The sequence below is a fragment of the Octopus bimaculoides genome, chromosome 3 (genome assembly GCF_046866305.1).
Source record: "Octopus bimaculoides isolate indiv1 chromosome 3, ASM4686630v1, whole genome shotgun sequence".
Taxonomy (NCBI): Eukaryota; Metazoa; Mollusca; class Cephalopoda; order Octopoda; family Octopodidae; genus Octopus; species Octopus bimaculoides.
The window spans coordinates 32,456,747-32,578,511 of NC_142930.1; the positions used below are offsets into that span (position 1 = coordinate 32,456,747).

The following is a 121,765-nucleotide window of genomic DNA, read 5'->3' on the forward strand; positions in this document are numbered from 1 at the left end:
GTGAGAGAACAAATCCTAAAACTTCCAACTCCCTGATGAAGAAAGCATTTTCTTGGTTGAAATATCAAACGGTGTATTTCAGTTACTGAATTTTGTACCATAAACACAAGTAATCCACCAAAGCTTCAACATTATTTTTCTACTTGTTTAATTTTCTCGTTTTGTGTTCTTGCATTTTAAGTGATTGACCACTTCACTTATTCTTCACACTCCATAAGACATGTGTCTAAATCATTATATTTCTCTCCTTCCTCACAGCATAAAACATACTTCACTGTTGTATTACTTCACAATTGTATTACTTCACAATTGTGAAGATTGCCAATTGTGAAGACTGAGGAGGACTGTTAAATACATTATTCAGCCATACCACTTTTTTAAAATGAAAATTTTAACTAGTTGACAACAGTGGCAGGAAACTTTTGTTTAAAGGAGATGTTCATGTTGCTAACAGAAAATGAGAACCCTGTGTTTATTGGAGATGTGAGAATTGTTCACAGTGCTAAGCTTCGATTGCAACTTGTGCTGATGTTATCCAAAATATTCCTTCCTCATAGCCATTGTCATCCTTTCTACTATAGGCACAAGGCCTGAAATTTGTGCGGAGGAGATAAGTTGATTTCATCGACTCCAGTGTTTCACTGGTACTTAATTTATCGACTCTGAAAGGATGACAGGCAGGCTGGTACTTAATTTATCGACTCTGAAAGGATTTCAAGAGCAGGCTGTTCCATTGATTGTATAAAAGGGAAACCTTGTCATCATAACCAACAGAGTGCCAGTTATTTCATCAACCTCAGAATAATAAAATGTAAATTATTCATTTGGACACCAACAAAAAATTACACAATGAATATTGTTTACTCTGAAGTGCTTCAAGATTGACAGATTTTCAGTTCTAAATTCTATTATCATTACAATTTGGATATTTTTTAATAAAACATAAATATTTTGAAATGATTATGAGAAAAAAAATATATCTTTATATTTATCGTTTACTAATCTGAAGAAAAACAGCAGCAACCTAGGCAACACTGGGTCATTCAGCTTGTCTTCCATAAAATTACTCACATTAGTGGAGCTACATTGCCATCCATACTGAAAGCACCATCTGTAACAATGAGGCGTTGTCGAGCACCAGATGTTTCTTGAAGCTTTTTCTCCAAATCTAACAAAGAGAAGGATTCCATAAGCTGCTCTTCTAGTTTATTTCAATTATGTGAATAATTTAACAATAGCAATAACAGCTAAAGCAACAATAAGCTTGAGTTTTAGTCACTTTAAATGGAAAAGGAATAAATCTTCATGACATTAAAATGTTAATGCTCAGGGTACACACACACACACACACACACACACACACACACACACGAAGGGGTACTCAAAAGTAACCAGAAATGTTCTCTGAAAGACAAGCCCGTTGTTGTTCAGGTTTCCACCACTAGAAGCCAATTCATGTGACCCTCAGGCATCAGTCTGCCAACCAGTGGCATCAAGTGAAGTTATACTGCCATGTGTATTTTGCAGTACTTCTCCTCTGTTGATTTTTGCGATGGCTGAAATGAAGGAACAACGTGCTTCCATGAAATTCTGTTTTCTGCTGGGGAAAACAGCAGCCGAAACAGTTGTCATGCTTCAAACAGCTTACAAGGACACTGTCATGAGCCAAACACAAGTTTATGAGTGGTTTTCACAATTCAGGATTGGCCACTTGTTGCTTGAAACCGAACTCGTTCAGGGTGATCATCAACCTACCAAACAAAGGAAAACATCATGAAAAATTCATGAGCTGATCTTGGAGGACCATTGCTGAACAATTGACAAACTTGTTGATATGACCGGTGTGTCCTGGAGCACCGGCCAGTGAATTTTAAGTAAGGAATTGAGAATGAAAATAGTTGCAGCAAAACTTGTGCCTCTCTTGCTCACAGAAGATCAAAAGCAGTCGTGGCTGAATGCATGTCATGAATTGAAAGAACAGTTGGAAGTTGATCCAAACCTTTTCCAAGTTTAGGCCTATCAGTAAGTAAATTGCCTAAATTTTAAATGCTGCTGTGTATGTATTGATTTCTCTCTCCTCCCGTCACTGGTGACAAAAACTGGTGCTATGGCTATGACCTGGAAACAAAGGAGCAATCAAGACAATGGAAGCATCCAATGTCACCACACCCCAAAAAAGCATGTCGAGTGAAGTCCAATGTCAAGACAATGCTGATTCGTTCCATCTAAGTGAAAGGTATTGTCCACACAGAATTTGTTCCCCCTGGTCAAACTGTTAACCATACATTTTATTTGGCAGTGTTTGCGAGACGCAGTGAGATGAAAACGCCCTGACCTGTAGCAAAGTGGAGAGTGGTGGTTTCAAGCGCCTGCAAATACTGCCTTGAGAGTGATTCAGTTTTTGCCAAAAATGGCATAACCTTGCTTACCCTCCCTATTTGCCCAATCTTGCTCCCTGTGACTTTTTTCTGTTTCCCCAAATGTAAAAGTCCTTAAAGGAAAACGTTTTGCATAAGTAGAAGAGGTAAAGAAAAAAACAATGGAGGTATTAAAAGGCATCACTTCGTAAGAGCTCCAGGATTGCTTCAAATAGTGGAAAATGTGTCTGGACTGATGGAGAATACTTTGAAGGCATTAAAAGTGTAAACATGTAAAACTAAGTGAATAAAATAATATTGCAAAATTCTGGTTTCTTTTGGGTACCCCCTCATATATATAATACATCAAAGAAACAACTAACATCTGGAGAAAAGCTTCTCTTATCAAAACTCTATGACAACCACTGCTTTACAACTATCTCTGCTACTATTCTTCCTACCAAAACCTACTTTTTACTTAAGCTTCTTTTGTCAAGTGACTGAATCTATTAAATTACAAATATTGCACTCAGTTAAGTGTGGGGCCAAGAAGAGCCTTTAATTTTGCCAAAGATACGATAATTTCTCTAGTACTGGCACCATGAAAAAATCGTAGCTATTCTGCAAAGTGGTTTGTGTTAGGAAGGGCATCCAGCTGCAGAAACCAAGCCAGAAATGAAACTTTCAAGTAAGATGTTGGCCTCCAACCCATGTAGGAGAGCAGCAATGACCCATCCAATCCAAGCTGGTATGGAAAAGATATAAAATGGTAATGACGTAATAGTTATGTGTAGTAACCATTTACTATAGTCATATCATTTTAAATTAGTTATTTGTAGCTGTAGTCCTTACACAGTACTAATTGTAGGGGAAGAATTTAAATAATTAGTTCATTAAAGAGATTTATAATTGAATACGGTATAAAGTGGTAAAGTCACAGAAACAGTAAAATGATGGACTAAATGCCTTGCAGGAGAGTTGAAATATCTCCAAATGGGTTTTGCTTTTTTCTCTCTCCAGTGTTAATAAAATGCACGCCAGTCACATATTAGGATCAATTCAATTAACTATACCTACCCACTACAAATTAATGGTCTTGTGATGATGTAAGAAATCAATATAAGATTGCTACATGTAATGTAAGGCATAATGGCATCACTGATACAGCTGTGATAATGGTGGTGGTGGTGGTGGTGGTGGTGATTGTGGCAATACTGTTACCTCTATTTATGGGAGTAGTAGTGCCAGGAATATTGCGTCTAATGATACTGGTAGTGGTAGCAGCATCATGTTTAATTGCAGTAATAATGCTAGTGACAGCTGTGTCATCATCATCATCATCATCATACATTTGTTTTCCATGCTGGTATAGGTTGGACAGTTTGACAAGAGCCAGCAAGCCAGAGGACTATGTCAAGCTCTAGTTTACTTTGGCATGGTTTCTATGGCTGGATGCCCTTCCTAATGCCAACCACTTTACAAAGTATGCTGGGTGCTTTTTCTTTTCATAGGACCAGCATATAGCAGGGTCACCAAGTAACTTACACGACAAAGTTCCCTCCACCTCGACTGGGAGGTGAGTTTAGTATTAAATGAGGTAACTTTGTACCACTTGATTTAGGTTAGAAAGAATAACAGAGGATAGAGATGTCTTACTGTAGAAGAGATACAAGGATGCCCTGCGTCATGTGATGATGGTGATGGATGTGGTGGTGATAGTGGTGGCAGCAGTGTCCTACCTAATGAAAGTGATAGCAGTGTCACAATTTCATCTATCTGCTAGGGTTAACAGAATGTTAGTAATTTCAAATACCCAACTCAAAAATGAACCTGTATGAAGATACATTTCAATAAAAATACATACCTTAGGGGTTTTTAAAACAAGGTTTTATTCATTTATATATATATAAGAAATAGATGTTTTTTTCACCTTCCATATTCTTGTGAAGATAACGGTGGCGCTGAGCTTTACACAGTCGAATTCCATCAATAATGGATGCATGGTTGAGTTCATCAGAAATAACAGCATCTTCAGGACTAAGCAGAACTTCAAAAATACCAGCATTTGCATCAAAACAGCTAGCATAGAGAATAGCATCCTCTCTTCCATGAAATGAAGCCAATTTCTCTTCAAGTTCTCGATGAATATTCTGCATAAACAGAAATTTACTAATATTATTGTTATTAAGGCAATGAGCTGACAGAATTGTTTGCATGCTGGACAAAATGCTTAGCGGTAATTCATCCATCCTTATGTTCTGAGTTCAAACTCCACTGAGGTCAACTGTGCCTTTGGTCCTTTTGGAGGTCAATGAAATAAGTACCAGTCAAATACAGGGGTTGATGTAACCAACTAGCTCCTTCCCCAAAATTTCAGGCCTTATGCCTATAGTAGTAAGGATTATTATTATAGGTGACAAGCTGGTAGAATTGTTAGAGCATCAGAAAAAATACCTTGTGCTATTCTCCCAGCTGTTTACATTCTAAATTATAATTTTATCAAGATCAGCTTTGCCTGTTATCCTCACAGGGTTGGTAAAAGGAAGTACCAGTCAAGTATTAAACCCACCACCACCACCTACCCACATCTCCACAAAACTTCCGGTCTTGTATCTAAATTAGAAACCATTACTGTTGTTGTTATCACTATTATTTCTATTATTATTTTAAAACTGCTACAACAACATCAGTAACATGAACAGAAACAACAACAAAACACAGACAAAATCCCCAAATACAGATCTTTGAAAGGGAACAAGGAGTTAAGACTTGCACAAACAAAGAATAAAATATATGCAACATGTAAGAGCTTTGATGTATTCAATCTTAAATACACCAAAAGAGTGTATTTAGGTGAGAACCACATCAGAAGTCTAGTGCATTTTGATAGACTGCTTCTTACATGACATAGAAGATTTTTTTTAAAAATCCTAACATGGTTTTATAGGGGTCATTCAATGATCCCCCAAAAGATTAACTCAAAAGTAAGTGATCCTGCCCCCAACATCTTAAATGCTAAGAATAGCTGAACATACCTGTGTTCCACATATGAAGCGTACTGAGCTTAGCCCAGCACCATGAGTGTCTAAAGCTTTTTTGCTAGCTTCTATGACCTCTGGATGTGCCTAGAAGAGAAAACAAATTAACAAAATTACAGATATAAAAATCAATATAAGCATAAAGAAGCTTAAATAGCATGAGTATTGTTTTACACAACCAAGTAAAAAGATTCAGGGGTTTTTCAGAAGTTAACACACAATACAAAGGTAGGTGATAGTGACCAGTGGTGGTGGTGGTGGTGGTGCAACAACTGTACAACAAGAGCAAATGTGATTGTAAGTGTCACTGGCATCTTTGACATTACAAACTTTGTCAATTTCTTTCTTGAGAAGCACACTAGTCATAATCATCATTAAATTTGTTTTACTATGCCAGCATGGGTTGGATAGATTTGAAACAGCAAGTTAAGTCTTAGCACTACTAATATATTTTTACTTTATTGTCCTCTATTTCACATTTTCTGCAACAGAGAGTATACAACAAACATAGCCATAAAACTTTTTTCTTCATATTTGGATTGTTCTAATAGTGGATGTGTATATGTGAGTGCACATATCACCTCAACGAGATTTTCTTAAATGTTCCTTTTCTCATAAATAAAATCTAATTGAAGAAAAAAGGGGGGAGGAGAGAGAAATCAATACATACACAGCAGTTTTTAAAATTTAGGGAATTTACTTACTGATAGGCCTAAATAGTTGTTGGCACAAAAGTTGAGGATTGAGTTAGTTTGACCTTTCACACCGATTTTAGCACCTTGCTTGGAGACAATAATTCTTTCAGCTTTCCAAGTTCCAGCATTTTTTATTTCTGAAAGAGATTCTTCTAAAATTTTCTTGGTAGAAGCTAAACTGACTGAATTAGCTCGAGGTTGCAGCTGGTATAATGATGGTGCTGGAAAGACAGAAATTATGTATAAAAAAATATCACTACCAAACATTTTAACTTCCTTTTCTCTTGACTAACACCATTTAGCTTGATCAGATTTTTGCTGCTTATATAAAAACAGTTAATAAAAAGCCAGTGTGGGTTTATAGTAAAGTATAGTTTTTTTTATTTTATAAAATAATATCCATATATTTAAATGACAGTATATGTGTTCTTTTAATAGATTCAGTTACTGAGCTGCAAATGTGTTGAAGTACCACCTTCACGGATTTTAACCAGTCATATCAAACCCAGTATTTATTTCAGTTTGGCCCTTATTTTATGAATATCTATTTGCCAAACCACTGAGTTATGAGATATAAAAGACCACAACATAAATACAACACTGGTGTCAACATAAACACAAACATGCATGACAGGCTTCAAGACAGTTTCCAATGGTCAAATTCCATTCACAAGGCAGTGGTCAACCCAAGACAACAGTAGAAGACACTTGTCCAATGTACCATACAATGAGATTAAACCCAGAACTACTTGGTTGAGAAGGAAATATTTTAACTACATAGTTAAATAACTGTACATAAAATGTGTAAAATATGAACTTTATATACCAAGAAATGCGTTTTCACTGTAAAAAGAATTCAGAACAATTTCAAGCAACACCATCTAGATAAGAGCTACATGCCATTGTTAGTGTTCCCCAATCTTTTATGCTCAACACCCAACTAAAAACATTTGGATACTTATTATGTCCCACACCACACTATTACTGACTTTTATACCCTTATGTAATACAAGTAGTGGCTATAATTAAATTTTAAATTAATCAATTGCACATTTCCCCACTTCATGGATCTTAACATCCCTTAGGGATGCAAGGAGAATTTAGGTTTATTTTCATTATTTTCAATAGAGCAGAGTTCATCTTTTCTCAAATAACTAACTCACTGGTAGTGAGTCTTGATGCCTACTATTGAGATACATGAGCTGTCAGGACTATTGTACAGAGTGAGGCAAAAGTCATGCACCATAGGAGTAAATTAATTAATATTTTAGATGTCTAATTTGTTCTAATACTTTCTTATTTGCAGAAATAATTTTGAAATAAGATAGGTGAAAAACTAATGAAGGATGAACAAGTCACCTTAGTGTTCATGTATGGAAAAGCAAGTGCTACTCACAGATCTGTTGCAGAGGAATTCAACAGGCAGAATCTACACTGTCTCCAATTGATAAGTCAATTGTTGGACATCAAATTAATCGTTTTAAAGAAACTGGTAGTGCCACTGACTGCCCTCAAAATGACAGACCGAAAAGTGCAACTGATCCAACATCAATGGTGGTTGTTTTAGAAACAGCCAAAAAAAGAATCAACAACGAAGTTAAGTCAAGAGACAGGCATTAGCCAAAGGTCAGTTTTATGTATTCTCCACAGACATTACTTCCATCCTCACAAAGCTCATCTGGTGCAGGAATTGCATGGGGGACGACCTTGAATGCTGAAAAGAGTTTTGCAAGTGATATTTGCAAAACAGCGATCATTCTTATGCTTCAATGATGAGGCCATGTTTTATCTAAGTGGACATGTCAAGAGACACAGCTGTCGCTATTGGTCTGATAATAACCCTAGATGGATGCAAGACGATCCTGGTATGGTATGGAATATGGGAAGGTCAGTTAATTGGTCCTTACTTCTTTGAATATCATGGCTGAAACATACCTTCACATGCTATTGACATTTTTACTGGATTACATGCATAATGTTCCATTAGAAGAAAGACTGAACAGGTTCTTTCAACAAGATGGAGCACCACCACATTTTGCTTTGATTGTGTATGACTTTCTAAATGAACAGTTCCCTAACAAATGGATAGGTTGAAGAGGTCCTGTTGAGTGGCCCCTGAGGTCACCAGACTTCACACCCCTGGATTTTTATCTGTGGGACAATTTGAAGGCAGGCATATGACAATTAAATAACTAGCAAATAAAATTTTTATGCATAATTCGTCGTCGTCGTTTAACGTCCGCTTTCCATGCTAGCATGGGTTGGACGATTTGACTGAGGACTGGTGAAACTAGATGGCTACACCAGGCTCCAATCTGATTTGGCAGAGTTTCTACAGCTGGATGCCCTTCCTAATGCCAACCACTCAGAGTGTAGTGGGTGCTTTTACGTGTCACCCACACGAAGGCCAGTCAGGCAGTACTGGCAACGGCCACGTTCAATTTTTAATAAATTATTCCTATGGTATGCAACTTTTGCCTCACCCTGTACTTGATTTGTAAGGTCCTTCTACTGCAAGAAAACTCCCAATGAATATGTTTAGACTGATTTCAATTTATATGCATTTTCCCGGAAATGTAAGTATAAATATGCATGCATATGTCTATATTTGTATATGACCTTGTTATAAACAATAAAATACTCCAGTAATTATAGTAATATAATCTATATCATTCTAACCTTTAAAAACAGAGCAGTTTAAAATTTCATAAAAGAAAACTAATACCCACATTAAATTTGACCTCGCTCTAGCTTGTGCTCTATGACAAAGTGAATTGGAATTGTCTATCAACATTCTTTTAAGAACCATCCTATATGCAAAGATATCTTGATTAGTTATAAAATATTCAACAAATACAAATTGTGAGCTGAATATGACACAACTGCCACATGAACACCTATAAAAGTCTACTCCTTCACACACACATGTCCTGTTAAATTCAACCAATAGTAAACCATAAAAACTTATACTTTTCTCTTGTCCATCTCAACATCCCCTTCTTATACAACCACTCCTCCTGTCTGCCTGCACCATACCTCATTTTCATTTCTCCACATACCACAGGAACTCCCTACTATAAACACTCTGTAAAAGCTTGAGTGACTAAAACCAGTCTGATGATAAGCAATAAGCTGAAACTTCATAGTTACTGTCAACCTCATCCCTGTAAAAATTAATATGTACTCTACTAAAAAGTAGGGTGACCATTCAATTTAATGTTAAATTGCTTTTATATATAACTCTGGATGAAAAATAAAATTAATATATCATTATTTAATGTCCATATTCCATGCAGGCATGGGTTGGATGGTATGACAGGATCTGGCAAACCATAAGGCCTTGCCAAGCTACAGTGTTAACTTTGGCATGGTCTCTACTGTTTGATGTCCTTCCTAACAGCAACCACTTTACAGAGTGTACTTGGTGCTTTTTTCATGCCACTACCACTAGTGAAGTTGCTAAGTAACTTGCCAGGCAAGAAAAGAAAGGAACAGGAAAAAAAGGGGGGGGAGCCTACTTGCGTAAATGGAGGGAGTAGTGTTTGAGAATGGGATGAAATAACGCTAAGCATTCCGCCCGGCGTGCTAACGTTTCTTATTTCTTTATTGCCCATAAGGGGCTAAACATAGAGGGGTCAAACAAGAACAGACAAAGGGGTTAAGTCGATTACATTGACCCCAGTACGTAACTGGTACTTAATTTATCGACCCCGAAAGGATGAAAGGCAAAGTCGACCTCGGCGGAATTTGAACTCAGAACGCAACGGCAGACGAAATACCGATAAGCATTTGGCCCGGCGTGCTAACGTTTCTGCCAGCCTTTTAAGTGGCAAATATTGACCTATTAACTTGACCCCAAAATCAGTTTCAGCGACTTAAACATCTTCATTACTAATAAAATTATGGGTATACGTACATTGGGGACTAGTAAATGTATTGCTGCACACATTGGATAAATGAAATAAGGTATTAATGGAATTTATTGATGTAATAAGTACAGAAAACAAAAACTGCTGAATGCGCTGTTTTCAGGAGTCTGAGTTGTTTCAATCTCCCACCGTACTATGGTGAACACATTTTCTATAAATAAATACTAAAATCCGATATTTTTAAGAAGTCAATGGGTTCATGACTTCATTCAAGGCCATTGACTACAAACGTATATATCTATATATATATAAAAATGTATCCAAAAAGCACCGACAGGTTAAATTAAATATTCATCACGTTTATACACAAGTGCTAACCTACGAGTGAGCCGTTTTGTAATCGAATTTGAAATAAAGTCAGATCTTCTTCAAATTACACCTTACTAGCTTAAAAAACGTAAAAACAATTAAGTAATATAGTTTATATGATAAAACTCGGTAAATATCAAGAACTGCGAGGAACTTTCGACGAAATCTCTTAGAATAGGATATTCATGTCTTTGAGCTTGAGTCTACTCGATAATAGATGATATGCACAAAACAATAACAACCAGAACAAAAATGATTCGGGGTCTTTATTTCTTGAATGTGTGTATTGTTGATAATACAATCGTTTTATTAGAGGATGTCAACAGATTTTAGAATATTGTCTTTTCTACATGCACTGAGAATACCGAAGAAAGAGTGTCCGCTTTCTTTTTTATCCGGTCAGTATTATGTGTGTGTCCATTTACGGATATACATGAAGGAACGAATTATGTACAAAAGGGTGCAGTGAAACCTAGACTACATACAACAAATAAAAACAAAACTATCTAAACTATTATAAAACTATAAGCTTATATGAGGATATTGACTAAACATAAGGCCGATTTACCAATTCTATAGGTACGTGAAAGGTCAGGTTTGCCTTGATGAGATATGAACTGAAGAAATGGATTTTTTTTTTTTAATGATGCAGTTAATACTTCAAAAATGTTTTAAATTGAATTATTTTAATCTAGTGTCTTGGTTTTCAATGCAACACGAAAAGACAAAGGGAGAAATAACAACGAAAATAATTATATTGAAAAGGCTCAAGTAGGTTTAAGTTGTTATGTTTAGCACAAAGTCAGCATTGATTCATCAAACCTGTGATCAAAGCTGTTCCCATCATGACGGTCCTGCATCTCTGTCGGGGTGCGATGGTCATGACAGAACACGATGCATATTTAGACCATTCAATGTGTCTCTTCCTTTTCGAGATGTAAAGCAGTGATTCTCTCACACTGTGCTGCAAGAGGTGCCTAGATACCACGGATTTTGTAAAAATAATTCCTGGTCACTCATTTTTTTGCAATTTACTTTTGTAAATTGTACTCTTTTTCGATAAATTTATAACTTGATGATGGTAAATATTACAGTCATCAGATCTCGACCCCTGCCTCCCATAGTTTCTAAAACAGGTGTACGTGTATAATTATATAAGTAAACATTTAGTATATATCAAATGATGCAAAATATATATTATATTTTGCATCATTTGATATATTCTAAATGTTTGCTGTTATTCTTGACTGGATTAACAAGATAAAAATATTTTTATATAAACAAAAATTCGTATGAGTTAAAGAAAAACTGAAGGTCAGGAAGCAAACGAACAATATGTTATTGTTATACATTAGAGAAAGATATAAAAATCACAAGTTTACGATAAAAACAATTACTACGAACCTAAAGTTGGTTCTGACAACTTGATAACATTTCGAAACATCTGGCGGCAAGCAAACTGTCGTTTAATCATCCTTAATGAAGCCATGTGTGAGCCTGCGTGCAAGTGAAAGATGCGTGGAAGTTAATAAAACTGTGCTTGTATTTGAGTGTGTGTGTGTGTGTGCCGGTTAGCGTGTTCGACTAATCAGACATTAAACAAGCATATCAAGTAGCTTGTCCATATATAACAACATAGCAATATGTCAGTAAATGTCACTGTAACTGGGAACAATACAGACGAAGGGATAAGTTGTATAACCCTTAAGTGAATTCTTTAAGCAGGTAGTCGGACGACCCGGTGCAACCTCCAGTTAAACTTCTGCGTGCTCTCTCAGCCAATTATAATCTCCTTCAAATTTCACCCTATCGTCTTAAAAATGGGGAGGGCATATACAAACTCTTGAAGTACGAAAGTATGCACGAAAATTAACTCTTTTGTGTACGAATATGAGGTGCACGGCATCATCATGAAAAATGGTTAAATAAAGTTGATGGGTGGAGGTATACCTACACCAATGGGTTAACATCTAGTTTAACACCCGGCCACCTAAACAAAAAAAAAGTGGAACAGGTGTAAAAAAAAAGTGTAATAAACGAATCTGAAAACCAAAATTTGCGCAAATGAACCGGGGGGGTGAGGGAGAGGACTTTCGGAAAATTCACACGATTCGATTTTTTCACTCGTAACTTTCAGGAAAAATGGATATCTTTTGATGAAATTTTATATAAATACCTTTCAAACGGCATAGATTACGATTATAAAGAAATCTGTGGGGAAAATTTTTCCGAGGGGGTGGGGAGAGGACTTTAGGAAAATTTACCCAATCCGATTTTTTCCCTCATAACTTTCAGGAAAATGGGTATCTCTTAACGAAAGTTTATACAAGGTTAACTTTTCAAACTGCATAGATTACAATTATGGATTACAATTTGTGGGGGAAAATTTTTTTCCGAAGTGGTTGGAGAGAGGAGTTTCAAATCAAGAAGACCACATAAGTCTTGGGGGATTTTTCCAATTGTTTTTCACCAAAGCCTTCGAAATGGGGAGCATCTTTTTATGAAAAATGGTTTGGAAAATTTATGATTTTTTTTTTTACTCTGCTTAATGATGATACCAATGGACCACACATGATGATACCAATGGATATTGCTGCACCTCTTATATAGCTTACACCAGGTACATTTTATGTAGTTTCTAACTACACCTTTCCTACAGATCAAGCAGGGCCATCTACCTGAAGGGATTTATGGTTTGTCTTCTTTCCTACTTACTAAGACTTTGGCTTTTGCTCAAGGGCCCGGGAACAGGGGGTGCAGCGGGTGCACCCGCACCCCCTAGAATTTTCAGGGGGTGCAAGATCAAAATTTGCACCCGCTACATAATCTTACCAGTTGCAGAAAAAAGTGTCTAAAATCTATCGGTAGAAAATGCTGAAGTTCGATCTCGTTTCAAAACAAAGAAAAAAATAAATATATAAATAAATAAAAGTGATGAAGCTAGCATAAAATTCCCTAGGGAGTTCTGAAGGCAAGTAGCGTCAAAATACAAAAAAGTAAGTAACAATAACAACAGTAGCAGCAACAATAACAACAACAAAACCAGCATGTATGGTTAATTTTGAAAACATGGTTGAATAGATTCGACCGTTTGACCCCAGTCTAAAGATAAAGCCCCTTCAGAATTCTTTCAATACGAAACGACCATTATTTGCTTGACCACTGCCTGGGTAAGTGCCTTTTTTTTCAACTCCAACCTTTAGTCTTGATTTACCTTTTCATTCAATCTTTACTTTCCTTTTTGTCTTTATTCATCTCTATCTGCTCTTTTTATCCTTCTCTTGAGTTCCTTAGGAAATAGTTTCCTTTTAGCGTTACTACTAACAAATCATATCTTAAAGACGTAGTTTAGGCAGAATGCCTTATATATAGACGACTTTCATTTTTTTATCTTGCCTTAATTCTGTCATATTATTAATCAAAAGTCTTCTTGCCTATATATAAAATAGTATCTGCGTCATATCTGTTTCCGATAGTGTCCTGCTTTTTCGTTTTATATAGAAAACGTTGATTTAATTAGTTTGATAAGTGCCTCTGCACGAAACTCTCGAACCTTCAGTCACTATGTGACTTTCTCTGATGAATAAATCTATACTTATTGAGACTGACTCAACATAAGTTCTATTTTTCTTGTTTGAACCACTAACTTCTGATGAGAACCCAATAATGTTCGGAAATCGATTAAAGTTGTTCATCTTTTTTTTTTCAATTTACGGAGAAATGGCTAAATTTGCCCTCTTTATAAATATACGATATATATATAAATATAAATAGACCTCGATAATCGGCTCAGGATTCTCCCCAATGACTTTACAAAGGTCACTTGGGGCCCCAGTTCGCCGTGAAACTATTTGATAGCTGGTATCGTTACGAGGTCTATTTATATTTACCCACTTCTCTACTTGTAGAGTAAGCTCTCCTCCGGTTATATAGTTTTACCGTATATTATCACAATGTGTATATATATATATATATATATATATATATATATATATATATATATATATATATATATACATATATATATATATATATGTGTGTACAGAGAGAGAGGTAGGTAGGTACATATGCAAGCACACATACACGCATGCATATACATACGAATGTATGTATTTGTGTGTCTGTATGTCACCCCACCATCGCCTGATAACTACTGTTGATGCGATTATGCCCCTGTAACTTGGCGGTTCGAAAAAAGAGGCGATAGAATTAATACGAGGCTTCCAAAGAATAATTCCTGGCGTTGATTTCTTCAAATAAAAGACGGTGCTTTAGTATGGCCGATCGTCTTTTGAAGCATATTGGATGGGAGGTCATGTTGCTGGTTTTGCCAATAAAAACAAGCACTATTTATGTGATGTTCGCTATTTGTTTTTCAGGTTTTTGTTCGACCAAGACGGACTATAATGTAATCTGAACCTTTCCCCCCTTATTTATTATTTTTTTTTTTTTTACGGAATCCCACGTTTTAGGCTATGGAGATTCCGATTCTGAAAAAAATTGTTTGAAAAATTTCAATCCCCCCCCCCCACCAAGCAGGCTATTTACATGCTAGAAATAACAGCCAAATCTCACAAAACTAGTGTTAGGGTTAGGGTCAGGGTTAGGGTTAGGGTTAGGCTTTGAGTTAGGGTTAGATTTACCCTGTGGATCTATATAAAAACCGTGCGGGTGGGGGAGAATCGAAATTTTGAAATTGAGATTTTTGGAAATTTTTTTCAGAATCGGAATCTCCATAGCCTAAAACGTGGGATTCCGTTAAAAAAAACAAAAAAGTGGGGAAAGGTTCAGATTACATATAGTCCATCTGGACCATTTTTTCTTTCTTGTGTCTGCCCTTTTTAATCATCTGCCATGTTGTATTCAACAGAAATTCAAAATCTTATGGGAAACTTCGTAAATCTTGTAAGGGAACTTGCTGAAGAATGCAGTGCAGAAGTAAGCCAGTGGTTTAAGCGTCGGAACAATTTCCTCTCTGATACAATTCAAAATGAAATTTTAGAGGCATATGCTCATAACATTTTACGAGATCAAAATAAAAGAAGTAGAAATTCCAGATTTATTGGCATTATATGTGATGGTACCACTAATTGCTCTGGCATGGAACAAGTATCAATCACTGTCCGGTACGTTTCTGAAGACCTGAATGTCAATGAGGATTTTCTAGGTTTTTATAATCCCCGTGACTGCTCTTCGAAGACACTGACTAAGATTATTCTAGATGTTTTTTGTCACCTAAACATTTCACTTGGCTCAAAGTTATGCTGTTTTTCATTTGATGGTGCAAGTACCATGAGTGGAAACATTTCAGGTGTACAAATGCAATTGAAAAATTTGTTCCCAGGTACATATTTTGTACACTGTGGAAACCACTCTCTAGACCTTGTCCTCCAAAAAGTTAGTTTTAAGGTTACCTTTGTAGCTGATGCACTGAACTTTGTTCATCAATGCGCCATTCTTGTAAAAGAGTCACCAAAAAGAAAAGCACAATGGACAAATCTTTGTGTTGCAAGCAGTGTGTCCAACTCGGTGGTGCATTAGAGCAACAGCACTGAAACAAGCAGAAAACAATTATAAGAATATTCAAAATTGTTTTGCTTGACTTTCTTAATGACTTCTCGTTAAGAGCAACAACAAAGGCTACTGTTAAAGGGCTGCTAAAGCAATCTGGCAAAGCTTCCATTTTGTTTGGCATTAAAATCGCTGGGGATATATTTGGGGTATGTGAGCCAGTGGCATGTAGCTTACAGCATCCAGGCACGACAGCCGGTGATTGCTTGAAATTGATTGAAAAGTTGAAAAATATTTTGATGAAGTATCCTCTTCTGACTTGGTGAAAATACCCAACATTTCGCGATCTAAAAGTATACCACTGCGCTTTAGGCACACAACAACTACTGAAGAAGTTGCTCTTTCTGTCACCGATGACTGGCGTCGGCAATTTTTCTCTATAGTGGCTGTCATCGAAAATGAATTGACTCACTGGTTTCAGCAACAGGGAATACGTGTATGCTCTGAGCAAGAGGAGTTGCTATTGTCAGCAGTCAAATGTGGAGTATTTAACTTTGAAAATGCACCTGCTTCTTTTGATTTACTCTTACTGTCATCTCAAATCAAACTTCTTGCTGGCCTATGGACGGAAAGGGAAAATTTGCCTAACTCATTTAATGACATAGTTGAAAAATAGAGAGCGTCTGATGCTATTTTTCGTTCTAGTATGCTACAAGTGTTGGCGTTAATGCAGCTTGTCTTGTCTTCACCTGTATCTGTTGCATCAAGCGAAAGAACATTCAGTGCACTTCGCCGTTTGAAGACCTGGCTCCACACCACAATGACACAGCACCGTCTTACACATTGTCCCATAATGCATGTACATAAAAAAATATACGATGAAAACACTTTGCACATCCTCATGAAACGTTTCATTAACAAAACGTGTGAGTGTAAGAACACTTTTGGAATATGTTGATACAGTTTTTTTTCATATATGTGTGAATTATGGAGTGATGCAAAAACTCGGCTTACTTCCATTTTAACACTACTTATAGCTTCATTATTTCTTTCTTGGTAAACTGACATTTGAATGTTCGGACGCGTGCTACTTGCTGTAAAAGGAGCGAGGTTATCCATGTAATACAAAAAGAAAATTGCAGATAAGTTGAATATAAAAGTGAAAAATAATCATTGAATACTGAAAAAACATTCACCTCCCCTAACTTTAAACCCTAACCCTTAATAAAATATGGGAAAAGCTGGAGATGAATGTTTTGAAAACATTCTGAACTATCTTTCAGAATGGTTTACTTTTCAATGAAATGTCATTTTGTTATTTTTCATGTTTTTATTCAATTAATCTGCAATTTTCTTCTTGTATTAGATGGAAAAATGGATATCTTTTGATGAAATTTTATATAAATACCTTTCAAACGGCATAGATTACGATTATACAGCAAGTAGCGAGCATCTCGTTTTTTACCTGTGTGCTAAATTTGACTACTTACGACTAACACGGGCACATGTGCAAATTTGTGACATGCACACTCCCAGAACTCGGATCCACACTTGTCCAGTAGTGCCAAATTTTGAAACTGAGTTTGCACCCCCTAAGCAAATTTTGTTTCCAGGCCACTGCTTTTGCTAGATTGACTCTAAGGCCCTTTGATTCTAGACCTTGCTTCCACACCTGAAACTTCTCTACTTCTGGTAGTGACTCAGCTATTAGAGCAAGGTTATCAGCATAGAGGAGCTCCCAGGGGCTACCTGTCTTAAATTCCTTTGTTATTGCCTGGAGGACTATGATGAATAAGAGGGGGTTGAGGACTGATCTTTGGTGGACTCTTAATCCTACCTGGAATTCTTCACTATACTCGTTGCCAAACCTCACGTTACTGACAGAGTCCCTGTACATAGCTTGTACTGCCCACACTACTCATCTATCCCTAGTTTCTGCATTGACCACAAGATAAGGAATAGGGGGACCCTCTCAAAGGCTTTCTCCATGTCAACAAAAGCCAAGTACAGAGGTTTATCTTTGGCTAGGAATTTCTCCTGCAGCTGTCTTACCAGAAATAAAGCAGTTCGCCTAAACTAACTCTCTCATTGATATATATATATATATATATATATATATTGCCTCATGGAGGCAAAGTCGCTGACTCCTTTCAAGTGTTAGGCCTCATGGAGGCAATGATTTAGAAAAAGACCAATCAAGCCGAGCAAAATTGCAGTCATGATAGATACCAATGTCATGCAAATGGCACCCATACCGGTCGCACATAAAAGCACCCATTACACACTTGGAGTGGTTGGCGTTAGGAAGGGCATCCAGCCATAGAAAACCATGCCAAATCAGCCTGGATCCTGGCACAGCCTTTCAGCATGCCAGCCCAGTCAGACCATCCAACCCATGCCAGCATGGACAACGGACGTTAAATAATGATGATGATAAATATGTGTGTGTGTGGTGTACACACACACCCACACATATACATACACAATATTATAATGTAGACCAAGGTACAAGTGACGATATAAACCTCGGAGGGATAAAAATATTCAAGATTAGACTGGTTGAATGCTTAACAAAGCACAAAACAAGAGAGAAGATGGAGATAAAATTAAAAAGAATTTAGTGTATGTATATGTGGGTGTGTGTACATGTATTACGTGCATGTGTGTATATATGTTTATATTGAATACATGCACATATTTTTCTCTTTTGAAAAAGATGTTTCTCCTAGCATTCCCTATTTTCCTCTCTTTCCGGTCTAGTGACCCTCCATCTTTGTTTTTGTTTGGTTTCCTTGTATGTCTCCACTGTCATTTGTTTTGTTCCCAACTTTGAACCTCCATAAATCCTAAATTTAATTTTAGAATTTATGGGAGCAACTGTTTTTGAATACTCATATTGTCATTGAATGCTCAAAATGAAGAGTGGATAGACAGCTGACAACTGACATTTCTGTGTTAACTTGTCCTATTTTCCCTTATTTATTTTCTCTCTTTGTTTACGTATTTCACTCGTTTTTCCCTCGTTAGTTTACGTATTTCATGTTATTTGCACCATTAGTGACATCCTGTACCCATAAGTGATCGAGACCTTTGGAGATTTGATGTGCTTGAGAAGACTCGACAAGCCAAATGAGACCATAACTGTAACCTATGCCAGTGCAGCATAACCGGCCCATTTAAGAGTACCCTTCAATCATTAGGCAATAAACTGTGCTTGTGAAGACCTGTTGACTCAAGTGAAGTGAATGTCATGGCTGATGACAGTACCGCCTCATTGGCACCCGTGCCGGAGGCACGTAAGAAGTACCATTTGAGCATGGTCGTTGCCATGCCACCTGACTAGCTCTTGTGCCGGTGGCACGTAAAATGCACTCACTACACTCTCGGAGTGGTTGGTGTTAGGAAGGGCATTCAGCTGTAGTAACTTTGCCAGATCAGGTTGGAGCCTGGTGCAGACTTCTGCCTGGCTGGCTCTTGTCAAACCATCCCACCCATGCCAGCATGGAAGGTGGACATTAAATGATGATACATACATACATATACATATATATATACATATGTTGACTAGATGCAGAAGTGACTGTGTGGTAAGAAACTTGCTTCCGAACCACATAATTTTGGGTACAGTCCCACTGCACGGCAAGTGTCTTCTACCATAGCCTCAGGCCAACCAAAGCCTTGTGAGTGGATTTGGTAGATGGAAACCCGTTGTGTGTGTGTGTGTGTCTGTGTTTGTCCTCTCCACCATCGTTTAACAACTGATGTTGGTGTATTTATGTCCCTGTAACTTAGCAGTTGCACAATAGACCCCGATAGATTAAGTATTACGCTTATAAAGAATAAGTCCTGGGGTTGGTTTGTTTGACTAAAGGCAGTGCTCCAGCAATCAAATGATCGAAAAAGGTAAAAGAATAAAAGAATAAACATATATATACACATCATCATCATCATCTTTTAACATCTGCTTTCCATGCTGGCATGGGTTGGATGGGTTGACTGGCAAGCCAGGAAACTGCACCAGGCTCCAATCTATTTTGGCAAGGTTTCTTATTTCTTTATTAACTGCACCAGGCTCCAATCTATTTTGGCAAGGTTTCTTATTTCTTTATTGCCCACAAGGGTCTAAACATAGAGGGGACAAAGGGATTAAGTCAATTACATCGACCCCAATGCGTAACTGGTACTTAATTTATCGACCCCGAAAGGATGAAAGGCAAAGTTGACCTCGCGGAATTTGAACTCAGAAGTAACTGCAGATGAAATACCGCTAAGCGAACAGGAAAACATCAGGTAACCATACCCTTGTCACCTTATTTATTTCATTAGTGTAATCTTCACAGTATGCTCTCCATTAAGTGCCTCCAATTGTGAGGTAGGCAACAGATAGTACTACAGATTGACCTACTGTCCCAATAGAAAATGACAATGGGGTGGGTTTATGACTCTGCATGTTCATTGTCATCCTGAAAGATTGCGTTTCCCTCTGGAAACAGTTCTGCAACCATAGGATGAATTTGATCAGATAAAATGCTTAAATAGTCTTGACTATTAATTCTGCCAAGAAGGGAAACCATTGGGCTGGTGGATTTCCAAGATATAGCCCCCCCCCCCCCCATCATCCTCCATGTTTAACAGTTGGAAGAAGGCAGTCTGGGTCAAATGCTTCTTTTGGCTGTCTCCACACGTATACTCGACTGGTGGTCGGAAATAAGATAAAGGATGACTTGTCCAAGAAAATAACATTCTTCCACTGCTCTAGGGACCAATTCTGTAGGTTTTTACTCCACTCTAAGTGCTTTGTAACGTTTGTTTTTGAAAGTAGTGGTTTTCTGATTGCAGCCCTCCCATGCTTTGTGCAGCTCCCGGCAACAGCTTTTGTGGAAACTGGGTCCTCGAGGTGGTAGTTAAGCTCTGCAGTAATTTTAGGAGCTGTACTTTTGTGATCCTTTTTAACAATTCATGTGAGAGTCCGACAGTCCCTATCTGAAAGTTTTGGTTTTCTTCCGGAGTTTTGTTTTGACGAGGTTTTTCCGTCTCTCTCAAAAGCTGAAATTACTTTCGAGACAGTACTTCTTGATACACCAAGCATTTCGGCTGTTTTAGTTACGCTAGCACCTGCCATATGAGCACCAACAATTTGATCTCTTTGAAAGTTTGATAGATCTGTCATTTTAATGAATTTTAATTACCTTTTTCTGATGATATCTGAAAATAAACAGCAATTTTAGCAAAACTTATTAAGTAACACTAATAATAAATAAAAAAGCATAAAAATAAACAAGTTTTGAAGGTTTTATTGATATTTCAAAATTATGATGCTAGGTGTTTCTTATTTGTCCCAGTCATTTGACTGCAGCCATGCTAGAGCACTGCCTCTAGTCAAACAAATCGACCCCAGGACTTATTCTTTGTAAGTCTAGTACTTATTCTATCAGTCTCTTTTGCTGAACTGCTAAGTTACAGGGACGTAAACACACCAACATCGGTTGTCAAGTGATGGTGGGGGGAAGCTTCTTTCAGTTTCCGTCTACCAAATTCACTCACAAGGCTTTGATCAGCCCGAGGTTATAGTAGAAGACACCTGCCCAAGGTGTCATGCAGTGGGACTGAACCCATATACATATATATATATACATACATATATATATATATTCACATATATATATATACATATATGTACATACACATATATATATATATGTACATATATATATATATGTACATATATATATATATGTACATATATATATATATATATGTACATATATATATATATGTACATATATATATATATGTACATATATATATATATGTACATATATATATATATGTACATATATATATATATATGTACATATACATATATATATGTACATATACATATATATGTACATACACATATATATATATATGTACATACACATATATATATATGTACATACACATATATATATATATACATACATATATATATATATATACATACATATATATATATATATACATACACATATATATATATATACATACATATATATATATATATACATACATATATATATATATATACATACATATATATATATATATATATATACATATATATATACATATACATACATATATATATATATATATATACGTACATATATATATATATATATATACATACATATATATATATATATATATACATATATATATATACATACATATATATATATATATACATACATATATATATATATATACATACATATATATATATATATACATACATATATATATATATATATATACATACATATATATATATACATACATATATATATATATATATATACATACATATATATATATACATATACATACATATATATATATACATATACATACATATATATATATACATATACATACATATATATATATACATATATATATACAAATATTCTATAATTATAAAGATAATTATAATCAAGGGTCAGCTAATTGCTTTGCCATGCATCGAATTTAGAAACAGGAGTTAAAATGCCTTTTCTACTACCATAAAGATCTCCCAGACAGTAACACACTTTTTTTCTTTTTTTTTTTTGCTACTATCTGGGAGATCTTTATTGTAGTAGAAAAGGCATTTTAGCTCCTATTTCTAAATTCGGTGCGTGGCGAAGCAATTAGCTGACCCCTGATTATAATTATGTTTATAATTATAGAATATTTGTATAATTTTACCTAAAATGGTTATTTTAACATACCGAACTACTTGGTAAAATTATTAATTAATTAATTTTACCCTTTTATTATTATTATTGAAATATAATTTACTCCTTGATTGAAAACTGCAATTTCTGCGGGATTACTTGTAACACACACACACATGGGTATTGAGGTTAAATATGTGTTCACATTCGGCTGTATATTTTTGGAAGCGTTGGTTGAATATCAGTTATGCGATGATGCTTGATCGTATACATATTTAATCCTAACACTCTCAAATTTATATTTCGAAACGCTGCACTAAAGATGAGAAATAAGTGAGTAAATGAAACTACTTTAATCTCGAAACGTGTATGTAGCTAATCTGAGTCGTGTGCATTCGTTAATTTTTCTTTTAGCCTAAGTAAGAAAGTGTGTTACTGTCTGGAAGATCTTTATGATAGTAGAAAAGGCATTTTAACTCCCATTTCTAAATTCGGTGCATAGCGAAGCAATTAGCTAACCCCTGATTATAATTATGTTTATAATTATAGAATATCTGTATAATTTTACCTAAAAAGGTTATTTCAACATACCGAACTACTTGGTAAAATTATTGATTAATTTTACCCTTTTATTATAATTGAAATATACATACATCATCATCATCATCATCATCGTTTAACGTCCGCTTTCCATGCTAGCATGGGTTGGACGATTTGACTGAGGACTGGTGAAACCGGATGGCAACACCAGGCTCCAGTCTGATTTGGCAGAGTTTCTACAGCTGGATGCCCTTCCTAACGCCAACCAGGGCATCCAGGGCATATATATAGGCACAGTCGTGGCTGCATGGTAAGTAGCTTGCTTACCAACCACATAGTTCCAGGTTCAGTCACACTGCGTGGCTACCCTTGGGCAAGTGTCTTCTACTATAGCCTCAGGCCGACCAAAGCCCTGTGAGTGAATTTGGTTAACAGAAACTGAAAGAAACCCATCATATATATATATATATATATATATATATATATATATATATATATACATACGTGTGTATGCTAGTGTTTTCCCCCCACCATCGCCTGACAACCGATGTTGGTGTGTAAACATCCTCATAACTTAGCGGTTCGGCAAAAGGAACTGATAGAATAAGTACTAGGCTTACAAAGAATAAGCCTGGGATCAATTTGTTTGACTAAAACCAGTGCTCCAGCATGGCCACAGTCAAATGACTGGAACAAATAAAAGAATATATCTATATAATAAAAATGGATGTCCGTGTGTGTATATCTGTCTGTCCACCAGAAGAAAAACTACTGCGTCAATATTGCATTTCAAAAATAAATGAAGGGTCTAAGGGAGTTAATTTTTATAGCATTAAAATATGCTACTTCCAAATTAACATTAAATAAATAGTCTAAGGGACATAATCATTATAGGATTTTCATTTTACTTCAAAATATGTAAAAGTTTTGACTGAGCATACGATCGTTAATTCACTAAAGTGTACGCGTTAAGTGATAGTTAAAGTTAAAGAACAAAGTATTAAAAATCGCTGTTCCTTTCAGTAAACACATTCTTTCCCTCCCTCTGTCTCACACATTCAGTTGAAAAAAAAACCCGCTTTATTTACGGGATGATCCAATACGCACTCACACAGCACAAGCTCAAATGTTTAATCACGTTTGTACTTTTACAATTGTAGGTACATTCTGTTAAAGAATAGATTTGAGTAAAATTATGTACAATGATTAGTAAAGAAAAGTACTACCTTAAAGTCATTTCTATAACAGAAAAAACTTTTCACCTTTGTCAAATAAGAGTAAAAACTAATAAAAATGAAAAGTTCTAAACATAAAAACCATCAGTTCTAAGTGAAGAGAACAAAATTTCATCTGAGAATCAAAACGAAGTGTTGAGCACTATCTAATTTTAAATATTAGCTTTAAATTTTGGCAGAAGGCCAGAATCTATTTTAAATATTGAATGCAAAAATTACCATAATAAGCTTTGTTCTCAAAAATAAAAATCAGTTTAAAAATGAATGTATTTAAAGAGCCAGGTTTCCAGCAGTGCCAGAAACAACATTAAAGGATGGGAAAAAATGGACATAACTAAGCAAGGAAATAAAGGAAATATTAAACAAACATCTTTATCTAAATAATACTTAGTAAGTAATAAAATTAAGGATATTAAAAGCTAAAATGAATTGTAATATTTAAATTACCAACATACCACAACAGACCAAAATTTAGGCACAAAATCAACAAATTTCGAGGGGAAGGAATTAACTGATTACAATGACCACAGTATTTGACTGGAAGATAAAACTGCCTTCAGCAGAATTTGAGCTTAGAACAAAATACCTAAATTACTGCAAAGAATTATGTCCACAGCCCAAAAGATAATCCTACATATACAAGTTTTAAAAATTTAAAGCTAATAACACATCACCTGTCTTTTACTACCCAAACATTCAAGAACTGATGGTTCAATAAGAGTGTAACTGATGACTTGAAGAAAAAAAAGAAAAAAGCAGTATTTATATATCATTAATAAGATGAAATGTTTATTAAACTCTCCACATTATGAATAATAAACCGATATTATACTAAAGTATTGATTTCTTTTAACTAGACATACAATCTAATTTTCTTAAGAGAATGAAAATGAGATATCAATTACTTTTTCCAAAGTTTAAGCAGTAGAAGAGAAATAATTTCAACTCAATCAAAATCAGGTGTTACAATCTGAATGCCCCAGAATCATAGCTTCTACTTTTACAACATTAACTACATTTTGTGACAAAATAATGTCTGAAAATTAAATTTCTTAATGTAAACCTTTATATAAAAATTGCCGGGATCTGGAATCATTAAAAAACTGAAAACATTCTTAACACTGGTATAATCAAAATACACAAATTTATACAATGGCAGCATTTCATCTCAACTTTTCATGTTAGTAGAGTTGGACAGGTTGTCATGATCTGAGTCAGTTCTTATTCAGAGTTTCTGCTTTCCCACTTTTAGTATGGTAACTAAAGCTTTCCTAAAGCCAACCACTTAAATAGGTGCATTTTATTGTGGTACTAGCACTAGAGTGGTTGTCATGACTATGAGTAGACAAGACTAAAGACTCTTCTCAATCCTAAGTTTCTTCCACTTACTCATCAACCACCTTACAGAGTGTACTGGGTGCACATTATTGGCACAAATACAATTCCCTTGTACTTTGAGTTCTCCATTTGTAGAGTGCAATCAATGTAATTAAGACAGTGAATAGGATAGAGGGTAATTAAAGAAGATGAACTAGGGTGAGAGGGAGAAAGAAGCAAAAGTATGATAGAGGGGGTAACAGAGTGATTAGTGTGACAGTAGAAAAGGGAGAAATGGAAATGAAAGAGCAAGAAAGAGTAAGGTGAAGATAGAGAGAGTAAAACCAAGGTGTAATGAAACAGTGTGATGTCAGAAGGTGAGAGAGAGAAATTAATGGTAGTTGCATGTTTGCTAGTAAGCAAGAGAGCGAGTTATCTTTAATCATGGAAATGGTCATGGTAGGAGTGTGATAGATGAATGAGTGACCTGAGAGTGAAAAAAAGGTCGCTGGCAGAACAGAAGGTTAAATGGAGGAATATATCAGATACCTATAGATCCAGTACAATCCCTTGTTCCTCAAGCACTGACAGAGAGATAAAGATGGTGGTAATTGGGATTGAGTATGGGCAAATCTAATGTCATCCTTCATTGTGTAGGTAAGTGACTGATAGAGAGACAAGAGGATATTGAATAGGCAGAAGTAGCAAATGGAAACTTAGCAGGTACAAAATGGGTAACGTCCATGTTAATGCACGTTTGCATAGGCAATTGGGGCTTTTCCAGTATTGTATGCTGCTATTTGTCAGTTCTTTATCATTACCTTCATGATGTGCAATATCTTGAGACTAATCTTCACTTAATCCCATGTCTTCTTCAGGTCTTCCATCCATTAAGTGTGTTCAGAATAAGTTTTTATAAATCTGTCATCCTCTATATACATCACATGCATTTACTCTCTTTACCCTACAGCTGATTCCTCCTATATTCAGTTTTCTCAACTTATTGCATTGTCATTCATGGACACTAACATTACACATCCAAGCAGTGTGTGCTTGCTTTGTTTCTTCCAAGTCTTCACAAATTCTCTTCATTCAAGACTTACAACACACTACTATGCAGCATCACACTTTGAATACAAACATCCACTAGCATGGCTATGGTGGGATGGTCTGCCCCAGGCAGCACTTTTTGGGTCTGCTGTAAGTAATGTGTTTTTTTGTTTTTTTTTGTGGGGTCTGGGGGCATCATACACAAGGGCTGCCCTGGGCAGTACACAATCTAGCTATGCTAGTGCAAACATCATAAAATCATACATAACCATCATAATAATGAAAACAAATTTAAGAGAGAGTACAACCGGGTTACACTGGATTCAGTACAAAACTGTTCCTTACTGGTTGCTAAAATAAATATCGAAGTCAATACTAGTAGAATCTGAACTTGGGATGTAATAGGACAAAGTAAAATACTAAAAAGCATTTTGTTCAACACTGTACTGATTTGCTCATACACTTAGCAAAGCCCAAAACAATAATAATGTTAATTTTATGAAGAAAAAAATTTCATTGTTCTAGGTTTGATGTTTATTCAAATGAAATTTTGTTATTCAATTTTAAACATACTAAATTTCAATGGATAGCTCGTTAGAAATAATGATTCAATAGAAAAATGTTTAAAAAAATACATTTAAAAAAAATAAGATGATATATTTACATATTTAGTCATATAAATATAAGATATTTAAAAAAAAACTGTACAATTTATAAACAAACTATCATACAAATGAATATGAAAATATGAAACAAATTCCATTAAAACAGTAATAAAATGGATTATTTCCAAAGATGATGTTTAAAATATTTTTTGATTAAAGTGCCTGAGAGAGATCATCATGAGCTTTTTTAAGAATTTCAGCAGCAGTTTCACCTGAAAATAAAACAGAATTTTATTTAACCCATAAATATAAAATTAATTTCGTTTTTGGATTTGGTTTGCAAGATTCTTTATGTGAGTTTGTGTGTTGAAGCATATTCTATTGTGTCTGGGGAGACAATGTCAACAACTATTGAAAAGGTTGCAAGAAGCAATGAAAATTTTAGAAAAATAAATGAGTAAATGAGTGGAAATTTTACCAGTGAGTGTGTTAAACTATAAGGCACTAAAAGAGATTGACACTCCCCAGACACAACAGAATACAAAACTAATGTTACAAAAATACATCTTTGTCACAACTGAAACATTTTTCCAACAGAAAAAGAATATTTACTTGTCATTAGCAATACTGTAGATTAAAATTATATAACAGTATGGTTCTTAGGTCTGTAGTTTACCCAGGAGGATAACAGTAAATACTCTCATAGTTAAAAAGTTATATTTGTCAATGAATATCAGAATTTTCTAAAAAGCTTTAAATCTCTTAGCATTCATAATAACTTAGTCTCATATATGCTGATATATTTATACAAAAATTACAAAACTAAAAAAATGTACTGTGTGATATACAGACATAGACATATTGTAATCTTATTTATCTTTGTTTTCTGTTAATGCACAATATAAACTGAAGGACAATTTCATTTGACCATCTGTAAAATAACTAAGATAACTGGCTAAACAATCACCTCCATACTCATATGTGATAGCAGATAGATCTTACAATTAAATAATAGCTTGACAGTGGATTTATCTTAGACCCCCGTCAAAAAAAATGAAGAAAAAAAAAAAAACAACACTGAACAAAGTTTACTAATATAAAACCAGAGATTTCACAATTAACCTAATTACAGCAATGTAACACTAAAAATGTTTCACAAGAATAGTTTACTTACTTGCAGGTTTGAAAAGAGTCTTGTGTGTTGGAGTTGAAGCTCCAATAGGATGCCACTGGAAACTTGAAGCTTCATAAGAAGCTGTATTTTTAAGAAGAGTTTCAAGATGCAGTTTGTCACTTTGTGGTATGCTAGGTGTTAAATTTAGCATCTTGTGAGCTCGCTCAACTACATCTGCATAATCAAGATTAGATTTGTCTGCAATAGTCTTTTCTACATGTAGTCTGCTCCTAATTAGTGAAGTAGGTTTAAAATGAGAAGACTGATCTATAATATACTTATCTGTATCTGCATTGTCTTGTAGTGATGATGTGCCCATGAAGCCTGATTTAGAAGTTTGAGACATTTCTGAACGTGAGCCAACATTGTATGACATGTATCCTGTATCTTGTTGAGATGTCGACACACTCTGCAAGCTATCTACATTAGTCACTTCAAACTTGGAAGGCATCATGCTAAAATTATTGGAGGTAGATAAGACACTGGTCATTTCAGAAAAATTCATTGAAATGTTACATTTTGGTTGAGCTTCAGGCACTTTCTTGTTGCAAAATAGTTGGGCTTCGTTTGATGGAATTTCGACTGTCTCTTTGGCAGTATAAATGTTAGAAGACAGTGGGGAAGTATGTCTTTGAACCATATTTTGTAAAGAGGATTCTTCCTTTGATGTTTTTACTTCTTCTAAAGTAGTTCTTATGCTGTCTGAGTCAATTTTAATAGAATTGACCAATTCAATTTCTTTTTGAACTGATGAAAACAAAGGTGACATTCCTTCGAGGCAACTGGGTTTTAAGCAGTTTGTATTGTTTTTAGAATGCTTGTGACAAGGTGAAGAAACTGGAGTTTTCATTGAACTTTCCATTGGAACATCTGGAATATCAATTTACAAAATAAGTTCATTTATGGTTCATAATTAATTCACACATAACAAGGATAGGAAATGTGTGTGGAAGTGATGGACAAGAGATAAATATGTAATACTGGATGTGTTGCAGAGACAATTTCAACAAAATCTATCTTCACAGCTATCTGAGAGCATTATATGCCTGTAAAGGACATTTTGTAAAGCAAGCAACTTTGGCTAAAAGTCACCTCAGGGAGATAGCAATAACTCCAGATAGGAAATATTAATCACACATCATACATTTTGTTCAGCACTAAAGTTAAAAGACTCGTCAGTTATAATCCTCCTACTGCTTATAGAGATTAAATGCACCTCATCATTGTACTTGTTTACAATAAGATGAACTAAAATATTGGGAACTAGGCACAGGCAAGGCTGTGTGGTTGAGAAGTTTGCTTTCAAACCATATAGTTTCAGGTTCAGTCCCACTGTATGGCACCTTGGACAAGTGTCTTCCACTATAGCCTCAGGCTGACCAAAATCTTGCGAGTGGATTTGGTAGACAGAAACTGAAAGAAGCTCGTTGAATGTGTGTATGCAAATGTATGTATGTGTGTGTGAGTGACTTTCTGTTCCTTTGCATTTACCAGTTTGTAAACAATAGCTTACAAAAAGTGTCATTTTATTGTGGTCCACCACAAAAACCTGTCTGAGCTTCTCAACAGGTCTTGACAAGTTGTATGATCTTTGTAAACAAAAGGACCATTTATACAGTGTTGCTTGTTTCCAGTTTTTCACATGAGACATATCCAGACTGTTTGCTGCTTGATGAACTGGGAGATTATTAACTCACTTGTAAGCGAGTGGGATTGATGATAGGAAGGGCATCCAGCAGTAAAATACTCTACTGCAACATACTTTCATCTCATCCACACAACCATGAAAAAGTAAGTGTTAAAACAATGATGATGATAATAAACATCTATGCCAGAAAGAGTGATCTCCTAATGATTCAGTTATTGTAAATCTTATCAAATGATCAGCTGACTAATATCTAACAAGCTAAGACTCAGCAGACCTTAATTCCTTTACTTACAAGCCAATTTAAAATAAGTTAGACAACAATGACTTATCTATAAGCAAGCAGGCTGGTATCTTGCCTAACAGCCTGTTGATATCTAACAGTCAGTCAGCTACCTCATCTTTGAGTTACTCCATATCATAGCAATTCTCATTTAATAAATCCAGAAACACAAGAATTTGTTAATCTGCATCATGAACATTGCCAACTAAAGGGTTAAATCACTTGAAAGGACTATGCCAAAAAAAAAAACATATTGCATTTTATTAGATGATGGTTTCTTATTGATTCAGTAATCTAGTCCCTGAAGTTCTTTCCATGACAGGAAAATGCATTTAGCTTCCAGTAACTGAACCCTATCTAAAAATGTGACATGATAGATTTGTTTTATATTGTTACATCTTCATTTTAATCTACAATTAACTGGAATACAGATGAAAGAAATTCAAATACCTGATATATTGAGAGAAGCCATTTCTGATGAATGACTTTCTAAATTAATTGGTGATACACAAGGACTAAATAAACGCTTGCTAGAATCTTCTAAAGAACCTAAAGAATGTCGACGGAAATTTGATCGAGATCTGGTTGACAATGGAGATGATAGCTGGTGAATTGGTGATAAGACGGTTCCACTGCAGTCTAAAGCATCTCCAGCTATATATGATTTGTAACGACGACTACGATGACTCACAGGACTTGAAGATAATGGATTCTGAAAATATAAAGTTAAATTATTTCCTTTTATACAAAATAAATATATTGGCATGACTATGTGCACTAAGAACCTGAATATTTTGATTACTATCTATAAGATAGCAATGAAGTTACAGTACTGATGTTTGACCAAAAAGTTATGCATTCAAACTCATTATTCTTATATCCCCCATCTAAGGCAATGTATATTGCTTGCAGTCATCTTCAGTGGTTAATTGAAATCAGTATCACCTCTATTTTGTCATAGAGTGGTTAGCCACAGGAAGAGAAAATAGTTATGAAAACCATTTTCTAGTAATTTAAATTCAAATTTTCCAAAATTATTTCAAAACTAACCAGATAACAAATACCAAACTCATTGGTGTCAATAACATAAAATCAATTTTCTTCCCTTTTTTTTTTTTTTTTTGCTAGGCACAAGGTTAATTCTCAAAAGGTGACAATTAGTCAAGTAAATATAAAAATGTTTTCTTGATATTTATTTTATTCACAGTGGAAAAATGAATGTTCAAGTCAACTTTGGTGGAATGTGGAAAGACAAAACTAAATACAATAAAGCATTTAGTCCAAGACTTGACCATCTTACTCTCTCCCTGAAAAATCTGGTTAAACTGATTTTGTTTTTTAAGTACAAGGAATAATCTGTGAAGTCTTCATGTGGAAAGAATTGAACTCTGAACCTAAAAGTAAGCTAGCAAATCTTAATCAAATACAGTGCTATCTCAGCCATTCCTATTGCCTTCATTAAATTAGTATTGATTCACTTCACTGTAACTCTTTCATTTGAGAATCACAAGCAAGTGCTTAATGTACTAGTGAACAAATTTGCTTATTATTTCAGTTTATAGTGTATTAGAAGTGAAGATCAATGTAGTTCTGTTTAAATGTAATATTGATGGCAGTGTAAGTACTGACAACAGATTTGATAAAGCAGACTGTAAAAAGAAATTAAAATATCAATGAGATGTAGGTATACACTAACTATTGAAGCACATCTGTCCCAGTCAGGTGTGGTGGGTATAGGAGCAGGAGGTATATCACACTCATTTAAGGACTCATCTGATCTGAAAGTACACAAAATTTACAATATTTTAAATCTACTGTCATTAATTTTTGGTCTGTTTATGCCAGAAGTTACTCTGAAAATATTTTTCCAGTGACAAAAACAAATATGTGTACACTGACTTCTTTAGCACTACGTATACTAACAGTAAACCTTTAAAAGTGAGACCCTCTCAGTAATGAATAACAATGGCTTCTTTATCACAACTAGCGACATTAATGCACATGTAGGCTTGCAGATGTTACTATAAGTGAATCAAGGTAGAAAGAAGAGCTACCTCAACCAGTCAAACAGTGGAACCACCTACTGAAAACATTACATACATTTGAAAGTTTAATTAATACATAGGGAAAGCAGCTGAAGGTCATTTGCATAGTTAATGAAGGTAGAGTCATATCCAATGATTGATGTAGCAATATCCTCCTCAACTATTATAAGGCTAAAAGAGATGCTCTAGAAAGAAGTAACTACAGAGGTATCAAACTGTATGAAAGCAACAGAAAGAGTTATGGCACAATTGATTAAACATAGAATTAAATGAATGATATGTAGTATGCGTTTGCATCAAAATAAGGTACCACTGATGAATTCTCCTAATGAGATAACTACAAAAACAAACCAATCATAGTCAATGTTCTACAGAAGGCCTTTGACAAGGTACCATGTTCTGGAAGCTGGTAGTTGCTTAGTAAACTAGGTGTAAATTAACAGGTTGTGATAGCCATACAAGCCCTATGCAGAGATACCACCAGCAAGGTGAAGTTGTTGATCAATTCAGCAAAGAATGTCATGCAGGTAGGTGTCCATTAAGGGCTGATTCTCAGCCCATCCTATTTATTATAGGGAAGCGTTTAAGACCAGCTCTCTATGGAAACTCTTCTATACTGATAACCTAGTTTCTGTTGAAGATTTAGGACAGAAACACCAAACATGGAAGCAAAACTTAGAATTGAGAAGGCTCAAATTAAATGCTGCAAAAGCAAAAACTTTTAATCAGCCAGAGAGGAAACAGAGTTCTGCTGTCATATTGAAAGTAGCAAAGTTAAATACGCAGAAAAGCAGTTGGTAAGAATTCCATACAAATCCCGTTGTAAACTGGATGAAGAAGCTTTACTGAAACCATGGGCAAGCTAACAGAGAAGAAAGATTTTCTAAGTGGGAGATGCAGCACAGCAGTAGTTAACTGTAAGAGCACCTGTGAAAATTTTTTCAAATATTTGGAAGGCTTCCTGGAAGTCATTGGTGGCTTCTGTTACCTCCAAGACCATATTAGCAGTAAAGGTCAATGCTCTGAAAGTATAGTAGCCAAAATATGAATGGCAATAAAGAGAATCTCTCTCCTCCAAATAAAGGTAGATTGTATAATATTTGTATGTGAAGTGCAACATTACATGGTAGCAAAACATGGAAGATACACAGTGGGAAAGAAATGATATGAGCATACTCTGCTGGATGTGCGATGTTAGTGCACATGAACAAATGAGTTGAGAGTGATGATGATATAATAAGATAACCTTAATGTGTATTTCATGGTGAAGTAGAATTAAACAAGCTTTACTTTTGAAGGTTTATTCTAGTTTTATATAGCACTAAGTCTGACAATGTCTTGATCCTACAAACCATAGCTCTCTTTAAGCAAATATTCTTAACTTTTTTTCCTGAACAACTGCATCACATCCAGTGAGCCAAATATTTTAACTCTTTAGCATTCAGATAACTGTCAAATGTAATACATATTCACATTGTTTTGAATTAATCAAGCATTATCTTGTAGCTTTGAGATTTCAATGATGTGATTTTTTTTTTGTTTTTTGGAATGACACTAGGGTAAATTTGTACTAAGCAAATTGCTCAATATCTTACATACTCAATCATTTTTGCTTTTACAGGTCTTGTAAAAGGTAAATAGGTATTCAGGGTTGATGTAATTTCGTGTTACAACAACGAAAAACAGTTGAAATAGTTTTGATTTTGTTTTCAAGACAGAACTAGCTATTGGGACTTACCTGGCCATATTGCTGTCCATTGAACTACTGTCACTCTCCTGAAACTCTTGACAGAACAGTTTGCGCCGAAGACTAGCAGTACTGAACGATTCTGACTGGCTATTTTCAGCATCAGTCTTTTTCTCTTCATAAGTCATATATTGTCCTACAGGTTATCAACAGTGTTAAATTAGTTTAAATATAAGAAGTACAAGGCAGTCAGCGAAATAGCAGAGGGAAGGCAGAATAAGAGAGAGAAAAGAGAGGAAAGTAAAAGGGAAAGAGAGTGACAAATGAATGGCAGAGAGAAGGGTAAGGCAATATGAGAGAAGAAAGAGAGCAAGAAAGGAAAAGTCAGAAAAAGAAAATAGAAAAGGGAGAGAGGATGTGTGTATGTGTGTGAAAATGAAAATAACTTACCTAAAACCTTATTGATATTGAAGTCTAATGGTAAAGTTAAACATGTCTGGCAACCAACTACAAATAAGAAAAACATGACCATTCAGTTAATCAGAAACAGATGGAAGAGAACAAGAACAAATCTTCAAATACAGTGAGCGTGAAGACTCTGGATTACTAATCACAAAGTTGTAAGTTAAAACCTTGTTATTACAAACAACAGGTTCCACTACTGTCACTTCACTGTTGAGTTGTTAGTAGTAGGATCTGCATCCAGTTCATCATCATCATTTAACGTCCGTCTTCCATGCTGGCATGGGTTGGACAGTGTAACAGGAGCCGACCACCTGAAGGGCTGTTCAGGCTCCATGTCTGTTTTAGCATGGTTTCTTTGGCTGGATGCCCTTCCAAACACCAACCACTTTAAAGGGTGTACTAGTTATAATACAAAAATTATTTCAAGATTTCATGCAAATTTAGAAAGAAAACTGATAACAAACAAACTACAATGCAAAATATAGTTTAAGCCTGCAAAGCTTCCATTTTTTATTCCTTATCTAATGAAGAAGGGCAGTTCTCAGTCCTTTTACAGACTCAGTTATATAAGAGGAAAAGAGTAACTGAGGTAAATGTGATTACTGCTCAATTTGAATTGTAGCAAAATTGAATGATTCATGGCCAGTGAGAAGAAATCTCAAGTGATGCAGTACTGAGTTAAAAGGTAGGTAAAATAATTAAAGTAGAACTTGTGGTAGGAGGTGATATAGTAGATGTAGAAAGAGGGCAATGAGTACAGTGAAGAATTCCAGGTAGGGGTCCATCAAGGATCAGTTTTCAGCCCCCTCTTATATATCATAGTTCTCCAGGCAATAACAGAGGAATTCAAGACAGGATGTCCCTGGGAGCTTCTCTATGCTGATGACTTTGCTCTAATAGCTGAGTCACTATCAGAACTAGAGAAGTTTCAGGTGTGGAAGCAAGGACTAAAATTGAAGGGCCTTAGAGTAAACCTAGCAAAAACCAAATTCTTAATAAGTAGTTAGGCTGACAAATCATAAATCTCTTCAGGTAGATGGCCCTGCTTGATCTGTAGAAAAGGTTTAAGTAGAAACTTCATAAGATCTACCCAGTGTAAGCTATGGACACATAAGTGCAGCAATATCAAAGGAAGGCTAACTGGGAAGATAGTTTTTGTGTGTGGCAAATGCTCAGGAGCAATAAACACTGAAAATGTGCAGAGAACAGCTTCCGTCACATTCCAGGGGCAAAAACTACAAGGAACTTCTGTTATCTAGGTGACCAAGTCAGCAGCAGGAGTGGATGCTCTGAAAGTGTAGCTGCTAGAATAAGAATAGCCTGGGCAAAGTTCAGAGAGCTCTTACCTCTGCTGGTGACAAAGGGCCTCTCACTCAGAGTAAAAGGCAGACTGTATGACGCATGTGTACGAACAGCCATGCTATGTGGCAGTGAAACATCTGCTGAAGACATGCATAAGCTTGCAAGGAATGAAGCCAGTATGCTCCGCTGGATGTGTAATGTCGGTGTGCATACTCAAAAGAATGTAAATACCTTGAGAGAAAAGTTGAACCTAAGAAGCATCAGATGTGGTGTGCAAGAGAGACGGCTGAGCTAGTATGGTCATGTGTTGTGAATGGATGAGAACAGATGTGCGAAAAAGTGTCACACCCTAGCAGTTGAGGGAACCTGTGGAAGAGGTAGACCCAGGAAGACCTGGGACGAGGTGGTGAAGCATGCCCTTCGAACATTTGGCCTCTCTGAGGCAATGACAAGTGATCAAGAACCTGTGGAAGAGGTAGACCCAGGATGGAAAATGGACATTAAATGATGATGATGATGAGATATATATATATATATATATATGGCTAATGCCAGTGCTGCTTGTTTGGCTTCCGTGTCGGTGGCATGTAAAAAGCACCCCCTACACGCTCGGAGTGGTTGGTGTTAGGAAGGGCATCCAGCTGTAGAAACTTTGTCAGATCAGACTGGAGCCCTCAGTCAAACCGTCCAACCCATGGCAGCATAGAAAGCGGACGTTAAACAATGATGATGATGATAATGTATAAGCAGGTTTAAGTGAAATATGTTTTGAAAAGATAACTGAAATACTTTACTAGTAACAGATTTCTTAGTTGCATTTTCATTCTGAACTGATTTTTCTGAAACATATATAAAAGCAAATATTAACTGAATGAATAACCAAATAAATAAAAAGGGATTAATTTCTATGCTTTAGAAGCTGATACAAAAACTAACTGATGGAAGAGGCTGTCCATCTGCTAACCCTGCTTAAAATAGCAGCCAAATCTTCCTCATATTACATCCTTTACTGAGAAAAACAAAAAAAAAAACAAACAAAAGATTGAAAGGTTATTGCTTGAATGTCTAATCATTAGTGAACTTGATCAGGGTTGATCTGGATATTAAACAACAAAGCCAATCAATGATAGTGTTCTGTAGCTAAGGCACTTAATTCTCACCTAGCTAAACATAAGTACCATGTGGAGGTAAGGTACTCAGTAATTTGGCTATGTTTTGATAGCTTGCATTGCTAAACTCAAATCCTTTTATCAATAATAGAAGCTCAGTGGGGTTAATCACACACACAAACAAAAGCTAGTAGATGACTAATTATTATAACAGTGTGTGGTAAATAAATCCTGCACACATGTGTTTATCATTATCATCCTTTTCCATATTGGCATTGGTTAGATGTATCTAACAGCATCACACCATTGTCATGATTTTTCATTATATAAAAAGCACCCCCTACACTCTCCGCAGTGGTTGATGTTTTAAAGGGCATCCAGCTGTAGAAACTTTGTCAGATCAGATTGGAGCCTAGTGCAGCCTTCTGGCTCACCAGCCCTCAGAAGCAGACAAAAAAAGGAACCTCTACATGGTCATTCAACCTATTAAAAATAGCAGCTAAATCTCTCTCAAATCAAACCTCTACCTTCTTACATATATAAGGTGAAGACCCATGATATAATGTAGTCCTATATACCACTAAAATGACAGGATGGTTATGGATGGGATGTTCAGAGTCAACCAAGATTAGACAACAAAAACCAGCCATTTTTGTAGTAGGTTTTGTTATTTTGGCATAGTTTTTACAGCCAGATGTCTTTTGTATCACCCACCACTTTACTCCATGAACTATATACATACATACATACATACATAAGATAACCTGAAAGTAGTTTAACCCTTTTCCTACTCTTAATAAGAATATTAATTTTTTTTTTTTTGTTACTAGAAATAAAATAATTTGTAGAGGAGGTCTATAACTGTGAGAATGCATAATGAAGTAAATAATATGAAGCCACAAGTTTAGCAGGATAAAGAATAGATTTCTACAAGAACTTATAAGTAGTCTTTAATTATATGTCATTAAAATATCAAATTCAATGCACAAGTTTAATATATAAATAACAAATAACAATGTTTCTTTAACATACCATTTTCTATTGGAGAAAGTACAACAAGACGAGTATTAAAATATTGCTCTATGGCTTCCTGAGCCTTTGTCTCTATTGCAGGACTGCAAAAAGAAGATATTGTGGTAAAATGTGAAAAAATATCATGTAAATAAAGTCTTGCTTAAATGAGTTTTGTGGAATCAAAAACTCATGTTTCTTTAAACAGTGTTATGAATAGTTTTATTTCTCAGATGTCAAGAAATAATTTCCAATCATATGAAACCTAAACCTATAAGCATAATGCAAATATCAACAAGACAACAAAACGTGCAATGTGATCTGAATGCAGATTTTAATATGGCATTTAGGTTGAGTATTTCAGCAGTACACTTAATTCACCTAATTGAGGAATAACCATAACTTGCAAGCAAATATGACAGGATAGCGTGTTCCTTGCTTTTGCTAATTGATTTAGGTGCCTATTCATCATCATCGTTTAACGTCTGCTTTCCATGCTAGCATGGGTTGGACAATTTGACTGAGGACTGGCAAGCCAGAAGGCTGCACCAGGCTCCAATCTGATCTGGCAGAGTTTCTACAGCTGGATGCCTTTCCTAATGCCAACCACTTCCAGTGTAGTGGGTGCTTTTACGTGGCACTGGCACAAGGGACAGTCACACAAATAAATACATATACAGGTACTGTAAATGATGAATGTAAAAGAAATTCACTAGTCATTTCCATCTGAAGATCAGTCTTAGTGTGCCATTTGAATAATGTTGATGAAATACAATATGCAGTTGAAACAGATGTCAGAGGATTTGAACTTACTATTGATATTATTAGATTACCAACTCTACAGTAATCCCTAGACTATCACGGGTGTTACATTCCACCCCCATCCCTACAATAGGTGAAAATCCACAAAGTAGAAACAGTACTGTACTGTATGTTTATTATTATTATTATAACTTGTATATATCTATTTTATTATAAATGCAAAACAACAGCACAGAGGAATCGACGTAAGCTTAAATAATAAACCGCGATATAGCGAGGAATTACTGTATTCTCTATTATTCATACTTCAAAGCTACAGTAGAAGATACTTGTCCAAGGTGTCACACAGTGAGATAGAACTCAAGACCACATTGTCTTGAGTTCCATCTCACTGTACCTACTGTCATTTGCAGAAATACAACCTTAACACAACTGGGGTGGGAAGGAGAATCAACTAAAATGCAGTATGGAACATAGAAGCAATAGTCAACAAAAATTCACCTGTTCTGGCAATACTATATAGAAATACCGGGCTAGCTCCTTTCTCTAACAAAAGGATTCACTAGAAACTGGATATTTACCTTTTTAATACCAACACACATGAAACTATTCTTACTAAAATGTTAATCTTTAATTCAAAATCTCGAGCGAGTTCGTTGCCAGTGCCCCTGGACTGGCTCCTGTGCGGGTGACACGAGGTTTTTTTTCGAGCGAGATCGCTGCCGGTGCCTCTAGACTGGCTCATGTGCGGGTGACACATGAAATCTTTCGAGCGGGATCGTTGCCAGTGCCCCTGGACTGGCTCATGTGCGGGCGACACATGATATCTTTCGAGCGAGTTCGTTGCCAGTGCCCCTGGACTGGCTCATGTGCGGGCGACACATGATATCTTTCGAGCGGGATCGTTTGCCAGTGCCCCCGGACTGGCTCATGTGTGGGCGACACATGAAATCTTTCGAGCGGGATCGTTGCCAGTGCCCCTGGACTGGCTCATGTGCAGGCGACACATGATATCTTTCGTGCGAGATCGTTGCCAGTGCCCATGGACTGGCTCTTGTGCGAGTGACACATGAGGTTTTTCGAGCGAGATCGTTGCCGGTGCCCCTGGACTGGCTCATGTGCGGGTGACACATGAAATCGTTCAAGCGGGATCGTTGCCAGTGCCCCTGGACTGGCTCATGTGCGGGCGACACGATATCTTTCGAGCGACATCGTTGCCAGTGCCCCTGGACTGGCTCATGTGCGGGCGACACCTGATATCTTTCGAGCGAGACCGTTGCCAGTTCCCCTGGACTGGCTCTTGTGCGGGTGACACATGAAATGTTTCGAGCGGGATCGTTGCCAGTGCCCATAGACTGGCTCATGTGCGGGAGACACATGAAATCTTCCGAGCGGGATCGATGCCATTGCCCCTGGACTGGCTCATGTGCGGGCGACACATGAAATCTTTCGAGCGGGATCGTTTGCCAGTGCCCCCGGACTGGCTCATGTGCAGGCGACACATGATATCTTTCGAGCGAGTTCGTTGCCGGTGCCCCTGGGCCGGCTTGCGGGTGACACATGAGGTTTTTCGAGCGGGATCGTTTGCCAGTGCCCCCGGACTGGCTCATGTGCGGGCAACACATCATATCTTTCGTGCGAGATCGTTGCCAGTGCCCATGGACTGGCTCTTGTGCGAGTGACACATGAGGTTTTTTGAGCGAGATCGTTGCCGGTGCCCCTGGACTGGCTTTTGTGCAGGTGGCACATAAGACACCATTTCGAGCGTGGCCGTTTTCGTGCGGGTGACACGTAAAAGCACCCACTACACTCTCTGAGTAGTTGGCGTTAGGAGGGGCATCCAGCTGTAGAAACTCTGCCAAATTAGATTGGAGCCTGGTGTTGCCATCCGGTTTCACCAGTCCTCAGTCAAATCGTCCAACCCATGCTAGCATGGAAGGCGGACGTTAAACGATGATGATGATGATTCAAACATGAATGATAACAGATTCTAAATGGTCAATGCAAGCATAAAGTAATAGATAATCAGAAAGTTTACATTAAATTGAAAATTAATTAAAACACTTAGGTAGTCTTATTAGAAATATAGCCACAAATATTGTCAAAAAAAAAGGTTAAGGGTCAAGGTCCTATCCCCATTCTTTATATTTTCCTTTGAATTATTATGAAGAAATTCAAGATCCAATGCTCACAGGATCACTTGGTTCTGGATTTCTTCACTAGTTTTAATGATGGTATTAGTAGTGATGATGATAGTACTGGAGGTGGTAATGGTAATACAAGAACAGTTGTGTGGAAATAGTGACAATGACAACAATAATAAGGATGAGGACAGTGATGAAAGTGATTGCGATTATAAGCTTCCTTACTTGAATGTGGACTTATACTGAGGTTTTTCATCAATTTCAACTGGATGTAAAGTAGCCAGTTGGTCAATTGTCCACTCAAAATTCTATAAGAAAGTAAATATGTAGAACATTTGAAAAGTAAAATAAACATACAATACATAATTAATTTATGAAGTTCAAAATGACAAGAAAGAAATGACAAATGTGCTGCCAAACCACAAAACACAAAGAATGAAAAGTAAGGTATATACCCACATTATCAATATTTTATATACACAGCCATTGGGCCACTGAATTAATGAATCAATAGTTAAGATAATATTTGAGTACACATCCACCTACCAAAAAATAATAAGTTTCTTTTGACACAAGATTAGTTTTCTTTAGGAATCAAGTGTTGATTAAATTAAACTGTTATCCCTTTACATTTGGATCTAAATTCCGCCATTGCTTGTTTTATCTACTGTGAAGAATGAAAATGAACCACAGGTATGGCTCTGTGATGAAGAACTTTGCTTCACAACTACTTAGTTTCTATTCGATCCCACAGTGTATCAAGAGGGATTGTTCCTGATACATTTAATCTGTTGCTTGGTTGAACATAACTGTCTGGCTCTTGGGTGCTTTTAGCAGAGTGTATTCTGTTGCATGCATTCAGACCAAATTTTCAGTTTGAGGATAATGTTATCTGTTTCTTCTGCCAATCTTAAAGGCCTGGAAAATGGTCATGGAATTACCCTTCTCTCACTGTGTCAGAAAAGAACAGAATATGAACTCAAAATATAAGATAATGTGATAAAACTGGATAGCATCCAGTTATACATGCATTTATGTAAATATCCAAAACATTCCAGCCTGGCAAAAAAGATGAAAAATATTGGTTTCAGCTTTTGGCACAAGGCCAGTTATGTAGAGGGAGGGGTTAAGTCAATTACATTGACCCCAGTGTTCAAGTGGTACTGATTTTATCAACCCTGAATGGATGAAAGGCAAAATCAACATTGGTGGAATTTGAACTTGGAACATGAAGATGGATGAAATGCCACTAAACATTTTGCCTGGTGTGCTAATGATCCTGCCAGCTTGCTGACTTAAAACAGATGTAAAATATTAAATCACATACATGTATCCATACAGTAATACAAGGTAAATTACCTTTTCGTTGGAATTTGGAGTTGCCATATTGAAAATTCCAGGAGAAACCAAGGAACTGCTCAACTGGTTAATAAGTGCTATTTCAAAAGGGTTTTTTACTTGTGATTGTGGAGTTGAGAGATGCTGGTGTCTAGAATACTGGTCTTTGACACTTTGAGGTGTGCTATGCATTAATATGGAGCGAGCAGAACAGGAAGCTGATGAAAGAGCAGACACCAAAGACTTATTGTAAGGACTGGGTAACAGAGATCTAATAAGATATCCATTCTTCTCAAAAGGAGATGCTGTGCGGTTGTTGTTGCTCTTCTTGCTAAGTGGTGTATCTTTGATATCATTTGGTGTAGAAGTGTTGGACAGCAAACATCGGCTAAAGTCTGGAGACATTGGAGTGGACATTGTGCTGAACTATGTTAAAAAAAAAGGGAAAATTTCTTTTGATTAAATACAAGGCTAAGTTTCCATATAATCAAAAAGTATTTCAAAATTTGGGAAATCTTGTAAATAATAGGACTTTTCTCTTCACTTAACTACACTAGGCAGATTATTGAGATAAAAGTTAAGTCTCCAGAGAGACAGGTCACTTCTATCCTAGATATGAGGGTACTGGTTGTTGTAATCTATAATTTCAAGGAGTCAATATTTAAGAGAACTAACAAAGTCATTAATACACAGTTCAGCTGTTGTCATTGAATACAGTTTCCAATAGTAACAAATAGTAAGCATCTTTTACACAGAAGCCCTCTTATATATTACAAAAAGCAATAAATTAATGAACAATTAATAAACCAAAATGTCATAAACCGTGTTTTCAATTTAAAATTGAAAGAAAACGATGTTTTAACCATCAATTGATAAATTGATTACATTATATATATATGCTGAGACCCCCTTCGGTCATGACTGACCATGGGATTGTACCTAGAAAGTTCCCTTCCAAGGCACACGTCTGGGCAAGGTTGTTTATGGAAGACCAGCAGTCGCCCATGAATACCAGCCTCCCTTCTCCACGCCACCGATGTTATCCAAAGGAAAGGCAAGGGCTGATACAGCTTGGCACCAGTGCTGTCGCAACTCATTTCTACAGCTGAGTGAACTGGAGCAATGTGAAATAAAGTGTCTTGCTCAAGAACACAACACGCAGCCCACTGAGCCATGCGCCTTCACACACACACATTATATATGCGTGTGTGTATATATATATATATATGTGATGCTATTATGTAAAAGTGTCGTAAGTCCAAAACGTTGCTTTTTCAGAAAATAAAGAAAATAGTTTCACCGTTATAAAACCGTTGTACTACACTTCGACAATTTTTAATATCTCGGCATCTGAAACAGTTGGAGATACGATAGTTTGACCAAAAGAACTGGCTATTGCAAGCAAAAATTAATATCGAAAAAAACGCATTTGGCCAAATTTGGACATACGACAGTTTAACATAAAACAATGATATATATATTATATATAAACCAGAACAAATAATAGGTTCAGAACTTAATGTCACCAATACTCTTATGAAAGGATCAACGTTACAGTCCCGTCACCCACACCACTAAAAAAGAACTAATGATTTTATGACTATATATATATATATATACATACATACAAACTACAAAACAAGTAGCAGCTGTTAAGTCCCAGTTTAAATCTTATTTATTAGACTTATGACCAAAAGTATTTTAGCCTGAAACATCCAATTTTTTTCCTTTTGGCGATATCCAAGTACTCCATTTTCAACGTAACTACCCCGCTTTTTAAATACTAGGCTCTAAGTGGAAGGACATATGGCTGTTATTTCTAGCAGGTAGAGGGACTACATAAAGACTCTCGTCGGTTCAAATAAGAATCAGACATGTGCTTAGTGCGATTCAATTAGTTATAATGCTGTTAGGAATTCCAGATTCTACGAAGATTTATTCTGTTAAAAATATCTCTTTCATACTTGAGAAACAATACACAAGTCAACAAGGGAGCCTGTACATGGCCACTCAATCAGCTAGAAATAGCAGCTACATATATCTGAGACTGCAGTCTTTAAAAAGAAGGAACACATTAAATAACGTAATTCTTGATACACTATGTCTGGTGGGGGGGGGGTCACGATTAGAATGTCTTTAATTATGAAGTCTGCTTGATCAGGGCCAACTTGGAGCTAAACGAAATGTGTATGCATAAATGTTAGAAAGAGCACAAACATTAAAAGATAGTAAAAAGGCAAGTGATAAACAACTGAACGTTTAACAAAAGTCTTCTTTTAGGTGTGTGTGTGTGTGTGTGCGCGCTTCATTTTGAAAGAATATGTATTTTTATCATAGTTTTATATATTAACTGTTTCGTTCGGGTAAGTTTGGATACATAGATTGTTATTAAAGGATATAATAAAAACAAATCATGAATTAAAGTTTAAATACTTACAATAAAATAATACAAAACAATAGCAGAAGTTAACTGATATATTTAAACATTATGGAGCAATTAACTTTGTTATATGTATTTGATGCTACAGTTGTCTAATTAGAGATGCAGAAATAAAACACGCAAGCTTTTTGATAAAATCCAGTTATTGTATAAATTTAACCAACTGACAATTAGAGTGAAAAAAAAATAAAACTGGTAAAAAGCGAGACATCCGAATTCAATTAAAAAAAACTGAAATGTATTTATATAGAAGTATAAACTTGTCTTATTTAAAAGACCGCTTTACCAGCAGAGGCGCCGCCTGTTGGTAGGAAAAGGAAGCAAGTGGCGTTATGTCCTTAGCAACGGTTGTTTTAGTGTAAGTTTATCATTTCAACATGCTTATTGGTTTCTGATGAAACAAAATGGCTTAAAACTTATAAGTGAAGGTGGATTAAAGTGACTATGATGTTTATGCCTTTCCCACGCTTTTTCTCTTCTCATTCATGATGTTTTGAATGAATATTTAACAGAACCTGTACTTGATATATGTTTTGTTTACAAGGCCACAGAACTTTATATTTTTGAGAAAAGGCCGGAATAGTTAAACTTTTTTTCCAACAGTAAAGTGACTTAGTCACTGTTACTTCTTAATTAAACTTCGCTTGGTATCAATCAATGATATATATATAAATTCATTATGTGCCAAAGAAGCAGTATTAGTTTAAAATAGCAACTTGTGCATCATACTTGATGATGATACATCACGGAAAGTGAAATTAAGTGTTTTCCTATACCAGTGACGTCGTATTGTTCCCACTGCGGTTATGTCAAGCCTTCTTTGAAACATCAAATTTAATATCCAATGTAATTCTCTTTTTGTACTATTATCTTCAGTTTTATTTGATGGTTTTCCCCCAGACATCTTGAATAATAAATGCAACAGCAACAACGATCAACAAATACGTAATAAAAAAAATAGCACCAAGAAAAAACTGTTTTGTGAGAGTAGAAATTTTTAATGATAATCCTGGAGATGTATGAATGGAAATAAGAAGATTAAAAGGCGAAGAAATGCGGTGGGAGAAAATACAGTTAGTTGAAAGCTTATCAAATTAATGGATACTTCTCCCCCTGCACCGCTGACTTGAGCAATAAACCTCCACACTCCATACACACAAACACACACACTCTCTCTCTCTCTCTCTCTCTCTCTCTCTCTCTCTCTCTCTCTCTCTCTCTCTCTCTCTCTCTCTCTCTCACACACACACACACACACACAACACATTGGCAGTTATGTTGACATACATCATATGTAGCAACAGGCATTACTACAATGCCGAAGCTATTATTGTTGCTAGGTAGTTATTCAAAAGTTGGTGACTTGGTATTGGTGTTGGTGTTGGTTATGGTGATGGTAATGATGGGAGCATTGTTGGTGGTGTCGATAGTTAAATTGTTCGGCTAATTGTATTATTGTTGCTATTTAGTTTCAAGTGAATTCTCATTGACCTAAGATCAAAGATCCTTAATTCAACATCTAAAATACACTAGAGTAGCACGCTATCTCATGTGATCGGTTTTCCTTTTTAGTGATTTTTTTTTTGGTAGTCGTTAAAATGTTTCTGGGTAGATTGGCTTTGATGCTAATGCTAGTTGTGGTGGGCATGAAAGACACACACACACATATACCTTTAAGAGGGTTTTATATCCTTGTTTTAATTCAATTAAATTTATATATATATATATATATATATATATATATATATATATATATATATATATATATACACACTAGCAGTATAACCCGACGTTGTCCGGGTGTGACTTATTACGCCATCTACGATAAGCCTTGCTAGGTGAAAATCAACTAAAAAAGAAAGCCTTACAACGATAAAACCCTTATGATGTAAATATGTTCATAATACAAAAGACGATGAAATTAATAGGGAAAGTCTGAAGGCTGTTTTGCGTAACATTATTAAGCGTACGTAAATTTCATCCGTCTAATTGGCTGTAGAAATGCTTGTGCAAAACAAACTTTTTGCGCTGCCCTGATTATATATAGCAGGGTAATCTCTTTTAGCAGGAGGTAGGATGGCAATTTCTGATGAAGCAATTGCTGGCGATCTGTTGCTAAACAGTTCTGCCAGAATTCTATCAGATTGGGCAGTAGATGTTGATGCACCATTTTGCATTATGTTCAAAGTAGCTTCTGGAATGTGGTGAATTGCTGCAGTCTGTTGCTGTCTTTTCAAACCGGTTGCTTTCTTTCCCCAGCAAAATCTCTTCTTCTTACCCACATTTCTAATGAAGTTTACTGATTTGCAATGTGTTGTCCTGTCTACATAAGCTCCGTAGTTTGTATATTTACAAAACATTGACGAACATGTAATAAAGTAAGATCTAGTTATATTGTAGTGAATGTTTGTGTGCACGTGCGCGTGTATGCGTTTGAGAGAGCGAGAGAGAAGAGGGAGAGAGGAAGAGAGAGAGGGGGGGAGAAAGGAATAGAGAGAGAAAGAAAGGAAGGGAGAACGGAAGACAGTTATAAAATAGCAATGCGTGCGCGTGTTTATATAAGAAACACACACAAAGTAAATGTTTTATATATAATGGTGATGTGTGTATGTATTTATGTGTATGTTGTTGTTACAGGTCACGTATGTGTGGTTGTGTGTGTTTTTACGTTTCTATGTTATGAAAAATATGTTAGAGGTAGAGGGATAGAAGAAAGCTATTAAATGGGAGAGAGGAAGAAGAATGAAGTAAGAGTGAAAAGGTAGATAGAAGGAAATAATAGACTTAAACCAAGTTAATCTATGACTTTGTATGTATCACTTTCTCTCTCTCTCTCTCTCTCTTGCTCTTTTACTCTTACTCTCTATATTACATGTTGAGCGCGTGATCGATGTGTAAAAACGCTGATACAGATAGAATGGAAGAAATATAAAAGTTGCTAGAAACAACAGCCAAATCTTCCTTAAATCACACAAAGTAAACGGAATTTAAAAAATCTAATTACTGCAATGGAAAGATCACATCGAAATGTTTACGAAAAAGTGGAAAATGTGGATTTCTATAAACTTTTAAAAAGGCTTCACACAGACACACAACTTCAGCTTTATATATTAAGATATATATACTAGCTGGTGTACCCGGTAATTCCCAGGGGTAAAGATGTTCTATTGAAACGTCTTATTACTCTGATAAAAGAAAACAATTTCGTTATAACTGCCTTAATAGGTGTATTTTCTGTCACGAAAAAGTACAAAAAGCTGTCAGCTGGAGGAGGGAGAGACTGTTGGAGGTTGGTGAGAGAGGTTTTCGGAGGTTGACGAAAAAGATTGTCGGAGGTTGGTGAGAGAGGTTGGCGAGAGGCAAAGACATTATTCTGCTTTGCGAGGGCATCTGGGAAATGTATAACTGCTGTCATTCACAGAAAAACTATTGTTATACCGTGAGAAAAGCGCTGTTGAAGTGTTAAGTGAAATTTGGCAATCGAGGATCAAATCCACGCTATGCTTGCATGAAGCCACTACAAATACGTTGTGGAATAAAAAAAATTATCTACTGTTATGGAAAGAGTGTAACTGTAAAAATGCAGAATTATCAGAGTAATAGGCATTCCAAAAAGTATGCATGTATAGAAATGTATGAATGAAGTCTTTAAGGTTTAAGATCCAAATTAAGGAAGTGCAATAATAATGTTTAGCAGTTCAAAACTGCGAGTAGTGAAATGTAGAATTAGGTCGGCTGATCATAAGAATCAAATATTGATCGTTTCGCTAAAACTGCAGGTGGTATGGGTTATCTCCCTTGTGTTGTTAAAATAAAATATTAGTAATATGGTGTAGATAGAAGGATCCATTGGAGGAGCCCTATTATTGATTTTTTTTCAACAATCTAAGTATGTCACAAGGTTTCCAGACATGAGTTCTACTCACATGTCAAATAAAATGATATTATCTGCAAAAATTAGAAATTGAACACACAAAAAATCAGTATTTAAAGTAACAGAACAAGAGAATTCCCAAATCTGTGAACCGGGGAGTAGTGACACTGATCAGGAAAGACCCGAGCAAGGGGAATGACATTAATAATTTTGGGCCCATAACTCTGCTAAACACAAAGTTAAAGATTTTGGCCAAAGTGCTAGCCAAAAGAGTGAGGCTTGTCGTAGGCGACCTGGTAGTAGAGGCACAGATATGTGCCATCCCAGACAGGACAATACACGACAACCTTCACCTCATACGCTACACTATAGGGCGAGTGGGTAAAGTTTCTGGCAAAGGTGGGGCACTGGTGAATTTAGACCAGTCTAAGGCATTCGATAGGGTTGACCGTTGGTATCTGGTGGTGGTCCTCCGGGCGGTCGAACTGGGCCCGACTTTCCGCGGATGGATCAATGCTATGTATAGCGACATCGATTCAATCGTCCGGGTGATCGGTTTCTTCTCGACGCCGTTCGCGATTGAACGTTCAGTTCGCCAGGGCTTCCCCCTGTCCCCGCTCCTGTATGTGCTGGCTCTTGAGCCACTGCTGCGGAGGTTGGAGGCCACGGGGGGGTGACCCGCATGATCTATGTTACAGCAGGAGGGTGACAGCAAATGCAGATGATGTCACCATCATCGTGTTTGATGAAAGGCAGCTGCCTTGTGCAGAAGACGCCATCAAAGGATACGAGGCGGTGGCAGGATAAAAAATCAACCAGGAAAAATCAGTCGGCTTGCAACTCGGCACATGGCGGAGTAAGTCGATGCCTCCCAACAGTGCCATGACACGTTGGACGGAGGGCCCGGTCAAATTGCTTGGGGTCTGGTTTGGACCAGATTTCCAGTTAGGGATGCCTTGGCTGAGGATGCACATGTATGCACTGAGGCTGAGACACCTCTAGCTCTACCTCTGGATGGTGAACGGGTGTGGTCACTGCATGTTAAGTTCTTCCTGTCACCATTGATGTCCCTGCGGGACGTAGGCGCCTGGATCACGCGGAGACCAAAAATGGGCGAATGGTAGAGAGAAAGTGCAGACATGCACTCGCTCTGTTCTTTCGAGTGAGCAATACCGGCAGCTACAACTGCGGATTTTTATAGCGAGTTGGTAGAGCACATGTCCAACGACGTCCTAGGGTGGGAAACTCTAGGTTTCGACGAAGAACAGCTTGTCAACCTGTTCGGAAGAATATTCGGGCCAGGGTATCTGGACAACTTCCAGAAATCCCTGACCTGGTTGTGTTACCGATCGGCTTTGCCAGTTCGAGAGAGGTTGTCAAGGAATGGTGCTGATATCCCACCCACATGCCCGAAGTGTGGGTGTGTCGAATAACTGGTCTATCTCCTTAATGGACTTTAACAAGGAAAAGGAGGCGTCATTTTTCTTTGTAGTAGCCGTACTGAAAGAGACAGTACGGGTGACGCGTGGAAGAGGAATTGAAACAGGTAACTTCATCTCCGGACACGAGTTGGTTAAATTTTTTAACTACCATCTGTCCAGAAAGATCAGTCTGGAGAGAAGACACCTGTCTAGAAGAGTGTTTGAAAAAAGATGGACAAATGTCGTAAGGAGGTTGAGAGTAAATGGGACCACGCTAGCGTGGCCGGTCTGAACGGAAAAGAAGGAAATGACGGAAGGAAAAATTAAAATAAAAAAAATGTGGATATTATAAAAAGTTATAAAAAAAGTAAAAGAACAGGTGGGTCGAACATGAACCCGGAAAATATAACAACATATAATTTTAAAATTCATTTCGATTTCATTATACTGTGTAATTTCATCCGATTTCATTATATTTGATTTTTAACTGAAGTATAACTCCAGCCTTTAAATGTTTTGTTTTTGTTGTGTCCTTGTGCTGTCCCCTCTGTGTCATGGCCTGTGTGCCAAATAAAAGAAAATACGTAAACAATTTTCGTTCAATATTGCATTAGCCCGAAAAATCGAATTATCCTTCCTGGTTAACAACAGCATTCAGAGTTATCGCACTTGATATATAATTCGCTTACATGCATCGTGTAACGCATTAATAGAAGTTCGGTTAATTGCGGTTCGAGATTTATCTTTCATTCAAGGTGATCATGGCTTTGCGGGGACTTAACACGATCAGGCATATAATTAGGAATAACAATAGATATAATGGCCCATTACTTCTGCAAAACACAGTTCTTCCTCTGTCACGATTTTTCTCATCAGGTAAATTACGAATCAAAATATTCCTTACATTTTTGTTTTTGTAGTTCAAAGGTCACTTTAACTTGCTTCGTATTTTCCGAATATTCCAACTGTAAAACTATATATATATATATATATATATATATATATATATATATATATATATATATATATATATATATATATATATATAGGCATAACTACAGGGTTTTACCCACCAGACTTTGGGAGGTCATAACTTTCAGAAAAATGAATATTTTTTAATGAAATTTTCTATGCATATAGTATTTACTATGTAGAATCCGAATATACAAAAATTTCCGGTGAAAGTGTTTTGGAATGGGGGTGGGGGACAATTTTCGGAAATTCCAACAGAGTCCACTTAAATTCTTCCTAACTTCCAGGAAAATTTATATTTTTTCGTATATATATATATTTATATATAATTCTAACATGTTTTATAATCTGTATTAACCGTACTCAATAATTGGGTTTGAGAATGCTATCAAAGCAGTTAATGTATTTCAACTTTATTGATGCTCCTAATATCTCTAAATTAGCTTTGCCACTCCACTTGAATTTTGATAACTTTTCTTGCATGTTATGTGTTCTTTAATTTCTGTTTACTTGCAAAATATTATCCCAGGGGCTGTATTGTTAGCTCCAGGTCAACCCTGATTCAATACATGTACGATCAAAGGTATTTCATCCGTGCCCCTCTCGCCCTTTATTCTATTAAAAAATACTTCAGTTCTGTGTTATGTATATTCATGACCCAGTTTGCCTAACTCTGAAATTTGCCCACCTTTAGAGAAATCTCGTGTCTATAATCAATATTTGAAGACAGACAATCTTTGATAATTTACGTTAAGGGTGATAATTGGCAAAAGCCGTAGAACGACGATGCCTTGTAGTAGTCAGTTATATTTCTAGTTCGAATCCCAGTAAGGTCGATAAAACAAGCATCAGTCGAGGAGTGGGTTTAATCGACTGTTTCCTCCCACTTATGTGGACTTGTGTCTATGTTAGAAATCGTTAATGCCTCGTAACCCATTGGACTGAGAGCTGTTCAAGAGTACTCAATGGAAAATACTCTATAATCGTTTTCAGTTGCTGCCCTCAAATGCAGGGGTAAATTTGAACTCAGAACTGTAAAGTAACTATCACTCGTCAGTTCTTCAAATTTCCTGCTACACTCACCATCAGCTTGCTTTCTTTGCTTTCCCATTTTACTGATTTCTGTTTCTATTACTAGACTGCGAACATGCAGGGAAACCGCTTTCAAAGTTATTTTTTCTTTTGTCGATTATCTGGTACCTATTTCTAACCAAGATGAACCAAGCTATTGAAAATTAATTGTTGCCGAATACACGATTCACTATGAAGGGCACGACTGTTAAGCAGGTTCAGTGATATTAGGACAAAAGAAAAAAAGAAAAGAAATCAATTTTTTCACGTCTTATGCAATCTTGTCCAATATTTTTTTTTAATGCTTCATTTTATCTAGTTTTCACCTGTTAACATATATCGGCACTTTCGAATAACGAAGGGAATTAATTTGTTATTATGAATTAAACATAAAGAACTCTAAGTACATTAGTTTAATTCTAAGAATGGTGTTGTTTGCAGTACTTGCTAATGTACTTTGGAACGTTTAACTTGCTCAACATGGTGGGAACTTCTATTATGAGAATTTTTCTTTTCACCAGTACATCGTCGTCGTCGCGCGACATTACACATATGGCAACTTAGAGTATAAAACATAGGATCTGAAAAACTTATGATAGTGAAGAGTTAACAGGGCAGCCTTGGCAGAGCAGACCTATGATAAAAGGTGTTTCACTTGTGATATCGTGTCTTTTTGTGTAACAGGTGTTAAGAAATTTCACTACAGGTGCAACTCGCACTTGTTACCCTGGAAAATTCATAAGATCCGATTTTTCCGTCATAAATTCGGGTGAAATGGATTTATATTGATTTTTTTTTACAGAAACCCACGTTTTTGGTTATGGAGGATTCGATTCTGAAAAAATTTTTCAAAAATCGCATTTTCAAAATTTCATTATGTTATTGCTGTTATTTCTAGCATGTGGATAGCCTGCTTGAAGTCCTGGGGTTTTTTTTGGTTTTTTTTTCCTTGTTGAAAAATTGAAATTTTACAAACAAATTGTAAATACGGATGAGTATGATAATATAGAGGGGTGGCATGTGTACTGATGTGTACTTCTTAGTCCTTGATACACTGTAATTGCTGAATGGAAGAATCTATGTTGGATTTAAATTAGATAGCAAGATGATAGTGTCTAAAAAATAGTTATAGTGATAAAGTGTTTTAGCCAGTTACATTATTGAATACTCACAGTGAATTTGAAATACTCACTCATAGTTAATCCAATACATTATCCACTCAGCTATCCAATTTAAATCAAACAGAAACTCTTCCGTTGAGCAATTATAGTCAACTGCTTCCAGTTCCCTCTTTGAGTGAATCCTATAACTCTGCTATGGTTCATAAATGCATAATATATAAAAAAAAATGTTGCATTCTGATGGTATCAAATATCAACTCTCTTTACCTTGTTAGTCAAAAACTCACAATTACTAAACAAATTGAATTTTGCTGCAAAAATAATTCAAATATTGGTATTCTTGTTTGAGATATTACAGAATAATTCTTTTGTCATTTTCTGCTGATTCAGCCAATCATTTGTGTTTCATGATTGTTTCATGATTTCAGTCCTCAACTGGTACTTATTTTATCAACCCCAAAAGGATGAAAGGCAAAGTTAACCCTTGTGAAATTTGAACTCAGAATATAAGGTCAGACAAAATGCTGCTAAGCATTTTGCCTGGCATGCTAATGATGATGATAATGATAATAATAAATGCCCTGATGCAGTACAAGGCAATGGCTCTCATGGCTTCTGATCTTAACTGATTGGATGTGTTATCCTGTACATTGTTTTGTTTTGGTATAAAAGATGGGCTACAGTAAATATTCTGCTCAGTACCACAAATTTGCTTGTCAGTTGTTTGACCTTAACTAGTTTAGTATGTCCTTTAGTGGCTGACGATATGTGTGTCTGATCATGAGCAGAAGTAGTGGGGGAGCATCATAGCCATGTGTTGAGAGGAATTCTTTGGGGCTTGAATAATTCACCTCTGAAAACATGGGTGTTTCATTCAACATCCTTAAACAACCCTTATTCAGGGACCTTTTGAGTGGGATGGGCTACTCAACCTGATGAAAATTCTAACTGGGCTCCATCTGCAAGGTCATGCGTTGTTTATCTTGATATGAGATCACCATGCTGTGCACATATGGTTGTGATGCATGTGCCTGGTGTACTCTTATCAGATGGATAGTCATGATGGCTATACTGGGCTTTGTATGGCATGCAATACTCTCTCTCAATAATAATAATTTCAAAGTTTTATCCAAGGCCAGCAATTTCAGGGGAAGGGTTAAGCCAATTACACCAATCCCAGTACTCATTTTATTAGTCCTGAAAGGATGAAAAGCAAAGTTAACCATGAATGGAATTTGAACTCAGAATATAAAGACGGATGAAATGCTGCTAAGCATTTTTCCCAGTGCGGTAATGCTTCTGCCAGCTCACTACCTGAATAATAATAAGAAGAAGAAAGCAAGTCATGGCATATAGAAGCAAAATTGATAATTAGCTCATGGATTTTGATTTCAATCTTCTGTTGGTAATTCACTTATACATACTTTAATTAGCTGACTCCTGAGAATAGGACCAGATTGCATTAGAAAGTTACCTGTTATAGAATGGTCTCCTATGCCAGAAGAAATGTCTTTCATTTTTAGATGCCATGAAATCAGAGCTATGCACTGGACTTTCAGAAAATTATATTTATAACTATCTATCTATTGTTCTCAGCAGGTGCAGAGCTGGAGTATGTGAAAGTCGAAAAGATGGGTGCAAAAAATAATGTTGGTGTCATTACATTAAATAGACCCAAATCATTGAATGCCTTATGTAATGGTCTGTTTGACGAATTGAACCAAGTGGTTAATGAATTTGATACTGACCCTACTATTGGGTGCTTAATTCTAACTGGTACTGGAAAAGCGTTTGCAGGTAAGTTATTAGGGTTTTTCTCTGTTATATTTTGTAAGGATTAATTTCAGTCTGTCAAATTAGCAATTGCTCTCTCACTGCAGAGTAAAACTTCCCCTTTTCTTTCCATAATTTTCAGCTTTGAACACCCAGTCATCAATTTTCATCAAATATATGCTGTTTGTTGCTTTATCATTTTTTTATTGTTGTTCTCTATTTTGTGACCTCTTAGAATTGTCCACCTGTTGCCACTTATCCCCCAGACGTTTTCGGTTCAACTCCATTTCAACAATTATACGAACTTGACAAAGTATATTGAACTATTTTTAGTTGGTTTATTACATTTTTTGCCATGTTCCCATGATTCATTTAATATGCAGTAAATAAGACAGTTTTTTACTTTCTTTAACTGAAGTATCATGTAACCTCAAAATGTAATTTACTATGCCTGGAGGTATTTGCAAGATTGTCAGCTTTGCATTGCTAACCTACCATAGGCTTAAACATTAGAAGGATAAAAAAAAATTAGCTGGATGGTGACAAATTTGCTTCACAATCACGTAGTTCCAGGTTTAGTCTCACTGTGTGGCACCTTGGGCAAGTGTCTTCTACTGTAGCTTGAGGTTGATCAAAACCTTGTGAGTGGATTTGGTAGATGAGCTATTTAGCCAAGAAATTCATGTAATCTTTGGTGAGATACTAGTTTAAAGATAGATAATTAAGTAATGGAAAAAGTTGGGCAGTTGTTTGGCTGGCTAATTGCTTTCTTTACTTTTTAAAATATATATTACATATTTGTGAAAAATAACATTATTGCAGGTATCTATCTGGCCAACCATTATATTTATGATGCTGAGAAGGAGAGAGACAAGGGTGTGAGTGTATAATTCTAGTGGAACAAATATAACAAGTAACTTCATTCAAAAGCACCAGTTTATTGGTTTTTGTGTTGTTTTTATTTATTTATTTTTTTTGCTGGTATGCATTACCAAAAGGTTCATATACATGTATATGTGTGTATATGCCTCTATAACAGGCTTATTTACAGTTTCTGTTCCCAAAATTCCATTCATAAGGAATTGGTTAACCTCAGAGTATAGTCGAAAATACTTGCTGTTGGTGCTGTGTAGTGGATGTGAATCTTAGTAGATTCAAATCCACTACACTGCTGTGCTTCTATATATTTACTGAACAAATAATCCTTTCTACTATAGGCACAAAGCCTGATATTTGAGGCTGAGGGTTAGTCGATTACATTGACCTCCAATGTTTAATTGGTACTTGTTTCATTGAAAGGATGAAAGGCAAAGTCGACCTTGACAGAATTTGAACCTAGAATGTAAAGACAATGACCAAACAAAATAATAAAATTATGTCACTTTTTGTAAAAATTTGACTAAACATTGGGTTGAATTCCTTTTTTTTTTCACTTTCAAGCTGGAGCTGATATCAAAGAAATGAAGGACCAGAAATATGCTAATGTTGTTGGCTCTAATTTTCTTGGTCACTGGGATCTTATCACCAAGTTGAAGAAGCCTATAATTGCTGCTGTTAATGGTTATGCTGTAAGTCTTTTAGCTACTTCTGTGCATTTTAGAATGAAATTTAGATATGAGACTTAATCAAAGTGTAATTAGAAATGAAACATTCATCAAGTGGTGCACATTTTGAGTATGTTATTAGAACATTTCTTCCATCTTTTTCACAAATTCACTGCTTCCATCTTTTTCACAAATTCATAGAAAAGCAGACATAAAATGATGATGGGTTACTTCAGCAAATAAATGTTTACAGCTGCTTTTCCTTATTTTCATTCTTAAAAAATGGTTTGTATAATTCACAACTTTATGATGGCTATGTAGTCTTTAAATGATTATTTTCATCAGTTAAACATTGAAAACAATTATAAATGAATGAATTTGCGAAGGAGGAAAATAGGACTCAATTTTACCAATCACAATCGTGTTTCAAAGGTTTTTTTTTAATATTTATAGTGTTAAGATTCTGCAAGTTTTAATTCACTAAAAGTTCTGACTTCTACTGACTGAACCATTTATCAAAGTATTTATACTAACAGCAGCTACAGAATCTCATGGAGATCCAACCATTTCTATTGTTATGAGATTCTCAAATTCATCATCAAACTCACATGCATGTATCTCAATATATATATTTTTTAATGTAATATTTTCAATTGGTTTTCTAGTTTGAAGGTTACAGAGCCATACAAAGTTCATGAAATATTCTTTTGTTAGATTGGGTTGCCATGTAGGTTTTTAACATGAACCAATGTAGAAATGTCAAAATGATTTTCAAGAATTTTGTTAGGACATCTCCTGATGTGGTCCAAGTTCTCAATTGCTATAGTATCTTCTCAACCACTAGGAAAACAAGGATGAGCATATTGGAGATTTGATTTTATCATGCTGAACTTGTTAGGTGTTGTGAATTGCATTCTTGAATAGTACAAATATAGATTTCTTTTTTTTGTCTGTAGATTCCACTGTGGTTTAGACATTTCAGGCCAGAATTTTAAATTTTTTAGCAAATTTTGATGTTTCAATTGCAATTTTTGTTTTATGGTAAGGGCACTCACTTTAATCTGTTTAAAATATCAAATAGTGAATAAAACAAACAAAAGAAAATAAAATAAATATGCAAAACTAAATTTTTATCCCCGACTTTAAACAAAACCAAATATATTACAATTATTCATGTTTGTCATATTTGTTGTTTTAAAGTAAATGAAATGTTTCTACATTTTATGAAATATTTCTTCCAGTTAGGTGGAGGCTGTGAAATTGCAATGATGTGTGATATCATTTATGCTTCAGAGAAGGCCCAGTTTGGCCAACCAGAGATCCTTCTTGGCACAATCCCAGGTAATTCTCTTTCCTTTCTTTCTCTTCCTTCTCTGCTTCCTCTCTTTAATACAAGATTTATATATTGTAAGAAAAATTACTAATATCATCATACACACCACAATTATTTTTATCTTTTAAATCAGGAGAGAAGGTAATGTACATGGCCCTTCACAAGACCTCCCAGATTAGTGATTTTCACTTAGCTTGACAGGATATTGTTAAACTGGAGACCTTATCTGAATGTTTGCAATAGTCTGCTAAAAGCACTCAAGAGGCCAGTGGGTGATGTTAAGCTCCTTATGGATTAAGCTTACCAAAGTAAGCCACAGCAGGATTTGAATTCAGAATGCAAAGAGGTGGAATAAATACCAGAAGGTATTCAGTTTGACATTCTAACAGTTTCACTGATCCACTGCTCTGGATTGATATTTTTTATTAACCCCAAAAGATGAAAGGGAAAGTTGACTTTGGAGGGTATATGAACTTAGAGTGCCAAATGTCAGAATAAGATACCATGAACCATTCTATATGTCATCCTGACAATTCTGCCAATAAGATGTCAAAAGATTATCATCACCGCTGTTTCTTTGTCTTTAAAAATTACTGTGACTCGTATATCAACAAGGCAGGCAGATGGTCTTGATATTTCTAGGTTCTTAGTTCAATCCCACTGCATGGCATTTTGGACTAGTGTCTTTCATTTAGATTAGCCTTTGTTTGCCCCAAGGTTTCTGAGTGAAATTGGGTAGATAGGAATTATGTAGAAGCACACCAGATGAACTTTACCTGTTATTGGATGCTAGACATAATCCATAACCCAGTTTAACATACCCAACTGACCATATGGTGTGTTTTGTGAAGTTTGCTCTGTTGCAAGCATTTGAACCAGGTCAATTTATTGATGCAGTATCCTACATAGAAATGTGTGACTCTCAATGTTTCTTCCTCTCTTTCCTTGGTTAGTTTTAAGAGCCCCTCCTTCTCTGGCTAAGCTATAAAATCTGTTTTTTTTTTTTCAGACAGCCAACCATATTTATAAAAATATTGAAACTGAAATAACAACAGTCATGCACATTGTTACACACACACACACACACCCATATATCTGCACCCATCTGTATATCTTGATATTTCTGTCACAATTATGACTTTTTAAAGATAAAGTATATTTTATTGTAATTTAAAGTAAAAAAAAAAGGAAAAACTGATTGTTTAATTTTCATTTGTATTTTTTTAAATAGGAGCTGGTGGTACACAGCGCCTTACTCGAGCTGTTGGGAAGTCCAAAGCTATGGAAATAGTTCTTACAGGAAATAGGATAACAGCAGCTGAAGCAGAAAAGTCAGGTATGCCAACAATATTTTTGTTATAGTTTGGGGAAAACGTTTCTTTTTGTACAGTGTTTCTTGATCTCTTACAAGTTAAGATGGTTGACACTTGTAATGTCTTCTTATTTTGGCAGATAAAAAAAAACAAAAACAAAAAAACCCTCTTTGCCTTTATTTATACTGTCATATAGCTATTGGGTTAAAGTGTTTACCCATTGCACAGTACCTTGGGCAATTGCCTTCATTTGTAGCTCCATGTTGACCAATGTCATGTTAGTGAAATTTAGCGGAAACTGTGTTGAATCCCATTGCATATATGTGTTAGTGTTTGTTTGTTTTTCTTGTGTATGTAAAACTACATTAAATTGCATCCTTTTGCATCAAATGGTAACTTTGCCATCCAGTAAATAGAGATCAATAAGTACTAGACTGAAATAAAAACTAGGGTCAACATGATTGACTAAAACCCCTTGAAGATGATGCCCCAGGATGATTGCAGACCAATAGTTGAAATCACTAAGAGAGTTGGTGGTACAAGGTTTAATTACATTTTTAAAACAAGAAAATAAGTAATTTTTTAAAGCCATTATATAATCTGGAGGAACAGGAATTACTCCAATAGGACAAATTGCAATAGATATCATGCATTAAGCCAATGACTTACAGCTGTTCAAGTGGAGGAAATATTAGCCATATCAATCTCACCAGTCTCAAAGGTCTTTTAAAGACTAAGTACAGCCCATTCCTCAAGGTCAAACCAGTAAGAAACAGGAATGTCTTATAGCACTAACAAAACCATTCTACGCTGAATATATTATAGTAAAAGTCACTTCTCTTCAGATTGATTTTTTGTCCACCACTTGGAGACACCAGTGTATGTGCCAATGAGCCCTTTAAATGACTGTTTGAGGTGCTGAAAACAGCAGCTAAATCACTCAAATTTTACTCTTCCATCGTATAAAGGGAAGCAGATATTTGATAACATTGTTCAGGATACACTATTTGAATAAGATGGGATGGTCACAACTGGAATCCCTTTCATTATAGGAATGCTTAAATAACAACAACACTTACTACAGCTCCATAACATGCGTCAGCAGTCAATATACATGGAAAGCTGCAGTATTGCAAATATGTGCAAAGTATCACTGCAAGAAAAAAAAGTATATTGATGTAAAACTAATGTCGATGATGATATTAAGGTGCTGTTGTTTTCAGGTCTGGTAAGTAAAGTGGTCCCGGCAGATGAACTGATGTCAGCAACATTGAAAACAGCCGAGACAATTGCCAATCAATCTAAATTGATAACAATGATGTGCAAAGAAGCTGTCAATGCAGGTGAGTTTTCTAGTTTAATTTAATTTAACTTAATTTTTTAGCCAGAGTACAAGAGAAGTGAAATGGCTGAGTGGATATTGTATTGAACTACCAACTGGCAGATCTTGGGTTCTGATTCATTGTAAACCTCAGTTCATTTACCTGTTTGGAATAATATCAGATCATGTGCAGATTTTGCCCTAAGAACAACTGGCAATATATCAAGGGTAAATTTATTTCATCTGCTTGATACTGTGAAAGAGTTATGTACTAGTTCCTAAATGTCTTATGAAATTTAAGAAATATACATTCTTTTTACATCATAATGCACTGCTTGCACATGTATACCATGCACAAAAATTAATACACTTAGATCTATAAGGAGCTATATATTGACTAAAATTACATTTGTGAATTTCATCTTGCAGACATAGACATCATAACATGTTAAAATCACTATTTTTTCCCCGTGATTCAGACAAACATAAAACACACACGCACCAAAATGGTGCAGTATCAATTGTTCCTTAAGACCTACAGTGTTAGAGTTAAAGTTGTGCATAGAATCAATCTTGCCATCCTTGTCGTTTCCACTATTAGAACCTTTGATTACATATGAATAAGTGGGTCTCAAAATCTGTTAGATCATAGAAGCATTACTGAAGATTTGGTATTCATATAGTGTACCTAGAGCAAGTTAACTGGTGATATTCATCTCTTTCCAGTCAATTCTCACAGGAAGTTAATCTTGACTCTGTAGGCTAACAAGATATCTGTTGGTGTTTTTTTTTTCCAGTTTCTGCTACTTATTAACTGCTAAGTGATCCAGAAAAACAGGACATGTAAATCATTCTCTAACTTGCTTGTTTTTCATTGCTAAGTTATGTGGTCTCTTGCTATAAAACAAATACAACATGCCCTAAATATCATAGTGCTCTTAACACAGTCAACAGTTTAGTCCTAGTCCAAACTAGGACATTTAGGATGCTTGTCATGTTGATAGTTCCCATATTCTCAGTTGGATACTTCCTTGGATAGACAATTGGATACTCAATTGTCTATCCAAGCACAGTTAATCAAAGTTGCTCAACATCAATGGCAATAGTGGTTTCCACTACCAGCATTTTCATTATGATCTTCATAACCATTACCATAGTTTCTATATTTATTACTTCCTTAATACTAATATATACTACCATGCTTGCTATCTTCACCTTCACCAACATAATCATTATAACTACCATCTTATCTATTTTCATTATCAAATCATTCTTCTTAAACTTCCCCTAATACCAACATTAACTTTAGTCCTATCATTACCATCAACTCTACTTTCACCTCTATCATAACTGCCATATTAACACCAATACTGTAACCATCATCATCATTCTTGTCACCACCACTGTTATTAATTACTACCACTACTACAATTACTACCACCTCATATCTCCCTCCTTTATCCATTATCTTTCCTGAAAATGGAAAGATAATGGATAATGTAATATTAAAATAAAGATAGAATGGTTACAGCAAGAATACCTTTGATCTTCTGCCTGCTGCCCATTTAAACTTGACCTGGGTTAAACCCCAACAATAATCTGTATCACTACCTCTATGTCTACCATCACCACCACCACCATATAATTTATGCTTATTTATTCATCTTCTGTATTTTTTTTATCTGTTTCAGCATTTGAGATGACTCTCCAAGAAGGTTGTCACTTTGAGAAGAGGGTGTTTCACAGTACTTTTGCTACTGTAAGTTTATTAATCCGATATGATATGCACAAAATTGCTTTCCAATCACATGGTTTCAGGTTCAGTCCTACTGGATGGCACCTTGGCCAAATGTCTACTATAGCTCCAGAGTAACCAAAGTCTTGTGAGTGGATTAAGTAGGCAAAAACTGAAAAGAAGCCATTGTGTGTGTGTGTGTTACTGTTTTCTTGCCATGACATTGCATGATAATTGTCAATATCATTGTAGTGTAAGTGGTATTCTTTGTTTCCAATCTTTTGAGACATGTCTGGTCATGGGGAAATATTATTTTGCTTGAAAACCGGTGAGGGGTGATGACAAGAAGGACATCAAGCAATAAAAAGTCTGCCTCCACAACTTCTTTCCAACCCATGTGAGCATGGAAAAGTGGACATTAAAATGACAATGAATGATGATGATGGTAATTCTGCACTGAGTTCCAGACAACTCCTTTGTCACTTGCCATCAGGAATGTAATTATTGTAAATTGTTGAAAATCTGAAACAAATGGTGTTAGTGTAAAAAAAAAAAAGTAAAGTGCCTTACAGCTAATCCTTCTCTTTGGAATTTTCTTTCCTCTCCACATTTTCCCTGCAGACATCAGTTAAGAGATGTTGAAACTGAACATCAACCATATCAAATCGTGCTCACAAAGGGCTTGCAAAGATTAAACACACTGTTCCATCTCCTGACTAAGCTTTAAAAAGCATATATGTCCATTTTTCTATGATTGCATTGGTTGTATGAGTCTTTTTCAGGAGCACAGTGTCTCACCATTTGTTGCAGTCCTGCCATCTCTTTTGTAAAGTTCAGCCTTGTGAAATCAGCTTTTGCCTTCCATTTATACAGATCAAATACACTGTACTTGTACCTTCTCTCTTGCATACCACATCTGATTCATCTTATATCCAGTCTTTTCTTTTTTCAGCTCATTTATGTTCTTATCCCCCCCCCCCCCACGCATTCATACATTAAGTTCTATACAACATTGCATTTCATACATCTATTCTTACTCGTACTGCTTTGGTATCCGACTCCACTCCACTAATTAGACTACCTAGGTAATGGAAGCTATCAACTACTTTGCAGGAGTCTTCTTACATTTAAAATAATTTACTTCATGAGTGCTGCTATTACTCACCATTCCTATACATCTACTACATAGTGTTGTCAGCTCATCCATGATATTCCCAAGTCCTGCTTTCTTGCTCACTAAAACTTTTGTCTCTGCTAGGTTTACTTGTGCAGCCTCTAGATTCTAGGCATTGCTTCCAAATTTGGAATTTCTTCACTAATTCTTGAATAGATTCAACCACAAGTACCAACTCATTACCATACATGAGTTCCTAGTTTTAGACACCTTTGTTATGGTCTAGACCAGGGGTTTTCAAACTTTTTGACTTGCGGACCCCTTTATATTTCAGGCTTTACCTTAGGGACCCCCTTATAAACACTTATGAAATTTATACATAAATATTTGCTTAAAATAAATATATTTTTACATCTGTTTATTTAACAGTATTTAACAAATAGGTTTATTGTCAATTAAAAGATTTCGATTAAAAAACATATATAAAATCAAATTGCCCATAAAAAGTATTTGCTGTCCACGGACCCCCTGTCTTATCCTTGCAGACCCCCTGGTCTAGACAACTATAATGTACAGGAAGGTGCTGAGAACTGAACTGTGGACACTACCAGCTAAATTCTTCACTGATTTCATTCCTAACTCTTGCCTTGATGGTGACATCTCAATACATTGTTTTCAAAAGCCATTTTTCTTCACCTAGATTTTTTTTTAGTGTCTCCAGACTACAGAACCTCTCATAGAATTGTCTCACTAGGAAGAGGTTATCACTGGTACCCCATCCAGACATAAATCTGAATTTTGTCTCAACTAAGCAAATTCTTTTCTTAATTAGTTGTGCTACATTGCTTTCTCTTACTTTCATAATTTGGTCTATCAGTTTGATGCATCTTTACAGCATCTCCTTTGCCCCGCTTTATTTAGGCCCACTAAAGTAAAGTCACTCCTCATTTCTTTTCTCCTCGTCTATGCCATGTTCAATCTCCATCCCACCATCAACAACTTGTTCTTAATTCTTACTTCTCAGAATATCATCCCTTTGGAATTCTGTCCTAACCCTTATTTTTCCTGCAGTTATCAACATTAACTGCAGTCTTTGGGAGTCTTAGGTCCTAGTCTTCAGCAGTGCAACAGCACTAATAACATACTCTGTTACAGGTATCAAATGGAGGCTAAGAAACTTATAGGGTGGAAGTTTTTTTAGAAGAATGTTGTACATTACATGTAGATCTAGAACTTTGAGGAGAGGATGAGAGAGTAAGTGAGGTAGTTACTATTGTGTGTTGTTCATTGCAATTAATTTATCCTAATTAAATTTTTACTTTACTTATTTTCCAGAATGATCGAAAAGAAGGAATGACAGCATTTGTTGAAAAGAGACCAGCAGAATTTACTGACAGTTAAATAACTTAGTGCGTACTATGATGAGAACAGCTGTTAATTGATAACATAGATGATGATGATATTTTTTGATTGGCTCACTTAACTTTGGAAATCAATCAAGTTGCTCTGCTCTTTAATTTAGTTTTGCAGTATCTGTAAAAATGATAATTAATAAAGCAACATAATTTTTTACATTCTCTTTCTTTAAATTGCTTCCAGTATTAACTTTTCCAAAGCTGTTATATTGGAAACTGTTATTATATTTGTTCTGACTAGGCTTATCTCAAAAAGGACTACAGTCTTTTGATGACTGCTCATATAGATGAGCTGAAAGCTTAGAATTTCCTTATTTTGTAACTTTCAAGTGTGAGAAAGCTTGAAACTACTAGGTGGCACCTATATGCACATGCTTCATTTCATTTTGAATGTGACCTGAACAAAGACCCTATCAAAGACAGAATATGATCCACTGATGATATATAGTGGTGAGCAAGATAAAGTAGAAATGGATAGTGTTGGAGAAGGTCTGTTTAGTGAGGATTTAAAAGCAAATGTAAAGTTTTTCTTGGCAGGAAAACAGGACTATTATGGTTGATACCTGGAATGAAAAAAGATTCCACAAAATTGGTAGAGATCCTTTTATCATAAGACTAAAAAGATTGGTTGCATTTTGTATGTTGGAGAGCTTGCGACAGCATGGAAATCACCTATACCCTACACACTGAATGGCTTTTGCTGAGCTCAGCAATACTGGCAAGATCATCATCTTGCCATTTTATTTTATGATCATGCACATGTCCTTGTGCTAGATAAAACCCACCCAGCTTCTAGAGTGTAGGGTGATTTTTTTTTTTGTTTTTTGCCAAACATTTTGAGCTATGTATTTTTACCTGAACTACTATAATTCAGCCATAAATGAACTACTTGGGATATTTGGGCTATGAGATTTGGTTGTGTGTGGGAAGAGAAGGGACAAAAATATGGTTTTACTCTCCTGCTTAGCTGTTCCTGATGGGTTGTAGTGAAGTACCTATGCTGCCAAAGATAGCATAGAATTGGCAAAGCCTCAATGCAAACATCTAAATTGAAGCCTATGGGGAGAGGACATTGCGTAGTATGTGAGGTAGGTACAATAAGGTAGTTGTTGGGCAGCCCTGTAGGTGAAGAAGCTGTGATGGTTTGGAGGCATGAAAAAAAAAAAGATCAAGGATATATGAAATGTCTGTTGGTCAGTGATGCATACTGAGGATGAAACCAGTTGATGTTGAGGACAGCAAAAGGTTCAGTTTCTGTACCAGTGGCATCAGTATGGGATGAGTCTGCAAGTTAAGAAAAGTTGCGAGTGTTAATAAATAGCACAGAGAACAATGACTTCAAGGGAAAGTAAGATTTATGTCCTTGAGCAAGGAAGAGATATAGTCAAAAAGTTGTTGATAGAATTTGGAGACAAATAGAAGAAGTAGATGTATTTAGAAGAATGTTGGCAGAAGATTTGAATTAAAGTAGCTGGGAGTCTTCTGTTGAATGGCAGGGAGAATGACATCAATAGTGTCAACTTATAGTATCTAATGAAGTGTTGTCACAGTGAAAAAAGTGCAGGATGATGAATTAAGTAAAAATGAATTTTAATTTCAAACGATTAACAGCCAGGTGAAGCACGTAGCATGTGAATGGTTATTGAACAGAAGAAAATACCCCAGAGAGATTTGTCAATCAAGTTAATCATTCGAGAATAAAAGTGACGATGATGAAAGTGTAGAATTAAAATAATATTTAAGATTTCACATGCATTACTCTGTCTGGTTTTATTGGTTAGTGAAAACCAATGAAACTGAAGCTTTTCACATGTAAGTCCATTCCAGCATGGTTTCTCTTTCATCTGTAAGAAAGGTGGTAGTTTGCTATTCCCAATGATTGTGTGTTTAAACATGGAAATATACAACATATATAAAGATATGGCATTGTTATAACAGTGATATAATTTGTCTTGCTTCTATTTCTGATATTTTCTGTTTGTTTATTAACTGTATTTTATGTCCTTCTTTAAAAGACTATAACCCAAAACTATCACTGGCACTTTGACCATCACTATCATCATCAGCTATCTTCAAGTTCCCTAATTATTACCCATTCTTATAAAATTGCATAGAGGTGATTGTCAGTGTGCATACACGACAGAGTGTAGGCACACTGAGAGAAAAGTTGGATTTAAGAAGCATCAGATGTGGTGTGCAAGAGAGAGACAACTGCACTGGTACGGTCATGTGTTTGAAAAAGTGTCACACCCTAGCAGTTGAGGGAACCTGTGGAAGAGGTAGACCCAGGATGAGGTGGTGAAGCACGACCTTCGTACATTGGGCCTTACTGAGGCAATGACTAATGTCACAGACCTTTGGAGATATGCTGTGTTTGAGAAGACCCGACAAGTCAGGTGAGACCATAGCCTGTGACCTGGGTGTAACCAGCCCACCTATGACTACCTCTCATTCATTGGACAATAAACTTTGCTTGCAGCTGGTCTTGAATTCCTCTGTTAAAGCTTGGGGGACTAAGATAAACAAAAGAGGTCTAAGATGAAGGGGTCTTGGTGAACACCTACTTGTACAAAAGGGGTTTTGGTGAACACCTACCTGTACACTGAATTCATTGCTATACTTATTGCCAACCTTCATCTTACTTGCAGCATCTCTTTACATGGCTTGTACAGCTCTCACTAACCACTCATCTGTGCTCGCTTCTGCATTGACTACCAGATAAGGGAGCAGGGGACTCTGTCAAAGCTTTCTCCATGTCGACAAAAACCAAGTACAGAGGTTTATTTTTGGTTAGATACTTCTCCTGCAAATGCCTAACCAGGAATATAGCATCAGTCATGCTCCAGCCTGGCACAAATCCAAACCGCATCTCATCTACACTAACTCTCTTCCTAATTAATTGAGCTATGACCCTTTCATAACCTGGTTCAGCAATTTGATGCCTCTGTAATTATTTCTATCTAAGGTATTACCTTTGCCTTTGTAGCAGCTGACTATATTGTTGCTATACCAATTGTTGGGTATGACTCCCTTGTGGACAACCTGATTAACTATATGGGTGACTAGGCCATATCCTACTCCACCAGATATTTTAAGCATCTCGAGGGTGATTCCTGATGGGTTGGGGAATTTTCCTCTCTTCGTATCCTTAATTCCTTTATCTACCAAGCTGGTCCCTCAGATGGGTCTACATTTGGCAGACTCTCCTTTTTCAATGCATTCTCTACATTTAAAAGCCTTTCATAATGGCATTTCCAAGCCACTTTGCAAAATCATTAAATCAAGAGAACCATCATCTGTGTGGACATATTTCTCTCCTATGATACCACAATTTTCTCACACACACTGTCTTGCAATTCAAAATACTTCAAGTCTCTGATCCTCACATTGCAGAACCTTGGAAAACTTCTCCCCCTGGCTAAATATACCTGTCTCCTAGCCTCCCTTTTGGCTATCACCACACTTCCAGTCCTTCCAGACCTGTTTCTTTTCTCTATTTCACCACCATGTCACCTTAGGTTGAGAAGGGACTTTGCACCAGCCACAAATTTGGTCAGTGGCCTTCAATAGGTTGTCCTAAGTCACAATATATGGATAGTGATCACCAATCAGAAGAGAATACAAAAGAAACAGGCTGCAGAAATGATTGTCAAGCATCGCCTAGGAATCCTGAGAGTGTGGCTGAGCTCAGCATGAAGCTGCTTGTAATCTTTGTAGTATTGAAAGAAAAAAAATAAGGCAGATGTCCTTACTAGAGTAAGAAAGCTCTAGTTGGAGGTGTTAGAGGATTTACAGAGTGGGACAACTGTGATGTATTGACTGGTGAGTTCAGAGGTGAGAACGCTGCACAACATGCAAAATATGAGAGTGGACAGGACCTGGCATTCAAGAGCCGAGGCAGGTGTCACTCCATTGACCCCATATTCAGTGTGCATGAAACAGATAAGATTCAGGTGAATGAAGACTAAAAAAGACTAGTGATCAATGTGATGCATTAACAGGGAAGATCAGATTTCTCAACTGACTGTAGGCAAGAAGAGAGAGCAATATGGAAAGAAATTAGGATGGGGATTGTGTCTGAAATTGTAGGAGTGCTGAATGAGATATTCCCGGAAAATAGCCTAGTTGACAAACTATTGTTTGACAGCACTGCATGTCATTCAAGGCTGCTGAAGAAAATGCTTGACAGGTGGAATATCAGCAGCTTCTTCAGAGCTGAATGTAGATTGGGTTGAAATGGGATTGTGGAAAGACACCATCTTACAATGAAAGTTGTGACAGAGAGGAAGCAAATCTCTTCCATTAAGGCAGTCTTCTGATACATGTCACTCAAGGCAGGACAAGCTGAAAAGTCAGTCCCACAAATACCAATGTTTAGATATGAATATAGACATTCAAGCACAGTATCATAATATTTTTGGGAAAAGGAAGGACCAGCATCTGATGAGACTGTGAATGAAGTTTGGGTGAAACTACCCAAAGCACAGTGCATAAGTCAATAAGGAAGAGGTAGGGTGATGGAAGTGAACTCTTAAAAGAATGTGTCAGTTAATAAAATGCTGTGTCACATGCACCATACAGTCTACCTTTCACTCTGAGCGAGAGACCCTGAGTTGCCAGCAGAGGTAGGAGCTTTCTGAACTTTGCTCAGGCTATTCTTATTCTAGTGGCAATGCTCTCAGAGCACCCACCCCCACTACAAACTTGGTCACCTAGGTAATGGAAGCTATCAACAACTTTTAGTTTCTCCCACTGGCATGTGATGGAATCTGTTTTCCAAACATCTTCAGTGTTTATTGCCCCTGTGCATCTGCTGCACACAAAAGCTATCATCCTGGTTAACCTTCCTTTGATATTGCAGCACCTCTTATGTGTCCATACTTTACACTGGGTAGATCTTAAGGAGTTTCTATCTACACCTTTTCTACAGATTGAGCAAGGGATTTGTGAAGCGATTTGTGATTTGTTTACCTTCCTACTTACTAGGACTTTGGTTTTTGCTACATTGACTCTAAGGCCCTTCGATTCTAGACCTTGCTTCCACACCTGAAATTTCTTCTCTAGTTCTGGTAGTGATTCAGCTATGAGAGCAAGGTCATCAGCATAGAGGAGGTCCCAGGGGCAGCCTGTCTTGAATTCCTCTGTTATTGCCTGGAGGACTATGATGAATAAGATTAGGTAGAGGACTGATCCTTGGTGAACCCCTACTTCTACCCAGAATTCTTCACTATACTTGACTCCTTCATGAACTACCTGATTTACAATACGGGTAACTAGACTATAACCAAAGCACCACGAAGGTAAATGACTGTCTCTCTTCTGCCTTGATTATTGGTTTCCGGCTGTGGTGCTGCCCTGCAGATTCAAAAAAACCAGCAAGAATTTTCTGAATTGCAAGCATGGTCTGAAAATCTCTGTCCTGGAGTTCAGGATTCCCCCTGGCGCCGTCCCTTTGATGTAGGCGCCTGAGTTCTTGAGTATTTTCCATGTGATTGAGTATGTAATCTCTTCGTTTCATAATTGCCAGATATGGCTGGCCAGCGATGTCACGTATCTCCTTTCCAGGACTCCGAAGGAAGACAGATTATGGGAAATACACTGCTTGAGAGAGTTCCCAGTGCACCTCATGTACTTCTGTGATGTCATTGCACCTGTTGCTGTTGTTGCTACCGCCGGTGGTGGTGTTGCTGCTGCTGTTGGCATCGCTGTGGATGGTGTTGGTACCGGTCATATTCTCGTCCCTGCGTGTGTTGCCTATGGTGCAGTTGTTGTTGTTGCTGCTGTTGTCGCTGTTGTTACTGATAGAGTTGGGGCTGCTAGTATTGTTGCTGGTGATGGTGGATGATGTTTTGGGGGCTGGTTTGGTCCAAACTGAGACATTTCATTTGCTGATTCCTATATTTTTTGAGCTCATACGATATCGTATAATTTGAAATGAGATAAACAAGAAAGAAAAAAAAGTGAATTCAATTATATATGATATGTGGTGGTAGGGAGTATATATACTTTCACAATGTATAAATAAATTCTTGACCAAATCTTTCAATTTCGCGCCTTGAATAATTAAAAAAAAACATATCATGTTTACTTATAAATATAGTTTACCATAATTCTGCATAAAGTTCGAGTTTCTTAATGGAAAGCTGGACAGTAACTACTACCAGTTCATTAATAATCTTAAACATGTTTCGGACAGTAACGAGAATTTTTCATTACTTAGTATTATAGAGCAAATTTTTAAAAATTCATGTCCTTTGTGCCTTTATTTTGTTTATTTCATCGAAGGTTACTGGGGTGTTCATGTAATACGTGACCCGACAGCACCGCACAAAGGCAATTCTGTCTATCTATCTATTTATCAACTTTGGTATGGCAGAAACTGAATCTGGCAACTCCAGGATAGTACTCTGTTCATAAGATATCAAATTGAACCGCAGAAGTATATAAATAGCCAAAGATTCTTTTAAAATAGTTCAGCTAAAAACATATTTGCACTATTTTTATTTAACATATTTTCACTACTTTTCATTAAATAAATGTATGTATAGATTAATGCAAAGCAGTGTAGCATGATTTTTCTGTTTCCATAAACTGTTTTATCTCCGCAGTTTTGTTGATCTTTGTTAAAAATATCCTTTGTATGAAATTGTCTTGCCCGAACAGTTGTTGGCAAAACCTTAGATAGCAATGAAATGCGATAGGGATGGAGTTTTAAGTTTTTAACCATTATTTCGAATCTTTTGTGGCGAACTGTGTTTTCATTATTTATCAAATCATTAATTAGAATAAACGAATACAAAAAATCTTGCATAGACAATATTTCATTAGAAATATATAATCAAAACACAAGTTTTGATACACATCATAAGTTTATTTCTCCCAAATCACTCAAAGAAACAATGACAGCTGATGCGGAACACAGTTTGATAAACCCTTACTTACAAGTTTAAGTTAGACAAGCAATTATGGCACTAAGGAGCATCCGTATATATTTAAAACCAATCGTCAACAGACCGTTTCAGCTGAGGGTTAATCTCGTAACTCTCAACTGTTAATAAATTTACGAAAGCAATATTTTTGTTAAGAACAATATTTACACAATGCAAATGTCAAATAAGTCCTAATCAAAAATAACTTATGTATATATATTAAACATGACGAAAACTTATTATATATAGTTAATGATAAAGGACGACACCATGCTTCTAAAGAAAGGTAACTCTAGCACTATTTTAGTCCAGCTTTGGACAAGACTGGTTTGGCCTGCGTGTGCGTGCGGGACCAACTTGGATATGCAGATGCCATCTGACAAGTGGCTTACTGTTTGTTGTTCCTGAAGGTCACCTTCTTTCCTTCTCTTTGCAGATAGTTGAAGTCATTGAAAAAGTAACGTTTCCTTTAATGTTTTAAGTTATTCGTTTCTCTGGTAAATACCCCTGAACACATATCGTTTTGGATTTTTATTGCATTTCTTCAGTCTTAAATTGAAATTAAGATTGATTGATCCAAGCATACTAACTTGTTTTAATGATGCTGGTTGATTGATTGCATTATCGTATCTGCCAGTATTTGTTGTTTAAGTCTTGAAGTTAAAGGGGGGTAGAATAAAAAAGAAAAGAGGTAATCATAAAACCAACATTTCAGGTGCTAAGTTCTTGTCTATGGAATATAGATATTCAAGCGCATTCAAAACAGACATTGTATATGGCTTCTTGCACCTATTAGCTAATCTTGTAATACGAATTGACCATATTACATAGGAAATATTAACAAAACTTTGTAATAGTGTAATGACTTACATAAATAGAATGTCTATTTTACTATTTCGATAGTCAGGTCAGCTGACTCCTTCCAAACACGGACTTGATTTTTTCATGTTTTTTTTTTTCTTTGAATTTTAATTCTGTTTATAGCCAGCAGTGACTACTTCAGTTAGTGGCAATTTTATCTTAATATAATTTATTTTGGGGGAGAATTGAGAGAAAGATAGTAAATAAGTGTGCTTGACTTGAAGATAAAGATGGGGAATACAACATCTGGTAAACGACACAATTCCGGGGACGATGCCGGACCTACGATAACAGCAAACCGACTAGGGGATATTTCTCTCGAAGATGACTTCGCACCAAGCCTCTTCAAGGTAAGCTGAAATTTTAAATTTCTGTGTATAGTAATGAGAATAATTATTACTCGTATTTTTCTTTGTGTATTTATTTAGGTGTACAATTTGACTCGTTACACCTGTCCTGCTTTTTCAGCGTGGCAGAAGCGTGGGCATGTTTTGTCTACCCAGCCTCTTGCCTGTTTATCTTAACTTAATGATTCACATTGACTATCCACAAAACATATTTTAATATTTACTTCTTATCGCGGCTGTTTGTGACGTATGCAAGATACAAGTACAAATACAATATATTAACTTTATAAATTTATAGTATATATGTATGCTTGTTTATCTGTGTACCTGTTTTTATATATAATGTGTGTGTGTAATGCGTGTTTATTACCTTTTTGTACAATATACATTATGCGTAACTATAATTGTTTCGACACTTATTCTTTTGTCTTAATACTTGTTTCCTCTCTTGATATATATTTAGCCCAAAAGTGTGTCTACGTGCGTGTGTGTATGTATATAATGTATATATATATAATATATATAGATTGCGTGTGTTTGTATATTTTTAATGTTTCTTCCTGTGTGATGATAGTTTTTGTTTATACTGCTAGATTTTTATTTATTCTTTTCTTTAATAAATTTTAATATGAAATGTCTCCCGTCTATATTATGAGTAGTTTCACTGGAATGTCTGTTTATTGTAAACAAACGTTGTCGTGTTCCCGTATCAGCACACGCACACAGCCCACTGTCTGTTGTAAATTTACAGGAAAACAACAAAACTAAATCATTATTTATTTGGCGTCAACATTTTCTCGGTCAAGTTTTCAATGAATGTGTGAGTGTGAGGCCATAAAATTCCTTTGTATCGATATAATTGTCTTTGAATTATAGAGTGCAATCAGAAGTTGTGATAGCTATGCATTTCATAAAAATATTAGAGACGTAAATTAGTTTTAAATTGGGTCCAGATGGACTATATGTAATCTGAACCTTTCCCCCCGTGTTTTATTTTCTTTTTTTACGGAATCCCACGTTTTAGGCTATGGAGATTCCGATTCTGAAAAAAAAATTTCAAAAATCTCAATTTCAAAATTTCGATCCCCCCCCCCCCCTGGGTTTTATATAGATCCACAGGGTAAACCTAACACTAGTTTTGTGAGATTTGGCTGTTATTTCTAGCATGTAAATAGCCTGCTTGGTGGGGGGGGGGGCGATTGAAATTTTTCAAAAAATTTTTTTTCAGAATCGGAATCTCCATAGCCTAAAACGTGGGATTCCGTAAAAAAAAATTAATAAATAAAGGGGGGAAAGGTTCAGATTAGATTCGAAGAGGTGGAGAGTAATGAGACTGTCGTGCATGCCCTTATAAACATATGTAACTGATGAGAAATACAAAGTCAGCTTAAATGCAGTTGTTTTTTTTTTATGTCCTCAATAAAATACTTCTCAGTTCACCTTTATTTTATTAACTATCACTTAATTAGGCTTGTCCGGCCCTCTTCCTCGTGCAATTTTTAGTAATATCTCGTAAATATCAAATCGAGGAGAAAAATAAATGTTGCAACTCTTTCATTCGTTGCATTTTTTTCTTTGCTTCTTAAGTTCAGCTTTTTAAACAAACACCCAAATTTCAGTCAAGTTTGCATGTCAAATATCGGTTCACATATTATTGTTGATTTTAAATTTTGGCGATCTTCATAATTTAATTACCGTAACAATGCACGGACCCACAACACATCAGTAATGGTTTAAAATCAATACTCGCTTTGTGCTTCATTTATCTTGTTCAAGTGATAAATATTGATTTCTTTTTGACTAGGTACATGAACAATTTTGTAGACAAGATGTATTATAGTCAAATTTTTAACGTAGTAGTACATTGCTGCTACTTTATCACGAAGTTGCCCCTCATGAGATTTCAATTCAGAAATGAATGTTAAAACAGTTACAAATTTACAAGGAAAACAAGATATTGTGGTAGTCATACTTGTATGACTGTCATAACTGAAATGATTTGGCTTTAAGAGATTTTAAACTGGATCTAAGATTTGGTTAATCCAATCTGGTTGTTCATTTATACAGTCAGTTTTTGCTAACCCTTTAATTCTTTCTGCATTGAAACATTTTATACATGATAGAATGTGTACAAGAATATCACTTTCAAATGATGCTTGAGCAGAGTTTAAGCCTCAAAAGAAATTTATCATCTGTTCATTTTAAACCATTGTTTCAAATTGACTCATGGTTTAGTTTTCGGTTTTGCGCCTTTATGGCTTTAATCAAATTTATTATTTATTTTTTTGCTTGGACATACAGTTCGAGGGATTTCTTTATTTTGTCCAAAATTCTAATTTAAGAGAAAAATACATTAAGAAGAGTTATTTAAACGTATATTTAATGAATCCTATATAATGTAACAAAATAGTTGAACCTATTTGTAGTAAAAGTACTTTTGATTGTAGTTAGAGCCTTCATGATTCTAAACTTACAGGAGTCGGACAAAATAATGGAAACGCTTTGTTAAATGGAAGTTTTATTGTTTAGTATGAAATTCATCCACCTTCGGCATCACACACAGCTTTTGTGTGGTCCAATTGATTCGTGCAGATTCTGAAAGGTTGTTAGGATTAATTTTGAGCCACTCTTCAAGTCAAACCTGCATTAACTCTTTCAATGATGATAGTGAAGGAAGGCAGCTCTTCACTTACTGCTCCAAAATGCACCATAAACGTATTGTCAGGTCTAGTGATTGTTGGGGCCAATCTAAGTGGTCTGTTTCACTTTTGTGCTCTTTGTACTAATTCTGAATAACATTAGTCATGTAATTTGGTACATCATCATAGAAGATTGTGCTATCATCTAAGAACAAAGTTTATACATGATTGCCAAAATACTCTGATAATCTTTGGTGCTAACTCTGCCATATAGAACGACAAAAGGACCAAAGGAATATTGTGATATGGCTGCCCAAATCATCACAGAGACAACTCCATGCTTCATAGTAGGTGCCAAACAGTTGGGGTTGAGGGGTTGTTAGGGCTGTCTCCAGACAAACTTTCCCCAAAGTAAGGAAAAAGAAAATGAATGAGAATTCATCAGAGATGATGACAGTGTTCCATTGAGCCATTAACCACATAAGTTAGTTTAGATATAATTTTTTCTACTTGTCAATATTGATGGAAGTAGGAGAGGTTTAGCAATTGCAGCCCTCCTATGGTATTCAACTTTATGAAGCTCACAATGAATGGTTTTGGTTGAGACAGGTTGGCAGTGTAGTGGTTTAACTCTGTCACTTTTACTACTGTAGTTAAATGATTTTTAGACACCATATATTTCATTATTTTTTTGTCTGTGTGCTTTGCTTTCCATCCAGAATTACAGTTGCCAGAGCTGTTTTTACCTTGGTTTTGGAATGCCAACATTATATTAGACACTGTAGTTCTTGGGGCATTAAATAATTCAACAGTTTTGTGACTGAAGCTTCAACCATCTGTGCTCCAACAGTTTGTACACTTTGGAAATTAGATAGGCCTGATGAAGATGCAGTTGAACTTATTTAAATATAAATATTTGCAAAAAAGAAATTTTTGGGAAGTGGGTGAGTCAATTACATCAACCTCAGTGCACAACTGGTATATATTTTATTGACCTCAAAAGAATGAAAGGCAAAGTTGACCTTAGTGGAATTTGAACTCAGAACATAAAGCTGGGCAAAATGCCACTGAACATTTTACCCAGTATGCTAATGATTCTGCCAGCTCACTGCCTTAATATGAGCACATATATTGAGACTAGAACAATTTTGAATCTGTCATATTGCCAATAGAAAAAATAGTTAAATAAAAAGTGATCATTTCCCTTATTTTGTGCAATCTCTCTCTCATATATAGTGCTCATGTCCTCCACTTTACCGAAGGATTCTGAATTCTAAACTATGACGCACAGGCTTGCAAAGTATATCATCCATCTTGCTATCATTTATGCCATCAGAATTTCTTTAGTGATATCTTTAGTATCAAAAGCATGCTGTTAAGAATTTGGTGCAGATGGGTAGAACATGTTTGAATGAAAGATGACTGCATTCTGGAAATTTTTTTGTCTGGCCAACAAGTAGTGGGATACTGCTGTCAGTGAGGCCCATCATTAGGTATAAGGATAAGTTGAGGCAATCACTAAAGTCTCTACAGCCTAATTTGACATCTTGGGGAAGTCATTGCCTAGACTGATCATCATGGTGTAAAATGTGTCATGATACATCAAAACAATTTGAGTTGAAGACACAGAATAGTAAAAGAATTATATCCTGCAATCAAGACACATTTGCCCAATCCTAGACAAAATCAAAATCATTAGTGTCCCCATTGTGACTTCACTGCAAAATCTACTTAAATAACACTCACATATCCATCATTCATAGATGCAGCTTCTTTTTTTGTCTTTTTCTCAATTTTTTTCTCTTTAAATCCTCTCCTCCAAACACTCGTACTTTAAAATTGATGGGAGTGACCATAATTTCTCTAGTAATTAAATTTTTTTGTTCTCAGTTATCACCTCTCTGTTTTTAAAGTTTTGTTAGCCTTGAGATAACACTTTAATAGTTACACTTCTTTTGATTTCTTGGTTGAATAATCACTAAAAATATTTATCAGTGTAAATATAGATTAACTAAAAATATATTAGTTGTTCAAAATATTAATCAAAATTTAAGAAAGGTGTCTATCATAATTTATCTGCTCTTTTCACAATTTATTAATACAAAAAAATTTAATGACTTCCATCTTAGGTACAATGTGCCTCGCAGGGTAACTTTCTAGATGCAATCCCATGGTTATTCATAACTGAAGTGGGGTCACCCCCCCCTCTCTCTCTCTCTCTATATATATATATATATATTATGGTTGTGGTTGATGCCAGCACTGCATAACTGACACGTAAAAAGCACTCTTCGAACTTTGAGCCAGCTGAGATTGTAGCTGTGGCTGATGCCAATGTTTTGTAACTGGTACTCAACCCAAGGTTGTGGCTCTCTCCACTCTTGAATTAGTCTCAAGGAAGATTGAAATTCTGGTGGTGTAGGAAATCCAGTAGATCCCAACACTGGTAAATCCAAGAATGAACCTTTTGATGCAAGTCTGAAGTGTCATTCTTATGTATAAAACTGCAAATATTATGCAACTTTACATCTGTCATGGATGTTGTGAAAGACCTAATGAAACAGTTGTTTGTTTCAGAACTTTACTTGCTCTAAGTTTTATTATCATCATTTAGCATCTGTTGTCCATGCTGGCATGAGCTGGATGGTTTGATTAGGGCTGGCAAGCTGGAGGGCTGCACCAGGTTCCAGTCTGATTTGGTATGGTTTCTATGGCTGGATGTTCTTCCTAATGCCAATCACTCTGAGAGTGTAATGGGTACTTTTATGTGCCACCAGCACAAGTGCCATTTGCATGACACTGGTATCTACCATGACTGATTTTACTTGGCTTGATGAGTCTTCTTCTCAAGCACGGCATAATGCCTAAGGTCTCAGTCATTTCTTCCATGAGGTCCAGCATGTTTTTTGTATGCCACTGGCATGGGTACCAGTTACATGACACCAGCATCAGCTACCACTACAATTTAACTTGGTTTGGTGGGTCTTCTCAAGCACAGCACATCGCCAAAGTTCTTGGCCACTAATCATTGCTTCTGTGAGACCCAAAGTTTGAAGATTATGCTTCAACCACCTTGTCCCATGTCTTCCTGGGTCTACCTCTACCACAGGTTCCCTCCACAGTTACAGATCAGCATTTCTTTACACAACTGCCCTTGTCCATACACATCACATGACCATACCAGCACAGTTGTCTCTCTTGTATACCACATCTGATGCCTCTTATACCCAACTTTTCTCTCAAGATGCTTACACTCTGTTGAACTTGCACACTGACATTGCACATCCAGCAAAGCATACTAGCTTCATTTGTTTCAAGCCTACGCATGTTCTTGGCTGTCACAGCCCATGTTTCACTGCTGTGTAGCATAGCTGTTTGCACACAAGCATCAAACTATCTGCCTTTCACTCTGAGAGAGAGACCCTTTGTTGACAGAAGAAGTAGGAGCCCTCTGAACTTTGCCCAGCTTAATCTTATTCTCCCAGCTACGCTATTGAAGCATCCAACTCTGCTACTAACTTAGTCACGTAGATAACGGAAGCTATCTACAACCTCTAGCTTACCCCCTTCCCCATCTGGCAGTTTGCAGTTTAAAAGTTCCTAATTTAACCAGTTTTTGTCTTTGGTGATCTTTATTGTATAACTAGCAGAGATACCTGGCGTTGCCCATGTTACATGCAATTGAAAAATGAGACTTTTCTGTTATATTTTCTGTAAGGAACTGGAATACATATGATTCGAATTTCATCAAAATTGCACATGAGGGTTCTTTCCCTCTTTACACACCCTAAAAAAATTCTAATCATGAGACATGTATCCCATACTATTGATCTTTATGCGCATATTCCAAAATTTCAGTCTTCTGGAACCTGTAAAAAAGATTTTGCTCCTGCAAAATGGAGCTCATGGAGCTCTAAAATGTGGGAATGAAGGCCCCTATTGGGGGTGGGGGTGTTAATGTCAACCAGAGAAGTTGAATTGTTGGGAATGTTTTTACTTGGGTTTTATAGTATGCCTGTATATATGTGAGAGTATAGTCTCACTTTAATAGTTTCAGTATGAAATTGAAAATATTAAAGTGAAAATATTTGAAATTACAGTAGCGACATGTTATTGTTTCACTTTTGACACATAATACTGAAATAGTGGAGGAGATAAGATATTGCTGTGGGCTCGAACTATGCAGGAAGTTAAAAAATTGTTTGGCCTAAGACACTACATGGACCTTAAAAGAATTTTGCTCCTGAAAAATGGAGCTCATGGAGCTGAAAAATGTGGGAGTTAAGGCCCCTATTGGTGATGGGTGTATTAATGTCAACCAGAGAAGTTTAATTGTTGGGAATCTTTTTAACTTGTGTCTATTATGTATTGTTTGAATTTCTTTAAAATAGGAAATATATGTATGTTCACTGGGTTTGTAAAAGAGAGCAAAGCTACAGGAAAGCAAAAGACGAATGATCACGATAATCAGTCAGCTACCGTAGCCTAGTCGTTACTACTCCCCAATGTAGGATTCCTCACCATACAGGTGACAGGTACAGCTTTAAGATGCATTATGGATCTATAGCAATTGGAAGGGCACGACTCAATAGAAACAACAATGTGTGACGTTTGGAGTAAAGGGAAATGAAAGTGTTGCCTCTGGAGTTTGCAAATGACCACTCTACCGATAGGTAACTGGGCAGAAAATATTTACAATCAATAAATGTCTTCGAACAACCAGTCACTCATCTGGGAAGGCCTTGAAATCAATGTTACCAACTGGGGACTATATGTGTCGCAGTGGTAATAAAAAGACTCAAAGGAGGTCTGCAACGAAATAATTTTACTCATCACTTTGCAAGTGAATCAGTGGAGGCAAAGATGAGTCTCATTTACTTGACAATTTATGCACCACATTGCAGAAATCACAATGTAAGTATATCTGAAAGGATAGTCTTACACTGTTGTACCGTTGAATTACAAATAATGCTCATCTGTTATGTTCGGGTGACCCTATAGCTACCAATGGTACAACTGTTTTCGTCTTTGCTTAGGAAAAATGACTAAATTGTGGGTGTGAAGTCCCCATGAAGGGGTCTTTGTAACTTCTAAGAAGAAAAAATTTTAGAAATATTACTTTATTTGTGTGTAATCTGTATGGTTAAAATTTCATCAACATCAAAAATATATGAATTTTCATGGGGGTTATGGCCATTATGCATAGAATATAATTTCCAAAGTTCTTAAAGATCCATTCAATACTTTTGACGTAGTTTTGGATAAGAAAACAAATGACTAATGTGTGTGTATGGGTGTATATATGTATAGATATCTGTATGCATTTATATATATGTACATATTAGATGTACACCTATATATATACATCTACACATATGTATACATATACATGTATGCATATAGATCTATATTATCTATATGTATATCTATACATATACGTGTACATATACATGTATATGTATAGATATACATCCCTCTCTCTTTCTCTCTCTCTCTCTCACTCTCTCTCTCTCTCTCTCTCTTTCTCTCTCTCTTTCTCTCTCTCATTAAAGTGAAAGTATCTGTCATTACAGTATCGAAATGTGATTGTTTCAATTAGTGGAATAGTTTCATTTTTAAAGTGAAAGTATTTGACATGAGTGTTTTTGTTTCACTTTTGACACGTAATACTTAAATAGTGGAGATATTATGTTGCCGTAGGCTCGAACTCTGCAAGAATTAAAAATTTTTTTTTGACTAAAACACAACTGGAACCCTAAGTAAGACATGTGTAAAATTTGAAAGAAATTGGTTGTGTAGTTCTCGAGTTTTAGGGAAACACACACACACACACACACACACACACACACACAGACAGACACACATTCTCATTTTTATATATATAGATTACATTCATTTTACAAGATTCTATTGCAAAATGTAGCTTTCCTTTTTTGAGTTACAAAATGTTTCACCATTTTAACATATTTTTCTATGATATGCACAGTAGTGGCTGTGTAGTAAGTAGCCATATAGGGTTACTGTGACATGGTTCTAGGTTCAGTCCTACTACGTGGCATCCTGGGCAAGTGTCTTGTACTATAGCCTTGGACCGACCAAAGCCTTGTGAGTGGATTTTGTAGACGGAAACTGAAAGAAGCCCGTCGTATATATGTATATAAATATATATATATATATATATATATATGTTTGTGTGTCTGTGTTTGTTCCCCCATCAATGCTTCACAACCGATGCTGGTGTGTTTATATCCCCGTAACTTAGCAGTTTGGCAAAAGAGATGATAGAATAAGTACCAAGCTTACAAAGAATAAGTCCCGGGGTTGATTTGCTCAACTAAAGGCGGTGCTCCAGCATGGCTGCAGTCAAATGACTGAAACAAGTAAAAGAGTAAGAGGTGAATAGCATGAACTGTACAGGTTTTCTATATATTGCTTTTGAATTATTTTCTTTAGCCTTCCTCCATAGTTTTCTATTACTTAGTGCTTGGTGCTTTTCTTTTTTTTTTTTAAGTGGCTAGTGCTTGCCTCACTTACCCATACCAGTACAACGTTCTCTCCTGCATTCATTAGCTAATCTTGTTATGCTCAGCCTCTTTACCTGTTTGCTTTTCATGCAAGTTAGCATTGTATATCCAATGGATTAAATTCATTTCTCTTTAGCCCCCACAGATAATTCAGATTGCACACTCATCATACTCCTTAAACATGTTTCAGCAGTTTTTCAACTTGAAAATAGTTACACCATACATTAAAGTGCTTCTCATACATTGGAGTTTGTGAGCCCATCATACACCACAAAGTACATCCACATAAGATTATTTGATGAGCAAACCTTCACTCAGCAATCCTCTCAAATTGTCTGACTCTCTCCTCTCTTTTAATACGATGCAACATTCCTGTTTTAAAATTATCTGAATTAAAATCATCAAAATTGTTAAATTCTATTCCAAATACTAGCTTATTGATTGGCACTCTGTTGGTTACGACGTTGAGGGTTTCAGTTAATCCAATCAACGGAACAGCCTGCTTGTGAAATTAATGTGCAAGTGGCTGAGCACTCCACAGACACGTGTACCCTTAACGTAGTTCTCGGGGAGATTCAGCATGACACAGTGTGACAAAAGGCTGACCCTTTGAATTACAGGCACAACAGAAACAGGAAGAAAGAGTGAGAGAAAGTTGTGGTGGAAGTGTACAGCAGGGTTCGCCGCCATCCCCCCTACCAGAGCCTCTTGGAGCTTTAGGTGTTTTTGCTCAATAAACACTCACAACACCCGGTCTGGGAATCGAAACCGCGATCCTATGACCACGAGTCTGCTGCCCTAACTACTGGGCCATTGCGCCTCCACACTAGCTTAATAAAGTGTTACTTTACTAAATTCTTCATATTTTCATAATTAATTGAAACAAAGGCAGTGTATTTTAGTAGCTATATGGTTGCGCTGGTTTGGACATGTGGTGAGAATGAATGAGGATAGCTGCATGAAAAAGTGCCACTCCCTAACAGTTGAGGGAACCCGTGGAAGAGGTAGGCCCAGGAAGACCTGGGCTGAGGTGGTGAGGCAAGACCTTCGAACATTGGGCCTCACCGAGGCGATGACTACTGACCGAGACCTTTGGAAATGTGCTGTGCATGAGAAAACCCGGCAAGCCAAGTGAGATTGTTGCCAGTGCCCCTGGACTGGCTCTTGTGCGGGTGGCACATAAGATGTACCATCCTGAGCGTGACCGTTGCCAGTACCACCTGACTGGCCTTGTAGGGTTTTCGAGCGAGATCGTTGCCAGTGCCCCTGGACTGGCTCTTTTGCGGGTGGCACATAAAAGACACCATTTCGAGCGTGGCCGTTTTCGTGCGGGTGACACGTAAAAGCACCCACTACACTCTCTGAGTGGTTGGCGTTAGGAAGGGCATCCAGCTGTAGAAACTCTGCCAAGTTAGATTGGAGCCTGGTGTAGCCATCCGGTTGCACCAGTCCTCAGTCAAATCGTCCAACCCATGCTAGCATGGAAAGCGGACGTTAAACGATGATGATGGTACTAAAAGGGTTAGATCATCACAACAGTCTCAGTCTCTGTTTCAATTTCCCAACAATGTATCACCATTACTTCGAAAATGCACATGTTGCTTTTATCTCATTTTTTCACCATTTCATCAGTAACTCACTAATCCTAGATCCTATACTAAGTACTATTTAATCTTTCTTCCCTAGAACTACATCCTCTGGAAAAAAATGTTTTACCACAACTACTCCCATTTACCTGTTAAAGTTCAAATTTATCATTAGCTATATAGACTACATGAAAACTTTTATTTTTTTATTGTTGTGATAGGTTTTTTTTTTATTGTTGCTATCAAAGTTTTAAAGTTTTTTCCTGTCCCTTAGTGTTCAAAGCTCTAAAAAAGTTATGTTCACTACATTTGTATCTCTGATAGTTTTGTGGCTACTCTTTTTCATTTTTCTTATTTATAAATAGCATGAGCAGAAAGCTTCAACCTAGTTATTTTGAATTTTGCACCTGGTGATTATTTTGTTTTCTTGTGTTTTAAAAATCTGAATTACTTTCTTTTGTTGTCCTATTACTTACATGTTGATATAAGCCATATTGAGTTACTGTGAATCATAAAGCACTCCTGTCAATTGTCATAAGATAGGAAATGAAGTGGTTTGGTTATTTAATACAATACCACAACCCTCTAATGTAGTGATTTTCAAACTGGCAAATATCACCCACTCCCTAAATATTATTGAAATTTTATGTCCTATCTTCATTAGGTGGGCAAACTAAGAATAAAATTCTTTCTTTGCCACTGTCTAGGACAAGTTAAAAAAATTTTAAAGCATCTTACAAGGGTCAGCAGCAAAGTTCATAGGCTGACCAAAATACTCTCAGGGAATGTGACCAAATGAGGTTTATTTTTCAACATAGTCCCCTTGTGGACCACACACTTCTTCCATTGGTGTTGCAGTGCTTGGATCTTGGTGGTGAAGAAACTTCGTTCCTGTTGGTCAAAAAAGTCATCAGCAGCAGATATATCATCATCACAACAATACTGGTTCCCAACCAAGTGTTTTTTTATTCTTGGGAGACAGATAATAGTCAAGTGGGGCCAAATCAGGAGAATAAGGAAGGTCATCGACCAGTTCAAAACCACGGTCATGCACGGCAACCATTGAAATGAAGGACTTGTCTGTTGGAGCATTGTTCTGATGAAACAAGACCGCTTTCATCAGTTTTCCTGGGTGTTTGATCTTGATAGCCTTTCATAACTGCTTTAGCAAGCTGGCATAGTACTCTTCATTGATGGTATGGCCCTTTTAAAGATAGTCAATAAACATGATGCCTTTTGCATCCCCAAAACTAAGGCCATCACCTTCCCTGCAGATGAAACGTCCAAAGATGCAGCCGAAGACTAGCTGTTATCCGCTATGTCCGCACTCATGTATATATGACAGAGATAGAGAGAGAAGCATGCTACAAGTTTTCTCCTATTTTTCCATGCTGGCATGGATTAGATGAAACTTGTTGAGGCAGATTTTCTACGCTTTGATGCTCTTCCTGTTGCTAACCCTTGTTTTCCAAGTAAGTTATTTCCATTTCACTGGTTCTCACACATTGAAAGCCAAAACCACAGTACTTATTGCTTTCCTGAGAGTGTAAACAGAAGCACTCTACTCAAGTAGTGTTAATGAGGATATGTGAAATGAACACATGTGTGATGTCTATTGGTGCCACATGAAAAATCACTTGCACTGGTTCCGCGCCAAAAAAGCACTTGCGTCGGTTCCATGCAAAAAGCACTTGCACCAGTGTCACATAAATGAGCACTTGCATCACGTAGTAAGAGCACTTGCATCATGTAGAAAGAGCACTTGTACTGGTGCCATATAATAAGGACACCCAGCACACTCTGTAAAGTGGTTGGTGTTAGGAAGGGCATTTAGTTATAGGAACCAAGCCAAATCAGACTAGAACCTGATGCAGCTCAACTGCTTGCTAGCACTGGACAAACTGTCCAAACCAATCCAGCATGGAAAAATGGATGTTAAATGATGATATATATATGACAGGCTTTTTTTCAGTTTCCATATAACAGTTCCACTCACAAGGCATTGGGCAGCCCAAGGTTACAGTAGAAGACATTTATCTAAAGTGCTATACAATGAGACTGAACCTGGAATCACATTGTTATGAAATGAACTTTGCATCCAGAAAGCCATGATTGCACCTTTTATTATCATTAAAGAAATCACCAACATTGTTATTATCATCTGCTCCAAAACCCATGGTTTTTATGGGGTTTTTCCATGAGCAATCCTCGAATGTCTTCTCCCTATTGAGGATTACATGTTTTTTTTTCAAATTTTATTCTTGTTTACACACAAAACCCTCACAACTCCACACATACACACAAACACTTTTTTTGTTTTGTCTTGTGCTGTCCATAATGTTTTTCTTCATGTAAACCCTTGTGGTTAATAAAGAAATCATTATCCTCATTATTATTTTAATTTTTTATTGTGTATTATTGAAGTATGTAACTTAAATTCTCATAGTCACATAGATATCAAAGAACAGCAGATATCTGATCTTGTTCATTATGGATTTAATAGTTTAGTTAACCTTCTCCTTTCCATTGCTATGTATAATTTTAGTAGAAAATAACTAAGTAGATAATGTACCATCTTTAGTGCTGACAATACTGATATTCTTGATAGGGCGAAGGTTATATTGTTTCTGTAGGCAAAACTCTTCTTTCTTGTCCCCAATTTTAGTGGAGCAGCTGGTAACAATCTTTCCATTTCATAGTTCATATTGTAAATTTGCTGACCATAAATCTGCAGATTTTATGAAAACTTTTCATGTTAACCTGAAACAGATGAATTAAGTGGATCATATTATTGAGTCATACAATATATACAAGCATTGAGTTACAGACTTTGAAATAGTAATGATAATGATGATATACTAAGTAGTAACTTCATTTATACTGCAGATTGTTTATTTTTTTTTATTGGGCTGTATAATCTGAACTACAAGGTTTATTGATTTCAGAAATCTGTCTATTTAGCTTTGAAATGTAGTGTGGGGGAATTAACAAATATTTTAGTTAAATACTATGGTTCTCATTATTACCTGTGCATTGTGTACAGTGGATCAATTTGATGGGTTATTAGACTATTAGTTAAGTAGTTGACATCTTGTCAATTGTTTTGTCTTGTGTCCATAAAGATACCAAACTATTATTGTAAATAGGTATCATGCAATAAGTGCACTTAATACTATAGCAGTTGGAGCCCTATAACTAAGTCTTTTTATTAGCTTAGACTGCTGATCCATTTGGCAGAGTTGCTATAAAATTGCTATAAACATTTTCTCTACTTCTTAGTGAATCACTAGTGTATGAGGTTTACTACTTTTTTTTGGTGATATTTATGGTTGTATAGTTAAATTTGCTTTGTGGTCACATGGTACCAAATTTGTTTCCACTGTACAGTACCTTGGGTGAGCATTTTTTAATGAAAGGGCTAGAATAACTAAAGCTTTGTGAGTAAACAGAATCTGATTGGGTGGATGAACTGTGCCTATTCTTGGGTGGTAGACATTGGTTTCACACCACCACTTGGACCTTTGATGGAATATACTTTGTTGCAAGCATGCAGACTAGATCTCTATTTGTTGTGGTCTCTTCTATCCCATCACTCCACCTATCTCAGGAGCCTTGAAAATGATCTTTCTTCCTCTCCATGAAAAAATGGTTAAATAATTCAAGTTTCAAACTTGTTCTGTTAATTATTGATACGTGAATTCTTTGGCAAGAATAATGGTAGTTAGTTTGTATTCACCCTTCTGTACTTACCTGTTATTCTGAGAGTTTTAGTTTTTCCTTTAGGCCATTTAAAATTTCAAGAATAGGGACAATTATTTGGTTAATTTTCAGCTTGAATTCTGAAAGTTGAAAGCAATTCAAATGAAGCATTAACTTCACACAGTTATCCCACTTGAAATCGTGCACAAGAAGAGGCATTATAAAAGGAGTATAGTTGTTGAATGATGGATTGAGCATCTTTAGTACAATATCTAAGAGTGTTAGATGTAATAGTGTCATTCATTGTCATCATCATTTAACGTCTATGTTGGCATGGGTTGGATGGTTTGATCGGGCTTACGTATGTTATGCATAAGTTGGTCTGATAGAGCTGTTAGGGCTGATAATTGGAACTGGAAGGATTATATGATATTTATAAATTGGGAATTGTATCTGAATCACAAACTCAGTGGTATATCTTGTTATACATTGAGTCAGTTCAAGTGCTTCTATTCCTGCTATACAAAAATTAGCTTTCTATCTCGCAACAAACTGTTTCATAACTATGAGACAAAATATAAGTACTGTTGTAGGTTTGTATGTACATTGTTATATACATTGTTAAATGAAAAAAAAGCTGTTTATTTGTATATGTTGTTCTTTTTTTTTTTTTGTAGACATCAAGACCTAGTCGAGATCTGCCACTTGATACATATCAGCGTCCACGGTCAAATACAGTTACACATAGTCCAACACTGGTGGAAAAATGTTTGCCAACAGTTTTCAGATGGGAGGGAGCAGCAAAAGAAGTCTGCTTGTCAGGGAGCTTCAACAATTGGAAAAATACAATACCCTTAGCTAAAAGGTAAGTACCTAGTTTTTGAAAAACTTATTTCAACATACACGCACTTACCAAAAAGACAAAACTGATGGAATATTTCTTTTACTGAGTCTTTTTTGTTACTATAGATTTTATGTAAATCAGAGATTGGGAAATGAGGTTCACTTTAAGAATTTATTTTGGATCCCCTTTCACATATTTCTTTATTAGTTGAAAGAGAATAGGCAGTTCTAACAAGTTATGGGTCTTCTGACACTAGTTGGCCAAATGAAAGTACAGAGTAACCAACCAAGTTGTTGATGGTTCATCATTTGCTACTGCGTTGTGCCTGTAACAAAGGCTTTTAACTCTCAAAAGTCAAATTCAGTTAGCTGTAGCAAGTATTACATAGAAACAAATTTACTGCTGCAATCAGCTGCAAAAATGTAAAAGTTTGTTTTGTTAGTTCACAATATTGCTTACAATTCCACATGTGGTCTTGGAGCAGACAGTGAGGAATCATTTCAGTCTACTTATTTAAAAGTTGGAATATACTGCATGTGGACTGTAAGATATTCCTTCAGTGTTATGCTCAGCTACCACTGTGCAACAAAGCTGGAAGAAGATAATCACAAAAGGCTGTAGTAGTAGAGTTTTGTATGCTGAACTGTTTCATAACCAATTCTATCTCACTTTAAATAGGTATTTTAAATAGTTAAAGCTGTAAGTAGTCTGAACAGTGTAGAATGAACAAGTTTGCAATGCTGAGTTGAAATCTTGCCTTGAAGAAGAGAAACAAACTTAGACATACTGATTTGCCTTAGATATATGTCTTTAACTCTTTCGATATCAGCCTATCTCTACTTTATAATACAAAACTTTTACTTTTAAAGTGTTTATATTGAAATTAAAACCTTCCATCTTAAGAACCTTTCCGTTTTGTTTCAAACACCAACTTAATGAGAAAGAATTTTATTTTACTAAAACCTCACAAATTCTTGATATTTTTTTCTCCTCCCAAAGATTCTTTGAAACAGTGCAATTTATTAGAAACATTGTCACAAGTATAAGAAGTATTCCCAAAATCCAATAAGTTATGGACTCATTTTTAAATGTAGGGGATGGAGAAATATATTTGCTTGGATTCAGTGCAGTTTTTTTAAGATTTCATACAGAGGATTCTCAAATTTGTATACTATTGTAGCAGGAGAGGGGACAACATAAAGTGGATTTAATTGAGGTTAGTATGCAATCAATGTTAAAAGAAAAAAAAGTATTGAAAGACAGGAGAATGCTAGTTTGGAGATGGAGTAAAGAACTGCTAGCTTAATGGTGATTGAATTCACTGGTTTTTACAGAAATGAGTAGGGTAATGAATATATTAGGATTTAGGATATTCATTGAAATAGAGCAGAGGGGCTAGTGAAGGTATATGTCAATACAAAATTGGGTTGTGAATAAGGTATGTGTTTGAGCATGTCTTCCTCAGGCAAGTTGCCTTAATGTTAGTTTCTGCTGTATATCTCACCAACTTGTGACTTCTTATTAGAAATAAAATTTATTCTTCTTATCGTAAATAGTTGTTAGAAAATTCCAATCAGAACAATTCAGCTTATTAACTCTGAAGGTGCCTCAGTTTTTTTTATAATTTTTTTTTTTTATAAATAAGTTGGTTCTCTATTTTTGTTTGTTGTATTAGGTATTATTGTTACATCTATTTTGTTTCTTCAGCACTGTACGACTAACAGACAGAAGCAGACAGAGACACGATTCTGATGGGTAAATTTAACAATTTTTTAAAAAATCTCTCTCCCTAACTGCTAAAACTGGTAAGATTTTATAGTAACAAAGGTAAAAAAAGAAACAAATGAACTTGGCTACAATAGTGAAGAAATTGAAAAAACAGATTTATTCAATAGTTTGGCTTTATTAAATCTTAATCCCGAAATGGAATAAAAGAAATTAATAAATCTGTTTTTCCATTGCTTTAACATTGTGGTAACTTTCATCACTCTTGTTTGCATCTATATGAAACTGATCCTACTATAGTGTTAGCTTAGTAATTGCTATCAAAATGAATTAGACTTTTGTACATTCTCAAAACTATTATACACACACTGTACTAGGTACTGCATCCATGAAGACAGAGTACTCAATACATTTGTAGAGTAGTGTTTTATTATAGGCATTACGAAATTCCTAGTTTCCCTGTCAGGGACAAAACTACAGCATGACATTGAATTTTTCAGTATCCACAATATATACAGGTGCAGACATATCTGTGTGGTCGAGAAGTTCTTTTCCTAATCATGTGGTTTAGGGTTCAGACTTACTGCATGGCGTCATGGGTAAATGTCTTTTCTTATAGCCTTGGGTTAACCAAAGCCTGGAGAGTGGATTTGGTAGACAGAAACTGAAAGAAGCCCACTGTGTGTGTGGTACAGTTTTTGTATTTGGTTTGCAAGATTCTTGATGTGGACTTGTGTGTTTTGTCATATCTTGGGAAGGTCATTATGTCAATAACACACAAAATGGTTCTATTTCATTTTTTTTTTTATGTCAATTAGCTATTTTACCAGTTCACTAATCGATTGTTTGATTAATCATTCAGTCCATTTGACCTATACAAGCACAGAAAAAAAAATGATTTTATTTATATATAAGGACTGAGGTATCTGGTGATTTGCTGTGCATGCTTAGAACATGGCCATCTATACATACAATCATGTCCCTCTGTTAGTCTAGAGGTCCTGGTCTTGCAGGCTTATGAGTGCTGGTGCCGCATAAAATCTCCAATGCTGGTGCCATGTTAGAAGCACCCATGTTGGTGCAACATAACAAGCATACACACATGAAAAGCTTTTATACAGTTTCCATTTGTCATATTTCACTTGCAAGGCTTTGGTTATTAGCAAAGAATTCTGTTATGCTATGCAGTGTGATGGAACCTGAAACTCTGGTTTTGAAGTGGACTGATAATCATATCTGTGCCTTATATGTGTGTGTGTGTGTGTGTGTGTGTGTGTGTGTGTGTGTGTGTATGTGTAATAGAATAAAATGATAGACAGGTAAACAACAGGTATCAGTTCATGTTATGACATTTGTATATTTGTATAACACAGGGAGAAAAGTATGCTTTAAGGAGTTTAAATCACAAGAGGTCAGTAAAAGTTCCACCCAGGAATGTTCACAATGGTTGTGACCTTTGCTGGTATACTTCCAGAATAATTATAAGATAAGGCTGTAGTATTGATATTGCACAATAGGTAAAGGCAGATCAAAACAGGTAAAACCTTAAAAATGAACGAGAGGTAGTGAGGTGTGCAAATTGTCCTTACAGCTGTTTCAAGAATAGTTATGTAATTTGGTTTAGTTCTCTGCAAGCTTTCTGCAACCAGTATTTTAGTGGTGCTCTATTCCATTTGCAGAGAGAAAGTGCATTGGGACTCAGGAGATGAATATAACTATTCTAGAAGTATACCAGTATGTCACAATCACTGTGAACATTACTGAATGGAACTTTTACTGATCTTTTGACATTTAAACTTTTGAGGCATTTGTTTCTCCCTTTTTGTTGTATAAATATGTCTTAATCTGAACTGATACCTGTTTGCCTTCTATCTTTTTATTCTATTATATATGTACCACCTTGATTGATATAATGCCTGGGCCTCACAGAGGCAATTCTGGTGCCATGTAATTGGCACCCATGCCAGTGGCACATAAAAAGCACTTTTCGGACATTGGGCCTCATGGAGACAATAAATGATCGAAACCTTTGGTGAGATGTCGTGCTTGAGAAGACCCATCAAGCAAAGTGAAATCGTAGTTTTGGCACATAAAAAGCACCCATTATACTCTTGGAGTGGTTAGCGTTAGGAAGGGCATCCAGCCGTAGAAACCATGCCAAATCAGATTAGAACCTGGTGTAGCCCTCCAGCTGACCAGTTTCAGTCAATCCGTCCAACCCATGCCAGCATGGAAAGCAGATGTTAAATAATGATGATGATGCATCCTGATATTTTAAGTTGCTTTTAAAGTGTTTGAGTTTAAGCATGAAACTGATTTGACCACTATGATGTGTACCTATTATTTTACATCATCATATTACCTGGAATTAATATATAATCTCACAATGGAGAATACTAACTGCAACTCAGTGACTATGAAATGAATTTCACAAACATTGTGCTATGGTTGCCATTTCTTTGTCAACAAGTCACTCATTAGCTCTGTGTTTTTGAAGAGGTAGTAGCAGGAAGAGCATCTGGCTGTAAAAAAGAAAAAAAAACAATGCTTCAACAATATCTATTTATCTAATCTATGCTAGCATAGAAAAAACGGCTGTAAAAACAAATGAACATAGATATACTTATATAAATTCAATTATAATCAGCAAGTATTAAATATAAATGCACACAATGTGCAGATTGGCTTGCTTTCCAACTAAATCTGAGTTGCATGGATAAATTGCTTTTAAGAAAATGCTTTTAGCTTAATGTTTAAAACTTTTATTTTAATTTCTATGAATGGTGACTGCTCAAAAGTCACTGCTTAAAGCTTCTAACCAACTAAATTTCACCTTTACTAATTCTAATCATTATTAGCTTGACCTACAAATAATGACCTTGAAATTCAAATTCCTTAAGTTTTAAGTTTCATGGTAGTATAGGTTTTCTTTAACTTCTCCTACCAAAAAGATGAAAAAAAAAAAAAAAAGGAAAAACTGCTAAATGACAAAATGAGTTTTGTATAATTGCATCCTAAACTACAACTTTCAAAACTTTAAACTGCTAGTAAGTTGTATACAGCAGAAGGTAAGCATACTTTTAAGTTGTGTGTGACCAAGTTTTGCTTCCTGGTTGTGGCTTTTTCCCTTCATATATTTTCCCCTTTTCCTCAAAGTCAATAAAATTGTCTATTGATAGATATATCCCTGATTTCAGAAAGTCGAGCAATTTACTTTTCTTTTATAGTACATATGTCAGATAAACAAATTTTGTTTTCTTTCGATGTGGCTCACATGCTCCAGATTTGTAGGGGAGAGGGAGGAACAAGATGGGAAAAGGATTTGTAACTCGAGGGCTTTATCTACATTAGAGATTAATTGAGTAACATTAACTGAACAATTCAAGATACACAATTCTGTCTGATGTATTCCATTTCTTTTGAAGTTCTAACTTGTTTAAGTTACAGTTTCAGTTCTTTGATGACGTTTTTATTCCATTAAAGTTAATGTTAATTTACTTGTAATGTTTTTTCTTTCATATATATAAAAATAATCCCCTTCCAGAATAATTTTCATGAGCCTTCTCTTATGTGTCTTCTTTATCATTTATTTATTTTTTTTATTTATTAATGCTTTCTGTAACTTATTCAGAAATAATCTTGGTCTTTTCTTGAATATAATTCTTCAGATTACAAGAGCTACATACATAATTTACATATATTAAATACATCACTTCTTGAAAATCTTTGTTGTCTTGTTTCTACAATTTGAACAGAGAAAGAAGTTGACAATGCATAATATGAATGAAATTTATTTTTTGCTATTTTTGTTACACATTTTATTCTTAAAAGTCAGTTTTGTTTTCTGTTTAAAGGGGATCAAATTGGGTAGATTGTATAGATTTGATTTCTTTTTACTGAAATATATTTTACTTTAAATGCAAACTATACTTACCAGTTTCTGAGGCATATTTTTATTGATTATTTAACTCCTACCTCCTCAGCAAGAATATTTCCAAGTCACTGAAAAAGTTGGTGCACTTTTTTGTCTGTTGACATTTATAGTGATGTTTTCAAAATTAGATAATACATCTTTGGCAACAAGTACATTGAAGAATTCCGGGTAGGGGTCCACCAAAGATCAGGAAGGCAGACAAACCATAAATCCCTTCAAGTAGATGGCCCTGCTCGATCTGTAGAAAAGGCATAGGTAGAAACTCCATAAGATGTACCTGGTGTAAGCAATAGACACATAAGAGGTGCAGCAATATCAAAGGAAGGCTAACTGGGAAGATAGTTTTTGTGTGTGGTAAATGCTCAGGGGCAATAAACAATGAAAATGTGCAGAAAACATCTTCCGTTATGTTCCAGGGGGAAAAAACTAGAAGTAGTTGATAGTTTCTGTTACCTAGGCAACCAAGTCATTAGCAGGGGTGGTTGCTCTGAGAGCATAGCTTCTAGAATAAGAATAGCCTGGGCAAAGTTCAGAGGGCTTCTACCTCTGCTGATGACAAAGGGCCTCTCACTCAGAGTAAAAGGTAGACTGTATGACGCATGTGTATGAACAGCCTTACTACATTGTAGTGAAGCATGGGCTGTGACTGGTGAGGACATGCGTAAGCTTGCAAGGAATGAAGCTAGTATGCTCTGGTGGATGTGTATTGTAAGTGTGCATACAGGATAGAGTGTAAGTGCCCTGAGAGAAAAGTTGGACATAAGAAGCATCACATGTGATGTGCAAGAGAGACAACTGCACTGGTATGGTCATGTGTTGCATATGGATGAGGACAGCTGTGAAAAAGTGTCACACCCTAGCAGTAGAGGGAACCTGTGGAAGAGGTAGACCCAGGAAAACCTGGGATGATGTGTTGAAGCATGACCTTTGAATGTTGGGCCTCACAGAGGCAATGACAAGTGCCAGAGACCTTGGGAGATATGCTGTGCTTCAGAAGACCCAGCAAGCCAAGTGAGGCTGTAACTGTGGCCTATGCCAGTGCAGCATAACCAGCCCATTTGAGAGTACCCTTCAATGATTGGGCAATAAACTGCGCTTGCGAAGACCTGTTGAGGCAAGTGAAGTCATCATCGTGGTCAATGACAGTACCACCTGATTGGCACGTAAAAAGCACAATTCAAGCTTGTTGTTGCCAGTGCTGCCTGACTGGCTCCCATACTGGTGGCACATAAAATGCACCATTTAAGCATGGCCAATGCCAGTACTGCCTGACCAGCCCTTGTGCCAGTGGCATGTAAAAAGATACAAAGAGATGGAAAATGTAGGTGAAATAAATAAACAAGGGAGAAAAATAACCTTATCCAGTCAGTTGTGTTTTCTAAGAAATTTTTCTTATAACTTCTCAAGGTAAAGCAACATCTTGTAAAATATTGATGTTTTATTAAGAAGGCAAGTTTGGAATAAAAAATATGAAATGAATACTTTTGTCAAATTAAACTAAGTGGTTTATTAAATCTATATAAAATTCTGCAATTCTTTAGATTTTTTTGATGATTCATATGTCACAGTGAAATGAAGGCATGACAATAATCTCATGTACTGTAAAATATTAAAAAAAAATTACTCTTATGTAAACATACATCATATGACTATATATATATATATATATATATATATATATATATATAATCTCCAGAAAAACTATAAATCAAATAAGACTTATTTCTAGTTATGGACATTGATACATATAAAAAAAGTTTTGTATCCTCCTCTTATAGATTATATTGAAAAACAAAAGGGAGAGTGTCATAAAAAAAGAAAACCTAATTTTGTTTAAAAAAAAAACAAACGAATTTGTGATTTATAAAGTTGATATTCATTTTATTACAGATTCTATTCATAATAATAGTTCTTTTGCAGAATTTTTCCATTTGTTTTCTATGTCTGTAACATGGCTACTTTTTATAAATTAACAAATATTTTGTGTATGCAGGATTGTTATTTTAATGTCTACTTTTCCATATGTGGAGTAGTTTTCTACAGCTAGATACCCTTCCTAATGCTACTCTCACCTGTCTCCAAGTGAAGTGATAATTTCCTAGTCTTTTGAACAATAAGCAACCTGAACTTGATGTGAAGATGTTAAGAACCTTGACACACTTTTGCAGTTGACTGCAAGTAAATTACACTGTCCTACATTGTTAAGGAGGCCACTGTTTAGTGAACACCGAAAAAGAAGGAAATACAATCTCAATCACACAAACACACATGTGCACATATGCATATATGTATCTGATGGGTTTATTTCAGTCTTCATTCACAAAATCCATTTACCAGATTTGGTCTTCCTGGGGCTACATAATACAAGAGAAGATCAGCATATATGTGTGTGTGTGTATTTGTGTTCTCACATTGTGTAATAATTGTAAGCAAGCCTCATCGTACAAGCAGTGTCATCCATTTTCATCAGCCATAGGGAAATATTACTTTGCTTGGAATTGTGAGGGTCGGCGACAAGAAGGATGTCAAGCCATAGAAAATTTGCCTTAACAAATTCTATATGAAATGTGCAAACACGGAAAAATGGGTATTAAAACAGTGATTATAATATATATGGTAATAACACTATTAATTTCTTCCTTTTTGAAACAAAACATTCTCTTTTACTCTAATCCCCCTCATTTTGCATCTGTTTATCCATACTAGCTTGGCTTGGACAGGTTATTGTGGTTTGAGTGCATTTCATGTTTAGCTTAGATTCTATGACCAGATTTCTTATTTTCAAATATGTTATAGGGTGTACATTATATATTTTATAGTAGCACCAGTACTAAAGTTTGTCATGTCCCAAGCAAGATTAGAGTACTCTCTACCCTACATTGTTTCTGTTTGTTCACTGGCATCAGAGAGGTCTCATTCTGGTAAAACTAAAGCGTCCTCTCTTGCATTATCTCTATTCATTTTTTTTTTGCCCTCCATATTACTGAATAGGAAATGAGTGTGATAGAAGAAACAATAATAGAAAAGAACCTAATTAAAGAGAAAGGTAGAGATTGAACAGATGCAATCTGGAGCAAGTGCATTGGGAGAGTACAAAGTGAAAGGGTGATAGAAGAGAGTAACGGAATTGACGGCTGTTGGTAAAAGATTTAATCAAAGCAGTTTATATGAAGATTTAAGTATAATATTAAACATCTCCAATGGATGCATGTTTTGTGAAGTTTGTTTTCTTCACTTCTTCCCATGTTGTCCTCAGTTTCTTTCTGCAGGTTTCACCTATTTGGAGTACATCTGATTTCCTCAGTCCATTTGTATTTTGTCTTTATGCATACTAACTTTATAAAGCTAGCAGAGCATGCTTGCCTCATTTCTTTGTAGCCTTGGCAAATCATCCATATGCAACATTGCAGTGTATACACAAGCAGCATACACTCTGTGCTAAAATTAATGCATGTATAGAGAATTGCTACTAATATTACTGTTGATTGTTATATTAAGTATGGGCAAAGATACACTGACAACTGTGACTTATCTTCAAATATATTCCTCCTTCACTGGATTTTTTATTTGTTCTTATTGAAGGTGCTGAGTAGTAGAATTATTAGTGCTAGATAAAATAGCTTGCTTATCATTGCTTGGAGGTTGATAATATAAGAAAACAACCTTTGATCTAATGGTGTGTTCCCTTCTCTACAATTTCTACCCTCAAGACATTTCTTATTCTGGTAACCTAAGGCCACACCTGATTTTGATTGCCATTTCAAGCTCTTTTCGCTTTCCACAAAATACATTCATCACAATACTGGTTCTCTACCAGTATATAAGGGTTAGCTATTCTTAATTTTTGTGTATTGTTAGTACTTTGACCTTCGGCTGTGTGACCTGAATTCACATTTCCTTGGTACTTTAAAGTATCTAATTTAGTTCTCAGCCACCCTGAGTCGGTGAAATGATCATTCTTTTATTTGGTATGATGCACTAAGTATTGTTGCAGTGCATGTGCATGCATTTGAGCATTTACATTCTATAGATTAGGCTAAGCTGAGATAGGATTGCATTTTCATCTGTATGCTCTTTAACCCCTGTCACTGCTACAGTATTTGCTCTTTGCTAAATCTTGTATTTATAGTAGCTAGTACTGCTATCTTGGCGTCTCTGATATTGGTTTGAAGTAGGTACTGTGATTAAACAGTAACTTATAAAACCATAACTCCAGTATATATTTAATTCACTGGATCTTCTTCATTTAATGAATTAGTATCTTTAGAAAATGTATGGTAGATTTGACCTAACTCTAAATCTGAATTGTGGCTATGTAAGAATTAATAGTAAAGATACCACCATTACCATAGCTCTTAGTTGTACACCTTGATGAAGCTGTATATTTTAATCACCTGAAGCTTCTAAGTTCATTAAGATGCAGCTGCTTAGATTTAACCAAAAATCATCTCACTCATTCCAGCCATCGAAAATGGCTGATAAACTTTAAAAAGAAATAAAGATTAAAGTTAACTGAACTCATTATGTAAGTTTATTATATGGGGTTAGTTCAACAACAGGGATTTTTTTTTTCTGATCTAATATTTTTTGTTCATGTTATTTGTTTTTTTTCTCTCTTTTTAATCTGTTTTTATAGTAATGGTGATTTCTTCACAATTTTGAATCTTCCTGAGGGAGAACACCAATACAAATTCTATGTGGATGGTCAATGGCTGCATGACCAGAATGAGGTAATGTTCTATTTAAGTTGTAAAGATTGATTTTAATTATATTGAAATTTAGTATGGTAGTTATTGTTTAGCCCTTGGTCAACCCTGACTGAACTTATGATCAAAGGCAGTGGTTCCCAAACTTTTTAGAGACACGACCCACTATTTATGACGCCAGTTTATGGCGACCCACTTAACTCTACTGGGTAAAAACATTAATGAAAGAAACAAATTTATTTCAGATTACATTTTCAGTGAGGCCTGTGAGAAGGCCTCATTTATATTAAATGTGAAACAAAACATTTTATAACTGTTTCAACGTCTCCATACCCTATGGGCAGGTATTAACTCTAATACAAAACTTCGAAGCAGTAACTGTTATCGGCTCGATCAGTGTTGTACTGCGCCTAGTTAAAGTTCTCTATAAATAGGTAAAAACAGACTTTTCCTTTTTACGATTATGTACGAATAAATAACTTGAGAAAATGACCACCTCTGATTTGTTAAGTTCATGAAAAAAGCCTACTGCTTTATAAAACAACCAGTCTGGTATTGAAAACACTAGTCTTGAACTATCTCGACAGACAGTAGTTAAAGCTAATGCGGAATTTTATAACTTTTTGCGACCCACTAGGATTCCGTTCGCAACCCATCAGTGGGTCGCGACTCATAGTTTGGGAACCACTGATCAAAGGTATTCCAGACATGATCATCCTTTTTTTTTTTTTTTTTCTTGCAGGCATTATCCAATGTGCCTTGCCTTTTTGTAAAAGAAACAAAAGATGGATGGGGTTTGAGGGATTTGGTTGTGAAATTCATGATGTTGGGTGGCCAGGTTTAAGCAGTGATTGTTTTCTTTATTTTGTTTTAATTTCATTTCAGGATTATTTCTTCCAATTTGAAATATTGTTGGAGATAACTGAGATTGTAGCATTCTAGTTTAGATGCTTTATGGTATCCAGTTTAGTGCCCCATACTGTGTTAAAATTCCAGCTGATTAAATTTTATCTTCTCTTCAAGATCTAGCAATATACTGGGGTTATTCAATCAACCAAATAACTTTATTCAACCAAAATTGACTTTGTATTCTTTTATTCTTTTACTTGTTTCAGTCATTTGACTGTGGCCATGCTGGAGCACTGCCTTTAGTCGAAGAAATTGATTCCAGAAAAATCTTTTTAACCCTAGTACTTAAAAAGAAATACTAGGTCTCTTTTGCCGAACCATTAAGTTTCGGAGATGTAAAGATGCCATCGTCAGTTGTCAAGTGATTGTGGACACACACATGATGGGTTTCTTTCAGTTTCCATTTTACCAAATCCACTCCCAAGGCTTTGGTTGGCTTGAAGTTATAGAAGACTCTTGCCCAAGGTGCCACACAGTGGGTCTGAACTTGGAACCATGTGGCTGGGAAGCAAGCTTCTTACCACACAGCCACTTTTTTTTTTTATTATTATTCAGGAGTAAGCAGAAATGGTTGAGCATTGGGCTCTGTGCTTTGCATTATTTCCTTACATACCTTATGCTCTGAGGTCAAATTCTCTACCTAGTGAAATTACAGGTACTAGAAATATATTGGAGTTGCTTCTGTGAAATTGTCCCCAACAAAATTTCACCTTATACCTTGTCAATAACTATTGTTATTGATCAGTACTATCCTGTAGGATTGAATTCTGGCAAGACTGTAGCTTAGTTTTAGTATGGCAATTCAGAAAAGGCTTGAGGAATAAAAACTAAGATCACATGCAACATATAATGAATATTCCTTTATAAATGAGAAGCCTTATTTGAAATTGAGCAAGTCAACTCACATGTCTATCATTTTGTGAACTCAATAGTCCACTTCTTTTTATGGCAATAAATATTAGTTTTATAGTGCAGTAACCCCTTATAGCTGTAATTAATTCTATCACCCTGTGAAACCTACTAACTAGTAAGTGTATCTGGTTATCAAAAAAATCATCTTGACCATAAACCAAACAGTGCTCGTCATAATATCAGAGCTGTTGTTCTCTAGACATCCTATCAGGTATGATAATGTTTGTGAATGTTGTTCTGTAGCCCTTAGTCAACTCTGTCTGATTCTACAAACCTATGGCAGGCAGGTTGTTTACCAAACAGCTGAGCATGTGTAGCTCTATAAAGGTGTTTTTTTTTTTATAGTCCATTTATATTGAATTAAAAAATTTTTAATGTTATGTTTACAGGCTTATTTTTTATTGAAATGATGTGATTTTTTTAACAAAAGTATTTTGTGAGGCTTTGATGGGAGATAATAATAGTACTCCCTGTTAGGTAATATTCTGAAATGTTATGTGAAGTTTTTGTCATTATTGTCTGAAATATGTGTACGTTTTGGAAAATATATTGTTTAAAATGTTTTTTAAACAGTTATTGCTTCTGTCCACAATATGGTGTTGACACACAGAAAAAATTCTTCTGTGACAAATCCTTGTTTAAACAGTATTTAAGCCCTTGTCCTTTATAGTCTCTTCCATTCAGAATTTTATGTGGTATCTGTTGTAATGATATGAAACTAAATGTACTTAATTTCACATTGTTAAATACGCTGTTGTGGATAAAAGGTGGTCAGCTTGGAGGCTAGGGGGGACGACAGTCGAATAGACAACCAACCACTCTGCATCGCGTTATTGGAGTGCTTGTATGGCACAATATGATGGAAGTGGTAAAACAAGATAAATATATTGAATCAAAATTCGGATTACCAACATGTAAGGTAATGAAATTAATCACAATACATTGTGATCATGTCATGGATCGAAGGCCTGAAAGAAACATACCCAAATCTTTTCAACAGCCTGGGTAACTTCAAAGAACCTGCACAACTATACATAAAAGCAGGCTCGGAACCCTTCATTAACCTACCTCAGAAATGCTCAGTTCATCTGAAAAATCTCAAGATTGATCTCCAGAAGATAGAAGAAATGGGGGTCATCAAGCCTGTGAACCAACAAACAGATTGGTGTTCAAGCATGGTATATTCCGTAAAAAAGAGAAGAATCACTTTGCATCTGCATCGACTCATAAAAACTTAATCAAGCACTGAAAAGATGCTCCCACAAAATCCCAATGGTGGAAAAGTTGAACCCTCAGTTTGCTGGTTCTGGCATTGTAAGCAAACTAGATGCAAAAGCAGGATACTGGTCAGTTCATCTGGATGAAGAAAGCCAGCTGCTCACAACCTTCCATTTAGAAATTATTGTCGGACTAGATTGCCATTTGGTCTAAAGGTATCTCAAGATATCTTTCAAGCTAGAATGGACGAAATCATTGAAGAATTTAGAAATAATACATTTCTAAATCTCTGAGATTTATGCCGACCCTGCAAAAGTTTGTGACATTTAAAACATGCCTATTCCAGAAAACAAGGAAGAGCTGCAAAAATTCTTGGGAATGATGAATTGCTTTGCAACATTCATTCCAAACTTCAGCATGGAAGCACAACCATTAAGGGACCTCTTCAAGAAAAATATACCATTTGAGCTGTCTGAAGACCACATACACTGCTTTGGAAAACTTAAATTTACCATTTCACAGAAATCAAACCTCAGGTTCTTTGACCCACAGAAACCAACAGGATTCAAGGAAGACAGCTCTTTGAAAGGACTTGGAGCAGCTTGTCATACAAGATGGCAAACCTGTGGCATTTGCATCAAAAGCAACTCAGTCAAACTACCCAAATATTGATCGTGAAATGCTGGCTGTGGTATTTGGAATCGCCTGTTTCCACACATACCATTATGGACTTCCATTTGAAGTATTCACAGACCACAAACCCCTGGAGGTAATCACAGAAAAACCCCTTCTTCGAGCACCACCCTGACTACAAAGGACGCTCCAGAAAATTCAGGGATATTTCAAAATCAAGTACTGCCCAGGGTTTACCATGACATTAGCTAACACCCTCTCTTGCCTCCCAAGCCGTGGTGACAATGAAGACATTGACCTGGACTTGAGAGTAGATGGGATCGAATTGACTGCTGGAGAAGTCCACCAATCTGAGTTTGACCTTGTCAATTTTTCCATCAACAAACATTACCAACTGCGCGAGTTCACCAGCAGAGATTCTACTTTGGCTACACTGATGGAAACAATCACCTATGGGTGGCCAGACAACATCAAACAAGTCCCAGATGATATAAAGACATACAGGTCTTTTCGAGATGAATTGGCTGTAGATGGTGGAATCCTCTTCAAAGGGACACAACTGTTGATATCTCCTCTACAACATGACATTCTAGTACAGCTCCATGCCTCTTATCAAAGGATAGAAGAGACCAAACTTCATGCTCTTGAAGGCGTCTGTTGGACAAACATCAACAAAGACATCGAAGAAATGTGCAGATTCTATCAAATATGCCAAGAATATGCAACTGTCAACAACAAAGAACCACTGATACCTCATGACATTATCAGTGCACCATGGAAAAAATTAGGAACAGATCTATTTGAAATCGACAGCAAAACTTATCTGCTCATTTGTGACTACTTCTCCAAATTTCTGATTGTGATCATTTTAATGTGTACATTTTTCTGCTTGCATAAGTTAAGCGTAAATATGTTGAAGCAGAGTTTTTCTGTGGCTGGACGCTCTTCTTGTTGCCAATTCCCACTTGTTTCTAAATGAGATAATTATCTTCTAGACAACTGAATGACATACATGATGTTTATATGGAGAACTAGAAACAAAGGATACTTGATGAATAAACCTTTTGCTTACAAAAATCACACATGTCTAAAAGCCTGGATGTGTTCTGACTGCAAGCAAATGACACTACTAACAAAGATATTATTTACAATCAGTGAATAAATACATATAAACAAGGAAATATGCACTTTCTCTCATATACAAAAACACTTATCTGGCCAGTTTCTTTCAGTTTCTGTGTACCAAATCAGGAGGCTTTAATTGACCTGGGGCTATGATAGAAGACACATCCTTGATATGCCATGTGGTTGTGAAGCAAACTTCTGAACCCCATTCACAGGATAGATAGAACCATATTCACAGCATAGATTTTAAAGGAAATTTTACTGAAGTTGAAAGCTTTTTTGTTGAATCTACCAATATGATTTAGTTTTGTAAGTTTAAAAATCATAGTCTTCAATCAGCACATAATTTTATCTTTATATGATCAGATGGGTAAGTTTTAAAGGGTAAACTATTGTGCATATTTTGTAACTTTTTATTACCTAAAAAGGATTTTTTGGCCATCGTTAACTGATCAAATTTTTTCTTTTTTTTACTTTCAGCCGACAGTTCCAAACTCAATGGGGACATTGAATAATGTGGTAGTTGTTAACAAAAGTGATTTTGAAGTATTTGAAGCCCTGGCAATTGACAGTGAAAATTCTGGTAATAAAAGAAAAAGTAAGTACCTTCTATGTTTTTGTTATAGCAGTTGACTGCTGGTTTAGTTCAGTTAGTAGTCATTAGAAATTTCCTAATTATTAGGTTGTTCGATTATCTTGTTTTTTACCTGGAATACAAACTGTCCAATAGAGGACTTAGCTTCTCAATAAGAATGTATGCTGGACATCTTGCTCTAGAGTCCTTGCTTCAATAATTGGACTCAACATGTGTTAAGAAAGAGAAATAATACATCCAGAGCTTGGGCAGGTTGCTTTCCTTCTTTTACATTATGGAATAACAATTGTATATATTTTCCTTTGTTATAGTTTGTTTCGACCTGCAATGTAGCCTCTCTCCATTTCTCTGATCTTGATTTTCTGTCATCTTATTTTTAAGGCTTAGTGTTCTAGGCAATGGTAATTTTTTTTAATTTTCACCTTTATTAATGAAATCTATTTTAATTGTCAGTGACATTAAAAACTGCTAACATTTTATACAGCAGCCTACAGTGAAAGCTGTTGCTAAACATTCGAGGTCTAAGCCAACTTTTACTTGCTATGGTTTGGCCTCATTTTGTAAATTTTAGTTGGATAATATAATTTATTTTAATGTACTTTTCTAGACTTATCTATTTAGGGTTTATATAAGAGAAAAGCACATCTAAAATTAGTTGAAATGAAGCATGGGGGAAAGACAAACCTTGAATTCAAGGATGAAACATTAAACTGATGGTGTTTTTAGAACTTAAATGGAATGATGATGCTTTTCATATTTTACTGATAAAATTTGTTACTTTAGAATTTACCTAAATTTTTTGCTGTCTAAATCAGATGATGTTGCTGGTTCCCCATCAGGTGATTATGGTCAAGAAATACCTCCACGGCGGTCAGATAAAATAGCTGGTCCACCTTTCATTCCTCCTCATTTACTGCAAGTAATTCTGAATAAAGATACTCCTGCCCATGTAAGTAACACTGTTTATTTCTTTGAGTTGTTTCAAAAGACTGAAAGTGATGAACTCTCATTAGAATTGCTTTTATCAATTATTGATTTAGGGATATTAACCAATAAAGACAGCAAGGAGCATGAAGCATTTGGATTTGAGGTTGTTGATTTCAGATAAGTTTTCAGTTGTAGGCTCCTTGACCGTAGCATAGAAAAGGCGAAGAGAAAGAGCAACTGAGGATCTAGCATGGAAAATGTTTAACAAAAGTTTTCTTTATCAAGTTGATGATTCAAAAATAAGGTATATTTAGGGTTTGTAGAGGTGGTCATTAATGGAGTAATATTATGGAGTTACATGGTTATTGCTGGAGTAGTATTATCTGTATCAAGGCAGAGCTACTCTTTGAGATATTAATGTTTGAATTTGTATGACATTAAATGCTGTCAGGTTAAAAGCTTCTATTAAATGCTATAGTTGTCTTGGAGAAAACTGTTTTTGCTGATTGAAGAAAAGGATAATTTGGTGAAAGACATTTGATATGCAAAGTATAATCATTAGAATTGATGGAAACTAGTGTTGGTTTCCATTGACAAGTAAATATAATAGAAACAAAATGAGGTATGATAGTTGACTATATCATAACAGATTTGTTTTGTTTAACAAAGCAATAAATTTAATAAATAATTTTACAGTTTCTACTACAGCAATATACAAAAATCTACCCATAGTACAATTTACTATATATATGTATGTATGTATGTTTGTCACTCTGTGTCTTTACATTGACACTACCCAGCTGGTAGTTTTAATATGTCTCTTACAAACGAAAAAGGTCTGGCAGTTCATCAGTTCATATGATGTTGTGGAATAAAGTACTTTACATGAAAATGATTAAGGGCCATGATCAGAAAAGTCATCTGACTGTAGAATATCACTTCTATAATTTTTGTGTATCCCAGTTTTGTGTCAGCTTGGAAAAAAAAAATGTAAAATTGAACATGAGTGAGACCACTAAAAAGGACTTGGCATTTGCTACTCTAGAGGTTTACAGAAATGGTTGCAATATATACATTTTCCCTGGTCAATTGGTTCTGAAGAAGAGATTCTGAAATTTGTATACCATGCTTAGCTTATATTTTATCAGGTTAATTTTTGCCATGAGGTACATTATTAGAAAGACGCTGCATGTCCTGCTATTTTGAAGTACATTGCAACCAAAAACTTCAGATTTGAAATGTTTTTGGTGTGTAGTCTTTATTTTGAATGCCAGGTTGCCATCACCTGATGTGTAATTTTCTTTATATGGTGTATTTGGGAAAAAATCAAACTAGTAGTCTCTGTTCAACTTATTACAAACAACCTGATTTGAATTCAATGAAGGCCTTGTAACTATGGCCACATTGTAGGACTGATGGTAGGATATGAACTGGCTTGTCATGCAGTTTAATAAATATTATTATATTCACTTGGGATCCTTCATATTCTGAAATTTCTATCAATAGACAAGCCAAGTTGCCTATGGAACTAACAATCACCTTAAGCATGCAGAATCACATGCAAACAAATAGAAGGTATGCATCGTCATCATTCTCATTTGGCGTCCAATGTCCATGCTGGCATGAGTTGGACAGTTTGACTGGGCTGGCACATTGGAAAGCTGCACCAAACTCCAGTCTGATTTGGCATGGTTTTCTATGGCTGGATGCCATTGTATATACCATGACTGCGATTTTGTTCAGCTTCAGGGGTCTTCTTCTCAAGCACGACGTAATGCCAAAGATCTTGATCATTACCTCTGTGAGGCCCAACACTCGAAAGGAACTCAGCCACTTTGCCTCTGTGAAGCCAAATTCTCGAAAGGAACTCAACCACCTTGCCTCTGTGAGGTCCAACCCTCAAAAGGAACTCGGCCACTTTGCCTCTGTGAGGCTGAATGCTTGAGAGGAACTCAGCCACTTCGCCTCTGTGAGGCCCAATGCTCGAGAGGAACTCAGCCACTTTGCCTCTGTGAGGCCAAATGCTCGAGAGGAACTCAGCCACTTTGACTCTGTGAAGCCCAACATTCAAAAGATATTCTTTATGTGCCACCAGCATGGGTGAACTTGGCTTGATGGGTCTTCTCATGCACAGCACATCGCCAAAGTTCTTGGTCATCAATCATTGCCTCTGTGAGGTTCAAAATTTGAAGATCATGCTTCACCACCTCATCCCATGTCTTCCTGAGTCTACCTCTACCACAGGTTCCCTCCACAGTTAGAGATTGGCACTTCTTTACACAGCTGTCCTCATCCATATGCATCACATGACCATACCAGTGCAGTCATCTCTTTTGCACACCACATCTGATTCCTCTTATGCTTAGCTTTTCTCTCAAGACGCTCACACTTTGTCAAACATTCACACTGACATTGCACATCCCGTGAATCATACTGGCGTCATTTCTTTCAAGCCTATGCATGTCTTCGACTGTCATAACCCATGTTTCACTGCCATGCAGCATAGCTGTTCGCACACAGGCATCAAACAATCTGCCTTTCAATCTGAGAGAGGGAAGCCCTTTGTTGCTAGCAGGGGTTATTTACAATCAATGATGTATTTACAATATATAGTATCCATTATATACAATATGTTTAGTAATAGTTTCATACCTTTTTATAATGCAAATATCTTTATGGGACTGCTGACCATTTATTCGATGTTCCAAAACCCTGTTATCTTGAGTGCTGTCAGCAACAAATAAATTAATATCAGTTAGTTTATTTGACATTATTGTATTTTCCTTTCTTTTCTTTACAGTGTGAACCAATACTTTTACCTGAGCCCAACCATGTTATGCTAAATCATTTGTACGCCTTATCAATTAAGGTAAAATTTTAAAAGCATTTTCATCCTTTTGTTTTAATTAATTTGCAACATTAACTTTTTAAGTAACAGTTCAGAACCTCAGCATAATTATGCTACTTGTTTTTGAAACTTCCATGTCTGTGTGAGGCTGTGACACTGCTAAAGATTTTATCTACTTAGAATGAATTCAGGTTTATGAGTAGAATAAAAAAACAACTTTATTTTGTTTGCAAGAGAAGTGGCCAAAGGTAAGAAGTGAACCCATCATGTTTATTGTAGTACCTATTTGGGATGTGTAAAAAGATTGATACATGACCAATGTAAGTGTATTTCTTTTGCAATACGTATAGTATGGTGAGAACCAAAATGTCATAGAAATAATTCCTATTTTCATATGACTCTGAAAATTTTTAAGCAGAAGAACTCTGCCATATTTGCACCTATTTGAAAAGTATAAGGAATTTAAATTAACAAATAACTTGTCAGAGTTGTTAGTTGTAAAGCAATTCTAATTCCTGGAAGTTGAGCACTTGTAAACTTTTCCTGTGTAGCACATGTTAAGTAACCAATTTCAATTTAAGAAGCCCTTGAAATCAGGAAGAAAAGGGGTTTTTTAGTTCTGGTAAAAACTTTCAAGTTGAAAATCTTGCTGATCAGATCAATTTAATTATAATCATCATCGTTTAACGTCCATTTTAACAACCGCTAGCATGGGTTGGACAGTTCAACTGGGGTCTGGGCAATCAGGAGGCTGCACCAAGCTCCAGTCTGAACTGGCAGTGTTTCTACAGCTGGATGCCCTTCCTAGCGCCAACCACTCCATGAGTGTAGTGGGTGCTTTTTACATGTCACCAGCACAGGGGCCAGAGGAGGCTGGCAATGGCCACAATTGGTTGGTGCTTTTTATGTGCCACCGGCATGGAAGCCAGTGAAGGTGGGGCTGGCATCGGCCACGTTCAGATGGTGCTTTTTACATGCCACTGGCATGGGTATCACAACTACAATTTCCATTTGATTTTAATTTTGATGTTGATGTACTTGACTCAATAGGTCTCAAGCACAGCAGGTTGCCCTAGGATCTAAGGTACTTTTGAATGGGCTGGGGCTGGTTATGCAAAACTGGTGTGGGATACAGCTATGAACTCACTTTATTTGCCAGGTTTTCGCATTCGCACCATATCTCCAGAGGTCTCGGTCCTTCGTCATTGCCTCTGTGAGGCCCAATGTTTGAAGGTCATGCTTGACCACCTCATCCCATGTCTTCCTGGGTCTACCTCTACCCTGGATTCCTTCAACTGTTTGGGAGTGGCACTTCACACATCTCTTCTCATCCATTTGTACATTCAAATAATTGTTATCTAGGCACATTTATATAAATTTTATTTTATATTGAATATATTAACTTCTCATCTGGTTTTCTGTTTCTATTTTCAGGATGGTGTAATGGTTCTTAGCACTACCCACCGGTTTCGTAAGAAGTATGTGACTACATTGCTGTACAAGCCAATCTAAGAACGCGTGTGCATATGTACATAGACTTGCTTTGTGTGTGTGTGCGCATGTATATATGGAAACAAAAAATATATATATATATATATATATATATATATATATATATATATATATATAAAAAGAAAACATTTAGGTATAAGTGTATACTTAATATTTAAACTGATTTCACTGTGACTGACAAAATCACCAAAGAAACTCGAACTTTGTTTTGCCTAATGCAATCATTAAGTATACATTTGTATAGTTGTCTGTTTTTTGACAGTTATCCTATACAATAACGGTAATTTGTCAATTGAAAAATTTAATTAAAAGTTTACCTTTTTCTAATGTATAAAAAAATACTTTTAAGTCTATCAGTAGAAAACAAAAGCATCAGATTTTGGTTTACTCAAGTGATATTTTCCCATTCTGGCTTATGAAATGGTCTTAGTTTATCAGTTCTTTAGGCCATTACTCCTAGCTAATAACAGATATTTTAGTATATACATTGCTGGTACTCATTGTTAACATTTATATAATCATTTTTTATGAGTATAATTTTACATAGGATTTTATTTATTTTTGAAAATTCAGTGAAGTTCAAAATTATTTGTAGTGTAAAAGATGAGCAAAAAAACTATGGCTAGGAATGAAATAATGAAAAACCAAAAAAAAAAAAAAAGTGGGTATTTAATTGGTCCCAATTCATGGGATATACATATATATATATATATATATATATACACACACACACACACACACAAGTTTCAAAAGTAGTTTAGCAGTTAAGTGACCAGCTCTTGTGAATTATGGAAAATAGTTTATCAGTGAAAACAAATTCAGATTAATGAGACAACAATGGTATATATATGACATGACTATTTTCTCAACTAATCTCAACCACAGTCTTACTTTGTTTTTTTTTAATCCTCTAGACTTGCCTCTTAGACAATTTTACCATTGCATAAACTCTTACTCAGGCATATTTGTGTTAAAATCTACTGACCCTCCTCCCTCTCCAAATAGTGAAATTGAAGTATCTTCTTATCTGCTTGTCTTTTCAAATCTTTTGACTGGAGATCTAATGTAAATATCTTTTCCCATTCTTCTATAATAATTTTAACTAAAGTTACTCCACCTCTCTTTACTAAACATTCATTATGTAAAATTCATTTATATATTTCACAAACTGGATATTTGCATTTAAACGCAATGCAAGATTTTGATATGTTGTGAATTACTTTCATCAAACATTAACATGATGTAGATATGCATGGCTATGTGGTTAAGAAGTTTGCTTTGCAAACCACATAGCTTTGGGTTCAATCCGACTATGCAACACCTTGGGCAAGTGTCATCTACCATAGCTCAGGTTGACCAAATATGTGTATGTGTATATGAATATTTGTGTATGTATGTATGTTGGGCATGTGTGTGTTTGTGTGTCTCTCTCCCATCAGTTTGTATAGATATATGTGTGTGTGTGTGTGTGTGTATGTATGTATGTATGTATGTATGTGTATTTATATATATATATATATATATATATATATATATATACATACATAGGCGAGAAATCTGTAAAACCAGTGCTTTATGAACAATGTCCCTTGAGATATTTGTTCTGCATCAAGTTAGACACTCTCTTGTCACTCATTATCAGAAATGCAATGAACAGTGATTGGCCCATTAGAAACTTGTTAATCAATGAGACTATTGTTCACAAATTACTACATAAAATAAATTCAAACAAATAACAATATCATACTGCTTGCTCTCTTTCCCCTTCTCCTTATTCCCCTGCCCCCACCTACTTTTTCATTCAAATAAAATAGTGAATTTGTTTTTTCATTCTCTGACTAGAGAGATGCTCATGATTTTAAATATTGTTTTTAATTTTCTTTTTTCTTTTCTGATATGATAAACCCATTGAAATACTTTAGTCTTATCATAAAGTGCCTTTTCATCCCTGGACCCCCCCCCCACCTTCCCCAAAACTTAAAAAAATGGATGAAACTTTTTCATTGGACTCTTGGGCCTAATGATAGCATTAGTATGAGTGTTTCAATGAAATGTTTTAATTAAAAACACCGTTAACTTTTATCTGCTCTCTCCCTTTTCTCCTTCCCAGTTTGTTGTAATTAAAACCTCATTGTTTTCTCCATTCAAATAATTTGTTGTTGTAATTATTTTAAGTTTTTGATTCATAATTCAACTGATTTTAAATTTACATTTTGAGTAAAATTTTATCCCTACCCACTCCTTAGACCTAGCAGTCACATAGTAGAAACCATAGTTGCTTTAATAAATTTGTTTTTAAGTTTTTTCAAAGGTAGCTTGAACAGGTTTTAATAGCTTCTTGAAGCTGGATATATAATTTAGTTTCAAACATTTCACTTCACTTGTTTTATTTAATATGATATTGTTCGGTGAAATTTTGGCGAGCAACTTAAATTATAATATACTCTTGTATGAATTTGCAGCCATGCATCCTCATCCTTATCATTTTAATGTACACTTTTCCAAACTTGCATGGGTCAGATGGAATCTATGGCCAGATGTCCTTCTTGTCATCAGCCCTCTCTTATTCCCAAACTAAGTAATATTTCCCCATAATTGGACATGTTTCCATAGAAGATTAGAAACAAATGGCACCATTTATATGATAATGGAATTCACAAATATCATGTTATCTCAATACAGAGGCGCGCATGCACACACGCACACACACGCGCACACACACACACACACACACACACACACACACACACACACACACACACACACACACACACACACACACACACACACACACACACACACACACACACACACACACACACACACACACACACACACACACACACACACACACACACACACACACATATATATACCAGGACCACCTGAGAAGGTCCCGTGCCGGTGGCATGTAAAAAACACCATCCGAACATGGCTGATGCCAGTACCCCCTTACTGGCTCCCATGCAGGTGGTACGTAAAAAGCACTATCCAAACGTGATCAATGCCAGGCCCACCTAACTGGCTCCTGTGTCGGTAGCATGTAAAAAGCACCCACTACAATCTGAGTGGTTGATGTTAGGAAGGGCATCCAGCTGTAAAAACATTGCCAGATCAGATTGGAGCCTGGTGTAGCTGCTGGCTTGCCAGACCTCAGTCAAACTGTCCAACCCATGCCAGCATGGAAAACGGATGTTAAACGATGATGATGATCCGTTAAGGTAAGATCAACAAAAAAAAAAAATACTCTATCCAGTGAGAGATAAACCTCATGAGCCTGAGGATTGCTTGGAAACAAGGCTTGTTATAAAAACCTGCTTAGCCACATGCCTTCACAGCAAGAAACTATTAGTAGCTCTTATCTTTATACAGTGTAGATTAAATGATATATAATAATGGGCTTCTTTCAGTTTCCCTCTATTAAATCCACTCACAAGACTGGTTGGCTTGGGACTATATTAGAAGACACTTGCCTAAGGTGCCATGCAGTGGAACTGAACCTGACCACATGTGTATGACGTTAACTTCTTCACCATATTGGCCATGACCACATCACGTCCATAAGAAGTTATATCAGAATTTCTAAAGGCTTCGTGTTAAAGAAATAGTAGCCAGCCTCTGTTCCAATCTTCTGCTGGTACCAAACTTCTCTTCAACTTGTTCGAGATGTCTGTAAAACAGGAAAAGATAATATACAGGAGTAAAATAATCAACTATACCTTCTCTCTTAAAAACAATTGATCTTCCATTTAAAGAAATCAATATACTGAAATTTTAATTTGTTTCTTGCTGCTACCTATTTAATAACTCTGCCAGAGTTCTTTGTTTTTGTTCAATGGTCCTTTGGAATTTTTGCATTTGTTGTGGGATTTGTACACTTTGTGACATCTCAACCTGCAGTCTTAGATTCCTGAATCTAATGCTCATTTCATTTCAAAGTCAAGTTAGCTCCAACAATTTACCTCACAACAATTTTACACATAAAATTTAAATCTAATTTGCAGACGTTGGGACACCATTTAATCCTAAGTAATGAATGAGCAGTGTTAGTCAGACAGCCAAATGATGGTAATTTTTGAAAACTTCTACAGCATTAGCATTGACAATATAAGACTTGCTGGTAAAATCTTTACGTACCATGACTGCAGAATTCTTGTTCTTTCATCATTTTCTTTATTTTTTATAACTTTTACAGGGAGATGTATATTTTAGATTGTCTGTAAATCAAATTGTGTCATGAAAGTACTTTAAAACTTTTTCCATTTTAGTATCTGTTAGTCTGATAAAACCATACTCATGGAAGCTTTTGAATTGGTATAGCTCATTAATGAAAGACATCATACAATACTTTCATTTCAAACAATGATCATATACACATACATGTGTATGTATGTATGTGTGTGTGTGTGTGTGTGTGTATATATATATATATATATATATATATATATATATATATATATGAAATATCATTTAACATTCACTTTTCCATGCTTGCATGGGTCTGATGGAATTTGTTGAGATTGATTTTCTACAATCAGTTGCTCTTCCTGTTACCCATCTTCAATTGTTTCCAAGCAAGGTAATATTTCCCCATGGCCAGTCTTTTTCATGGAAGACTGGAAATGATGATGCTCATTTACAACCATTATGTGATCTCTAGACACACACACACACATTGTAGTCGTGGCCAGTGCCAGTGACACATAAAAGGCACTCTTGGAATGGTTGGTATTAGGAAGGGCATCCAACTGTAGAAACCAAGCCAAATCAGACTGGAACCTGGTACAGCTCTCTAGCTTACCAGTCCCATTCAAACCATCTATCCCATGCCATCATGGAAAACGGATGCTAAATGATATATATCATCATCATCATCATCGTTTAAAGTCCGCTTTCCATGCTAGCATGGGTTGGACGATTTGACTGAGGACTGGTGAAACCGGATGGCAACACCAGGCTCCAATCTAAATTTGGAAGAGTTTCTACAGCTGGATGCCCTTCCTAACGTCACCCACTCAGAGAGTGTAGTAGGTGCTTTTACGTGTCACCTGCACGAAGGCCAGTCAGGCGATACTGGCAACGGCCACGCTTGAAATGGTGTCTTTTATGTGCCACCCGCACAAGCCAGTCCAGGGGCACTGGCAACGATCTCGCTCGAAAATCCTACGGGAGCCAGTCAGGCGGTACTGGCAACGGCCACGCTCAAAATGGTGCATCTTATGTGCCACCCGCACAAGAGCCAGTCCAGGGGCACTGGCAACGATCTTACTTGGCTTGCCGGGTCTTCTCACGCACAGCACACTTCCAAAGGTCTCGGTCAGTAGTCATCGCCTCGGTGAGGCCCAATGTACAAAGGTCTTGCCTCACCACCTCAGCCCAGGTCTTCCTGGGCCTACCTCTTCCACGGGTTCCCTCAACTGTTAGGGTGTGGCACTTTTTCAGGCAGCTATCCTCATCCATTCTCACCACATGTCCATACCAGCGCAATCGTCTCTCTTGCACACCACAACTGATGCTTCTAATGTTCAGCTTTTCTCTCAAGATACTTACACTCTGACAGGTATTCACATTGACATTACACATCCAACGGAGCATACTGGCTTCATTCCTTGCGAGCTTACGTATGTCCTCAGCAGTTACAGCCCATGTTTCACTGCAATGTAGCATGGCTGTTCGTACACATGCGTCATACAGTCTGCCTTTTACTCTGAGTGAGAGTCCCTTTGTCGCCAGCAGAGGTAAGAGCTCTCTAAACTTTGCCCAGGCTATTCTTATTCTAGCAGCTACACTTTCAGCGCACCCACCCCCACTACTAACTTGGTCGCCCAGATAGCAGAAGCTATCGACTACCTCTAGTTTTTCACCCTGGAATGAGATAGTTGTTTCCTGTTTGTTTACAGTTTTTATTGCACCTGAACATCTGCCACAAACAAAAACTAACTTCCTAGTTAACCTGCCTTTGATGTTGCTGCACCTCTTATGTGTCCATAGCTTGCACCGGGTACATCTTATAGAGTTACTACCTACTCCTTTTCTACATACTGAGCAGGGCCATCTACCTGAAGGGGTTTGTGTTTTATCTACCTTCCTACTTATTAGGATTTTGGTTTTAGCTAGGTTGACTCTAAGGCCCTTCAATTCTAGACCTTGCTTCTACACCTGAAACTTCTCCTCTAGTTCTGATAGTGACTCCGCAATTAAAGCAAGGTCATCAGCATAGAGGAGCTCCCAGGGGCAACCTGTCTTGAACTCCTCTGTGATTGCCTGGAGGACTATGATAAATAAGAGGGGGCTGAGGACGGAACCTTGGTGGACCCCTACCTCTACCCGGAATTCATTGCTGTACTCATTTCCAACCCTCACCTTACTGGCAGCATCTCTGTACATGGCTCGCACAGCTCTCACTAACCATTCTTCTATCCCAAGTTTCCTCATTGACCACCAGATAAGGGATCGGGGGACCCTGTCAAAGGCTTTCTCCATGTCAACGAAAGCCAGGTACAGAGGTTTAACCTTGGCTAGGTATTTCTCCTGCAGTTGTCTTACTAGAAATAAGGCATCAGTAGTGCTTTTACCTGGCACGAACCCAAACTGCATCTCATCTAAATTGATTCGCTCCCTAATTAGTTGGGCTATGACCCTCTCTGTAACTTTCATAACCTGATCTAACAGCTTGATGCCTCTGTAATTATTTGTATCTAAAGCGTCACCTTTACCTTTGTAGCAGTTGACTATGATGCTGCTACACCAGTCATTGGGTATGACTCCTTCGTGTATCACCTGGTTCGTAATACGGGTGACTAGGCTATAGCCAACACTGCCAGATATTTTGAGCATCTCTGCAGTGATTCCTGATGGGCCGGGGGCTTTCCCGGTCTTCATACTCTTAATTGCTTTATCTACCCTGGTACTATCAACTCGGATAGCTGGTCCCTCTATTGGGTCGACATACGGCAGGTTCTCTTCCTCCCATTCATTCTCTTTATTAAGCAATCTATCGTAGTGGCATCTCCAGACCTTTCTTTGCATCCTCATTTAGTGCAAGTGTACCATCATCCATGCGAACACATTTCTCTCCAACGACATCACTATTCTCTCTCCTACACTGTCTTGCAACACGAAATACCTCGAGTCCTACACTGTCTTGCAACACGAAATACCTCGAGTCCTATATATATATATATATATATATATATATATATATATATATATATACATATATATAAAGTTGTTGTATATTGTCAACTTAATGTGACAATCCCAATAAGGGAATATACTACTGCTGTTTAGCCCTAGGAAGCTGGACCGCTTCCTGTCCGCCTTGACACAATTACTGTGTACTTATGTTTGCGAGGGGGAGATAAACTCCTCCACCCAGCCTAGTCAGCATTCAGGGACATGTTTCTGAGTCTTTGCTCGTCATCAGCCTGAAGTAGCATGACCAGTTGGCTGAAGAAGTCTGTCTAGCCCTCGCAACATATATAATCACAGTGAAATTTATTCACTGGTTACCAAACTTCAGGCTGATGACGAGCAAAGACTCAGAAACATGTCCCTGAATGCTGACTAGGCTGGGTGGAGGAGTTTGTCTCCCCCTCGCAAACAGAAGGACACAGTAATTGTGTCAAGGCTGACGGGAAGCGGTCCAGCTTCCTAGGGCTAAACAGCAGTAGTATATTCCCTTATTGGGATTGTCACATTAAGTTGACAATATACAACAACTTTATCGCATCACTACTGCTTAACTCTCTCTGAGAGATTTAGAAATATGATATTTCAAATATATATATATATATATATATATATATATATAGGCCTTCTTTCATTACACAAAAGAACGCTGCAAGATTGGACCCCTCTTCGAAAAGGATGGCTCCCTCACAGACAGTCCAACTAGGATCAGTGAGGTACTGAATGAGCAATTCAAAAGTGTCTTCACCACTCTATTGGAGCACAGACAAGTGAACAAACCAGTGGACTTCTTTGCTACCTCCCTTTTAACCAGTGAGGCAGTTACGATGGAATACATCAACATTAGCGAAGAAGATGTACTACTAGCTATACATGAAGTGGACACAAACTCAACTGCTGGCCCTGATGGTTTCCCAGCAATCCTCCTTAAATCGTGTAAGCATGCCCTGGCAAAACCCCTCCAGATCCTCTTCCAGAGCTTTCTCGCAAATGGAAGACTGCCAAGCAAGCTGAAGGAGGGAATAATATGCCCAATCCATAAAGGGGGAAGCAGAGCAGATGCCAAAAACTATAGGCCTATCTCTCTGACTTCACACATCAGCAAAGTCATGGAAAGGATAATCAGAGGAAAACTAATCGCATTCCTTGAAGAAAATAAATTGTTGAGTGATACCCAACATGGCTTTCGACCAGGTAGGAGCTGCCTGACCCAGCTCTTACAACATTACGACTGGGTGTTGAGGCAGTTACTCAACAACTCAAATGTGGACGTAATATACCTTGATTTTGCAAAAGCTTTTGACAAAGTGGATCATGGTGTGATATGCCACAAACTGCGTGATTTTGGCATAACTGGAAAACTTGGAGAGTGGTTACATGACTTTCTGAAAGATAGAAGTCAGGCAGTAGTGGCTAATGGAGCCACCTCTATGAAAACACAAATAATGAGCGGTGTTCCACAGGGCACTGTCTTGGGACCATTGCTTTTTATAGTCGCTCTCTCGGATATGCCTTCAAGTGCCCGGATAGCCACTCTTGCAAGCTACGCAGACGATACAAAAGTCTCGCAGAAAATACAGAACTCCAGTGATGTTGCACACCTGCAGCAGGAATTGGACTCAGTTTACAGATGGGCTGAGGACAATAATATGCAGTTTAATGCTGAAAAATTCCAAGCCCTGTGCTACCAATGTCCAAAACTGAATATGAAACCTACAGAGTACACTGGCCCACAGGGAATTTCAATCCCAGAGCCTAAATCAGTGAGTGACCTGGGTATCGACATGAGTGATGATACCTCTTTCCAAGTGCACATTACCAGAATGGCAACAAAGTGCAGACAATTGGCTGGATGGATCCTGAGAACATTCAGAACCAGAGATAAGGAAACCATGATGATCCTCTGGAGGACATTCGTCCTCAGCCGCCTGGATTACTGCTCACAGCTGTGGTCACCCACCAGTCTGAAATTAACAGCAGACCTTGAAGCAATCCAGAGGAGATTCACAAAGAAGATTGTCTCTTTGCAACTGCTCAGCTACTGAGAAAGGCTGAAACAGCTAAGACTCTACTCCCTGGAGAGAAGGTGGGAGAGGTATGCAGTAATATACATCTGGAAGGAACTGTGCCAAATTTTGGCATTGAAAGCTACACCAATGCCAGAACGGGACGACACTGCATAGTGCCAAAGATCCCAACAATGCCATCGCGCTTCAGGACCAGTTACTGCAACAGTTTGGGATTCAGGGGCCCACAGCTTTTTAATATTCTCCCAAAGAGCCTGAGGAATCTGCACAAAGTAGATGTAGGAATTTTTAAATCAAAGCTGGACCTCTTCCTATCGAGAGTCCCAGATGAACCTACCTCGCGGCAGGAGGTGCAAATGAGGGTTGCTAAATCAAACTCCATTCTTCACCAAGTGCCACATATTGTAAGAGGCTCCCTGTAATAACAGTGTAGCAACATGGTGGTGCATCAGCATGGCCGCAGCTCTTAGCTGAAACTTAAAAAAAAAAAAAAATATATATATATATTTATCTGACAGTCTTCTTTCAGTTTCTGTTTACCACATCCACTTATAAGACACTTGTCTAAGATGCTTCTTAGCTACATATCTGCACACACACACACACACTCATGTATATGAATAAATAAAATTCTGGTTAGCATTTTTATATTCACATTTATCATGCTAGTATTGGTTGGATGAGACCTATTGAGTAGTGTTCTAATCTTAACTTCTGCATAAAGCCTTTAACATCTCTTACTGCCCGAGACCTTTGGAAATGTGCTGTGCGTGAGAAGACCTGGCAAGCCAAGTGAGATCGTTGCCACTGCCCCTGGACTGGCTCTTGTGCGGGTGGCACATAAGATGCACCATTTTGAGCGTGGCATTTGCCATTACCGCCTGACTGGCCTCCGCAGAATTTTCGAGCGAGATCGTTGCCAGTGCCCCTGGATTGGCTTGTGCGGGTGGCACATAAAAGACACCATTTCGAGCGTGGCCATTGCCAGTATCGCCTGACTGGCCTTCGTGCAGGTGACACGTAAAAACACCTACTACACTCTCTGAGTGGTTGGCGTTAGGAAGGGCATCCAGCTGTAGAAACTCTGCCAAATTTAGATTGGAGCCTGGTGTTGCCATCCGGTTTCACCAGTCCTCAGTCAAGTCGTCCAACCCATGCTAGCATGGAAAGTGGACGTTAAACGATGATGATGATGATGACGATGATGATGCCATATATCAAACAAATTACCATAAGGATCTTCACTGCCTGTCAGCCAGACAATTAAAGATGGCTAAAATTTGCAGGCCATTGTTTTTGTTGAACAGGTCAACCTGTCGCTGCCTTTTTTCCATAACCCTGTGGTCAGGCCCACGTGACATATATCCATGAATTTATGTAGGACACAGGACTGTACACAGTCTCAGCACACACAATATCATCTTGCACAACCTGGAGGGAAATTTGCTTTTGTTGGAGTCATCATTCACAAGTGATATAGCATAGACTAAACAAAATATTATAAGATATTTTTTATTCTGTTGGTTTATGCATGTTGAATCTACCAAGCTACAGGTCATTTTGTTTACAGGACTCATTAACAACATCATTACTGTTCAGGTGATGTAAATGTGATAGTATACAGAGACAAACACATATGCATTATTTCTGTGTCTTTCCCATCATACTGGTATACGTTAAATGTGACTTCTTGTGGTAGTCTTAATTTGACTTGCCAATGTTCAGTGATGGACAAGAATGGTTTTCAGCATGTGTATGGCTGGCTTTCATGCAGTTTTCTTCTATCAAATTTCACTGAAGTTAAGTCTATCTGAATCCCAAACCACTTGATAAAGTTTGATCTTCTTAGCCACCCAACCATGCCTGGGTGTGTATGAACATGTATAGAAATGATTATCACAAGATAGATAAGAACAAACACTAAATGACATTCTTGTATTTACTTTCAATTTTGTCTATGAAATAACTGTTGAGGTGTGACAGATAGCCAGAGGGACTACAAATGCCTTCTGTTTGCAGGAATGGCTATCTCATTATCTTGAAATTGGAAGGTCATGATACTTATGAAACTAAGACATTCTGATTTTGTTAAGTTTGACATGATTGTATTTACTTATTTTATTAAAGTTTTTTTTTTTTTTGAACTTGACAAGTTTAGTATCTTGGAATTCAAATATTTACTTTGACATATTTATAAATTACTGTTTGCAATGAAATAGACAAAGCTATGAATGCTTAGTGGCTGGGAGAAAAAATTCCCATAAGGCTTTCTGAATTTGCTTCCTTGACTACTGAACTTTACTGGATAACCATGAGCAGTCTCGTTTTTCACACAACATGCATATTCTGTTCCTCTCACATATACATGATATATGCCTTTTCTTACAAAACCTTCCTCTTGGTAACTAAACCATGTAATTGTGCTATAGTTATATTCTCAGGTGGTATGCATATTCTATGTCCCTTTTCTCATGTCATATCCTTGTCTTCTTGACTTCATCTCATGTCTTGCTAACTTATGCACTTATGCTAGAACTTTGAATTCATTCTTGGTCAGCATATATCCCCCTTATTACATTTTCTCTTTTCTCCATGTATCCCTTTCACTCCCTGCTGTTCTTTGTCATACACTCCCTCTGTTATCTCCTGCTTACATACCTTTCTCTTATAGGACTCCTCTATTCATTCTCTCTAATATACAGTTGTGCCTAACAATATTAAGTATTGTAGGCTGTAATTGAAAGTCTTTACTGGAAAGACATGGATTTCTCAAGCTGCAATAAAGGTAACCCATCCAGGAGAGCAGTACCTCGAAACTGACTCGTTGATAAAACACAACCATTCTATATTCTGAAGAGGTTTTAATGAGGGTATCTAACTAGCAAAATAATGCCAAAATCATGAAAATATCTAACTCAATTTAAAATCCTGATTGCATATACAAAACTAACTCTATACTAGTGTTGTGAATGTTTAGTGGGGTTAGGTGGAGACCTGGCCAAGAATGCCTTGACCATCAAAAAATTGCATATATTCTTTCAGGTGTAGAAAACAGACTTCAAGTGCTATTTTTATTGGGGAAAAGAGAGAAAAACCCTTCAGTACTGCAACTGTCATTGTGGATACATTGAAAGGTATGTCTGAGATTATAGAGACACTAGAACAAAGGTAGACAGATCTGTGCTGCATGCGAGCAAAACTCATCAAGCAAAAAATGTCCACTTTTCCATTCTTGCTTGGGTGAGACAGAATTTTAAGCAGAGTTTCTACAGCCACGTGCCTTTCCCATTTCCAAGCAAGGTAATATTTTCCTATTTGCCAGACTAGAAATGAATAACACTGCTTGTGTGATGAGGTTGAGACGTACGTACACAC

General features: G+C 36.4%; 4 protein-coding genes across 7 annotated transcripts in view; 2 read left to right on the forward strand and 2 right to left on the reverse strand.

The window, feature by feature from the left end:
• The window catches only part of LOC106872365 (2-amino-3-ketobutyrate coenzyme A ligase, mitochondrial), a 25,624-nt gene extending 13,228 nt beyond the window's left edge, over nucleotides 1–12,396 (reverse strand). The window contains exons 1-5 of one of the 2 annotated variants that reach the window (XM_014919335.3): nucleotides 11,733–12,396; nucleotides 6,100–6,311; nucleotides 5,393–5,482; nucleotides 4,288–4,507; nucleotides 1,072–1,168 (exon numbers count right to left, since the gene is read on the reverse strand). In XM_014919335.3, coding sequence (XP_014774821.1) covers nucleotides 1,072–1,168; nucleotides 4,288–4,507; nucleotides 5,393–5,482; nucleotides 6,100–6,311; nucleotides 11,733–11,817 — 704 coding nt within the window. In that variant the 5' untranslated portion in view covers nucleotides 11,818–12,396. Of the gene's footprint in view, nucleotides 1–1,071; nucleotides 1,169–4,287; nucleotides 4,508–5,392; nucleotides 5,483–6,099; nucleotides 6,312–11,150; nucleotides 11,457–11,732 lie in introns of those variants that run through there. The other variant, XM_014919336.3, reaches the window with a different exon arrangement.
• A 14,808-nt stretch (nucleotides 12,397–27,204) lies between these two features.
• LOC106872358 (uncharacterized) lies at nucleotides 27,205–45,723 on the reverse strand. Its single transcript, XM_014919323.3, has 11 exons — nucleotides 44,690–45,723; nucleotides 42,274–42,678; nucleotides 41,140–41,222; nucleotides 38,030–38,112; nucleotides 36,683–36,727; nucleotides 34,572–34,628; nucleotides 34,173–34,317; nucleotides 32,086–32,167; nucleotides 30,840–31,101; nucleotides 28,462–29,331; nucleotides 27,205–27,559 (listed from the first exon to the last, which is right to left on the reverse strand). Exons 2-11 carry the CDS (start codon nucleotides 42,667–42,669, stop codon nucleotides 27,501–27,503), a joined length of 2,082 nt encoding a protein of 693 aa, XP_014774809.1. The 5' UTR covers nucleotides 42,670–42,678; nucleotides 44,690–45,723; the 3' UTR covers nucleotides 27,205–27,500.
• Nucleotides 45,724–50,640: 4,917 nt separating this feature from the next.
• LOC106872368 (enoyl-CoA hydratase, mitochondrial) lies at nucleotides 50,641–64,856 on the forward strand. The gene is made up of 8 exons (XM_014919339.3): nucleotides 50,641–50,863; nucleotides 54,748–54,948; nucleotides 56,365–56,492; nucleotides 57,710–57,809; nucleotides 59,033–59,137; nucleotides 60,338–60,457; nucleotides 62,127–62,194; nucleotides 64,620–64,856. Exons 1-8 carry the CDS (start codon nucleotides 50,749–50,751, stop codon nucleotides 64,683–64,685), a joined length of 903 nt encoding a protein of 300 aa, XP_014774825.1. The 5' UTR covers nucleotides 50,641–50,748; the 3' UTR covers nucleotides 64,686–64,856.
• A 6,869-nt stretch (nucleotides 64,857–71,725) lies between these two features.
• On the forward strand, nucleotides 71,726–109,262 carry LOC106872364 (5'-AMP-activated protein kinase subunit beta-2). 3 transcript variants are annotated; one of them, XM_014919332.3, is made up of 8 exons: nucleotides 71,726–72,839; nucleotides 87,962–88,149; nucleotides 89,836–89,883; nucleotides 98,424–98,517; nucleotides 103,771–103,888; nucleotides 104,725–104,834; nucleotides 107,613–107,681; nucleotides 109,095–109,262. In XM_014919332.3, exons 1-8 carry the CDS (start codon nucleotides 72,720–72,722, stop codon nucleotides 109,170–109,172), a joined length of 825 nt encoding a protein of 274 aa, XP_014774818.1. In that variant the 5' UTR covers nucleotides 71,726–72,719; the 3' UTR covers nucleotides 109,173–109,262. The 3 variants fall into 3 exon arrangements, with proteins under 3 accessions (XP_014774818.1, XP_014774817.1, XP_014774819.1); XM_014919331.3 differs by having other exon boundaries at nucleotides 104,701–104,834; nucleotides 109,095–109,260; XM_014919333.3 differs by lacking the exon at nucleotides 89,836–89,883 and having other exon boundaries at nucleotides 104,701–104,834; nucleotides 109,095–109,261.
• The last annotated feature ends 12,503 nt before the right edge of the window (nucleotides 109,263–121,765 follow it).

Excerpts from the sequence above, each read along its gene's own strand:
- LOC106872358 (XM_014919323.3), bottom strand. The coding sequence starts at position 42,669 with ATGTCCACTCCAATGTCTCCAGACTTTAGCCGATGTTTGCTGTCCAAC. Across the intron at positions 31,102-32,085 it reads GGGACAGATGTGCTTCAATA|AATCCATTATCTTCAAGTCC; the intron begins GTTAGTGTATAC and ends TTATATTTTCAG. Across the intron at positions 27,560-28,461 it reads GACTCTTTTCAAACCTGCAA|GTGAAACTGCTGCTGAAATT; the intron begins GTAAGTAAACTA and ends TTTTATTTTCAG.
- LOC106872368 (XM_014919339.3), top strand. The coding sequence starts at position 50,749 with ATGGCTTTGCGGGGACTTAACACGATCAGGCATATAATTAGGAATAAC. Across the intron at positions 56,493-57,709 it reads CTGCTGTTAATGGTTATGCT|TTAGGTGGAGGCTGTGAAAT; the intron begins GTAAGTCTTTTA and ends TATTTCTTCCAG. Across the intron at positions 62,195-64,619 it reads TTCACAGTACTTTTGCTACT|AATGATCGAAAAGAAGGAAT; the intron begins GTAAGTTTATTA and ends CTTATTTTCCAG.
- LOC106872364 (XM_014919331.3), top strand. The coding sequence starts at position 72,720 with ATGGGGAATACAACATCTGGTAAACGACACAATTCCGGGGACGATGCC. Across the intron at positions 88,150-89,835 it reads ACAATACCCTTAGCTAAAAG|CACTGTACGACTAACAGACA; the intron begins GTAAGTACCTAG and ends TTGTTTCTTCAG. Across the intron at positions 107,682-109,094 it reads TGTACGCCTTATCAATTAAG|GATGGTGTAATGGTTCTTAG; the intron begins GTAAAATTTTAA and ends TTCTATTTTCAG.